This window comes from Aplidium turbinatum, chromosome 14, assembly GCF_918807975.1.
Source record: "Aplidium turbinatum chromosome 14, kaAplTurb1.1, whole genome shotgun sequence".
NCBI lineage: Eukaryota > Metazoa > Chordata > Ascidiacea > Aplousobranchia > Polyclinidae > Aplidium > Aplidium turbinatum.
Genome location: NC_137485.1, coordinates 12,658,502 through 12,802,680, shown reverse-complemented (window position 1 = coordinate 12,802,680; position 144,179 = coordinate 12,658,502). Strand labels below are relative to the sequence as shown.

Below are 144,179 nucleotides of genomic sequence, written 5' to 3'. Positions count from 1 at the left end.
CGTTCAAATACCGATTTTGTCGCTACAATTTTCAAATTTAGATTAGCTTCAGAGAGCAGAGTGTTTCAGATTTGTGCATTGCTTTCACAGATTCAACACTATTTAGTTGCATATGTATGCATACTAGACACTAGAGTGCAAAAAATGCCTCTTAAACCTTGTCTGAGGTACTAAATACTTGAGCTAGCACAATACTAAAGTGTCAGGTTTTTAAGCTCCCTGTATTATATTACAAAAACACAAGAAAAACGTTCAGCATGATACCAAAGATAGTGTTTAAAATGTTGCAATGACACTTAGACATTGCTGCATTAAAATCGCTGGGCATAGGTGTAATCAACATCCAACAGTAATCACCCATCATCCTTTCGTTCCAGAACCCTTGATAGCGTGCTTTTATGCTTTGGATATCTTGGTGAAACCTTTCACCTTGTTCATCACTTACTGCACCAAGGTTCTCAGGGAAAAAGTCCAGGTTGGAATGAAGAAAATGAATCTTGAGGGACATGCGGCAGCCCATGTCATTGTAAGTTGAGAGCAACCTTTCAAGACCTTTTCTGAAGGAAGCAGCCTTGAAATTTCCCAAAAAGTTAAAGCATAACCATTTAAAGGATTGCCATGCTCGACATTCTGATGAAGTGAGTGATTTTTCAAAGTCAGTATCTTTTAAAACTTCTCGAATCTGTGGACCAACAAATATTCCTTCTTTAAGCTTTGCATGACTTAGTTTTGGAAATTTCTTACAGAGGTACAGAAAACCGTTTGAATTTGATTTGCCCATTGCTTTCACAAAATTCTTCATCAAGCCGAGTTTGATATGTAACGGCGGCAAAAGAATTTTGTCAGGATTAACTAGCGGGACATTTTGGACACTTTCTCATCCAGGATTGTAGGAGCTTCTTGTTGGCCAATCCTTTTTCTGGTAGTGCTCAGTAGTAGCGCGACTATCCCACAGACACAAGAAACAACAGTACTTTGTAAATCCCCCTTGCATCCCCATTAAGATTCCAATCATTTTCAGGTCTCCACAAATACTCCACTCATAATCCCTGTAATTAATAGCATTGAGAAGAATTTCGATGTTTTCATAAGATTCCTTTAGGTGCACCGAGTGTGCTATGGGAATGGATGGCTTTTCATTTCCGTTATGTAAAAGAACAGCTTTCAGGCTTCTTTTCGAGAAATCAATGAAAACTCGCTACTCATGAGGATTGTGAACTTCTCCCAATTTGTGAAAAAGTTCTTCAATATCATGACAAAAGCACAGGGGCCATCAAATTTAAACAAAGCAGCGAGGTCTTTGTTTTGTTTTCCGTAACGGCTCACTGCAACACCTTCCTCAACCAGATTTCGCTCTTTTAATCTTGACGCAAGGATTTCTGACTTTTGCTTTGAAAGGCCAAGGTCTCTAATCAAATCATTGAGGTGCTCCTGGGAAAATAACTGTGGCCTGCCTTCTTCTTCTTCTTGATACTCAGAACTTGTTGATGAGAGTTCGCTTAATGAAGCGACGTCATCACCATCATTTTCAATGGAATCTAGGCCTTCCTGTGGAGGTAAAGGTGGCGACATGGTTTCATCATGATGAACCGGCCGGCGAGCAGATTTCAAGTTTGGATAAGTTATTTTGTCCCTTTGCTTGATTATGACGTATCATTGTTTTATTGTTTATATCATTGTTTTATTATGACGTCACACTTAATTTGCGAATAAAAAAACTGCTTTACTTGCCTGTAAATGTGGCATGTCTTCAAAATTTTAAAATTGGAATATCTAGAAAACATGATGTGCTAGGAAAAAAGTAAAGACATTTTTGAAATCAGCGCACAAAATGCTTCTAGAATCAATCAATCACGAGCTCGATTAAAATTTGCTGTTGACCAGCGATAAACCAAAAAAAAACTATTTTTAACCTATTTCCCCGCCAAATTCTTAAAATTAAATAAAAGTCAAAACACCAATCTGTGTGAACAAAGCTTGAAATACAGCAATGACTTCGAGGTCTAGAAATTCTTAGACTGGGATAATGATGCCAGGCTACTAGTATATTGATCAATGCACATAGGTCATGTAAAAGAGCTTACTTTTTATGCAGCAAGGTAATTGAAATATTCTATTATTTTTTAAGGTTTAGACTAATTTACCTATTCATTTAGAGTCACTAGACTAGACTGCTTACTGGTACTAGCTAGAAGTCCTGTAGGCTATCTAACCCTAGTCGCTAAAAAAATCCAAGCAAGCATTTTCTTATGAATATATGCTATGACTATGGTATGGTGTCAACAAAACTTTTGAATGTAATGTAAAGGCAAACCAAACGTGGTAGCCTATAGGTTTCATCGAAAGGAAATATGTTTGCAATCGCCTAGTTGGTTAAGTTAAACTTCGGTACGGTACAGTAGCCTAGCTACCGGCCAGCAAAAATTGTCATTTTTACATCGTTTCATCGTCGCCAGACGTTGAAATCGTGTAAAAAAGGAACTTTTGCTGACCAGGTATAAGTTGCAACTGAGAAATATTTACAAAAGCCATTCGATTTGTTCAAAGAACCGAATTAGCCTAACAGTTCGTATTTACATTGATTCAATGTTTAAATACGTTGAATCACTCGGCCTATCGTTTTTCTTTACATTGATTTCACGTCTGAACAGGTTGATTCAATGCAAAAAAAAAACTGTTTTGCTGACTGGCGCGCTTGTAAATGCCATGGTCATTTCGACGATCAATTGCAACACCGATTTGCTCCAAAATTTCAAAGTGCGTTTCAATAGTTTGGCAACCCATTTTTTCATTACCATGGCAACCAGAGAAAGAGGAGAACTATTCTCACTTTTTCAAAACGCTGGCAGCTAAAGTGTTAAACTGGAAAAGCTTCTTTGAGAGCTTAATCCTGGCAGTTTTGCTTACTTGTAGAGGCTTTGAATCACCGAAACAGGCCTGGTCACCGAGATTGACAAAGTGAAATTTCGATTGTTGAAGTGTTACTGCCGAGGAATTATTCCATCCATTAGGTGTCGCTTAATAAAGAGAAGTCCTTAACATGTGTTTGCTCAAGCACACACCCTGAGAGTTGAACTAGCGTCGTTAATCTTGAAGCTTTTTTGTTCACAAAGTCACCAACTGAGCTACTGGTAAGACACTACGGTAAATACGGTACTGTAAAACAATAAGGCAACACATTTTGATAAGTAGCCAACTTTTATGTTTGGTCTGTAGTTTATGCATTTAATAATAAATTTATCATTAAAGTTTTGCTTATTTCATGTACCGTATAGAAATGTTTTGTTTTGGAAATGGCTGTATTTACTGCCACTAATGTACATCCTAATCAAAACCTTTTTTCACCAAATTTACTGTGTTTGTGTGTAGGCATGCATACCAACGACATGTAACAACGACTTTTTGTAGACCAGAAATGGTCTATAACTACCCGTGTTGGATAAATCAAACACCAATTATTATTAACTAGTGAGAAACCCGCTATCACTACAGTGAACCCGCAGCATCAGGCTAAAACAGGTTGTTTGCATCTAGACTTGAGGAACAATTAATATTAGTTGCACTATAAAATGTGTTTGAAAATTCAAAGTGTGTGGCCTTATGATGATTTTAGAAAGAAGTTAAAAAAAATTGTTCTTTGGGTAAAGCCAATTAATTAATTATTAGTTGCACCTTACATATTGTTAAAAATTTAAAACAAAGTCTTGTTCTTTTATGTTTTTTTAAATGTTTGTTTGCTTAAATGTTAGTCACAATAAATGTTGTTAAAATTAAGGCAAAGGATACAGTTACCACATATGGTAACCCAGGCCTCGAAATTCGTTTTTGCTGACGGCGAACAAACGTGTCCGGTCTGAGCAGCTATCTAGGCGGACAAATTAAGTCTCACGGCGGACACATCAGTTTTAGCGTCGATCGTCATACTTAATCACTTTATCTTGATAATCCTTTGCCATTTGAGAACTATAGCTACGGTTTGGAAGCCTTTTTAAAATTTTAGCGAAGTCACTTTGAAAGGCTATCATCAGCACAACGACGTGCGCTTGAAGAGTCAAAGCGCCGTGTAGGGCTGTCTTTAAATGTAGCAAACCTCAAAAACCACAAAGTTGCCAGATGGTATTTTTTTATTTGTATTTTTTTTTCTTGGCGTTTTATTTATCGGGTGCATGTTTTTTAAAACCCTTTTGATATGTTATTTGTTTAGTGTTGATGTCTTATTTCTATCAGTGAAAAGATATCAAAATCTCTGCTTTGTTGGTTATGGTTAGTTTTAATATAAAATAAATACATTTAAAGCAATGCCTTTGCGATCAACATTTGTGAGATGTTGAAACTTGAAAGGTAATATTAACGCAATATTTGGTAGTCAGACATTCGAGAATCAGTACTTAATCCCTTAGACCATGGTTGGGTGAGTTCACTAATCACTGGTTTTCCAAAAACCGGGCTGCAGACGATAAATAAAACTTAACTTTTGCAGACGACCGTAGTTTCACCCTGGGCTACGTCGTGTGACACAAAAGGAAGAAGTTCCTAATGACAAGTTTTTGTGTGTGTTTAGAATGTAAGGAATATTTTGTAAACGAAACTGGTTTTTCCAAAAGCTTTGGTCATTTCAAGTGTGTTTAAAATGCCTATATGCTTTGGCTCTTTTTTGGGCTACTTGCAAAAAAAATTGGTTTGAAACGTGTTTTTGGCTGGGTAATTTTGTGGAGTCTGGCAACTCTACAAGGTTGCTTCTTTAAATGTAGCAAACCTCGCAAATCTTAAGAAAGGTTTCTACAATTGATGGCCGATGAGGTTTTCATCTGTTCATAGTTTGCATCAAATAGATAGGCCTAGACTACAGACAACCTTATCATTACTTGCTGCTAGTCTAAATCTATCTTCTTTAGGGAGACTATGAAAACCTATTGCGGTAGGCTTTCAAATGCAGAAACCTTCTCAAGTTTTGCGAGGAATTTGGAGTTCGCGACATTTAAAGACGCCCGCTGAGAAAACCTCATAACTATCAATTGATAAATGCGCAGACCTTATTAAAAGTCATAGCCTAGATAGTAGCTACCATCACTAGGTAATTGTACAAATGTACAAACCTTGTGAGGTTTGCTACTTTTAAAGAAGCAAACCTTGCAGAGTTGCCAGATTCCACAAAATTACCCAGCCAAAAACACGTTTCAAACCAATCCCAAAAACAAACTCATTTGTTTGCAAGTAGCCCAAAAAAGAGCCAAAGCATATACGGTAGGTATTTTAAACACACTTCAACTGACCAAACCTTGGAAAAACCGGTTTCGTTCACAAAATATCCCTTACTTTCTAAACACACACAAAAACTTGTCATTAGGAACTTCTTCGTTTTGTGTCACACGGCGTAGCTCAGGGTGGAACTACGGTCGTCTGCAAAAGTTAAGTTTTATTTATCGTCTGCAGCCCGGTTTTTAGAAAACCAGTGATTAGTGAACTCACCCAACCATGGTCTAACTAAGGGATGGAGTACTGATTCCCGAATGTCTGACTACCAAATATTGCGTTAATATTAACTTGCAATAGGCTATCTCACAAATGTTGATCGCAAAGGCATTGCTTTAAATGTATTTATACATATCAAAACTAACCATAACCAGCAAAGCAGAGATTATGATATCTTTTTATAGATGAGAATAGAACATCTGCAACATCAACACTAAACAAGTAACATGTTCAAAAGGGTTTTAAAAAACATGCACCCGATAAATAAAGAGCCAAGGAATTTAAAAGAATACAATAAAAAATACCATCTGGCAACCTTGTGGTTTGCTACGTTTGCGAGGTTTGCTAGGTTTGCTACATTTAAAGACGGCCCCGTGTAGCTGCTTAATACGCCGCACAACTGATTAACTTCCACCCAACGAGGTCGTGTGGCTTCTTGCATCACAATGCTCTGGGCACGAGTCGGAAAACTTCTACACTAACGCTACTATTTTCTGTAGTGTTAAGTTTCACTTGGCTTTTTTCTTTAGGTTTATTTTTGCGTGTCATGTGAGCGAAAGTGAATTTTCCCTGGGCCTTTTCTTTAATACCAAAACTTAACAAATTTTGCTGCATCTTGCTGTAATAGCCTACTCGAATAAACCTAATTTTGTAACCAACCTTGCTTTATCAATGTAACTCGGAGATCAAAGCCAGACATTGTGACGTAAGACTTGAACTAAGTTGCACATGATTAGTGTAGAAGTACGGTACTCCCATTGATTCTTAGCGAAGAATTCACCTTTGTTACGCTGATTCAATGTCAGCAAAAAGAAGAATGTCATCAATAGTTGAAGCAAAATAAAAATCAAAAGCTTTTCTGCTTGAATGGAAGCTAAGGGATACAGTATTCACATTTTCTAGATGCGCGTGAAATTATATTCTTGCAACAATTGTTCGTGCTATGCATGCAATGACGATTTGTATCGCTCCTATGTTATTTCTCGGCGGACAAATATGACCGATCTAGACGGTACTTCCCGCGGACATCACATGCTGTGACGGCGGACATGTCCGCCGTGAATTTCGAGGCCTGGTAACCATATTCTTTATGTCGCTTGGGCATGACATTATTTAGTCTAGTATATATACTTTTTTGCAAAATGTAAGTTCATGCATACAATATAAACATATATATATTAAATAAACTGAACAAAATTGTTATTATTAAAAGGAAATAATAACTGAGAAGCTTAAAAATATAAGTTGGTCAATGGTCAAGCGTTATCTTCAGAAATCATTGTTATTATTTTGTACATCAATCAAATCTACTTGTTACCAGTAAAATGTAGTGCTTACAATCAGTCTTTTCCAAACTATACTAGTAAATGACACACAAAACAAAGTAACTTCAACGGCAATTGTATGTATGTGGTACAAAAAGCGAACTCTCTACCAAAGCTTTAGCACTGGTAAATGACTAGTTGACTACTAAAACAAAATTTGACTTAGTAAACAATAGCAAACTGTTATGTGGTAAAGATTGCATGAAATTTATTTGGTAATTGTAGCCTGGCCATATATATCTTTTTTTTGGCAAAATAAATTTACATAGAGAAATATAAAAGAAATTTACATAAAAAAAAATTCCAAAACTATTTAAAAACATTCTGAATAACTTGGTTTTATTACTCACATCTTTATTCAGATAATGTATAACTTAATGAAATACAGTCAATCCTGTGATGTCAGCTCACATTTAATTGGACTACCTACCGGTACTATTACGATCATTTTGCAATAGTTCTGATAAAATGCGTTTTTGCATCCCACTTTCTTTGTTTAAACGACTAACTTTCCATCAAAAGCAGCGCGACTTCTGATTGACGGTTTTTGTTTCGTATGTGTATTTATGATATGAAGCCTCAACAGTTGTATTCTCGCCAAAGTATTTTGAGCTGTGTTGAACCGATGTCTGATGGAACTTTGCACACATGCTCTGTACCAATATACCCCATAAATTGATACAAAAGATTGGTCATGAGGCGATTGATTCAGCTTTTCTTCGTTGTTGAAGAACCTTTATAGAAATAAGCAAGTTTGATGCTTGAGCGACAAGAGAATCATTAAGATTATTAAGCTATGGTTGCCTTATATGGTACCGGTAACCACAAAAAAACATAGCTTAGCAACAATACGACATTTAACATTATAACACAAGTTAAAATAAAGCAAACGTTTTTGACTATACAAGTATACATGAGTCTGCTACTATTCGGCTACAGTTTTGAATTGTATTTTATTCCACAATATCGTTTCTTTTGCATTCCGACAAAGAAAAATAAATTGAAATGAAATTTAGCGCAAAATGTTTGAACTATTAAATTGAAATGTTTGTTCACATAAAATCGTCATGTATCCTACGTCACCGTCTGTATGCAAACTTAGAATATATTAGAATGCTCAACTATTACAAAATTCCAAATCCAACGACGCCTTCTGTTTATTTAGAGAATTTTGTATTTTATTCCACAATATTGTTTCTTTTATAGTTGAAATTATCAAAGCTTTAGATGAGTGGGGTTTAGACCTAACCACTGAGATCTTAAAACTAAAAGGCGAATTAAATTTATTTTTGAACTATTAATGTTTGCTCAGATAAAATTGACAAGTATCCTGCGTCGTCATCTGCATGCAAACTTAGAATACCGTATATTAGAATCCTCAACTATTACAAAATTCTAAATTCAACGACGCCTTCTGTTTATTTAGAGCAGTGTTTCTCAACCTGCTATGTTTTCTATAGATAAATAAATTAGCACAAAAATACATTTCAATAACATTTAATTTCAAAGAACTGGTGAATGTCACCACTTTTAATGCAACGGTTGACTCTGCAACTGCTTGGCCAACTTCGAAATTAGTGGTTGAGTGCTTAATAACGCCAATCTCATATCATCTTCAACTTTCCTTCGATTTCTTTCCTTCATTTTGATATGGACAAGAGCTGAAAAACCACTTTCGCAGAGGTAGCCTATGTTGTGGCAAATGGAAATAATATTCGAAAAGCTAGTTCAGATAGTCGTGGGTATGATTTACGCATAGCACACCAGAACTGAGAGAGTGGGATTTCATGAAAAACGTCACATGCGGAAGAATCATTTTCAAGATCATAAAATTGGTCTTGTAATTCATCTGAAATATCAGCAACATCCGAAGCAGTAGAGAACGGATTTCGTTCAAATGAGGCATCTCTTTCTTAGAGCTCATAGAAATATTGTTCTACTTGAACAAACGATGATAAATTGGCCTACAACCGAGCTGCGCGTTCTCTTTCGTAACAGTGCAACCAATTAGTGACTTGCTACGACATTACTGTATACAAAGTGATTGCTGCAAAGATTTTTCATTTTTCCGGAAATTTTTGCGATTTGGAAACTTTTTTATGAATATCTTTGCAACCCCCTTGAAATGACCCAAGGGGTCGTGACCCCCAGGTTGAGAAATGCTGATTTAGAGAATTTTGTATTTTATTTCATAATATCGTTTCTTTTATATCATCATCATCAGAATCCATCGTCGGTTTGTTCTCCACTAGTGGGGGTGGCCGATTGTTTCCGCTCCCTTTTCTCCATTTCACCCTGTCCCTTGCATCTTCCTCCTTCAGTCCGACTTTTTTAAATTCATCCTTCACTTGTTGTTTCCACGTTCTTCTTGGACGACCGCGTTTCCTCTTTCCATCCACCTTTAGATCTAGTGCCTTTCTAAGAAAACTTTCTTCCTCCCTCCTTATCACATGTCCATACCATCTTACTCCATTTGCCCTTGCCAGTTAGTCTATGGTCTCTCTCATCTCTAGCATATCCAACAATTTTTCAGTCCTTTTTTCCCTTCTCGTTTTCACCCCACCATTATATGTAGTTGAAATTATCGCTTTAGAATTAAAAGCTTACTTAGCGGGAAAACATAACATTCATACAAAGATGGTTGATGAACACTCAAGAGAAATCAGGAGTCAGAACATTTTGCCTCAAGACAATTGAGGTCGGCCAACCTGTCGCATGGACAATGGACATTTCACTGCAAAACTGTTTGATGCAAATTCTATTCTATCTTGCATTGTGCAGATATTTTTGTTTGCCAGCATTGAATTTCCTTCACAATTTTTTTCACTACACACTAGCTTTGATTCCAAAGTTATTCAATATATAATTAAAACAAGAAAAAAACAAGCTATGCACACATAAAAAGCCATATAATCAACACATTCTATTTATGTTTGTTTGTAGCTTGTATTGTCTTGTTTAAAACAATTGGATAACTTTTGCATCACAGCACGTCCCCAGGAAAAAAAATTGAACATTGGTAGACAAAAGATGGAAATTGAACATTGGCAAACAAAAGTAATGGTAGGATTCACATCAAATAGTTTTGCGGTAACATTTCTCTGCAGTAGATCTGCCATGTTAGAATGTCATGTATCCCAATCACGCCTGCCTCGTTAAGGACAGTCCAATTGAATGAAAAGGCGAAGGTGTAAATTAGGGAACAAAAAAACTGTGCTGTACTAGTTAGATCATCTTGCATTGCATGAAGTAGCAAGTACTGTATTTAGAAAGCATTGTCTGAAAACTTTATAAACAATGTAAGACATTTTTTAGCATGTGAAATGAGTAAATGTCCATTGCCCAAGGTTTCCTTTTACATCATGTTATCTGGTTTGTCCAAATCATTTATTATTAATGCTCTTATATAGTATAGCTAGCTCCAAGCAGTAGCCACTTTCAAGAACCAATTGAAATACACCGATGTACTGCATTGGTTTCAGATTATGCTATTGTAATAATGAGTATTGAGTTGGCTATGGCACTAACGGTACATAAATTAAATCTTAAATGGTTTAAAGAACCTTACCTCCTCTTTATCTTTGTCCTACATGCCTTTGTTTTCATAGATTTGTTTCAGATTATTATTTTAAATTGAATGGTTTATTTTCAAAAATTAATGGTAAAGAAAGTGTAAACTGCATAAATTATTAAGTTTTTTTTTGTACCAGAACATAGCAATAGTTGTGGTAATCCAAGTTGAGAATTAATTTTTAAAAAGCTTGTTAATTGTAATTTGAGGGGTGGTTTTGCCAAAACCATTGTGCTGTTTATCATTGGGTTGGGTTTTTGGGTAATGTTTATGGTAAACCAATATGTGCTATCATATGAAGAATATTGCTCTATAACTTAGCACCTCATCGGTCGTGTGCATTGTCCGCCATGCAATACCGTAAGCGATTCATACTGTAGGCAAAGCAGCATATGTGTTTACGTTGGCATTCAACCATTTACAATTGTAAAGTGCATAAATTTCACTTTGACATCGACTTTCCTGAACTTTACATCTTAAATGTAATTTTCGTTTTGGTTCAATTTTTATATATAATAGTTTAAAAATTTCATGTTCGGTTTTAAACTTCCTTTACTTAAATTGACATTATATGAACGGTTACCTGGGTTGAAAAATTGCAAACGTTTGCATTTCTTAATCAATTTTTTTTTATTTTACAGTTTTGTATCTAGTATGAACAATAAGCCAACTTTATCTGAACCTTTTAACCAAAGTAAAAAACAATTTATTGCAAGCGACAAAAGAAAGCCAGAACAACCAATCATCTCGTCTGCAACTTCTCAATATGCACCCAAGTCTTTTTTGTCCAAAATGAAAACTGGCAGTATGTTTTGCTCTGTTTGTTTATTGATTTGGTTTAACATATAAAATGGAACTCTGCATTTCTGACAGTTAGTGAAGTATTACATATGAGATGAAAAGTTATATTTGTGCTCATCTTAAAATATCATACATGTTCTTTTAAGATGATCATAATGGTGAAAAAACACTTTACATGGCTTTACGTGGTACTATGAACGTATCGTTTTTTATTGGAGTTTTAGTCTAACTTTTCTTCAATCACAACTTTTTGCAGGGGAAAAAGAAACAAAAATCACCACTGTTGTTGCAACACCTGGACATGGGCCAGATCGGCCCCAAGAAGTGTCCTACACTGACACTAAAATAATAGGTAAATAATTTAATTAGCGATATTTCTTGATGTTTAGTCTGCAACATGCTGAGTAAGGAATTGCAAGTAACTTTAGGCTACTTTTTGAAATGCATTTTTGGTTTACACTTGTGATATGGGTTGTAGAGGACATTGAATTCCATGTTTTTTGTAAGCTAATTTTTCTTTTTAAAAGAAAATACATTTTTGATAGTATTTTAGTGAACTGTTGTTCCAGAATTTTCTCAGCGTTTATTTTTAGTAGCCTACCATATAGAAATTCCTAAAAAGATTTCCACTTTTATTTGTGTTTCAGAATGCCCAAATTCTTAAACTTTTCTCTCTCATTCATAAAATTAAAACAGCAAGCTTGAAAACCCCAGTCTATCAGTTTTATTGCAAATGTATATAATTATCAATCCCTTAAAATACCTTGACAGCCTGTTAGTGTTTCACCCTATATAAGATCTTCAGAAAGTTTTGAAAAATCAGTGTAAAACCCGAAAATACTATCAACATATCAACAACACATTGTTTTTGCAATTATTTAGGAAATGGATCCTTTGGAGTGGTCTACCAAGCTAAACTCATTGATACCAATGAGATGGTCGCCATCAAGAAAGTGCTTCAAGATAAAAGATTTAAAGTAAGTTGACTAAAATGTTCTTATACTCATGCATTTAAAGTTCTGCTGATCATTTGTATGAGTTTTTCTATGAGTCTTATCTCGCATTAGACTTAGAGCTAATATGTCACACTCTCAGAAATGTGAGTCCTTTTTTTTTTTTATTAAAAAAAACTGAAAAAAAAAAAAACAATTGTTTTTTTGCACCAACAATCTGTCTAAATTTTAAATGTTGGAACAAAATTTGTACTTTTACTTTTCTAAAATATTTATTCTGAAATAATCAAAACATCCATAAGTTACCAAAATACAACTTTGTCACTGAAATTTTCAATCTTTCTTTGACTTCACTGACTACTGACTAGTGTGATAAAATTATGTGTAGTGTGATAAAATAATAAAAGAAAGTATAGAGCATTACACTAAAATTGGGAAATGCAAGTTCATTGTATTTAAATCGAAACAACTTGAATTGTCAATTTAGTGTGGTACTGTCAACCTTTTTTATCGATAAGTTATCCTGTATCAGACGACTAGACTGTAGATTCACTAATTAGACTTTGAAGAACATCATAATACTCCATTATAATAGGCTACGAAATGGGTTATGTTAACGATGCAATGAAAGAAATGACTGGAAATAAATAAACAAACTAATAGAAGAAATTAAGACAAGCAACAAAGGAGGTTGATTGTTAACATGGTCGCCCCTGGAACCGAACAATCCTCATCCTCATCATTGGTAGCACTTGAAGTTGGTGGTTCATTGGTACCACTTGCTGGGCATGCGACCAAACTTCTTACATAAAGAACTTAGTCGAAACTGCAGCAAACAAATTTATAATAACTTATTCAACACTTTTTTGCAGTTCTTTGTTGTGATAAATGAAAACAGTTGTTACTTGAAAAATGTATGAAACGATTGGAAATAGTACAAAAAACAAAAAAAAACTAATAAAACGGCGAAAAAACAAAAAAAAGAACGGTTAAAAACGACGACTAAAAAGCGTTTTTAGCCATCCTTACGTCATTAAAAGGAGATGTGAATTGATTTGACATTATTCAACTGACTTGCAATATTGTGTTGTGAAATTCTTTGATAGTTTTTTCATGGACAAAGTTCATGCACCGACAGTTTTGAAGAGTACACGACTTTCTGTCTCCGCCGACCTGTCAATGAATATAGTAGATGTAATTCGCGCAGAGTTGTCTCGCTGTGAGATGTCTCTGCGACAGGTCGGATGCGGTTAGTAGTCTTGCGACAGATCGGCTGCGACAGACATGTCCTGATTTCAGTTTTGAACTTAAAGTGTAAGATTTTTTTGCGTGTTGATTATTTCTCTTTGTATTGTGTTGCAGAATCGAGAACTGCAGATTATGAGAAAACTGGACCATTGCAACATAGTGAGACTGCGATATTTTTTTTATTCAAGTGGAGAAAAGGTGACATTATTGTTTTTCATATCTAGCTTTTACATTCAATTGATCAAACCGAACTGGTCTAACCATTTAAAAATTATTTTATTGTGCGAATGGTTGCTGAAAAAGTTTTAGGTTTATTCATTTTTAAGCATTCAAAATCATACTAAATCACTATAATGTTGTGGAGTAGAGTACTTTCCCAACTACCTTGCTAAGAAAAACATTGTGGCATTACCTTAAATTGGCCCTCCATTTACCTCTTGTGTACTCCCTCATATTCTTCGACGAGGGTGACACTGACAACGAACTCTGATGACCCTGTTCTCTTCCCCCTCTATCTTATTACGTGCACCACACTCAACAAGCATACCTCGTATGCACATGGTAGACTCATACCACAAATTTAGTTCCCGGATTGCATGTATTGCTTCTGACAACAAAAAACAACTGATTCAAACTTGGCTGTAGCACTCCAAAATCGTTTTAACCACAGACACTATATACAATTTGATTTTCATTAAAATATGTAAGTACGAATTGATTTGTTATTACCGCATACAGCAGACGTTATCGCGCAAAGTTGCTACGTAGTATTGAGAAGAGAAAAGTATTCTCTTGGGTAGTGGCATGTTGCTTCGCTATGCCACTCAAGTATCGTATTTCAAGGTGTATCGAATCTTAACATTTTGTCTTCTTTTGTCTTTCGTCTTTTTAAAACGGTGTTATTAAGAGCCATAGATAAATACTTAACCTAGAAAGATGCCGTTCCGTTATTACTTGAAATATTTTATGTCTACATGCGGCAAATAGGTAGGCTAGTGCAAATTGTTGTCGCACGTGCACTTTTTTGTGTGTGCTTTTTTTACCTGATTTCTTTTTGTCATCATTGTTCATCATTTCACTGTCATATTCGGCTGGACATCAGCTATCAAAGCAAGTCTGAATGAAAGATGCTGTTTTCGATCTATTGTTTAGCTCACATTACTTGTCCAGATCGTAAACAATATGTGGCTTTTGAATTTTGATATATCTGCTAAATGTGGGTTATAAGTCTCTATGGAGCGAAACTAGGTTGCAAGTCTGCATGGAAAACGTTTTTTTTTCGATTTTCTATGCGCTGTAGCTTGCATACTTTTCCAGCACATATACGAAACATAACTTGTAACCTACTTATCACTTAATCACCAAAGTTTACGAGTCAGCTTGCGCAGTGGGACTGTTCGAATCCAAGCAAAATGTTGTGTTGACACAAATTAGAAAAGCTAAATTGGTTTCAAATGTGCATCTCCTACTTATCTTTCTCGGGGAATCAAAAACGTTTATTTCAACACGTACAGCTTTTTCTGTATTAATTTTTGTCATTTGATGTCTTACATTATTGTACTGTAACGACAAAAAAGCAGAAACTAAACTTATAGCTCTGCAACCGCTTTAACAATTCCGCACGGATTCTAACACTTCTACTTCGAAAGGTTTTTTGGACCGTGTGTTCAGCTTCTATATTTAGACTCCACATCCTCTCCATTTAGATCCGCACATTTTCGTAGATCAATTTTCAAGATCGTGTTTTATTTGGAGCTGCATCAGTGAAACGTTTTCAATGGTTAAATGTTTCATAAACTTTCATTGGTTACTTTTCAGAAAGATGAAATCTATCTGAACCTTGTCCTTGACTATGTACCCGAGACCGTCTATCGTGTCGCAAGACATTACAGCAAGTCGAAGCAAACTATTCCAATCCTATATGTGAAGGTAGAAACGTCCACTAAAAATTTCAATCTTCGGTTCTTTAGTGGGATACTATTCATTTTTATATTTTTCTTTATGTATTTGAAGAATAGCCTATAATTTGTAAAATTCTAATTTAATTTTGAATTCCTGCATTTCGTATCACGACTTAAATTCTCAAAACTTTCAGTTTGTATCCTATGCATCTGATGCTGGGATGGGTAGTTTTTCCATGAGTGCGGTAGATTACGCAGCTACATAGTTGCTGTAATGCTGTGGTATATGTGTTGCACCATTACAGGCGCCAGAGAATGAATCTCAAGTGCGTTGTCCTACGCGTGGTGGTTTAAAGATTTCGATAAATATGTGGACCGGAAGGCAAGGAAGCCTACCTTCGTGTCCACCTTTAGACATGCGGTTAACTATCCTACCAAAGACACAGCAGCCTACCAAAGACACAGTCCTTGAGCGGTGTCGAACCGGCGCTCTTTTGAGTTTCACAGCCGAGTTCTCACCAGTCCTTTCTGCAGCCGGCCGTTGATGTGGCTGTTACCGTTGAAATTAACAAACTTTTATCTCTTCTTGCAGTTGTACATGTATCAGCTCTTCCGCAGTCTGGCGTATATACATTCGCAAGGTACTTGCCATCGGGACATCAAACCTCAAAACCTTCTTCTGAATCCCGAAACTGCTGTTCTGAAGTTGTGCGACTTTGGAAGGTGAGTTAACAGATATTTTTTTTTCCCAAGAGAAAATATTTCTCGAAATCTGTTTTTGAAAATGTTTGAAATTAAATTGCACATCACAACAAACCGCAGGCTACAACACGTATTCCTCTTTAATTTTGTTGGGGGTAAAAGGCAATTTTGGGTTGGCGCTTGTTCGAACTGTTCTTTAAAACCTTTTTTTCGTCACGACTTATGTTGATGTTAAAACTTTCCATTTGAACCACGGGTCACATCGATTTAATTCAAAGATTTTTAACTAATTTTGACGCCTTGAAAACTTATGCATTGTCTTTATCGCGTTTCCTTTTGTTTAGTGCAAAGCAGTTGGTACGAGGCGAGCCGAATGTGTCGTATATCTGCTCAAGATATTATCGTGCTCCAGAACTGATCTTCGGTGCTACGGACTACACTTCAAGTATCGGTAAGCTCATACGCGCCGACTTCCGGGGGGCGGCGCCCCCCGTAAATTTATGGTTAAAGGGCAACAAAAATGGCTATTACAAGTGGTGTTTCAAAGATAAACTACTTCGTGAAAGAGATTTAGATCATTTAAACGGACTTAAAGAATGCCGAAAGCGAAAAAACAACATACGTTTCTCTTGTCCGCAAAACAACAGCTGGTCGCATGGTTTTCTCTGGAACATGAATTACTACTGAGATGCGCACGGCAGCCACGGCACGCACGCTCACAGTCACACACTGGTTATCTTCCCGCGCGTGAGGAGCAACTTCAAAGTCAAAACGCGTGGTAGCGAAAAAGCGAATGCGAAGTTGAATGTTTATTCTCATTTCACGAGTCATCCAAACGTAGGTTAGATTTTTTGTGACTTCAAACATGAAATCGATTTTAGCAAACTTTATCGAATTGAAACTACGACACAACGAACAATTAAGTGAAAAGAGCTGAAAGAAAAATGCATTTTTCAAAACTGTCACCCGTGTTTTACTTCAATAAGCACTGTATTGATGTATATATTGTGAAAATATATACATCTCATACACTCATCAATATGCACTACTGCACTACTGATATTCGATAAAAGACTATCGATAAAAACAGAAAAGAAAACACTTCACCGTTGTTAACACTTTGAAGGTAAGTAAATAGAAAACCAGGGAAACGAGGTTAATAAAACTGATATGGCGGATTTCCACTCTGCTTGAGATCACAATTTTTTGCGTTTTATTTCGATACCTTCACTTTTTTTGATCGTTGTTACTCACTCGTTGAAAAGGAAATAAATCTGCTTGTTTTCCAACTGTTCCAATTATGAGCTAACAATATCAAAATTTTTACGACTAGGCTACTGCATGCGTAAAACTAATCGTTTCAAGCAGCGGTTCTAATAAATTCGGTTTGCGACCTAGGTGTCAATATAAATAAGACGGTAAGCTTAATCAAAGACTATTTTAATTGAGTAAATTAGCGTTATGGTTATGACGTCATCACCTTTCTCGCCCCCAAGGTTTTTTGAAAAGTGGGCGCCTATGGGTAAGCTGCCATGGGATGTGTAAAGATACTATTTTTACATAGTGAAGCCGCAGCTATTGGCGAAAATTTGTATTTGGTTGATATTTCCATTTTTTAGTTGTTTGCATTTCATCGTCATCATCCAAATTCGGTTTTGTCCTTGTTGTCCCACGTCAATTTGCATTATTATAATAGGTATTTTGTTAGTTGTCAATAATGCAGTTGGGTTTTGCTGAGAAATAAAGCGCAAAGTAGAGATGCAACTGATTACAAGATTTGTGATAAAAAAAAGTTAACGGCATAGTTTTACTCTTTGTTGCAGTTTGATAGTGGAAGGGGTCACTTGTTTACACTTTATGTTCATCGGCGTTCATATATTTGCAGATATTTGGTCAGCCGGTTGTGTCTTGGCTGAACTCCTGCTCGGACAACCGATCTTCCCAGGAGACAGTGGAGTGGACCAGCTCGTTGAGATCATCAAGGTGAGCCGCTGCAATCGTGATGTTTTGAGGTTGAATGTACGCTATGCTTCAACAAACTGTTTGAACAAACTTTCTAGCATAGTCTACAGGCTTCTAAGCTCCTATATTTTTCTGGCGTCCAAGCATGGCCTACCAGAACTCTTTCTCCGCGGCCAAATTCTAGCGCCCGGCAGCCAAAATAAAAAATTCGTTGAAAATTTGGTCTTTTAAAAATCCGTTAATTAATATCGTGTTTTTGCGTTCACTCAGGTGAGAACAACGCAAACAAGGCTCTGAAACATATTTGCAGTTGTATTTAAATCAGGGCTGTGGAATTGGACAAAAATTATACGACTCCGACTCCTCGGTTTATAGCCTAACTGTCCGACTCCAGACACACCAAAATTCCTCCGACTCTACAGCCCTGGTAGAGCTGTAAAATCGGGAGAAAAATATACGACTCTGACTCCTCGATTTATAACTAGCCGACTCCGGACACGCCAAAATTCCCTGCGACTCCACAACTCCGACTCCACAGCCCTGATTTAAATGCACTGCTTCCCAAGTGGGTGTAGAGCTAATTCTGGAGGTTTTACACTTTACAGGTAGACGCTTATACTTTTTGCGAAACTTGTATCAGCAATATGTCTTGTCGGCGTATGAGAGACTTTGCCTTGTTTGTGAAAAAAGGTTGAGAATGCGAGTAAAGAGAAAACAGTTTCATGTCCAAACACGAGTGGATAAAAAAGATTGAAATACGAATGCGAGTGGGAAAAAAGTTTCAAATACTATCAACAGAGTGGAGAAATATTGGCTTGCGGAAGCCGCAGACCAAACATGGCCGACCGGCGCGGTAGTTTCGGAAGCCTTGAAGCCTTACTGCGGTCTGAAAGTTACCGTAACTTCTGGACCGCGTATACGCGGTCTGAAAGTTACTGCCAGTCCAGAAGTTACTAAAACAGGGTTTTCAGATTTGACGCTTGCAGCAGATTTGTATAAATGATTTCAACATTGGAAACATGTTGAACTTGAAGACTTATCCACCATTGCATCTTAACAACATGACTTACAGCAGAAACGTAATTGTGAATGAAGCGAAAATAAGATGAAAGTTAAAAGATGAGTTTTGTACCAGAAATTGTTGCTGTTTTGGAATGAAATTTGAATTTGTAACCTAACAATTTACGTAGGCTATCATTTTAACCTGATTTGTTTGTATTATACCATTTGAAGTTGTGTCCGTGCCTTAGGCTACGTTCGTTGGCAAATAAATTTGCATGGGGAGGTGATTGACTAGATGACCACTTAGCCTATAGTCTTTTGCTGTCATCCTGATTGTGCTATAATGCAACCTACGATTCACAATGTAGTATTATGAGTGTTTTATTGACTCATTGTAGGCTATATGGCTCTGTTGAAACAAATAATTTAATTGATCATCGCTCCAAACATTTCAAAGTTTAAATCGGGCTATACGTGAATCGGTGGCATTTAATAAGCTATAGGCTACAGGCCTTAATCTTAATATATTGTGCAAAGTTTGCATTTGAAGGCTGACTTGTTAGCCGCTGGTCTTGAGTTGTAGTTGACGAACATAGTCTTTGACTATATTTTATGTAGGCCTATTTCATGAAAGTTAAAACCAAAGTTTGTTAGTGAATGAAGCACTGAGCCTATTTTTGGTCTGGTTTTTCATAACTACCGTTTTGAAGAAATATAAAGTAACTTAGGCTACATGTAGGCCAACCGGTAGTCAAAACGCCATCAACCTTCAGTGAGTAGGCTATCACAGTCTCACACGCGGGGAAGGCTTTAGCTTTTACGAAAGTGTTGAACACTTTGAGATTCCAATGAATTTCCGTTGGACACCCATCGAAAACAAAACACAATTCAATTCAATTTTATTTTTCATTGCTGGCGCGAACATGTAGAGAACGATGAAGTAAACACACGAATTTTACACCAACAAAAGGGAAAGATGACAAAACCAAAAGGTTTAAAATATGCATTAATAAAACAGTGTTTGAAAAACATAATCTTAAAAATGCACAGCCACCAAACCTAGAAAAGAAAGCGAAAAAATAAAAATTTTATTTCGTTGAATATAAAATAGGCCTACAATCAACACTTGCAAGGGTAACAAGGGCGATTTAACACAAAAGAAATTCAAAAAGTGACAAGTTTCCCGAAGTTTTTACTTTGAGAGTCTTAACACGTGGCACGAAACTTAAAAGTCTAGAATTATGGTTTTGTGGTGAGAATATTTATCCTTGGGATTCATCTTTCGCACACTTGCTGAGGGTTTAATGTACTGACCAAGTGAAGTTTCAGTCCATTTACAAGTTTTCCCAAAAGAATTTCGAAAAAGCACACCCACTTACAATAGCAGTAACTTTTGGACTGCTTCTGCGGCGCTCCAGTCTGGAAGTTACTGTCAGTCCAAAAGTTACCAGCTGTGCCAGGCGTTTTCACAATCGATAGAAAAGCGAAAATTGTTTTAACTAAGTGTAATGAATTCATTGCTCTCAAACTAATGCAAGCTTTTCAGTTAACATTACAAAATACTTATAATTATTAATCTGACCTTTTGAGAGGTTAAAAATTTAATTATTTTTTAAAACAAAATTAAATAAAATTTAAATGAAATATTTGGCAACTCTTGTAACTTTTGGCATGCAGTAACTCTTGGACTGCTACACCGGTTTGCAAAATCAATCTGGCACGAGAAAACAGACTTCCTTTAAAATCACAGATTTGAGTATTTTTAAACGTGGTGAACTAGTACTGTATTTAACAAAGCAACTGATCAAACAGTATGTGGCATATAGTGTTTGGAGGCATTATAACGTCGTAACGTCAAGGGTTAACGTCATTCCAACAAAATGGTAATGGTACGCAATTTTGTACAATCTTGGAAGGCTTTTGTTCGTATTGTATCCATTGCATAAGAAATGTCATTCTTCCAGACTCAGGTTCTTCGGAATACAAACTATCAAGCGTTAGACTGAGGCAATGTATCGAATTGTAGTTGTTATATTGTATGTTGTGAGATTGATCCTGCTTATGATCTTGCTCCAATTTGCTTTCTTCACAGCGAAATAACCACGACGGAGCTGCAACCTAATAATTACCAACGTGTCTCATGTATTGATGGCAAGTTCAAACGATAAGTTAGATGTTTATGAATTGGGATGAGTCAAAAAATGCCTTCATTGAGATGAAGATAAAGTACTTGAAATCATTCATGCATTGTTTGCGTTATGACATATTTCGTAAAAACTCTAAAAATGTCACATTTGGTTGACACTTCAGAAATAATCCAGTTGTGACCGAAATTTTAGATTTTATTCCGTTTGGTTCCAGGTTCTTGGTACCCCGTCCCGGGAGCAGATCCGTGAGATGAATCCCAACTACACCGAATTTAAGTTTCCCCAGATTAAAGCGCACCCATGGGGAAAGGTTGGTTTTACTTCAGTCAAAATTTTTTTTACTTCAGTGTTTCCAAGCTCTAATTGCTGACAATGTATCAACAATTTTAAATTTCCAGGTCTTCCGGCCGCGAACTCCTCCCGAAGCCATCGCTCTGTGTGGACGCTTGTTAGAGTATTCTCCTGAAACACGGATCTCTCCTCTTGAATCCTGTGCTCACAGCTTCTTCGATGAACTTCGATCTCCGACCACGAAGATCCCAGGTGGACATCCGCTTCCACCACTGTTTAACTTTACGGAGAAAGGTAGTTTCCAGTCACCTACATTTTACTTTGGTACAGTCTACTCGTTTAACGCCAAGGGTAGGGTAATCCCATTTTTCCACAAAAAAAGAAAATAAATGTGATTGCATGGTAATCTGTTGGTAACTGGTAAGACAGTTTTAGTTAGACTTGATGTAAAGAGGAAAAAATCTACTTTATGTTGTTGTTTTTTTCATGTAATTGTATTCATATCTGGAGTAGCGAGTCAGCATTTACAACGTTTTACAGAATTACCCGCCAAGTCGCACCTGTACAACATATTGATCCCTCAGCACATCAGGAGCGCTGCTCCCGGATCGCCAGGTATTGTCATGAAGTGGTAGTGATCATCTGAATCTTCCCCATTAGGCATGAACCCAAACACTGAACACAGGATGTTACTTTATCGTTTGGTTTTAATCTCACTTTCATGGGATTGCCGGTCCGCATTCTTCCTATTTTGGCTATCAAACTTTTTACTTATAGTCCTTGTGCCTTCTTCTTATTTACGTCATCATTTTTACTTTTACGTCTTTTCTTCTTTTGAAATACTCGATTACTTTGCCAACATTATCCCTTTCTACTTTCCTGGAGATCTTCTTACCCCCTCCGTCTGCCTGACTTCCATCAGCTTGCCTCGGAAGTTTCTTATGCTCTTATTTTTTCACACTACCTTATATTTTATTGATGTCTTCGTGCCAATCTGGTTGAAAAGAGGTAGCATCCCCGCATCGGCCACTTGCATTTCTCGTTCCGGTTTCTGTTCCGGAGAACCTGGCCGGCCCGATCATGTTGGCTAAAAGGTATTCCGGCACCCTCCTATTCCACAGCACGTCTTCTTGTTTCCGTCATGCTTTACTGTTGAACCGAAGTACATTAACATCTTTGGATTCCTTCAAACCAGGCACCTTAATGTTTCGTTTAACATCTCCAATTTTGTACCATTCTGTGTGGGTATTTAAATTAATCCTACGTTTCCATGCAATGCAGCTGTCTATAGCGATGTACTGTGCGAAGAATGGTAATTCGTACACTAATCAAGTTTTAAATGAAAGTTGTTTCCATTCGTGCACAGATCAAGTTTCAATTGAAAGTTACCTCAGGTCTCAAGCAAGTGAAAATACAATGTGTACGTTTTGAAGCAACAACACTTCGTTGAACGCTGTGGTAGTCGTAACATTATCTAAAGCTCTATTTTGCAGCCGAAGTCACATTTTTTTGTTGATGAAACCACGTGATGCTTACTTTTGCAGGGGATTACAGTCTGAGGAATTCTATAGACAGCTCGGGTGGCTCTCAAAATCTTGGCGGGTCGGTGGCAGCTGCAGCTACGACCAATGCTTAATGGAAGTCGAGCTTAGACGGAAATTAACTTTATCTTTTTATGCTAACTTTCCCATTTTCATTACATGTCAAAGTGCATCCTTACATTGGTATGCTCTTGCCTGCCCAGTACATTTAAATGGATAATAATTATTAACAGCTACGCAACGCCTATGTGGCCACCTGCGTTATGGTAGCTGGAGAAATTAGTTTACTGAGTACGGTCAAACGCTTTGTATCCTGTTTAACAGCGTTACCTATTTTATCGAAGATTTTATAACTTTAGGTTTTATTCTGCTCCTCGGGCGTTGGACCTCGGCGTCAAAATTTCAAGTCCATTTTCGACTTGCACACAATGCCCAATGTTATACTTGCCATTTTATTTAGGCAGATTTTTTTTTCTTTAAACGTATTTTTAAAGAAAAATAACTTTCTAACAATAAAAAGGAAATATAACATAGGGCACAGGTACAGCTGTTGTTGGTTGTCACTAGGCATAGTTGAAAGAGTCCTTGTGTTTCAATGTGTGCATGACTGTTGTTTCATATTCGTCTGGCTTCTGTAAATGTACATTTGTTAACCTGTTCCGTAATGTACGCTTGCAACTGCTGTTTTTTTTCAAACTGATTTTCCTTGTTCTTTGGTAGAGCATTACGTGCTATTGTTGTATAATCGCTGGCGTTTCGTATCAGAATCGTTTGCGCGGAGATTCAGAGTTCTTATGTCACGCCTTGATAGGTGGTGAAATTTGTAAGCGGAGGCGAGATTCACCTGTTCCAATGACGTTTTTTGGCCTTGGAGTTCGTACGTGGAAAAGTGTTGTGTTGAAATGATAAAGTTATTGCATGGCTACCTAAAGAAACGGCCTGATTTGTCACATTTTGCAGAAATTTCCAGAGTTTGCTAACTTTGGGCAAATGTTTAAAGAAATTTTTTCTAAAAATTATATTTTTACACTTTCTTTACTGTTTTCCCCAGATGACACAATAGGTTTTAACATCCTCACATGTTGAAAAACAAAGACAATTTGATTTCGAAGATTTCAGTCAGACTGTTAATTTTTCAATAACAGTCTGATTCAGCGTTTTTCAACTTACTTTTCTCATTTGCTATTGCTTCCCCAAGGTAACAAAAAGCTTTCATATCTTTAGGAGACAGCAAAAAGGAAAAAATCTCCGAAAATGTCAGTCAAACACAAGCAGTAGCTGTAATCAAAATGTGACAAATCAGGCCGCATCTCCAGGTGGCCATGGTCATTGGTAATATCAAACCGAAGCAACAAATTAGTTCATATTGAAAGTTTTCAAGCATAGTCGTATTACAGCTGACTTACAATTTTCATCGCAAGCGCTCACCATCCCATTCCTTCCTGTTTTTATGCGGGATGTTGTGGCAGATGTTTTACAAAAGTTGCTAGATATCTAATTTTTTCAATATATTAAACTTTCAGCCTAGTTTGACCATTTTCTAAAAATAACAAACCCAAAAAAGCTATAAAAATAAAAATCTGCAACTTTGCTTTACATTTTTTCATCATATTTTCTGGATTTTTTTTCAGTTTTAACAAAGATCTATTAATGAAACAGTTTATTATATGACATCGCATGTAGCATCGATGATATACTAGCTGCAGGTCTAATTAAGAAAAATCGCCAATTATTGCACAACCCGTTGTACATAGCTTGTTTCTTCGTGTCTAGCGCTCCTCGTGTATTGGTGTTGACAATGTTTTAACGCCTTTTTTAGCGTGTGCATACGTTGTACACCGCAGCATAAGCTTTTGGTGTCTTGTCTCGTTTGTATAAAACTTTTTTGGAAAAATTCCCCGGCGACTGTCCTGCTGACGAAGCGCAACCTTCACCAGAGTTTTGGTCTTTCTGTTTGAAATTAATTTGAAGTTTACAAGCTATCTATTGCTGGTGCACCGAGGCTTAACGCCGCTTTAATTCTCTCAGGCAATTTTTTACATTAAAAAAGTTTGCTTCTTGAGTGTAAACAAAGCAATGCGTGTTGCTGCGATTGAAATATTGAACCTACCAATGCGTATCAAACTTTGTGTGGCCTCTTATCAAAAACTTCACTTGCTCCTTTTCAGGCCTGCGATGTTTAGCGCAAATTTTCATGTTTAGATTAACACGAAAGGCACCTTTTTTCGACATTGGAAAATTTCATATATTTATCATGGAGTTTATCTTTTTGGATGTCAAAACCTCGGTGTGTTATCAAAAGTTCTAAAACACCTCTTGAATTTCAATGCAAAGTTTCATTTTATAACCCAGATCTCTTGGTGTGAAAACGACTTGTTTGTAAGCTGAGTACGATTGCTGTCAATGTACAATGTTATCAATGTGTTTTTGTAAACACAGTTCGGCTGTTCAACTGACCGAGTTTAACAACATCGCTGCTGCTTTAGTAACACGACAGTGACAAAATTTGTTGTTAACGTCAATAAAAACCGGAATAGGTCAGACAAAAACCGGTTTGATCTAGTTCACCACCTGCAGACCAGTAAAAAACCACCTTGTTGCAATGCAACAGGAAGGCTACTCATGCTATTGCTTTTCAGCTTGTTGCGTTGTGACCTCAAGGATCTCTTGGTGGGCTCATGCTTTTCATTCGAAGGATTTGCATTTGCAGCGTGTGTTTCATCAACGTAACTTGTTTTTGAGCTCATCGAATTTCCTGATCACAATTTTAGTGACTTCGACTGAATGTCTTGCAACTTCAGCACACAAAACAACTTTTACGTGATTAACGTTCGTACAACTTGTATTAATAAAACCTTTGATTTTACATGTTATTTTTGCACCAGTTATCTCTTAAGAAGGGATGTTGAAGCGGTAAAGGTGAATCGTTTCTGCTTCGAACTGAGTGTAACTGCAGGGGTTAGCAAATTTTGTCTTGCATTGATTTAACGTAGCAGGCGTTGAATCAATATAAAATATACAAGTTTTTTTGGTTGATTGAATGTTTATCCTCGGACTAGGAAAGCTTCTTTGAGAGCTTAATTCTGGCAGCTTCGCATACTTGTAGACTAGAGGTTTTGAATCACTGACGCAGGCCCAGTCACGGAGATTGAAGAGTGAAGTTTCCGATTGTTGAAGTGTTGCTGGGGAATTATTCCATCCATTAGATGCTGCTGAATGGAGAGCAGTCCTTCACGTGCGTTGCTCAAACGCACACCCCGAGAGTCGAGCCAGCACCGCTTGATCTTGATCACTCCCTAACCAACTGAGCTGTCTGGGTTCTTGTTGCTGTTGAGGACGGCAATAGAGCAGGCCTCATTTTAAAAAGGACATCAAACTCGGTGGCCTACTGCATCCTCTTACATTGTTTAATTCTAATGATAAAATTTAAGCTGAGGGTCGAACGGTCAACTAACAGAAGAAATGGCGATCAGGGGGGGGAATGTTCGACTCTTTGATTTATGTGTTGTCATATTCGACTTCAGTGTTGTCAGATTTTTGAAGGTTGCCAAATCTTTTGATTTTTTTCATTTTTTAAACTTACAGTAAATTCACTAGAGTGGTGATCGAAATTGAAACGATGACTATTACAACAACCAGCACTTCTTTTTGAGCATAGTTTTAGAGCGCAATGCGGAGAACAAGAAACAATATTTTGAAACAAGACTGCAAACGAAAATGTTATACATCGTTTTGTTTCAGTCGGTGTCGGCCTTTTTTTAACGACTCCGCACACTCCAAAATTCCTCAGATTCCACAGCCTTGATGGCAATACTGTAAACTGCGTTTAGTCTACTCAGTCGCTTAACAATGAACTGCCATTGGAAGTATACTTTCATAGCACTCGCCTGCTGTAGAAAAAAGCACAGAAATAGAAAAATGTGGTAAGGTAGCCTACTGAATGATTTAATTGAAACGCGTATGGATAGCTGCTTGACGCTATGAATAGAGTTGTCGCTGACATGAGCACGCCCGGATTAAGGTCAAATGGGGCCCCTGTGCTAATGAATTTTATGGGGGCCCTTACCAGTTTACGTGGAGCGTAATCGAAGTGAGCTGGTTTCGCTTGCAGAGGAAACCGAGCCTTGCTTGGGTAAGTTAGATAACTTTGAAATAGCACGTGATCGATGATTAAATGAGCATGCGCAAATTAAGTCAACAATGTTTACGTTATCATAATGGATGCAAAATCACACACATTAAATCAACGAAACCGTGCAAGAGAAAACATTGTAGCAAAGGACCACTGTTAGTAGCCTACTGCACTGCAAATTGCAATGAAAGGTTGTTCTGAATTTCTATTCTAAACTTCGCTTTCATACACTACTAACTACCAATACAATAGGATTTAGAAAACTAACATGAAATTCAGTCGAACGACTTTTTTCTGGCTTTCTTTGCTGCAAAGTCTTTGTTGCCAAAGAAAAAATACAAGAACCATATTTTTATTTCACGTGAAGGGGGAGATATATTGATAAATGTGTTACTTTTTTTAGACAAAGGGGCCCAACTTTTCTTAATTTTTTTTCTTGAAAATTGTTTTCAGGAAAAATTTGTTATTTTATTTTATTTATTTCATTTTTAGGAAAAGTGGGGCCCTCTGTCTGCGGGGCCCCTGTGCTTTAGCACACCCTAGCACAATGGTTAATCCAGGCCTGGACATGAGACATGCTGAAGTCTTTCATTATCTATCGTAAGGTTTAAGCTTACTCGGTCATAAATTAAGCTTGGATTTTGGGCATGAAATCATTACCTTTCAAATGACCACACCAATAAAATTGTATTCAATATTTATTAGCCAGTGCTGTTTACAACTCGTAACTTCACTATTTTAGTCTTCACCAAACAAAATTTGTAGCGTTTGCTCGATGGAAGCTGCAACCACAGACAATAAATTCAATTTTTGGTCCACGCTTTTGGCCGGATGAACATTTCCACGCTCCTCAGTGAAGAATATTTCCTCCAAGTTCTCCAATGAATCGTAGTTGACCCGTGTGTGGGATGATCTTCATAAAATACATCAGGCAATATCGTGAAGTGATAAAACAATAGCTTATTTTATGGAGCTTTACTTGACAGTTTGGAATGCTTTAGAGGCTTTGAGCTGCTGAAGCAGGCCCGGTTACCAAAATTGAGTGTGAACTCCGATCGTTGTTGCCTGCAAATTATTTTATCCACTGGGTGCCGCTGAGCTGACAGATTCAGTGCCTTGCTTAATAGAACACTTCGAGAGTCAAATCAGCTCATTGCTTGATCTTGCATTTTCTTTATTCACAACGTCAGGCGCTTATCCAACTATCCTGGCCGAAGCCAGATGTGTTGCATAGTAAATCGAGTTTACTGAAGTAAAAATGTAACTGAAAATCGTTTTAAAAAGTCTGCCATTACTCTGAGTTTTTGACACAGTTATAAGGCTTCCTTAGGGAACATAAACAAACAAATCTTGGCTGTATAAGCGAGTTTTTGCTTTGGTGAAATGTAAAATGTAGATTTAGTCATTTATTTGACATTCATGCCATAAACAAATATTTTCACAAAATTTCCCAGTATCTCCGAATTAAATGTTTTTTCTGCTTTCACTGGTTAATAGCATGCGAGAAGTCCCACGAATTTACCTGAATAGGGCGCGTTCAAATTTGCTGACGTGCAATTTCGATGCCACCATCCGGACTTCATGATCTTTGCACAGTTGTTGACTTCATTCCAATCGTGGTCTGCATCTATCGTGGTAAACTACATCGTTCTTTCAAAAATTGAAAAGAAACAACTAAATCCTAAACTTTTTTTGAGCAACCTATAAAAGCTCATGAAAATGTAAATTCTGGATAACACCGTGTATTGTGTTCCATAACAGCTAGCACAAACAAAACTCACTCTCAAAGTGAAATCAGTTGAGCAACACTAAGCGGCGTGAGAACACTTTGTTCTGAAACTAATTTACAGAAATCCACGCTATGATTTCGAAATGAAAAATCCAGTGGAGTAGCCTACAGTAGCCTAAAGCAGTTTTGTGCTAGCCTATCACGGAGAAAGTTAACTAAAAGAGGACAGTAGACAGTACAGTATTTGGCACAAATAAAATAAACGTATGGAGTCGATCTTTTGCTTGCCCAAGAGCAAAGAAACGGTGTAGTCTTCTTTCAGTCACGTGGTTACGCTCTTGCCAATAACTTAGCCTACCTGCATTCCGTTTGATTCTTTTAAACTATCTCCTGAATTTTCGTAACTATATGAAGTAACTTGGAAGTCTGTAACTGAAAGTCGATAAGCCCTTTCTTCATCATCTACTTTGAAGTTGTTATAAACGGCGTAAGCTTTCGAATAGTGATAGCTTGGATAAAACCAATCCGTTAAAACGACCTAAATAAGAAAAGTGATCAAGTGAAACCGATATATCAGCAATCAACTTTTTTGTAGATGTGTTTTATTCATTTTACAAAAGCAAATCTGACTATCATAAGGCTACTTGGTGTGAACACACCGCTCCAATAACTCAATTGATAAACATCCTACCCTTTAAGCAAATGAACAGAAAATAAAGCAAAGGTGTTTTCATATTTTGCGCTTACTGTTTAGCATACAACTCATCAGTGCAGTTCAAGGACATCCCTTCATTCCGAGACATTTATTTGATGAAACAATTTCCTGGTAACATCATTTCACGTACACGCAGATACTCTATAGGCCTACATCGTTTTGTCCATTAGTCTACAGTGACCGGCTTGCATCTTTAGTTCAAAGCCTTCATATAGACTACAGCAGGCTGTGAAAACAATTTTTCAAAAGAAGCTATCCCTCAAACGCTCCGAAAACATAAATGCCCCTCAACTGTCAACATTAATTTTAAAAGGTAATAATGAATCGGCTAAGGCCTACCATAAGAGTTTGCGCCTCGGTTACACTTAAATGGTTCATCATTTTTAAACCAATCCAGTAACTTCCTCTTCCATTTCCGAAGGGAAACTCGTACTGGCTGTATGTCTTTGTGAAGTTTGTTCTTTTGTCCACTCTGTAAGTAGCAAAGTAGAACAGGCCTGTAGCCGTCGATGACCTAATACTGTTTGTGACTTTTTTGTTCTTTCTTATTTATTTACGAGACAGAGTTCATAACCTCACAATACTTTAAATTAAAGTTAGATGGTAAGTATGATAAAATTTTAGTTTTTCGGAAATTTGAATCTAACTATAAAAGGAAAATGCAAAAAATCACAATTCATATTGTAATGTAGATAAAACTATTTCTATTATGTAGGCTATAGGACAAAAACTTGTTTAGTTAAGGAAAACGAATAGACCAGCAGCAAAGCAGAAGACTGTTTTGGATTGATCTACACTCTATACAGTAAATTGCAATGCAACACAACTGAATATAAACAACACCAGATTCTGTGTTTTAACTGGTCACATATTTTACCTTCGTTGAATAGCTGTCCACCCACCACCTTCTGTTCTGAAATCACAATATACCCGTAGTGGTTTGAACACTCCACATTGTGTTATGGTATAGACTCCTGTCCTGCCCGCTTTTCCTGACCGGGCAAGATTTGCACAGTCACGGTCTCGAACTGCAAAACACATCACAGCTTTTAAAACTGGTTTATTTTTTGAGGTTCTACCCAAAACTAAGAAAGTAGGCTATGAAGCATTTGTACTCTACTGTCTACAGACCTGTCCAGCTCAAAAAAATGTACCGTATTATTCGGATAGCGCAGGGATGGGCAACGTGCGGCCCGCATGCGGCCCTTTTCCATTTTTTGTGGAGCCCTTCATCTTCTTCTAGCTATTTTCCCTCAAATAAGGCTATTTAAATTAAGGTTATTTTCATCTCGATTTACACAATTTCGAAGCTTAAGAAGTGATATGACCGTCTTTTCACTTCCCTGTACCTTTGAAATAACTTTGGCGCCCAGGAACGCGGGAAGTAGGGGTGTTCAAGGGGCTGAAGCCCCCCTATAGCTAATTCATCCACCTCTGAAATTTTCGATAATTGCTTTAGCCCCCCCTAGAAAATTCTGACAATTTAAGGTACATAACATATTTTCAGAATCGAATAGTAATTGCTACAATGAATCGAGTTCCTGTTACGTGTGGTCGCGCTCATCATTCTCAATAAAGAGTCGTCAATCACAGCGATCTATACCTCGCAGTAGCGGTACTAGTCACCCTCCCTAATAACACGGCTGTCCATCATTTATTGGACATCCTTCTGCAGTATTTACATTTTACGCTGTAGCCTACTTCTGAACATTACAATAATACATGATATTGCTTTTTCGTCTCGTTTTGTTCGTTTGTGCAATGAGAGGGACGTAGGCTACGTGCAAAGATATTCGGCTTGGTAAAACAAGCACGCAAGATGCGACTTTATTTTGTGATTAGCCTACCTGCAGCGGTGAAGTTTTTCAACCTGCAGAAGCCGTCGCAAGACAGCTCCAAAACAAGAAGATCTATGCTTCTTCAGCTTTGGAATCCATCACCATTTTCCGCAAACTAATCAAAAATCTCAGAAAAGATGTATCTGTTTCCAAGCATATGGAAGCAGCGAACGTCTTTGCGTCTGCCAATAACCTAAATACGCCAAATGATCCCAGAATGAGCAAAACTCCAGCAAGATTTCGAAACACAGAGGGATCGGATGCTTTGTCGTCTGCGGGAGAAGGAGCGTGAAAACGGCAATAGGCTACATCGAAGCCCTTGATTTGGTTCAAGCTGAGCTTGATCGAAGATTCGACCAGGCGGATCTGCTTACAGCAGCCAACAGAGAGAAGGTCCTTCTGAGCTGTGCAAACGGTGAGGAAAGATCTGATACTGAGATCAGCTTACCCGATGCCATCTGAAAAGGTCGCCTAAACAAGAAACTTAGGCTACCTTGCTCAGCGATGTTGTAAGTGGAAAAACGGCAAACTCCGTGCAAAAGGTTGCTGAGATACTATCACAACTAAACCCTCAAACACTAGATCTTTTCAAAGAAACGCGAAAATTCGTGGAGCTCTGCCTTTGCCTCTCGGTTTCATCTGCATCATCAGAACATTTTTCTGCTCTAAGACGCCTAAAAACGCGGTTGTGACGTTCAATGACACAAAAAAGACCTACCATACCATACTCATCTTGCGTTGATGCATGTCCACCAAAAATTTTGGACAATGTCGATGTCAAAGAACTCATGACACAGTTCATAGAGAAAACACTTGAGCAAAAAGCAACTTTCGGAAGCGTGTGAGAACTCATTTCTACAAACTGCCGTTTTCATAGCCTATCACTTTTAATTTTAATTTCCTGAACAGCTGTTTTGTTGTTGCTGTTCTTTATTTGTTACAATTTACAAGGTGTGTGTTTTGGCATCTACTTATACACAGGAGGGGGACCGAATGCTTACTACCAGTTTTAAATGTTCTTCTAGGTAAGGGGGGTGTGGGGGGCGAAGACCTCCAGAAGCTGACAACACTACGGCAGCTTCAGTCCCACCCCCTAAAGAAAAATAGTTCCCGCGTCACTGTTTGCGCGAGGATTATATTCTTGTACAAAATTACAATAACATAAACTCCATTGCTGGAAATATGAATTAGTGTTTATTATATTCTTGTACAAAATTACAATAACATAAACTCCATTGCTGGAAATATGAATTAGTGTTTATTTGATGTGCGGTCCTCATGTAAGCATTACATTTTCCTAACTGGCCCTTGTGTTAAAAAGGTTTCCCACCCCTGGAATAGCGTATCAAGATTAAACATTGAACAATAGGATACCTTATTGTAGACCTGCAAAATGTTTTTCACATTGGGATAGGAAAAAATCAAGCAGAGCCAATTAAAGCAAGTGATAGGCAAGTTACTACTGTCCAAAAAATCTTCTCAGCTTTTTCACCTTTAGTGGGATCTTTAAACTTTCGAAGGGCCTTACTCAAATTGCAAACTAAAAAAAGTAGCCTATAAGCATAAATACTGTATATTCTATTTGAATAGGAACCTTTCAAAGGTTCCACCAAAAGCAAAAACAGACTGCTCAGTTTTTTTTGGAAACTAGCCTACCCCAGTATGAAAACTTTTAGGTTGCGATGTCATGTGGTATGTGCTACCTGAGAAGCAAGGCGTTTCAGTGCATATTGGAGAAGAAGCATTCCATTTTCCTTTTCCGATACATCGTACGGGGGTATTTGAAGAAATCTTGTAGCCGTAGTCACAAGTAAAAACGCATCGGAAAATATGTTTGGAGAATCTCGTGGCTGTTGGATCTTGACATAGGAAATCAACAATTAGTTTCAGACTTGTCTTTCTCTATCAAAAATTTGAAGAGAAAAAGGCTACGCTATTATCATTCATAAATTACATTAGCTTTGTAACTTTATACATACAGAATTGGTGATAGGCTATCATGAAAAGCAACGCCAGCTCAAAGAAAAAACAGAAAACCGGAGTCTAGATCTAAGAGGCCAAGCATTAGCTCTACAGTTACACCCACTGCATTTTAAATGTTTCTTTTGGACGGGATCTGAAGCTATAGAGATACGATCAACTTCAGTTTCTGAGTTGTATATGACTAAAATGTGCCCAAACCAGCAACGTATAGTGTTAATCCTTTTGCGAATCTCGCGATTGTCCGCCCCGTTAGCTCAGTGGTTGCGCGCCCAACTCAAGAGCAAAGCGACGCTGGTTCGGCTCTCAGGGAATGCGCTTGAGCAACGTATTCTAGGACTGCTCTCCGTTCAGCAGCACTTAATGGATGGAATAATTTCCCAGCAACAACACTTCCGCAATCGGTAAACTTCACTTTGTCAATTTCGGTAACCGGCCCTACGTCAAAAGCCTTTGCAAGTATGCGAAACTATCAGGAATAACGTGTCAAGGCTTTGTCAATCCGAGGATAAAGATTCAAAACCAACCCATTTATTTTAAAAGTTTCTGTTCAGTGAATACTGAATATTATCTTCGTCATTGTTTTCGTGAGTCCTCTGCTATGTTGGAGTGTATCGCTTTCGTCGTGTAGATCAGAAAGAAACTGACTGAATTCAACTAATTATCCCAGACGGCCGTTTTATTTAAAGCAGATTTTCACCAGGTCAGATCACTATACCGGTGTGATGAGGGTCTGTATCAGACTTTGCTGCTGCCTGGGGTAGGCTACCACATCTAAATCATAATTTAAAAATGGTTAAAGGAAAAAACGTTTATCATTCCACAGCATGGCCGAGACTACTAGCCTACTGTAAAGTTTACATTTTTATTGAAGCAATGCCGATATGGTGCTCCACTTTTTGCTCCGCCCATGTGTTTAACGTTTAAAACTCACAACCGTGAGTTGTTTTTTGTGCGTAATCACCTGACACCACGTCACAAGTTGGATTTCCATGTTGAAGTGTTGGAAGAATGGGACATTTGCTGACAAAGTTTTCAAACGTGTTTGTTATGTCTTGCTTCAACGTATTAATGGTATCTGAAAAAGTAGAAACATCTTTTCATCATGGTCAGACTGCCTCCCAGAAGTATTGATTCAGGCAAAGAAAAAGTAGCGGCCATGAAATAGCCTATAGACTTTAGAAACGTTGTTTCACCAATAAATTTTCTGATTAAAATTTGTTTAATTAGCCTACTTTGAAAATGATACTTACCAAGACTGTCAAAAAGATTAATGATAGTTTGAGAACTTAACATATAGTATAATGCGGTATAGGCGACTGTTTACACGTTATACAACCTAAAGAAATCAAGTGTTAACAGTGACATATATTGTTTACTTAATATAGGTGTTTTTATCTTTCGTAGAACACCTATCCTTCAACTTAACTGAAATGACATTTAAAAATATGTCCATGACTTATTTGATTAGTCTGTCCGCACGGCTTTTCGTTCTTTGTTTTTTATTTTTTATTATAGTGGTAAAAAGTTTCCCAATCTGCTACAGAAAGTTTTTCAACTTAACTCTTTCTTTGTAACTCTTTCCACAACGCAAAAGCCAGGGCGCCATTTATGAGAAGTGAAGTCAGCACAATTATGAAAATAACATTGCGGAACTTTCTATTTTCTTTGAATTTTTGTCGAAGCACTTTTTCTGTAGGATTAATCGAGGCGTTATTTTCGTCAGAAAGATTCTGAAATATGCAGCAAAAAACATCAAGCAAATATATATTTATTTCTGTGATATTTATCAATAAAACTGGGCTTATTTCATTTTCTTCTTCTATAGTATAGCTTTCCCAACTGTTTCAAACAGCAACAAAATTGGGGGCTAAGTAATTAACTTAGATTAAGTTTGAAGGCTTAACTAAGGCTACGACCATTGAATGAGTAGGCTATCACATTTGTCGCAACTTAAATTCAAACTTCAGTTTCCGAAGTCGTAAAGTTGTTGCACGCGACAAATCACATGCTAAGCTTCTTCAAATCATTCAAGTCGTTAGAGGTTTATAATGACAAATGCATTTTAGAGCTTTCTGCTTTGAAAGAAAACTCCAGTTTTTCATTTTGCTAAAAATAGGTTAAACTATAATTTGTATCATTGCGTGTTAGATCTTTTCTGTTGTATCGATTGTGTCAAATGCGTAACAAAAGCTCATTTCTCTTAACTTAAGCTGAAAATAACTGTAGCCTATGTACTTTCAATCTTGTTTGCTTTGAAACCAAACACCAAGGTCTAAACGTAACGAGATAAAGATACCCTAGCATGCAGGTGCCGACTGTCGCATTTTTGGCATGGTTGCTAGGAAAACAATCAAGCTGGCTTGTAGTTGAACACGATATTCATCATATTATAGATGCTTGACTACTCCAGTGATTACATACGGGAGTTCCACGAGTGAATATCTAATTACTCCAACTTCCGACATAAAGAGTGAGAAAGTTCTTTTTCTACATGCATCCAGTGTAAACATCCGATAAGCCGATGATTATACATTATTATCCAACAAATAATTTTTTTCACATTGATTAAAAATTTTGAGACGTTGAATCGATGTTTGAAATAATTGGTTGGGTGATTTGATTTTTATTAAAAGGAAGAATTCACCTGGTTATTTGGATCTTCGGTATCTTTTGTTTCAAATGTTTTTTCAGTGATCAACGTTGAATCGCTGGCTGAAGATTCAGTCTTGGTGCTTTCTGAAATCAAATTACTGATGAAAAAACGCACCACAAAAAGCAACGCCTTCTGCGTTTAAGATTCGCATGCATTTTATTTATTTTTTTGAGGAAAACAGAAAACCAACGTTATAATTTCGAAATGAAAGACAAAACAAATTTGTCAAAATTAAAGAAAGTTATTGTTTTAAAAACTTTTTAGCATACAAGCTACTCAATGTAATCGAATCTCATTGCAGCTAAGCCAAGTGGGTCATACAAAAGTTAAAGCGACCGGTCCCGAGAAAGGTTGGAAACTGTTGTAGCTGACAAAAAATCAGACTAGGCTCCGAAATACAGACCGTCGGAATGATTAATTCAAGCGGGTAATTCCAGTTTGCTTGGGTCAGTAGTCGCCGAGTTGTATTGTAAACTGCCTATAACTAGCTTTGCACACAACAAAACAACAAAAGCATATACTCTAGCTTTGAAGCAGGCGAAACTCTTGTAACTTAGATGTTAGCTGCTAGTTGTATTTTTTTTGGTTTTTTTCTGTCACAGTCAATTTCCTGGCTATGAATTAATTATATATCACAACAAAAACAGATCTTCCTAAACCGCAGCTTAGACAAAAAGGCTACACTAACGAATGAAGTAGGCGATTACTTGTGTAAGAAAGCCATGATTGGCAATAAAAAATATACATATCAAGTTCAATAGGGGGTTTTGATCCCCCAAACCTTCTTGCGTGCGTCACTGGTTCATATAAAAGTAATAAACGCTTTTTTACTTTTATATGGTAACAACTTTACTAAATAGGTTATTTCTTTTTAACTCGAAGAGTACAGTATAAAGGTTACCTATTTCCAATAAGCTGCTTGTTGCAGGGGCAAGTTCTTTGGTGACAAGTACCATGTACATCAGTACTTCTTCTATACAGGCACCTTGTGATTTTTTGGCATGTCTTTTGAGTTCTGGAGCTTTCGGAGAGACCTGCAAAGACATGGGACATCTACAACGTCATCTTATTATAATAATAACTTTTGGGGAAGAGATTATCTTCTTGGAGCAATGTATAAAACTGTTTATTGAATAAAGATGCTTGAATTTAATAGTTACATCAGACAATTTTATTGCATTAAAAAAAATAATGATCATTCAATGAGGTTACATTAAAAAATATTTCCATTCATGCCAAAGTATGAATGGAAATAAATTGAACGCTTTTAACGTCAAAGTTCTTCTTACCATAAAAGCTGTCCTCACTCTAAATCTCGTCGAGCTCAGAAAACAATCCATATAGAGTTTTTTTTTTTTCATTTCAGTAGGTTTACATAACTGCTCAGTGTTGCAACTGACATGGAGCATTCTTTTTGTGGCATGAATACCATTTATCGAATAAAAAAATGTTACAAATTGTTTTATCGAAATATTCGGGTGGTAAGAGAAAATAACTTTTTCTTGTGGTTTTGTGTAAGCATGTATTGATTTGAAGTCTGTAGATAATCAAGTTAAGGATATAAAAAAGTATAATATGCTACTCATTTTTTTTACAAGATGTAGGCCTATAAATTACCATTTGTATAACCTAATAACATTTTATAAAATCTAAATTTGCTTCGTCATGGGTTGTGCCGCAATAGATTAAAAAGTTTAACACTTTTAATACATATAAACTAGCAAAGAAAAAAATGCTGCAAATATAAATCATATGACAGTTTTCATTGAAGGGTTATCGGAAATAAAAGCGTTACCTGAATCGAAGCATCTGCCCATTTTATGTCCAGCATTTTCAAAACGGTTTCTCGCTGTGCCTTTTCTAAGGTAGCGACTAAGACATTGGCTTTTCTCAAGTGTCTTTTGATACTCGATATAACCTTTAGAAAAACGTCGCTGCATTTTTCCAAGTTGACGACAAAATGATTGGCGTTGGAAACTAAATTACGGAGTTGATGAAACTCTGGAAATCCAGGAACCACGACTTCCCCCAAAGCATTTCTGAATTTTTTCTCCTCAATTTCATCCCTGTCTGAAAGGTAAAACAAGAATTAAAGATGAAATATGTTGCACAGACTACTTATTTTAAATGAACAAGTTTGAACTGTTAAGAGGGCGAAGTTTAATGTTTAGCAGAGAGTTTAAGTTGAAAATGCTGAGCGTAGATCCATTCCTCTTCCTGCAATTCCAAATTTGGAGGGTTGATTTTGAAGGTTTGTCATGTATTTTTATAAGCAGAATTTTAAAAATCATGTTGCAAGCTGCTTTTGCATCCCTGGCCATTTAATAAAGCACGTTCATAACAAACACAATCATGTTATTGGTCACGTCGTGATCACTTATGCGAAGGACTTGCCTTGAGTTTGTTTTTGTACATCGTGATCGACTGCGATTTTTTTAAAGTTGTAGGCTATCATGTTTGTGATATGAAGACACTAATAACAGAATTATCTATATTTATTTCTTCTTCTTCTTCTTCTTCTTCTTCTTCTTCTTCTTCTTCTTCTTCTTCTTTTTTTTCTTCTTCTTCTTCGTCTTCTTCTTTGACCCCCTTATGAACTCCCTTCATTTTGATCTGTCTTTTATTTTTATTTATAAGCCCAACATGTTTTTCAACCGCGTAACTTTCTTGATATGTTTCACAGTATTTCAGTTTTGTCGTCCTTTCACTACTTTGTACACAACTGCGGAACACAGGCAGTATTCTATCCAAAGCCTTTGACGTGACCAGACCAGGCTCGAACCCAAGCCTACCAGAAACAGAGGGACTGAGTATTTGGCTATTAAATCGATTGAGTTTATAACCAGAAGAACTGTTACACAAGCCTGCAGCAAACAAAAGCTTTATCACCACACCAAAACATGTTTCAATCTGCGTGGAGCTATGCTTGTCTCGTTAGCCTATGATTTTTTTTTTCATTCGCGCAACGCTCAGAGTTCAAGATGGATACCACTACATCTTGCAGGTTTACAAATTGTCCATATGGAATGGATTTGTTTCCTGTCTCATCATTAGTGCGTCCGCTCCGGGAGCCGTCCACACACCCAAACACTCAGCAGGCACACCATACTTACATGGAAGATACCTACCAGGGAGGCGAGGGACTCACTACGACCGAAGGGACCCACCGCGGTAGATGGTATTCTGTGGATGTAAATGTTTGGTTAGTGGCTGCCTCAAGCTGATCTGCCTGTCTCAACTTTCCTCTTGCTGATCTTGGAGCAGTCTAGGAGATGGCGGGTCAAGCTCAAGAACTAGCGCATTTTGGTAGAGAATTAATTTTAATTTTATTTGAAATTGTTTGTGTGTGTGTATCTTCTTGTTGCCCGCTTGAAGAAGGGCACCTGCTTGTGGGAGACGGGCCACTGCAGTCTGACACCTCATTTGGCGGAGATGCCAGAGAGGAGCGGCCAGAGGGAGGGTAGCTTTCGCTGACCCCAGAGTCGTCTTGGAATGGGCCGCTGCAATCCTGTCATCCCAGGGCGAGTGGAACAACGGAGAGGGACGGTTAAAGATCTCCCGCTGCAATCACTCTTCCGGCATCAGGCCGTTGCAGATGAGTGAGAGGGACGGGTTAAAGGTGGGTTGTTACGCCCTTGGCTGTCTAAACTTCTTCAAAGATGATCTACGACCGTACTGTGCTAGTGAAACCCACCGCTGCAATCAGTTATCCCTACCACCGAGGACGACTGAGAGGGTGGTTGAAGAGTGGATCTCGACTGGTTCTTCTTTCTTCTGACCGTAGGAGGAGGTTTGGAAGGATTAGAAATGTCAGATGACAAAGGAATGTTATGCTTTTGTGTTATGTCTTTCGTTTTTGTCATGATGACCCACAGGGCTTGAATGGTGGACCGTTTTGTGTCCTGTATATATGTGTCGCCTATGTCCAGAGATATCTTCTTTTGGATGATGGTGTGCTTGGCGATATTCATCATGGTCAAAAGGATCAGGTTGTTCTTTTGTCCTCCAGGGAGTTGGTTGTAAAGGATCATGAGCCTATGAGCAACGAGGGGCGTACAATTGATTGACTGCCACACGCAATGCAATCTTTTTTCAATTCCACTTTATTCTTGAGTATTGCCGATCACAGCTCAATCGGTTAATTTAAATATAACCAAATCTCTTATTTGTGGCGCAGGTTACCTGCATTGTAACCTACTGTCCTTCACGACCATAAGAAAAGTTATGTGCATAGATGCGTCAACTTGAAGCTGAAACTGTTCAACTATTACCATAATTGTTTACTTGTAACTAATGAAAACGTGAGTGTCAGAGGCTGAGAACGACAACTAAATTTAACAAATCGCTAGAAAACAAAACTTCCAAGAAAAACACTATTAATAGCTTAATACCTATAACTGTTTTAGAAATTAAAACTAAGATTAATTTACATTTTTATCAACCATCTCTTAATCACCAATGATGCAATTAAAAATGTCTAAACAACCTATCAAAAAAAAAGTAAGTCACACGTTTATGTAATGAAAGGCAATTCAAGGCACGAAATAGAATTTGTGACTGTCTATCACGCAATCTTGGGATCAGGTTGTCGTTTTTGACAATTTTTAAGCATTTAATAGTGTTTTTTATTTATCATCAATGCAAGCTTGGGTGTGGCTCTGTCAAATGTATTATGTAGATGTCTCATGCAAAAGAAAAGTGCTCAGTTGATTATTATTCACTAGCTCTTACGCCTTCCAAAAAGCGTGTTTCGTTGTTTCGCTTATCTGAAGACGAAATATTACAGCTTTGTGGAAGGATGTAACTCAAGATAAAAAGGTTTCAATTTAAAGATAAATCACAATAGTTAAATCACAATAAATCACAAGTTTAAACGGCGTTGAAGAATTTGCATTGTGATGGGGGTATCAGCAAGTGAATATCATCATAATAATAATGGAATAAGGTCAATGTAGAGTTTGTAGACTCCGTTGTTTTCAACTTTTTTCTTGTTCCTTTCAAAAAAATAATAAGCTTACAAACCTTAAATTGTAAGAGGAGTGCCACTGAGTGAACATTTTTTATAACTAGCTTAGTAAATATCGGCGATGTAGTGCTGCAATTTTGGTATTTGTGTCAAAAATCAATGCATTTACCGACTCCCACGGAGTGCATGGTCAATGTAAGTTAGGAACCACTGCCTACACATTTATCACTAATAATATCATCTTTACCAAAGTGATTTCTTTTATCTAATCTATTTCCTGAGTAATTAAAGATGAACCACGCGGGCCTCGCAAAAATGTTATCTCGACGTCGAAACCGCACGATTGATTCATTCTGTGGTCTGCTACAAACTTACCTTTGTTTATGTGCGGATGGCGGCTGTCTTCGTGAGGCATACTTGTTTCAGACTTGATCTTTGAAGCATCCACTGAAGTATTTCTGATTGAAACTGTCTGATTAGACCACTTTGTAATCTGCAAATTCGACTCAGTCGTGTATAGGTCATGTTAAGTTGTTCGTTGTAATAAATACAAAATTTAATTGAGTGTTTCACATATAGATTATGTTGACATTAGCCCAGTCTGGTTTACACTGAGTTACATACTGAAATATGCCAAAACAAAACATCACATCGCTGCCGCGCAGTTGCGTAAACAAAAGGGCATTAGGCTGTATTTTTTTGTAGTCTTTTTCAAACTTTTCTTGCTCATTTGATCACAGTAGGCCTATATGAACCTAACGGACTGCACAGTGGCAGAGGTGGTTTTAACCAGTAGCAGATGATAAGTTATGTGCCCCTCAAAAACTGATAAAAAACTCTTCAGTCAAATACATCATGATAAAAGAATTAACGTATCAGCTGATAGATGTAGCCTATGACATGGTGCTTTGTATTATGGACGAAAGTGGAGATATTTTGGATGAATTTTCAACGTTTTACTTTTGCATGAAAACTATCATATGCACAGACACAGGATACGTTTGCGCTGATTGCGTTACAAAATTATTGCAAAAAATGGCAAAGCTGAAATTACTGCAGTGTTCCTGATAAATTTCACATACCGTACAAATCTATACAGATATGCTAAGTTTTGAAGTGTTTTAAATTTAAGTTCATTTCTAAACCAAAGCTTTTACATTAAAACTCTACAACCAAAGTTTGATGTGGGGATTATGGTCAAATACAAAAACGAGAGTTGCAAACAAAAAACATTATTGGAGTCAAAGACAAAGAAGAAATGTATTAAAATCTAACTAACCCTTCCAACCCCTGTTGAAACCATTGATTTTCGGACTTTAACTTTTACATTGTAAATCTCTCTCACACTTTTTGTTTCAATTCAGCTTTGATATTCCTTAATCTTTTTTTAGATCCGCTACTGCTACCATGTGTTGTATATATATTTTTTAAATAACAACAAAACAGGCGGCCTAGTGCTCCAGATCAATAAAACATTTTAGCCTTGTTACAGAACACCTAATTTTGCTTTTACTGATATTATTAGCACTAACCTTTTCAAGCGATTGCAAAAGAAATTTCTGAAGTTGCTTTACCTTATGCTTGTTTGCAATTTATGTTTTTTCTGCATCACCACACATCATCATATAAAAGACAATCCTTAACTTTTCTTTATGACGTCACTTAAAAATCGTTTCGTTTAGGTCTGATTCAAAATTGCTTCAGAAACGAAGATGGACAAAAAGGTTATCATTTCGTTATAAAAATACTTATAATCAATATTACATTAAATGCAGTTACTAGCCTCCAAAAACTTTTACAGGCTGTTTCACCCATAATCAATATTCTTTAATACTTATGCAATAAACATTATTAACATAAAAAAGTGCGCAATACCTCGCAAAACGCCAAGCAGAGCGAATTAAAGCAAATATATTTGCTCCTCTCCCAAGAAACTGAACATCTTGTTTCACACTTGGTAATGATTTAGGAAAAATTCTTATTGTATTTGAATGCAAAGTTTTTGAAATTTCACCAAGGGTGAAGCACGGAAGGTTTTTAAGATGGTAGCAAGTATGTTTACTTCAATTTAGTGTTTAAATTAGTGTTTAAGATAAAAATGAAAAAACAGCTACTACAGTAGTCCGCCCCATTAGCTCTGTGATTCCGTGCTCGGCTCAAAATCAAGCGGCGCTGGTTCGACTCACGGGTGTGCGCTTGAGCAACGCATTTCAGGACAGCTTTCCATTTAGGGGCACCTAGTGGATGGAATAATTCCCCGGCAACAACGTTTCAATAATTTAAAACTTCACTCTGCGAATCTCGGTAACAGGCCCTGCGTCAAAAGGCTCTAAAAATGCGAAACTACCAGAAATAATATATCAAGGCTTTGTAAATCCGAGGATAAAGATTCAAAACCAACCAACCAGCACACCAAGAAAATAATGATGTTTTGTGATCAATAATGTGTTAACTTCTCAAAAACGAAACAAAAATGTCAAGTTTAAAGTTTTTTTCACAGAATTTTATCTAAAAAATGTTCAAAGTGGTGTATTGTTGAGAATTTTAATTTGAAAAGGTATGAAGAGGTTATCAAATTTACTACTATTTAATTAAAGGTGTCACACCTTTCAGCCATTTCCTGAATCAACGCAGACAAAACTTCCAGTATCAGCAAACTATTATTTTATTAATTTTTTACATTCGCATAAAGCAAATGTCATTGTTAATTTTTTAGGGTTATATGTCTTCAAATCGTTTTGGTCATTTGGCAAACTCGCAACAATTATGCAGCAATTTTATATCAATTTGTACCTTTTGTACGATAACACAATCGAAGCAAAGTTCACTAAAATTGAAAGAAAGCTATTGTCTCGACTAAGCACGTCAGCTCACTGCAAGATTAAACTGGTAATTATTTTTAGTTCAACAATTATCTCCTTATTTATTAGTTGCCCATAACTCGATGAGGTATAAAAAGAAGAGCAATAACTGAATGATTTGTACAAGTATCAAGAACTAAATGATGTTTTGTTATGTTTCAGTTACAACAACTTTTTGGCCTCTGTTTTGCAAACGTAAAAAACATAGCCTACCTGTGGATTACTATGCCTTGCCTGCGGTGGCACAGTTTTTACAAATTTGGTTGGCATTTTTGTCTATGCTGTCATATTGCTCTATGTCTATTTGTCTGTAAAATGTTGATATATTTGCCGCTGACATCATAAGTGTTTGCGATGACGCAAATGTGAAAATGGCAATGACTAATGCTTACAATCATATGAAGAAGGGGTGTTCTTCCCGGCCATCAGCACAAGGCTGATCACTCGCTAGTACAGCGAGCAGCAGTAACGCTTCGCTAACCATAACGGTGTAGCTTCCACGCTAGCCATTAAGACCTCCAATAAACGATAAGTTTCTGGGCAGCCGATTGTAGCATCGAATAGACAGCGATAGACACGTGTTTCGCCCATGAGGCTGGGCTCATCAGTTACGGTGCGATACTGATGAGCCCAGCCTCATGGGCGAAACACGTGTCTATCGCTGTCTATTCGATGCTACAATCGGCTGCCCAGAAACTTATCGCTTACAATCATAGTTGTTTGTTTATAAGATGTTAAATGAGGTCAAAGTCACTACTGTTTTCGTTATATTACAAAAAAGGTTTTCTGGATAGCTTCTCAGGAGAGGCCTTTAGAGTCCCAAACATTAAGTGTAGTTCTTCTTCTCTCGTGTTGTCGCTATATGTCAGGGCATCCGTTGGTTAGCCACTGCCTGGTGTCGTCATCGATGGAAATTAGGCCTTCCATACCATGGGGTGGTCTGTATAGCCGGCAATCCTTGATAATGTGGGCTGCCGTCTGCATTTCGCCACACTCACAAGCAGCACTCTCTACCAAGCCCCAGCGCAACATGTCTGCACCATAGCGTCCAACACCAGTGAGCAAACGGTTACGCCTTGATGAGGCAAGTCTAGAGAGGCCATGTCCCAGCTGGTTTTCGGACGGGGATCTGAATACTTGGCGAAGTGGGGACGTGCTGCTTGACCGTGAAGTGTAGTTTATAAGTTATTATCCACTTATTAAATAACTATGGTAGTGTTTTCTGAGAAAAAATTAAACATCTGGCTTTGCACAAACAGTTTTACTTTATGTAAGGAATGCATACGTAGCCTAGAAATTAGAGTTATAATAATCTATAGGGCAATGTTAAATAGTGCAAGCACTTAATTAATGTAGCAGGAGTTCCTTGCGATTCAATAACGTGTTTATTTTGTCAGTTGTATTAGAAACAGGTTATTTCATAATTAATTTCGTTGATAAAAACCATAAAGCATCCACAAATTTTTTTCACAAAAAATCAATCGAATCACAACAGCAAAAGCAAAATAGATATTGTTCTCAAATTTTGCTGTTGACCTTAAAACTCGAAAGTCATCATTAGTAGCCTAACTTGTTTAGTGGTAAAGCTTTTTGTAGCCTAAGCAATGAATTGTATTTACAGGCGGTGGCTTGCCTAACAGTTGTAACAAACCTTCAACTTTGATATCGTTTGTTATACCAAAGAAAAAATTCCGACCTGGTAACAAACGTATACCAGCCTTCCGATCACATTTCTCTAAATCAAATCTGAGAAACGTATAGTTTTTGTTTGAAATTAATCACGTGTGGTGTAGGCTATATGCATTTCAAACCCAAAGATTTATTTTATACCTTGATTCAAAAATACTTGTTACAGTTTTTTACCACAGCATTGCCTAGCCACCAAAATCAGGGGCGGATATGGAGCAATACACACGTGTGGTGACATGTTTAAATAATGATTGAAGCGCCAAGGACGCTATATATGAGATGCGCAAAGCACATGACTCTGCTGCTACTACCACAGCATTGCATCAAATTAACTTCAACTCAGTTAAAACTCCCAAGAAGCGACACTTTGAAAGAGTAATTAAAAAGACAACTAAGCAAGGGCAAGAAAAATTCACTGTACATTTTTGTCAAGCATGTCGTATATTTACTGTAACTTAAATAATCTGTTTTACATGACACTTTTACTTGCGGTCAAAGTATTATTTCGAGTTGTTTGTTTTGACAGATTAGCACTATTTCCGAAACAACTCACGTAAACTTTACATTATTAAATAACTTTCTAAAACTGCTTTACAAGGTTTATGAAATTGTAGGTTGTGCCATGTTTTCGTTATTTTTAGCAAAAAAGACTTGCCTTAAAAAAATTATTAGATATTTTAAATGTTCTCCATATATGCAAAGCAAGCGTATCATTGGTAGGCTACAACAATAGTAACTTATATCTACTACTTTAAAGGGAGATTACTGTGACTGCAGATCAGGGCTGCAGATATATAGCATAATTCGAACTTTTAGGTTTGATATAACCACTTACGTGTGTCCAAGTGGAATTATGTATGAAAACGGAGCAGATGGAACGACTGCAATTTAGAGATTATCAAACTACACGGCATTGTACGTTCTTTCCATAACTTACAGTTTGATACATAGATCTTTATAATATAACTTCACTAAATGGAATCATATCTTGTGACTTCGTTTGCTTCGTAGTTATCTAGATGGTATCTAGCGGAAGATAAGACGACCAACGAAATGTGCCAAACCTGTTTGTTGAAAGGAAGATTTGCATTTACTTGATACAGTGTAGTTATTTATAGAAATTATCTACACAGCAAATAAAATTGCCGTGTAATTTTTGTGAAATTTATCTTCACTACTTTGAAAAGAAAAATTAGCTGGTTTAGTTATCAAAGCGATCTTTTGCAATGCACTAAAAGCGCAACCTCGAAACATTCCAAACAATCTGGCAGCACTGATAATTTTAAATTGAATGAAATCAACCAATTGAAACATATACAATAGGACAGTAGCATTGACAGGGCCCGGGACAATTTTAGGGTCCCGAAGCCTTTTTAAGGAAACATGAAGGAACCACGGCATATTCTTCGAACGTAGTGCTTTTTTCTTATAAATGTCTTGATTTAGGGTCCAAGGATCTCATTGGTACCGGGTAAGCCATGTACCGGGCCCAAAATATTCTCAACGATCTTGCAGCAGAAAGGTTTGTGCAATAATGTACATGCATTGTGTTAGAGTGAATCATTGTCTGAATCATTAGGAAATTCTTTGCGAAATGTGTTAAAATCTATTTACAAATTGTTATCAAGGTTTTTTCGTGAGAGCTTGATAGATTATTATCTTATCCCTACATTGTTGGTGCCACTTAGTAGGCAAACACGCCACAGGAAAAAGTCTCAAGCTGAGTACTGTAAAAGGGGCTGTTTTTTAAGACTATAAGATTTTACCACAAATAGTAAAAGCCTAACATTTTATGACTAGTTAATGATTTTTTAAAAAAGCGTTGAAAGAATTTTTTATGAAAATGCGTGGTGTTTAGTTGCAATTGTTTTACAAGTTTAATTTTTATTTAACGTAAGGGTTGCGTCATCAAATTTTTTGTTAAAATCAAACCGAAAATTTCCCGGGAGAAACACCTCGTTAATAGCCGTGACGTCCGCAATAAAATAATTACAAACTGAAAAGTACAGTTTGCGCAAGGAAATGTTTTGATAATACATTCAAGTGCTTTAAAATATTTTGACTCTTAATTTCAGGGTTCATCAGACGCTTAATAATAGGTGGCTGGCAATTTGTTAAAAATATCATTTTTGTGTTCACACGTTAATGTTGTCTGTCCATTAAATGTCAGACGTGTTATGTACACGAAAAATACAGTTAACTTTGGGTGTGACACGATATTCTCTCTTTTTTCATACATGCCTTGAGGAAGAGAAAAACTTCTGATTTGTACAAAGAACTTCAAACAACTGAGTTTGTAAAACCGAAATGTTTTTGCAACTGTGGCTCGTTTATTATGTTTTCAACTCACACATGGTTGATAAGGACACTTTCCGCTTTTTTTTAAAAGTTGATCTATTATTTTAAAAATCGACTCTTTCCGTTTACTTGAATCATTGACAAAACACATATAGGTCACTGGAAGAAAATCAAGAAAAATGTAGTTTAGTCACAATACAAAAATACCACGTTTTAGATAAAATCAGTTAGAAACACAATAATTTATCTGTTTTTTTCTTCATCTGGTATCACTGGCTTTCCTTTTTTATTGTAACGTCGCATCACAACACGAATTCTGATGAAGATGGTCAGATCGTGTTTGAACTATCTTAGTTAATGTTTTTCCTTGATAAATGACAAGATAATCAGGATATGATGCGATGCTCCTCCGGACATACTTTCTTCGCCTCCCAAGCAACGGTTCTGAGAAAATTATTTATAGGACCTTGCTAAAATAATCAAGTTGATCAGCGAAAGGTTTCATAAATAAGCGACTAGCTGTAAGTACTACGTGCATTTTAAAAAATGTGAAATAGAATCAGGAAGTCAAACGTCAGTTTTAACTTTCTGTATGAAATAAAGAGATAAGGTGTAAAAAAAAATCTTTATTTTTTTCTGAAAAGTTGACAGTAAAAAACTTGGTAGTATTTATGCAGACAACAGCCAATAACTAATATAGTTTATAGTTTCAGACTCTACACAACACCATTTAAATTAAACACCTCATTAAAAAGCAGATAAACCAGCTTATACTAACTGCTTCACTCTGAAAGGGATATGTCTAGTTCAATATTTACTCGGAAAAGTTTGCAAAAGATTTTCAGTTTTAACAAACGTAAAACTACAGAATTAGGATACAAGCTGAAGTTAGTTTAAAAACTTTTTTTTTTAAACATTTAAGCTATTGGCTTAATCATTGATTTACCACACAATGAAATATTTTAGTGAGAACGTAGCAAATTTGCCTAAAGCGAAATGATCAAAACTGTCATTCAGCAACTACCAACTAGTAATCTATATGCAGTCCATCGATGAAAAAGTAGCAAGTATAAAAATAGCATAAGTGGGGTACATTTCAGAGTTTTTGCTTTCTGTAAAGATTTTGTGCTGATTTTTTGAAACAGCTTGAGTAGCCTAAAGCCCTAAACATAAAGCTGCTTTACTTAAAAAATCTACTTCATACAAGTGTCAGTCGATGCTTGGAATCAAATATGATGACAGCAAAACAAGAAGAGTAAAGTTAAAATACTATGATAAAGGAATATACCTTATTTTCGTTAGTCTGAAAATGATTTTCAAGTGCTGTTAATTCAATGTAAACAAACGAGAAAGTGCGCTATTGTACAGAATTTAAGCGTAAAATGTAAAAAAAAAATATAACGATAAACCTTCAGGCAGGTTGCGCCATACAGTATAGGCTATACAGTATATATTTAGTCTATCTAGTCATGAGATGAGACAAGGCAGCCTATATGAAGCTATTAGCCTCTATATAAAGCTATTGCGTTCGTTCGAATAATTCTTTTTAAAGTAACAAGGGCTTTTCTTGCTAAGAGACAGCTTAGAAATGTATTTTTCCATCAGCGAAATACGTACCATAGCCTACAAAGAAAGCAGAATTTTATAACCTACTAAGTTGAAAAAGCTTTAAAAACAAAGCAATAAAAAATGAGGTATTTTAAATATTTTATACCACAAGTTTGTTGCTTATTTCAACCCGTGTTTTATTCAAATATACAGTCGTTGTAGTTTGAAATATAGACTAGTAGCCTATATTCAATGGAGGTGCAGGTTCTTGATATTTTATTTGTAACAAAACAAGACTACAATTGTTTAGTCGGAGATAACTGAAAGAAGCAAAACAAGTTTAAGTAATTTGTAAAGCACAAAAACTTTAACATCCCAGATACTAATTAAATGAAAAAAATAATGTTGAAACTATTCCCTGTATAGCCTAACTCATTTTCTTGTGATTACATTAGAAGCTCGCTGTTTCCGCAGTCAGAACCCACAGGGATGATTCTAAGTAATTGTTGTTTAAACCTTTTTCAAATACGACTTAGAGAAGATAATTTCTCAACCGTTTTACTCTCGTTTATCTACCAAAGATATAAATTAGTTTTAAATTTAAAAAGCTTCTAAAAGAAATTAAAATGTGTTTTTATTATATTGAAAGCATATATAGCGTTTAAGGAGGTTACAGGTCTTCTTTCGTATGCTTGTCTGATTCTATTAAATGAGATTTCGTTGTAAAACTATCTGATAAGAGAATAAACAATAAATACTATTAATACTGCAAAAAGTGCTCAATGCCAAGCAAAATAAAACAAATAAAACAAATTACATCAAATATAATTACTACTTACTACTCTCTAAATCCTCTACAGCCGGTTTCACCCTAAAAGGGGGATCATCAGAAGGTCCTTACCCAAATAGAATAACGACTTTTTTTATAATATAATAATATTTAATAGAATAAGGACTTATTCTATTTGAATAACGATCTTGTGATGACCTCCTTTTAGAGTGAAACAGGCGGTAGAGGTTTTAAAGAGTAGTAACTACATTTGATGTAATAAGGGAATATGTGCATTTGTGAAAGCGGAAAAAGCACTTTCGAAAATAGGACATAATTTGCAGAAGTAATTTGTCGTATTAAAGCTTACGCTCGTGGTTGAAGGTTTAGGTTAAGTGGAAGGGAAGGCGAGGAAGCCAATCTTCGTATCTATCTTCTGGCATGTATTAAAGTGTTTTTGCCAAAGACAGAGACGCATGCTCATAAGCGGAGTTGAATGGATAAGTAACTAAGAAATTTACCAAGTGTCTTGCTCAAACACAGTCGCGTGTTGTAAGTAGATGTTGAAATAACGTTTTTCAGATCTTACACACCATCACTATTCCTTCCACTAAAAATGCTGGTAAGTGAAATTATTTAAAACCTTCAAAAAATTTTGCAAATTTGTTTTGGATATAATTATTTATCTTTTCATTAGATAAAATTTTATCTCAAATCTGACAAACTACCATGACTAATAGCGAGAAATGAAGATAGTCGTATTTCAACAAGCTTTGATAAAGAATATGATTATCATCTTTATCAGAACTAGACTAAGCAGATTAGTCACAAATACATCCAAAAACTGTCAAGATTGACCATTTAGTTAAGCTAAGAAGAAAGTTTGACAAAGCATTAAGCCGAAATTTTGTAAAACTAAATATTTACTCATCAATAAGACTTTTACAATCCCTTAAAAAACATTTCATAATCAATCAAAATCCCTTATAAATATATTATTATAGATGAGCACTGTGGTGAAGATTTGTTGCTAAAAAACGATTGTGGAATATGATATAGCCTACCAAAATAACTTTGTAAAAATGCATGACTGTCGTGTGTTCAGTTTTTTTGTATTTTTTTTTCCATCTCGTCAGATGTGCCCAAGGAAATAGCTGAGTGAAATCGTGTTTTGCACTTTTTCAACGAAAATATCAAATTTGCCAAAGTCCTTTATGAAAAAGGTTTGAACCACCAGGGGAGAAACTTTGCTAGACTTTGCAAATGTGTTTATATAAATACCATCCATTGCCTAACAAGGTATAGAAGAGTCATTAGATCAAGTCTTCACTGACAGAGACATAACGGTTGGAAATAGCTAATCTTGAGAGCGATTGAAGGCAACCGCCTTAAACACAAATTCTCCTTTTCAAGGAAACAATCTGTTGCCATTGCAAACAGAAATCGATGGTGTACAAGTGGGAAGATAACTGATTTTAAAAAGATAAGATTGTATACAAAAAGTAGAAACAAAATTTCTCTTTTTAGCTGAAAAACAAGACTGCGTTACCATCATAACTTGTTTCGTTGTATTTTTAGCAACGGGTGCAGTGCAAATTTTCTTTAGAATTATAATTAAGATGGCCTACAGTAGTTTGCATTTACAAAGCTGAAAATACAGAACGTCACCTGATGCTTTTCTCAGTCTAAGCATAACTAGGCTATATTTCCTTTTACTCAGATGATTTCTTGAAAAAAGCCAAAAATTGTTTCTCCCCCAGAAAAAAAAAAAAAATTAAATGTATTTTCAATCTTATTAATCTTCGAATCAAAACTCTCAGCGCATTTAATTACCGCAACCGTTCGTAGCCCATTTCTCTACGCTGTTCATTTATAATTTTCTTTGCTTGAGATTGTTCTCTTCGTCTGAAACAGAAGCCATTTCATGCTAATAGAAGGCAATCACTAAAACTTTGCCAGTTTTAAATGAGCTCATTATTACTATTTTAATTGCAAATTTAATCGCATGATCTTGAGTTGGGCGCGTAACCACTGAGCTAACAGAGCGGACAGTCGATCAAACGCTGCAGCCACCATCCACCACACTGGCATTGGGCTGTCATATTCCGTTGGTATGATGTCTCTGTTAAGTCTCCCTCTCTTTTCGACAACAAGCTTAGCTTACTTTAAAAAAAATGTAATTTATATGTAGCCAACATTTTAAAAATCTCAGCTTTTTGATACTTTTCAAATTTCTTACAGTTGTTCAGCCGAAACAAGACTCAAAGAATAAAAAAAATCATTCAAAACACAAAATGGCCGACGTCTTCAGAAATACGAATTTATCGCCCAAATAATGACGTAGAATAAACTTCATGATTCAAAGATAAACAACAAAAAGTGTTATTGAAGAATTTTACATGTTCTTATAAAACCAGGAAAAATATTTTAAGTCATAAAGTAAAATATGACGACTCTCTAATTATATTCAAGTTTGAGTAGAAGTATAAAATATATAAGGACTCGTCAATTAAGACTCAATCGACGAATTACATGAGCTCTCGGTAGTTCATTTGGATAAAGTTTAGGCTACATGTCATAGAGAGGGCTTCCTCTATCTCATTTAAGCAGAGTTCTCTAATTAAAATATATACTGTAGTTTGCCAAACATCGCTGAATTTTTGCGTGTTTAAAATATTTTGGTTATGTTTATCAATAGAAAATAAATTTCAAACTAGAATAATGGTTTAAAAGTAAAAAAATGTGTTAAGATTTTATTATCAAGAAAGCAATTTATAATTCTTTTTCTGTAAATTGCTCTTTTACCAGCATTTCCCATATAAAACGCTTTCTTATCTCTTCTGTTGAACCTTATCTATGAATAACAATGCTTTAATAATTCAGAGAAATACATTTGTAGCAAAGCAAATTGTATTAGAAAAAATAAATTAAATAAATAAAATAAATACCAAAAGAAATGTCGAATATATGTGGCTGTTTGAATGGAGGAAAATGCATCAATCATATTTTAATGATTTGCGAGTAAGTATCATGTAGACCTACTGTGGATCTTAAGAGTTTTTATCTTTTTTTAACTTACATCATGTGACAAGCATTTTCACTTCCAATAAAGTAGGCTAAGTTATTGCTAATAGTAATATCTTTAAAATTGGTTATTTATTTAGTCTACAGCATTTTGATCATTTCAACGTAAAATCAAAATAAGTTACAATTGCTTTTATAAATGCTATAAATTGAAGGTTTAATGTCTGGCTTTGAGTTTGACTGTTTATTTTTATAAAGCGTATTAATGCAGGAAATGGAAAAAAAAAATTGAAACAAATTTTTGAAATGTGAAATGGTTTGTTTATTCTTGTTTAGTGTTCAAGACTTGTAAAAGTGCTTTACTAACTCGTTACAGGTGCACTGGGGGATTCATAGGCGAACAATGTGAAGAAATTTATATCGACTTCACCTGGAAAAATCAATCGGTGGGAAATATAGAAATCATCATTATCTTTGCTGTTGTCCTATGCGTTGTATTTGCTTCCTTTGTGGTTTGCTTCTTCACTTGGAGGTAGGTGATAACTACAAAAAAAAAAAACATATAGGCTACTTTTAAAATATAAGATCAGCCCTTGCAGATTCAACTCTGTAAAGTTTTGTTTATCCTGTTTCATAAGGCTTCATTGCGATTGATTGATTGATTGATTGAATCTTTATCCTCGGACTGGGAAAGCTTCTTGCAGAGCTTAATCCTGGCAGTTTCGCATACTTGTAGAGGCTTTGAATCACTGACGCAGGCCCGGTCACCGAGATTGACAGAGTGAAGTTTCCGATTGTTGAAGTCTTGTTGCCAGGGAACTATTCCATCCATTAGATGCCGCTGAAAAAACAGTTTCTAAAGCGATGTATAGTCACAAAAGCTTTGTTATTAGCTATAGAATTATGAAGTTGGTTCTTTGAGCTAAAAGTAGTATCTTTATTGCAATTATTTATCATTCAGCTTTACTGACTTGGCAGAAGCGAACAACTGCTGGGGGTGTCAGTAAAACAAACTTAGCCTACAACCTATTTCGCCTTGAAAACTTGATCAGATGTTTTGGTTGATTTCTTCATTAATTTCTATTAAAATAAAATTAACGAAAAAAGGAGTAAATTTTATTATTTTTTGTTTGGTTCTTGGAAGGTAGACGACTGATGATTTGCTTTTTTGTACAACAGGAGACTTAAGTCAGTGAGAAAACGACGCCAGGAGGTGTCTTTGATGAGAAATAGAAGACAATCGAAAGCAACTATCGAAGGATCAAGCGTTATGCCAGGTTGGGAATCGTTCAGTCGAAGCAGCAGTAGCAGTTCTGAAACTGCTACGCAACTTGTGCCTTGCCAAAACAGTCGAACAAATACGATCTTTGAAAAAAATAGCAGCCATCATCTTGAAGTGGGTTTTTCCGGAAGAGCTGAAGTTTAATATTCGCAGTTGTACTGAAGACGGTACTCTAAAAAGCATGCGAGAACAAGCATTTGAACAACTTGCCCGATAGGCCACAAGTTTTGAGAAGAGTTGCTGCAATATTTGAAACTTTCAGGATTGATTTATAACTTACTCTGAATAACATTTTGAAAAAGAAATTGATATCTTATAAACATTACAAAAAACTGAGCTATTGTTATCATCAAAAAGACCATTAAAGATAATCTAATACTTAATCGAAGTTTGTTAACTTCAATTTATACTGTTGTTAGCTATTTTACAACGTCTAAATTAAAGATTAATCTATGCGAATGAGAGCTTTTCACCTCAGGCAAGATAAATTTGTCTCATCAGCGAAGCATAGCCTACAAAGTAGTAAACTTACTTATGCTGTTCAACGAAAGCTGATATATTTATTTCTATTCAAGATTACAATGTTTGTGTGTTGATAGCTATCATTTCCTACGCAAGTTAACTTTCTAGTTAAATGTATACACGATCTTCACTTATAGATAAGTAGGCCTACGCTTTTGTGCAACATTATTTGTAATGAAGTTGTAGCTACAAAGTGTCTATTTCCGCCTTTGGGCTATGCAGATTGTCGAACATTGAGTGCTTCACTGTCAACATTGGTTAGCAGTTTAAAGCCTCCACAAGCAAGCTATGCGACACTGCCGGGATTAAGATTCCTTAGTCCGAGGATAAAGCAAACAATGACCGTAAAGGAAAATGTTTTTATTTTATTATTTATTGCAGAATTTTACACTGAGATTTGTGTTTTGCCAACATGTGACCTTGCTTCATAAAGTTTTCTAAACCACAGTGCCCATATAAGGCTTTTTGCTAAAATGTAGGTTGTTTGACGCCGTTAAAATAAATGCCTACGGGTTTGTGCACATGCAACCTATTGTTACACTACCAAGCTCCTTAAATGTGTTAGCAATGGCAATACGTTACAACTAAAGTCGTTAGTCCCCGTGTTAGAATGATAGTGGTGACAATTTGAATTGGAAACTAACGAAGTTAAAGTTCTTGAGCGCTCGCCCTATTGCAGAAAGACTTAGAAGTCGTTTATTTCTTGAATTTAATGGGCTATTGTAGCTTTAGATTCACTTTTCTGAAATTTATTGCGTTAGAGTGCTCTTTTTATGTTGTTATTTAATGGCCTACGTCAAATCATTTGTGATCTACATTGCAACAACTAAGTTTTTGAAAGTCTGTTGGAAACACTGAGATCGCTCAATAAACTTTGACACAGGCTGTGACCAGTACCGAACCAAGAAAAATATTTTTGTGGGACACCAGAGTTTCGACAAAGCAAATAATTTGGTAGAGAGTATGTACGGGGCTGGCCTGCAGAAAACTTCACCTTTTTTAGTTAGGCGCAATAGGCAATAACCTAATGTTGTTTTGTCTACGTAGACCTAGCCTACATCAAGGATCTCACCAAATAAAAACCTTTAATTAACGCAAGGGTCCGTCAATAGCATAAAAATTCAATAAATAACATACGTAACAAAATAGCCTACTGATTGAAATCAGCAGTTCAGTTTGTTTTTATGACCATCATAACGAAAAACAATATTTGAGAAACACATCAAAGGTCTAGAAAAAGGCAGAAGCGACAAAACGCAAACGTGTTGATACCGAAACAAGATAATCAGTTTAAAATTTGGCACGGTCGCAACACCTTGGAAGAATTTTAAAATTTAGAAAATGAATAGGCTAAGGGAAATTAATTTTCAAAATTTAAGCTATAGACTAGTAGGCTACAACTTAAGAGTAAAAAAAAAGTACACAGTTAGCCTACTATGTTGATTGGCCTTGGCACGATATCAAGACTGCCGAGTGCCTATGGTCGTGAACACTCTTAATGCGTTAGCTCATCATGGAGAAATTGGCGTTGTGTTCACTTTTCTCAGGCTAATTTGCTAAAGGCGTTTCTCAACAAGGTCCTCGATATTAGGTTTGAATTCACCGGAGGACATCAATGTTAATGTTTTTTAGAATTATTTATGAGCGAGCCATGTGGCCTTGGTACGACAGTCTACAGACCTGTCAGCTCAATTTCCTATTACGGTAGGCCAGTTTTTTTTTAAGGTTTGGGTGACCGCTAAGTAGTTTTAAGAGACCGGAAGTTTTTCATTTAAATACCAAAAAATAGCCATAACCACATACAATCAACGCAACATAAAATGAATTATTCGACAAGGCACAGCTTAAATGATTGTGACAGCGACCAAACAGCCTGCCCAACACCGCCGCCAAACAAGTTTGCTGCACAATCAAACAAAGTGTGCTTGTTGGCTTCTGCTTGTTATGTTTCCACACGTAAAAACTGATCATTATGCGCCATAAATCAGAAATAAACATTGACGAGTATCGAAGGTGCACTTCTTTTGTGAATAACTCTTTGATTCAGCTGTTAGCTGTACCTCCACTTATTCTTTTTTCCGGACGTGAACTATTGATCGTAGGCTATATTCGTATTATCGACAAGACATAGCGAGAAACAACCATTACTTTTCTACTGTAGTTGGAAGTCCAAATTTTGGGAAACCGCTGGAGAAATTTGGGGGACCGAAACGGTCCCCCAAAACACCTTAAAAAACACTGCGGTAGGCTACCTTTGCACAAGAGTCTTCCTTTAAAGTTAAACTTAAACAAAAATAACTTTATTAAACAAGAACTGAAAAAAAAAACAGTTGATAAAGGTACTAAAACATTGCATTCGAAGATAAAACTTACGATCAGCATAAAAATATAGGCTACAAATTCTGAATGAAAAATTTAAGTGATACGGATATATAAAAAAAACTGTGAAGAAAAAATAAAACAAACAGAATTTCATAGTAAAAGTGCATGTGTCTTTACTCTTTATGATTTTTAGTTAATATAATTTAAACAAAACTCATGTTAAATAATATTAGAAGCTTTCGCTGAAATGCTGTGCAAGGCAAAGGTAAAGCGTATTTTAAAGACTGCAACATGGAATAAAAATTCAAAGTGGTCAATACTCATGCAAAATATCGTAGCTGATGTTTGCCACAAGACGCAACGGATGAGCGAAGTCCAGACAATCTAACACAACCTTGAAAGAGCAGAATCCACATCGCAAAAGATAATAGCCTAATTTAGCTACAATTACATGCAATTTGTTTCAACGCTGGAGTTGGTTTCTTACGCTAGCACAGTGAGGAGCCCAAGAAAGAATGCGATTGTCAGAGTGCTGGTGCAGTATTTAATAAAAACTTCCTGTTTATAGTATCACAAAAATCAGTAAATCTACATTAAAGGTTAACCAACAACGGAAGTATATTGTAATAAATGATACTAGATCAACTTACCAATAACAGTAATACAGTACCGTACAGGACATTTAAACAACTATCTGAGGAGTGGCACCTAGTGGATGCAAAAGTTTACAGTAAACACCACTTCAACTACAAGCAGAAACTTTAGTTTGTCGCAATCGATGACCGGCCTGCGTTTGTGCTTAAAGGGATACTAAAGGAAAAACCTGACTTGGCGATTATACACGTTCTTTGTGTTTAACACGCTACCATAAAACGATTTTCAATAAAATTTTGCCCCATTGCGGTCTGATCAGCATTCCGCGCGTGCCTTTGCCAGAGCTTTCAAAACGGGAATGGGCGTGAGCAGCGAAGCGTGCGACTGTACAGTCTACGTCACTATAGACTAGCAATCAGCTGATCGAGCAATAGTTGTTACTGCGGGCGATTTAACTGTAGGCTATTAGTATGTATGTATGTACATCAAAACAGCAGATTTCAACATAAAAATATCAGACAGTTTGCTCAAAACATCAGATCTGATGTTAAAGCATCAGATGTGGTAACGTGGCTTTTGTTATTGCTGCCGATAATGACGTATTCTCGAGCAGTGTTTCCACTTTTTGGTCATTTTGAAAAAATTAAAAATAAATGAAACATTGAACTTTGGGCCTTGCCAGTGCCATTGAAAACATTTTTTTTTCAGTAATTTGTTTTGAAATGTATTCTTGAATGTTCAGTTTACACACTTTAATGCTTAATTCCCGTTTGAAAATTTCATTTAGTATGCCTTTAAAGCCTTTACAAGCAGACTAAAAAAGCAGCCTTAAGTTTTACAACCTTTCTAATATGACAGATTAAATATTTCCTTGATCGATCAGAAAGCAGGCCTACAATACTTTTTGAAAATTTATTACTACTCACCCTGCTTGTTCCGAACAAGTTTTGATTAGAGGAATACTGACTTCATGTACGTTACTATTGCAACAGTTTAGCTTAGTGCAGCACTGAAAAAAGAATACCACTGTGCTATGTTTAATAATGTAATACTGAATTGATTGCATCAATCAAAAAACCCGTACACTCTATCGGTGTCAAACCAATTGTCTTCTTTGGAAATAGTTTTGTTTTTCTTTGCGGGAGTTTTCACAGTGGTTCGTGAAGCCGTGTGCTTCCAGGATGGTTTTGTCGAAGATTTCATCTTTTTACAAGACTGAATAGAAAAATATTAACTTGTAAAAGCAGTGGAGCTGTCATTGTGAAAGAGAAGAACACAGAACGTCTCTCTTCGTGAAGTAACACCAGAAAATTCTGTTTAACCTACCTTTTATTTAGCTTAGATCAGGGGTCACCAACCTTTTTTGCATGCGGGCCACTTTGACACTAAGGAGAGCTGTGGCGGGCCGCACTAATAAAATTTTAGGTAGGTTGACTCTTATGCTAGAAAACAACGCATTTCGTACCATAGGCTATCCAGCGTTACATGTTGTTAATATTTATCTTAGAATACCGCAGCAACAAATTTAGTCGAACAAAGCTACTTCCAGGCCAAGTTCCTTTAATAACACTTTTGACTTCTTTAACAATATCTAATAAACGAGGCCACTTGTTTTGCGCACGTATAGCGAAGCGGGCGGTTTCATCAGAATAGGCCTATTCATCGCCAAGCAAGAGTGGTGTTGTCACTTCGCTTCGCAAATGATATCTTGCAGTTAACAGCTTCCGTAAACAAGGAAATGTTGGACACATTGCAATAGTACAGGCAACAATAGTGACCTGCAAACCTATTAGCGAAAAATAGACTCCAATAACATGGAGAAAGAAACCAGGCACCATGAAACAAACGCTTGTGGAAATCACCGAAAAAACGTTTCTATCGTAACTCATGAACAGTGTTCCTTATAAAAAAGCAATGAGTTGGTTTTTCATCTTTTTTTGTTGAGAGTCTATAAAACCGCCTTTCTTTGATTATTATTAGACAACTATTTATTATGGCAACTTTCGTAATGGCGTTTTACGTTGTAGCCTACTCTTTCTACTGATTACTTTGCATATTAGACACAGGTTGCTTTACTTTTGTTAGAAACAAAAATGTAATCATTCGTCCAATTTTCATTAAAACTTCTGCCTTCTTCAGTTAATTTGCGCTTCCTACTGTTAGAATGCAACATTTTACTGCGGGTCTGAGCAACAGTAGCCTAACTATTCCACTTAACAACACCCGCTCTACCTGTGCCCGAGATTTCCAAAAAAATCAAAACGATTATAACGCAACAAGGAGTTTTCGTCCATGTTTTACAACTGCCCGGAAGCATAATAATTCCACTTTGTACGCGTTTTAATAAACCACTGGGACAGTGTGGCTGGACATCGCATTGGAATAACTGCGACCCCCAGCTAGAACTACAATCTGATTGGTCGGTCGGTGGAATCGTATGTAAAGCGAAAATATGCTTCCCAGAAAGCGTTTTTTGCCTTCATGCTATTTAACTCAAGAAAAGTATTTTTAGTTATACTTGTACGCTGATACCTTCTGCGGGCCGCACATAACAGCGTGGCGGGCCACATGCGGCCCGCCAAATGGTGACCTCTGGCTTAGATTGTCAGAAGCATCACTCAGTGTTAGAGATGTGAGTCGTTTTTTGTGCTCGTTTTTTAAATAAATTTGTTTTTTATGAAAAAAAAAACAAAAATAAAAAAACGATTATTTTTTTACACCAACAGTCCAACATTGTCCAACAATCTGTCTAAATTTAAATGTTGGAACAACATTTGTACTTTTGTTTCTCTGAAATGTTTATTCTGAAATAATCAAGAAATTGATAAGTTACCAAAATAAAACTTCGTCACTAAACTTTTCATTAAAATCTTCTTTTGACTTCACCGATGATACGTAGTGTGAAAAAATAATCAAAAAAGGTATGGCGTTTCACACTAAAATTGGAAAATTCAAGTTTATTAAATTTAAATTCAAAGAACTTAAATTTGTCAATTAAGTATGATACTGTCTACTTTTTTTTATCGTTAAGTTAAACTGTATCAGTCGACTAAACTGCACATTCACCAATTAGACTTTAAAGAACATCATAATACTCTATAGTCTATATAATACTCAATACTCATCATAATAGGTTATATGCATGAAAGAAATTAAAGGAATAAAAGAAATAAATAAACTGAAAAAGGAAATTTAGACAAGCAACAAAGAAGGTTGACTGTTAACATGGTCACCACTGGGACCGAACAGTCCCCATCCTCATCACTGGTAGCACTTGAAGTTGGGTGGTTCATGGATACCAGTTCATTGATTCCCAGCGTCAACTGTCTGTCTCGCTAAAAGGAAATCCTTTACCTTATACTGCAAACCCAACTTACCTTGGAGTAAAACTTGACCGACAGTTGACCTACAGACCCCACATCGAGTCACTCCGTGCCAAGGTTACCTCGAGAAATAACCTATTGAGAAGCCTCGCAGGAACAGGATGGGGAGCCCGAGCACCAACCTTGCGTACAAGTGCACTAGCCTTGGTCTACAGCTCAGCCGAATATGCCACAGCTGTGTGGAACCGTAGCAGACACACAAAAAAGATGGATGTATGCATTAACGACACCTTGCGCATCATCACTGGCTGTCTCCGCCCCACACCTACTGCTTATCTGCCAACTTTGGCTGGCATTGCTCCTGCTCATGTCCGTAGGGAAGAAGCCTCTCACAAACTGGCTTTGCATGCAAGACTCGATCCTCAACACCTTCTCCACAGTCACTCCAAAAGATATGGACCACTCAGACCTCAACGCCTGTCATCAAGGCGCCTATTCCATCGATATGCTACACAGCTTGTGGATAAGAACTTCAGCTGCATGGAGACATGGGCCCAGGAATGGAACGAGCTGCCACATATCCCTCCCCAGTTTTCAGTTATACCAGCACTCTCCATCCCTCCTGGAGCAGACCTCTCAAGAAAGGCATGGGTCACATTGAACAGGATCAGATGTGACGTTGGCTGCACTGGAGCTAATCTATTTAGATGGGGGTTGCATAATACGCCGATATGTGTCTGCGGAGCGGTAGAACAAACAATGCAACACATACTTCACGAATGCCCCATCTTACGGCCCCCAAGTGGAATCATTGGTATTCGACAACTGGACCCAACTACCGTATCATGGCTGCACGATGAGGCATTGCCAATCTAAGCTACTACAAGTCAAACGAGAGAAGAAGAAGAAGTTCATTGATATAGTACACTATATATTAGTTACCGTAACGTATTGCCTATACCGTAATTTGTGCTCATTTTAGTGCATAAAATGAGCTAAAACTCTGTGAATATCAACAGTGAACACCAAAACCCAATCCCCTATTGAATGTAACAACCTTTTAAGCAACTTCTATGTGCAGATACATACATAAGAATTATGCGATGGCATTGAAGCTCGTATCGGCGTGCTATGGCGTGGTGGTGGCTGCCGTGGTCTGGAGTATATTTCAGTAGAAACGGGCATAGCAGAAAATGATTCATCAAAGTCGCTCGATATCTTTAACACAAGACATTGAGAAATTAAATAAATTTAAGAACAGCAACCATTAAAATTTTTAACCAACGTGATTCAAATTAGTGCAAAAATAAACACAACACTATGCCGTAGTACAGCCCATTTACAAATTCATTGCAAGATGTGCCACACCAAAACTAGATTATGGAAGTCCAAAGATGATTATGAAATATGCTTGTCCGCCCCGATAGCTTAGTTGGTTAGCGCGTGACTTCGTGAACGAAGAAGCTTCAAGGTCAAGCGGCGCTGGTTCAACTCTCGGGGTGTGCGCTTGAGCAACGTATTCTAAGGACTGCTCTCTATTCCGCGGCACCTAATGAATGGAATAATTCCCTGGCAACAACACTTCAACAATCGGAAATTTTACTTTGTCAATCTCGGTAACCGGCCCTGTGTCAAAAGCAATTACAAGTATGCGAAATTGCCAGGAATTACCCCTCAAGGCTTTGTCAGTCCGAGGATAAAGATTCAAAACAAACTAATCATATCGGCTGTGATTTGAAACCACAAGCCACAGAAAACAAAATCTACTTTGAACAAAGTGGTTTTAACGCTCTTTAAGCGACGTGAAATTTTTAGGACCAACAGTTTGTAACGGTTTCACAGACAATCGCAAGTTTGTAAAAAGATGGAAGAATAAAAGTTTATAAAAAGAAATAATTTGTCGTAAAAACGACACCACTCGATCTAATCTTAGAATCGTATGAAGCTCACATAGCAGAAGTACATAAACGTCATCAGTAGAAAAAAGATACACTTTGATGTAACCTTTTGTACTTACATCATGTCCTGTCAGTGCCGTGAAATGAGGACGTTTATTTCGCTTTTTTGCAGAACCAGTATGAATGAGTACTGTGGGCTATAAATAAAAGTAATTATGTCAAACAAGTGCAATCGTAAAAACAACTAAAACGTTCTGTCGAAAAATGGCAGTGACCTGTTTGAGTGGCAGTGGGTCAAGCAAAGGGTCGCGACCCAATACGGGTCTCTAAGACTTTGCGGATTGGCGGTGAAAAGTTGTACAGCACTTACAATTACTTTTAGCTAAATGTACAATTAGTTGTATTTAAGAAGAGTTTGGGGATAGTCAGGCTGCTGGCTGTGTGCCTCTCACGTTAAATATCAACCAACAATATTACGCTTTGACGTTTTCTATTGAAGTTCAAAGTAGGCGTTTTTGTCCAGTGAGTCGTTATAAAGCAGGAAGAATTTGAACTCTAATATCGCAGAAAACGACAAAACTTTAATACAGTATTTAAGGTGAGGCACACAGCCAGACTATCGCCAAACTCTTCCTTAATACAAAAAAAATGGTTCAGTTACAGATCTAATGCATTTCTTGTATCTGGGGCTCAGTATCGATTTTGCACTCATTTCTCTCGGGGTTACATTAATTCAGTAACAAAGTATGAAAATTACCTTCTTTTTAGCGGATTCTTCACATTTTATTAGTAGTTTATCTTCGGCGCCATTGAGTTTACCCTGTAACTTTTGCAGTTCAACTAAGTGTTCCACTTTGAGGTTCTCAACCATTTTCTAAAAACAATTCAGCAATTATCAGCAGGGCTTTGAAGCTGGTATAAAAATGAACCTGTTCCAGTTTCAGCGCTCTCTTCTATCAGAGCATAACTCCAGCTCCGAATCTTTTTCATGCCACTTTTTTTTGTTTGTCGTATCCAGGCTTACACCTGGTGGTTGAAGATTTAGATTAAGTGGACGGGAAGGCAAGAAAGCCAATCTTCGTGTCCACTGTCCACCTTCAGGCATGCCTTTAAGTGTCCTGCAAGGACACTCCTGGCAGGACACTTCATGCCACTGCTTCAGCTTCATTACCGCATTTTCTCGAATAATATACGACTTCATTAATAGTTACCCTCGATCAGTAATCACCCCAACTTTAAAGTCTTACGAAATAGCAAACTCACAACAAATATTCAACAATTAAAAGTACCAGCCAACAATTAACAATTTTGTGATGCGTTGCTGTTAAATTAAATCAGCCAATAGCATCTCATGAAAATAATTGGAATAGGAGCTGTCTATCAAACAACTTGCTCCAGCTCCACCTGCATTTTACATACAGCTCCAGCTTCTTTGGAAAATGCAAAGCTCCGGGGCTGCGGCTCAAGCTCTAATTGTCACTATACTAATGACCAGCAGGGATGGATCCAAGGGGAGGTGTGCACCCCCCAAAAATTTCAAACTGCTATTATTTTAATAAACTAATGGTATTGAAATCTACTAGTATTACTTTATATTTTGATAGATCATAGCATTTTATCTCAGCATGTAACGAATTGATGCTGTGTAGATTATGTAATGTGTACCAATGGAAATAATCATGTGTTTTGTACTGCTCATGTTTTTAAACTTTAGAATATTTCCCAAAATTTCATCACGTTTTTGAATTTTGTTATACCATAAGTGTTTTTTATTCATGCTTGTTTTTAAGACTTGATTTTTCATGCACATTTTCTCCGTTTTCAGGTCTTTATTAATATTAAACAAAAAGGATGCAACCTAGTTCGTACCCTAAACAGTTCGAACCCTGAAAAGATTGAGAGAAAAAATTAAAAAAGCCGAAGTCGCTGATCACAGTTTCAGCAAACATTTTAAAATTTTCCCTCTGAAAAGACCGAGAGAAAAAGTAGCACAAAGCCGAAGTCGCAGTTTCCATAAACAAACAAAAACTCAGGATCATTACCGGAAATTTTAAAATGTTTGCGGAAACTCCGATCTCAACCCTAACCCTTTTAAAATGTTTGCAGAAACTGCGATCAGTGACTTCGGTTTGGAAAACTTAGGATCATTACCAGAAATTTTAAAATGTTTGCGGAAACTGCGGAAAAACGGAAACTGCAATCAGCGACTTAGGCTTTGTTCTATTTTTCCTCTCGATCTTTTCAGTTTGTTTGTTTGCGGAAACCCGATCAGCGACTTCGGATTTTTTTAATTTTTTCTCTCGATCTTTTCCTAACCTTAACCCTTTTAAAATGTTTGCGGAAACTGCGGAAAAATGGAAACTGCGATCAGCGACTTCGGCTTTGTTCTATTTTTTTCAATCAACCTTTTCAGTTTGTTTGTTTGCGGAAACCCGATCAGCGACTTCGGCTTTTTTTAATTTTTTCTCTCGATCTTTTCCTAATCCTAACCCTTTTAAAATGTTTGCGGAAACTGCGGAAAAATGGAAACTGCGATCAGCGACTTCGGCTTTGTTCTATTTTTTTCAATCAACCTTTTCAGTTTGTTTGTTTGCGGAAACCCGATCAGCGACTTCGGCTTTTTTTAATTTTTTCTCTCGATCTTTTCCTAACCCTAACCCTTTTAAAATGTTTGCGGAAACTGCGGAAAAATGGAAACTGCGATCAGCGACTTCGGCTTTGTTCTATTTTTTTCAATCAACCTTTTCAGTTTGTTTGTTTGCGGAAACCCGATCAGCGACTTCGGCTTTTTTTAATTTTTTCTCTCGATCTTTTCCTAACCCTAACCCTTTTAAAATGTTTGCGGAAACTGCGGAAAAATGGAAACTGCGATCAGCGACTTCGACTTTGTTCTATTTTTTTCAATCAACCTTTTCAGTTTGTTTGTGGAAACTCCGAACAGCGACTTCGGCTTTTTTTAATTTTTTCTCGATCTTTTCTGGGTACGAACTGAGGGTATGAACTGTTCAGGGTACGAACTAGGTTGCACCCAACAAAAACATCTGTATTAACAACATGAATGCTTATCAGTATGCCAAATACAGCAGAGACACATTTTGACAGTGCCACACTGATCGACCTCCTTGAATGAAAATAGATTTCAGCAGCACCCCCCCAAAAATTAGAGGCTGGATCCATCCCTGATGACCAGTTATTTTACGTTCAGCATTTTTTAATTTCTACTAATATTAAAACAAGACCAAACAAGGATCATGAGATTTGCAAATAGAGAAAAAAATAAAGGTTCGACAAAGGTGGTGATAAATGAAATTGGATGAAATACTTTACAGCAACATTTCAAACACATGCGGATGGGATAGGCCTTACTTTACATTGCAACCATGAGGAGCAGACCTACGACAACCCTTTAAAGCGTTCACAATAAGGTTCCTTAACTGGAGGTAAATGTATCACTTGAAGGTAAATCATGAACCGGGAAAGATAAACTAGACAGCAAAACATATGTTTTTACATTGAATTTTGCAACCGTCTGTAGACGTTGAATCAATGTAAAAAGGATGAACTTCTGTCTGAGAAACTGTGCAAAAAACTTACAAATCCTGTTTTGAAGATAACTAGTAGAGGTAAATTATGTTCACAAAGTGACCATAAAAAGATTGAAATCTGTCTACGAATACACGAAACTGCTAAGATTGGGCTTCAACATGGATATTCCCAGTCCGAGGGTATATCATCCAACATCCAATCAGAACTAACGATTTGATTATTTAATTTAATGCTCAGTTTAGTAGGTAGGTTACTTGCGTACTCGATTGTTTTCTTGAATTTGCGCCAATTCATCACGAGCTGTTTGCAGTTCCCTACATACTTTGGTCAGTTCCAGTGTTTGATCATTTTTTATAACGTTCAGCTCTTCCTACAAAGTAAAACAGCATCGATTCATTGAGCAACCACTCACCACGTGTCGCTTTGCGATAATTGTCATTAGATGTTTGTTTTTTAAATATAATTTTGAGATTAAGTAATAAATCACATGTGGTTCATCACGTTCAGCGTTTATAGATCCAGTTGTAGACGTCGTAGATAATTTCGACAGTTTGACTCACGTATAGTCCCGCGGCAAGACGTGCTGCTTCTTTGCCAGCTATGATTTCCGCTTCGTGTTTTCTTACGGCTTCTTGTAAACTGTATACTAGATGTTCCTTTTCTTTCACAGTTTCTATGAGTTTGTTCATTTGCCCTTGAAGTTCTGTGTCTTTGGACTTTTCTCTTTCAATCTGTCAAAGAAAACACCCGAGTAAACAACTTTGTTACTTACAGCAAAGTTAAGCTTCTCGCATATGTCGTAAACGTGGTTCAACAAGATATTTCGTTTACAAATAAAATACTTCAATATATAACCGTTAATGTAACTTATTGAAGTAGGAAGTAGTAACTTGTTGAAGTATCAACAGTTTTAAAATTGTTCGGCCACACCAGGCACAAGATCAAAATTCGGAATCAGCAAAGTTTGAACAGAAGGTAAAGTGGAAGCAACAGGAAAAGGCGGTGGACAGTCAAAACGATGGCAAGACAACACTCAGGCATGGATCGGTCTCAATTTGGCGACACTGGGCGAGTTAGCTCAAAATCGCCATTCTTGGAAACATCTAATCCATGTTGATGCGCAATCTGCTGTAGTGGAGGTGACGATTGATGATGATTGAAGTAGGGATAACTGATGTTCACAATGTACTACGTAGTAGTCATACAACTATGCTGATTCAACCAAGCATACTCTTGTGAGATTGCACACAATCTCGGATCAGCCTTACGAATTGTCCGTTGGCAAGATCAGCAGCATTTTTCTGTTTCTCAACTTCTGCTTCTTTTATTTTTATGGTTTCCTTTAAAGTGCGAACAAGGTCTTCCTTTTCAGTAAGTTTGGACTTTTCTTTCTCAATCTGTTGGTATCAATCAAAAACACAAGTAAATTTAATCATTTCACTGTAACTAGAAAAATGATTTAGATCAGCGGTGCCCAAAGTGCGGCCTACGGGAACAGCATCTGCGGTTTTCGTCTGGGCAATATACAATCTTAAAGCTTAGAGCGAATTTTAAAGACAAAAATGAGTGACAGTTTTAATGCGGCCAGCCAAGACTCGCGAAAAGCGAAATGCGGCATGTGGCTGCAAAACTTAGGAAAACAAAGTTTAGATGAAACGCTGATTCTCAAGTACAGCAACAACTTGTTTTGTGTTCCAAATTTGCATTTTTTTTTATTTGACATACTGTATCACAAAGTTTTTACCAAAAATAAGTCTCTTTATTTCAAGTTATTCTAATCGAATTTATGGTTTTGACTGGTATTTTTATGCTATCTTGCAACGTGGTAATAACAATATTATGTTTAAGAGTGAATCAGTGAGGAAAATGGCAGGTTAATGTAATGTAACCATGTCATTTCCAATATCCATTCAATGCTTATTGCTTAAGCCTTAATCATACAAGCAATTCTGATTTGCAATAAAACTGGATCCTTGTTTTTCACGATAGGACCTATGTGATATAGCCAATTACTATTTAGAACAAATGCTTCACGTTAATGGAAAAAGTTTTGTATAGGTTCAAGTTAATTTATTAGAAGAGCAATTTCGTTTCGGCACAAAATTCGTTATCTTGATTATGTCTCGAATCGAATGCTCTGTGAAGAATTTCGTTTCAACTAACAACTCGTTTCAAACAGATAAAATGTTCATAAATGATAGAGATGAGCAAGTTGGCACCTGCTGTGCAGTATAGGTCTACAGTAGGTAAGCTTACGTTTTCCTCCAACGAACGAATGTTCGACAAAAGTTTTTGCTCAGCTTCTTCCTTGCTATTTAATTTCTTTTTGAAGTCCACTATTGTAGTCTTGAGTTCAGTATTTTCAGAACTATAAACATTAAACAAGCACCATTGCAAAATAAAGATGAATTAGATCTACACGTTACACGAGTAACAAAATTTGTTGTTTTATTGATTTTTCTTGGAATACTTCAGTGCTATGTACAGTTGTACACAGTTCATAGAATCATAAACTTTGGTAGGTTACTTTTCTAGCTACTACAATCAACAACTAATCTTAATACATGCATTTATTTTTAACGAACATTTTAGCGACCTTCAAAATAAGCAACCTTTTTTTCCATGAATTTTGCTATGTTTAGTTAACACTGAACACTAATTTGAGTGTTTAGTGTTAACTAAACATATAATCTCATGAAAATCGCTTTTTTTTGCGAGTGCACGTAAAAATACCTCTACTTTGTACTTAATGAAAAACATATAGCCCTACCCCGACACATTGTCAATCAGATACAAGCGTTTATTTGTGATGGCACACCAACAAACTTAGCCATTTTATGAAAGGTAAGTACCTACCATGCTTCGATTAGCTTCGTCTGAATTTCACTTTTATTTGTGTTTTGCCTCTCAACGTTAGCCGACAAATCAGCAACAATAGAAGTGTTTTCATCAACCCGAAGTTTCAACGATAGGTTTTCTTCAATTTTTGCTTGTAATTCCGCCTCAACCTGTTGTCTGGCATTGCTGTACAAAAGTGTACATTAAACATATGATATGATGTGGTAGTATTTCGGGACGAAGTATAATAATTTAAAAACACGTCATTTACAGGCCCTCCTATGGCTAAAAAGTCCAATGCGTGATTGGCAGGCACTGCCGCAGTGCCGCAACGATGACATGTAAAGTCTGTCACCGGTAATGGTGGAGATTTCCAATGGTTTTGTCTATTGCGACGTCTTTCAGGATATCATTTACAAGGCTCAGAAAAATGTGCATTTGAAAAATAAAGTACTTTACTACAACCACACGTATATCTGAAAATAGTTGTTTGATTATAAAAAAATGCAGTCGATGATAGAATCAACTTTACGTTATACCTCCACCTCCAGTCCTCCATTTAAAGATATATGTTAATGGTAAAACTTGATCTAAATAATCATTTGCATACCTGGCATGGTTCAACTTTTCTTCTAAAGCTTTGTTTTGATCCTGTATAGCAAAACGTTTGACAGATAACATAATATATTAGCAACCGCATCATCTTGGTTTAATATTTTATTTTAAAACTATTTCTTATCTTGGACTGTTTTTAAGTGCCGTACCTGCAGTGATTAAGTTTCAATTCCCGGGACCCTAAAGTATTAATTATTATCACTATATGATTAGATTATAAACAAGATTACTATTTGACTATAAACAAGCTTAATATTAAATCTTATTGAAATTAAATAAAGTAAGGTTTCTAATCTTCACATATAATTTACTAACCCCTGTTTTAGCAACGACAGTCAATAGTTGAGAAATTGTGTCCCTGCACTGGCTGAGGGATTGGTCTGTGTTCTTCTTATCTTCACATGCATTGGCGTATTTTTCAAGAAGTTCCTCTCTGTGGTCAGACATTTGCGCAACCTTTCAAAATCGCAGATACCGTAATGACAAATATTTTGATTAGTTTTACAACATAATTTGTCAGACCATGAGGCAGGTATTAAATCATTGGACTCGACAAGCAATACTCTATTGGCTTTTCAAACTTTTTCCTTCTACTTTTTATAATCTGGTGATAACTGCCTCAAAAACACAACTGAAACTGTATCCAGCAATTTTGTAAAATTTTGCACATTTTCAAAGTAGGCCAACATAGAAAATAATTTTCTACCTACCGAGGCATCTAAATCTTCTTTAGAGCTTCTTAGTGATATCAGATCATCGGAGTAACATTTTAGTTTTCCATTCATTTCTTCAACAATTTTTTCTAGCATCTCAGCCCTGTACAACATACGTGCGTTACTTGGCCATGTTTGCCTAAATGTGATGTTCATGTCAGGCAACAACGTTAGTTTGAAAGTTATTTGCTTTGCATCAAGGGATTACTCGATGACACAGAGGTTTTACGTCCGTTGAAGCATAGTATTCGCAAACTTGAGCACTACTTTAACATGTTATGCGATGAACACTGGACAGTATAAGGCGAAAGACTGCAATTGGTTGACATTGCGTGCATAAGGTGTAAATGGAGCCGGTCTACGATTTAATGCCGCGGCCCCAATGACGCCATCCCTAGGCCGCAAGGCGCAAATGCCGCGCAGTACATGAATGACGCGAGACTTGGTTATTTCTTACTAAAACTACTTGTTATTTTTTGAATAGTTCTGTTATGACTGCTTTAAGCCAAGCAAACCATGTGCACAGCTTGGTTGTGTGCAGGAAGAAGTAGATCAGCATAGTAAAAGTAGATCTAGACTTTGTTTTTGTAGGATGAGTGAGGTTTGCACTAATCAAGTACGACTCAATCACATGGCAAAGTTTACACATACAACTATCCTAGACATCAGCTTACAAATTATAAAAACAGGAATGGGTATTAGAGAATGGGTTGGGTAAAACTCCAAAAATTAACTATAACTAAATATTAATTTTAGATTAAATATGTGTGCTTTTGGAGTGCCCCCCAATGAGCCAGGCTACGCCACTGTACTCGACTGAATAATTGAAGCCAAGAGATAAAGCAAATAGTTTAGTTTCAGATAATTTACAGTCCGATAGATTAGAAATGTTGCAGGAGTAAACGTAGACGCCAAAGCGTTGAGTGTGCAGAAAATGTAGGTTGCGTTCATCGCGACGTGTAATTTTATTTTCTTTGCGTTGGTTGATGGATGCAAGATATCTGCAAACTCTGATGAGGTCAAAGAATGATAGAAATTGTCTGATGTTGGTCCAACAAAGTTTCAGTTTCATCTGAAAGAAGGACTGGCGAGATTCGTCTCGTGCAATTTCATCTTTGAGGAAAGCACTTTTACTCTGGGCTCTGTTTCCAGTAAATTTGAATATCACATTTTTAAAACCGTCAAACCACGCATATCCTTCACGACCAAGGAAATTTTCCGTTGTACCAACAAAGACTACTTGCCGACCATAAAATTCATTAACGTAATTTACCAATTTAAGTGCCACTGTCAGAGTCGGTACATAGACCGCACGTCCCAACGCTTGGAGGAACGAATCAAGCAACATGCCACAAAAATAATTAGAGAAGAAAACCATGCAACAAGAAATCAACCAAATCGTGCTTACAAAACTGTAAATGACAAAAACATACCTAGTGACTCTGCAATAAGACAACACCTGCTGAGCAATAAAGAATGTGCTTTGAACTTTAGAGTATAATAAAAATGTTTTCAATTCTTGCTAAAGGCCGTTCCTCGTTCCACCTCGCAGTACTGGAAGCAATCTTTATAAAAACTCTCGATCCAATCTTTTCCCGCCAAAAAGAATTCGTTTGTGTCTTAAAACTTTTTCGTTAAGTTTGAATTATTCTGATTAGCCAAGTTTAGATTATGTTTTTCTTCTACTATAGGCTACATACTTCACCACTTTTAAGCTTATTTTATTCTGACGATAGGTGCTGAAGAGAGTCAGAGGAAAACCTGCAGCTTCGAGTTACCATTAGCAACATTCTATTCGCAATTTTTAAGTTTTGTACCACCAATGGACTCTTCAAAATTACTGCCATATTTAACAAATAACAATTAGTTTTAGTAAGAAATAACCAATTCTCGCGTTATTGATGCCTTGCGCATTCAAGCCCTGCGTCATTCATATCTTGCGGAATATGTGCCTTGCGCCTAGGGATGGCGTCATTCGTTACGCGGCATAAAGTCGTGTATCCAAACGGAGCACAGGCGATGCTTGTAACCAGACCTGGCTTTCAAATGAAGTCGAATGTATTTGAAATTCAGATGAGTGGCTTATATTTAATGGGAAACACAGGTTCGTAGATTAAGGCTTCGATTTGTAATGCTTTCAATTATTTCCGATAAAGTTATAGGTAGAAACTAGCCTTGTATGGCCAGTGATACTACAGAATTAGAATACAAAGTGCTAAATTTTGCTAAAATTTACGCAGAGGTCTTTGCAACTGTTTTAAGGTAAACAAAAGGACCTACCAAACCAATGATATGGATGGTAGATTCTAATCTGCTAAACAGACAAGGTCCTATTTCAAATGGATCTAACAAGAAATGCAACAAAATTGTAACATATCAAAAAGATGCATGAAAACATGGCAATAAAGCAAAGTTTTAGCACACTAACTTGATAGTTTGAGTATGAAATTTATTTTCTAATTCTTTGATGTCCTCAAGATACACCTCTTGCTTTTTATCAAGTTGTACATGCTCTTCTTCAAGTTGTTGTTTCAAATGAGCATTGGCTAATTTTACAGTCTCAAGCCACTCCACCTTTGCGTTAAGTTGATTTTCTTTGCTTTTCAATAGCATCTAAAATTTAAGTCAGTGATTTGACAGCCAACCAAATTTCTTTCAGCAAATTTAGTTGCGACAAAATTAAATGGCTTCTTTGAGAAATTAGGTAAGTATTTTGACTAGTAGTAGTTCACCCACCCAATTCAGCTAGTAATCTTCAATTATTATTTTTGCTTTCAAGCAACTACAGTACGACAATCAACTAATTATTAACTACATTTCAAAGGTGTGAAGAAACACTGAGTTGTAAAACTGTTCAGGTAATATTTAATACAACATTTTCTTTAGAATGAAATCTTGACTGCAAGTAAAGCAGTGAATCTTGTAGACTTTAGAACAGGGTTGCCCAATCTTTTTGGCCAAAGGGCCACGCCCCACATTAGGGTGTTGCAGGCGCCCCTCAAAAAACTAAACTTTATCAAATTCACTTCTACTTTTTTTATATGTGCCTTTTGGTAAAAAAAACATATTGTGTGCAATTTCAACAAGATTGGTTGAAAATTGAACTAGCAGATTTAATTTGAATTTTTCAATGCTTAATTTCACTATTTTCAAGAAAAAATGTCAAATCACCGCCCGTAAATAAAAAAAAATTGGTGTTATTTTTATATGGTTGTTTTTCAATGGTGAAAACGTTTATTCATTGAAACTTGTATTTGATGGTATCATATCCATACTTTAAAAATTTTGAAAAAATTACTGCCTATGTTACTGGTTTTGAGTTTTTTTGCAAATAAATTATACCTTTGAACACTCATCTTCTATAATTAAGTGTATTTTTGGATAATTATTAACTCAAACTTGATTGGTCACAACACATCCATGCCAACCAACATGCAATGACTTCCTTGTATTTTCTACAACTTGAAGAATGTTCTGGTAGCGTTCTTCAAGCTGAGCAGATGGAAGGAAATCATGTGCCAACTTGACACCCTGCTCTGCAGAATCATTAACAACATGGAAGTGATCAACTTTGTTTTTTGCTTCTACATATGAGTGTTCATGACCCCACTCATCCACTGATTTGCTAAGAAAAGATGAATCGATCTTCATCAGTTGAAATAAGTTCCATGAATCGGGACCTATGAAGCTGCAAAGCATTCTATCATTTGCACATTATGTAAGATCAGGAAAAACCGGTTTACCAAATCCAACTCCAAATCTTTTCTTGAAAATACCATCACCTTTTGGCTGCTGCATTAATGCCTGAGCAATGGTTGTCTTTCACTGTTGGACACAACAGAACTAAAGAGAGATAGTGGAACCATTTCTTCTGTCAGGTACCAGAGGTGTTTTAAAAATACCTTCCTTGTAATTTCTGCTACCAAAGAATTTGTGTCAGTGTATTATGACAATGTTTTTAAAAATTTGAGATCATTTAAAGGAGCAGCTCTGCTGATAGGATATGTAAGCCACCAGGGAACATGACTCAGGATTACTTCACAAACGTGATGCCTGCATGCTACCCAAAGCAAACCCTTCTTAACGTCATTCTGCAATTGTATGCAGGAACCTGTTTTGTGGCCAGTATTGCTACTAGTCGTGTCAAAAACCATACCTGCAACGCAAGCCCTGCAGCTCCAACTATCCAAGAGCTCTAGACTGGCATTTGCAACTAGTCTTCCTGCAGCTTCTGAAGAGCGTGTTGGCAAATGTGGAACACTGAGTAGTTTTGCACCACCTACACCGGACAGCAGTATAGGAAGCCGGTCAACTTCTTTATTGGGATCTTGCAATGAAGCCATTAATTTGCCATCCCAGTGGATGTTGCCAACTTCAGGGGGTGACCAAGATTCTTTAATGACTTCAGTGATTTTGAAAATAGTCTTGATTCTACACCTGTGAGTTGCAGGGTGCAGTTTTATCCGATTGGTTTCTCCAGAACAACTTTGAATTAATGAATGGATGGTTGTGGATAATGCAGTTGGTGTTATCTTGTTGCTTATACTAGTAGCCACTAAGCCACGTGATTGCAAAATATCATGGGAAACAAAATTGTTGTTCCTGTTTTCATAGTACGCTTATGTCTTCGTTTAGGTTCGGCAGATGAAACTTCAATACTATCCGTTAAATCTTCTTCACTATTACTATCAGTTGAGCTCTCAAGAATGATGGTTTTCATGTCTTCTTTCCGCTACTATTCATTTTCCTTTCTTTGTTTCTGAACTGCATTTCTCGATAGCTTCCTTTTTACTTTTCAGTGAAGTAGTCTACTTGATCGCTTCCACCCATTGTCGCTTCCCTCGTCATTTGCATGCTCCTTAAAAATTCTCTATCTTCTTCTATCGGAATTCGTTCCATTGCATCTCGAGGCCAGAAGGAAAAAGTCAATTGTAGCTTGTCTTTAAATGATTTGATCCTTGTAGATAGCTTGCCTTCATTCTTTTTGTAGTATTCCAGCTGAATTTTGAGAACCCCATTCATTTCATCGTAAATTTTCACTATTTTCTGAGCCATTTTTACTGAGTGTAGTGTGGGAATGTTAGCTTTTTTATGGAATATCAGAACATCACTTGTTGTCTGATTAGCTGCTTGTGTTAACAATTCTCTTTTAAATTTCTTTATTGAAGTTTCTTCCTCCATCTCTATTAAGAAAGACAGAAAGCTAAGAATAACTTGCCGATATGTGGGAAGTTTGCTCCCCTTGATTTTTTGGTCGTCTTTAGTAGGAGATATAGACAGAAGGAAACGCATTTTTTTCTAATTTTTGTGATCTACTGGTCATAATAGTAGATTATAACACACAGTGTCTACACTACAGTACTACATTAAATAATGTAAACCTACACAAAAATTAAAACATAAGCATTTGTTGACACCACTGCAGTGTACTACCTAGCTAGGCCTAAAGCATAGAAAACGAGCAAAAGTCACAGATCTTGAATGCAATGTTTCAAACTTAATGAAATACCATAGTATAAATAAGGATCATTCAAAAATGGAGTTGGCGTATCATGCATTGTAAAATATTTCATGACTTGTGACATAAAAAAGGTGCTGTTAAGATTGCCACAGTAGTGAGTAGTGTATTACCAAAATTAGACTTACCCGAAAATTAACGCACTAGCTAATGCCCACAATGGTGGGAATTTGGCAATTTTGTACTAGTAAAATTCGTTTGCAATCTGCTCACTCAGTTTTTCTGCAATCTCAATAAACCTCCACAAAATGTCCTAATACGGGAGTGATTAAGTTGATAACATAAGTCATACGGTATCAAAAAATACCATGCGGGCCACTCAGAACCTTCCCACGGACCACAGGTTGGACACCCTTGATTTAGAATATAGCACCCAGATCCAGCACTGAAGCCTTCAAGTGCGTTGCAATTTTCTGAAAAAGCTAAATTATCGGTAGTCTACTTTTAATATTTCTACTAAAATACAATGAGCTTGCAATACTGTCCAACAACAAACATACCTACCTGTTGATCTTTGTTAATGGAGTCAGAAACCTTAAGGCTTAACCTTAATTGGCTTATTATCTCCAACAACTCAAGGTTAGATGAATTCGTTTTTTTAATAGATTCTCTTGCTTTAGTTAATTCATTTTGTTCCTTGATCACAGTATGCATCAAAACATCAATTGTTAATTTATCTTCATCAAGACATTCATTGCAAGCAGCCATCTAATGCACACAACAACAAAAATATATTGATTTACATTTAGAAATGCAAATACATGCAGCTTGTATTTAGGCCAACATTTTATGTTAGCCTAAATGGATCATCATGATCATTCATGGATCATCATGATAATCCATTGCATTTATTCATTAACGTCAAGAAAGTTACAAAAGCAAAAAGGGGGAATATGATGCTATTAAACTTACTTTGTTCTGCTGAATTTGAATTTTTTCTTCATGGATCATCATGATGATCCATTGCATTTATTCATTAACGCCAAGAAAGTTACAAAAGCAAAAAGGGGAATATGATACTATTAAACTTACTTTATTCTGATGAATTTGAATTTTTTCTGAAAATTCTTCTTTATCATGTAAAGATTGCTTCTCCAATGTAGATACTACAACAACAAAATAATGTAGTCAGTTTATCATACTCTTGAAGTATATTTCATCTACAAGGTTCAGTACTCAGTCCGTTGCTTTTTGTCATAGTTATTGGTGCTTTAACAGATACACTTGATAAGAATGGAGTATGCTGACGATGGAGGATTTAGTACAATAGAGATGGAGGCGTCGCTGCAGAAAACTGACCAACCCTGATGTTTCAGGATGAAGATCAAACTTCTTTGAAGCAAAATGGATGATAATGATATTTCATTTTATTACATACCTAAGCGTTTACTATTTTGTAGTAGAGTATAACACATAATTCAAAATAACTTGAAATCTTCACTCAAAGTGAAACAACAATACAAATTATAGCAAACACTCATTTGTCTACATTTAGTTTAATTTCAAATTAAAATTCAGTGCTTTCAAACCCACTTCTGAAAAAACAGTTTGTGACGTACAAACAAAGTAAAGTAACAGTAGGCTTAAGCTTATGATCATACAGCTGAACAGTCTGCATGCATAAAAGTTTCAAAAATTATGCACAGGCCTCGAAATTCACGGCGTACATGTCCGCCGTCACAGCATGTGATGTCCGCGGGAAGTACCATCTAGATCGGTCATATTTGTCCGCCGAAAAATAACACAGGAACTAATACAAATCGTCATTGCATAGCACGAACAATTGTTGCGAGAATACAATTTCCCGCGCATTCTAGCGCGCATCTAGAAAATGTGACTGGGTCATTCCATCTTTAATTTAAAATTTTTTGAAATTTGCTCACCAATGGTCTCAGATTTTTTTCATATTTGGCAAAATTAAAGATCTCATTGAAAAAATGAGTTTGCAAAAAAATGAGCATTCTATGTTAAGCGGTTTCCGAGATATCGCATTTTGAAATTTGTGAAAAATGGGGAAATTCGGGGCTTTTTTTGTTCCGCTTCAGTGGTTTTTGGTCTATGTGGGCTTAACGTTGAGGTAGAAACTTGGGGAAAAATGCTATTCCCCCATTTTTGGGGGTGTAGAATTCAAAAATGTTATTTAAAATGCCCTTTGACCATGCCTTCTAGGCGTAAATTTCATTTTTAGTTTTTTTTCTTCCGAACTCCGTTCCAGAGCGCTCTGCATGTTTAAAAAAATTTTGAAGATGGCAAACAAAAGCTGAAGCATGATACTACTTGGGATTACTGAAATGATTTTTGGTAAATTACAATTACTACCAGTATTGGATATGCTATTTACCTTCAAAGTTAGGTTGATCTTGAAAATTACAAAATCAAAGTATATATAATATAATCCATTTGCAATTTGTATACCGGTAGCATGTAAATGCATTATAGTGGCCAAAACTTAATTTATTTTGTAACTGTTTTGCAGAGTTTAGTAAAATTGACAGATATATTTCTAAATCTATGTTCATGCTTGTTTTTGTGTGCATACAATAGTATTTTGCTACTATACAGCACCTTCTATTGAAGCAGAAAATGGAGCCATGCTCTATTGGAATATTGAAGAATGTAGAAAAACAATGCCACGGGACTTCCAGAATTCGAATCCAAGGTTTTGTCAAGTTTAGTGACATCAGTGATGATGAAAGGGTCATTTACCTTTGGCGAGCTGGACTAAACACAGAAAGTTGTGGGAGAGAAGGAAAAATTTGTTTATTTCATGAAAAGCATTTAGGAGAATATTTTCTTTCCAAGAAGGTTAAGTGTATTGATGTGTATCAAAAACACAAAAAGAGAAAAGTTACCGGGGACCGTATTATTGATTTGAAAATGGCATTGCACTTGAGGTCCAAAGACTTTACTTGCATACCGGGCAATAAATTATGTAGGAATTGCTGGAGCATGGTGTGGAAAGATATGAATGTTGAGGAAGATGCTTCAACATCCTCAGCTGATTCTGAAATCAGATCATCCGATTCCTGCTCAATTGAAATGTTGGATGAATCCTTAAATCAATCAGACTCTTTAAAACGATCGAATGAAGTCCTACAGTTGTTGGGCAAATCACCAGTAAAAATGCACTCTATCAACAAGCGCCAACGTACCTCATACGCTCAAGCTAAAATAAATAATGCTGTCAAGAATCTACAACAAAACATATCGGTTGCAACGGCAATACAAGAAGAAGAACTAGCACCTTCCACTTCAGATGAGAAAGAGCACGAAAATGCCATCAAAGCAAATGATTTGGATATGTTAATGAACGAACTAAAGGAAAAAATAACAACTGTAAATCGCCAAGAAAAGCTTGCAATATTAACTTTAAAACCAAACTCTTGGCATGTAGAAAAGACAAGAAAATTTTTTGAAGTGTCTAACTATTATGTTTCTCAGTCTGTCAAGTTAAAACAAGAACATGGAATTTTGGCCAAAGCTGATTCCATCGGAGCCAAGCATAAAATTCCAGAAGACACAAGACAGCTGGTTAAAGATTTCTACTTGGATGATGAGCATTCATTTTCTCGAATCATGCCCGGCCAAAAAGATTTTGTCAGTATAACAAAGAATGTACATGAACAAAAACGTCTATTGCTTTGTAATATTAGCGAACTTTATGCACTGTTTCAAAAGAAATATCCGGATGTGAAAATCGGATCATCAATATTTTACTGTCTTCGGCCTAAACAATGCATCACTGTATCAGCATCAGGAACGCATAGTGTATGCGTATGCACAATTCATCAAAATGCAAAATTGCTTGCTGCTGGAACAAAATCAGGCAAAACATACAAGGATTTCATGCGTATGATTGTGTGTGATCCATCAAACAAACAATGCATGCTTCATGGCTGTCCAACTTGTCCAAGTATATCAGTTCTAGAAAATGAATTACAGAGTATATTCGATGCAGAAGATATAACTGATGTGATGTTTCAGCAATGGACTACGACCGATAGATGCACAATTGTAGCACAGACTTGTTCCACAGAAGAGTTCATAAGCTTGTTTACTTCAAGCATGAATAAGTTGAAAAGGCACTCTTTCATAGCAAAAACTCAGAGCATGCATTTGAAAGAGCAAAAAGAAAACCTACAATCCCATGAAGCAATTGTTCTGTTAGACTTTGCCGAAAACTACAGTTTTGTAGTACAAGATGAAGCACAATCTTTCCATTGGAATAACTTGCAGTGCTCTTTGCACCCAGCTGTCATATATTTTGTTGATGGTGAGGGAAATTTGAAGAATAAAAATGTTTGTGTAGTATCCGAGGACAATGACCATGATGTTCCCTTTGTATATGAAGTTCAGAAGACAGTAGTTAACATTGTAAAATCAGACATGCCTCATGTGAAAAAACTAAGCTACTATTCTGATGGATGTGCCCAGCAATATAAGAATTACAAAAATTTTATGAATTTATGTTGGCACAAGCAAGATTTTGGCCTAGAAGCTGACTGGGTATTCTTTGCCACCAGCCATGGCAAGTCGCCCTGCGATGGCATAGGGGGTACTGTTAAGCGCCTGGTTAAACGAGAAAGCTTGCAGCGTCCGGACTCCAATCAAATACTGGATGTCTCTACTTTTTACAAATTTTGTACAGAGAGTATCAAAGGAATTCGCTTTGAATACTTTAGTAATAATGAACTAGAATCAACCAGAAAATACTTGGCAGAACGATTTTTGCATGGAAAAACTATTCCTGGTACTAGGTCGTACCATCATTACGTACCACTGGCTACAGACAAAATTGGATGCAAATATGTATCTTCAGATGAAAACTATACTGCAGTATTCAATCTATGTGGTTCACTGTGCTTTGAAAAGATTAAATCAATGGACTTTGTTGCATGTAACTATGATTCTCAATGGTGGGTGGGTATGGTTCTTCAAGTTGATGAAAATCAAATGGATGCTGAAGTAAAATTTATGCGCCCTTCTGGACCTTCACCTTCTTTTTATTGGCCTCAGCATGACGACATATGCTACATTCCTTTTAATCACATACTGTGCAAAATTGAAACTCCAAGAGCAACAGGCAGTGGGAGAACATACAAACTATCTGCAAACTCCATAAAAAACATTTCTACTATGTGCCATGTTTAGCTTCAATCAAAATGTAGTCCTCAAAGTAAGAAGATATTTGAAAAAAGTATCATTTGCAAATCCCATTACAATTACAGACCAACAACCATCTTGATTAAAATGGATATTGTCATATATTTAAGCTAAAAAAAACTTTCAGTTTCTTTGCTGTAGTTGATCAAAGCAAATTAAATATAAATTACAATTACCATTTCGATTGTTTTTGCACTTGTTTCTCAAAATGAGATAATATGGTGTAAGGAGATTTGCAAATGAACACATAAATTGAGGCAACCATAATGACCCAAACTGCAATGCTCGACTACGCTGTGTTAACATTGTGTGTGTATTGCTGTTTTGTATTGAAATTGGTAATTATGAACAATTCTAAACACTGCTTAGTATATTTGAATTAAAATCACATTTAAAGTATCGTACTAAATGTATCATTGGATATGGGTGCTTCATACTATGCTAGTATTGCTATGAATGTAATACCTTTAATGATTCACGTGCAACATTGAGCTCTAGTAATAGGGGGCTCTCCTTATGTTGTTATTTTTCTTATATTGTTATTTACTCAAGCCTACAGTTAATTTTTTTCGATTTTCCATTGTTTTGACAGTGATTAGTGCATGGCAGTAGCAAAACCGGTTACAAGCAACACAACATATTTGATGCTTGACTTTACTAAATTAATGAGTTTATTTGTGCCATTACGAGTTAAAATAAGAAATCGAATTGGCAATCATACAGCAATACAACAGGAAATAAGTCACCAAGTTTTCCCCCTCCATACTATTGAGATAGCTTACCTCTCAAGCCGTAACTTCTTTTCTATATATATATATACATAAATATAGGAATTAAATTGTGAAATAACATAACTTTGTTTATACTAATGGTTATTTTTGTTTTTATAGGTCTCATTGGTAATATGAATTCATGTAATTTAATGTTAAAATGTAATACCGGTAGGCTAGACAATTTGAATTTGTCACTATATGATACTATTTAATCAGTAAACACAATAAGGGTGTCAATTTAGACTTAAGAAACTCATACTAAATGGATTTTACCAAGAATCATTTCAGTAATCCCAAGTAGTATCATGCTTCAGCTTTCGTTTGCCATCTTCAAAATTTTTTTAAACATGCAGAGCGCTCTGGAACGGAGTTCGGAAGAAAAAAAACTAAAAATGAAATTTACGCCTAGAAGGCATGGCCAAAGAGCATTTTAAATAACATTTTTGAATTCTCCACCCCAAAAAATGGGGGAATAGCATTTTCCCCCAAGTTTCTACCTCAACGTTAAGCCCACATAGACCAAAAACCACTGAAGCGGAACAAAAAAAGCCCCGAATTTCCCCATTTTTCACAAATTTCAAAATGCGATATCTCGGAAACCGCTTAACATAGAATGCTCATTTTTTTTGCAAACTCATTTTTTCAATGAGATCCTTAATTGTGCCAAATTTGAAAAAAATCTGAGACCATTGGTGAACAGGCTTTAAATTAAAGATGGAATGACCCTACTGTATCCCTTAGCTTTCATTCAAGTCAGAAAACTTTTGATTTTTACGTTGTTTCAACGATTGATGACATTGATGGGAATAGGCCTACGGGTACTTCTACACTAATCACGCGCAACTTAGTTCATGTCTTATGTCACAATGTCTGGCTTTGATCTCCGAGTAATATTGATAAAGAAAGGTTGGTTACAAAATTAGAAACAGCAAGATATTACAGCAAGATACAGCAACAGTTGTAAAGTTTTGGTTTTACAGTAAGAAAAAGCCCAGGGAATATTCACTTTCGCTCACATGACACGCAAAAATAAACCTTAAAAAACCTAGTGATTAGTGATGCTTTGCACAGCAGAAAATAGTAGCGTTAGTGTAGAAGTTTTCCGACTTGTGCCCAGAGCATTGTGACCTGGTTTTTTTTTTTTGCTGAGACTTTTCGGTTATTTGTCCGAAATGACTTGAAAAAATTCGGTCATTTTTTATTTATTTCGGTCATTTTTCCTGATGAAAATATTTCCTTTCAAGTAGCTGAGTGATACAACCCAAAATTTGCACTTTCTGACTTTTAGCGTTAGTACCGAAAAATAGTACTTTTACTCTTCAAGTGCACGTCGTTGGTCTGATGAAAGCCTTTCAGAGTGACTTCACTGAAATTTAAAGTCTTCTAAACCGTATAGTTATAGTTCTCAAATGGCGAAGAAATATCATGTTAAAGTGATTAAGCATGACGATCGACGTCAAAACTGGTGTGTCCGCCGTGAGACTTAATTTGTTCGCCGAGATAGCTGCTCAGACCGGACACGTATGTCCGCCGTCAACAAAAACGAATTTCGAGGCCTGTATGCATACTGTATTATAAATACAAAAGGCAAATACTATCTCATAATTAACTGTATTTCATTTAAACTTAGCATTGAAACTTACACTCGTCTTTGTATTGTATCTTGGCTTTTTCAAAATCTTCAGATAGTGATTGGAAGTCAAAAACCAGTTTCTGAAAGGTTATTAACATCAAGAAAATGACAATTTGGGTTTTAAATGGCAGAATACTAGACTAACGTCATACAGAGCACAATTTGGCACTTCCACTTTATAACCATTTTGGTGTAAGGTCATAATGAGGTTGAAAAAATTTGTTTATTGAGTAGATAGTCACTAGTCAGCAGTGGTAACGTGATGTATTTTATTAATACAGGTAACTATCACACGTAATAAGAAACCTAAATGAAAACACAAACATGAAATGTCCAGTTGCAAAAGCTTATGTACCTATCTTTGAAGTTCAATAAATAACGTATATATATACCTGGAACCGTAAAACCAATATGACATTGTAGAGAATATGCAGTAAAACGGATCAAGTATTTGAAAAAAAGTAATTTACATTGCTAAAATAAGAGATACCGGAGAATAGACAGTCTCCTACAAGTCAACAGTTGTGAACAGAGCACATCGCAATTGAGCAAGACACAACTGAGCTAGCAACATTTCAACAAGTGGCTGAAGTTGGTAAATGATGAAACTGAGCAAGTAAAAACTGAGTAAGCCGAAACTTGGCATGTCAGAAGTCAGCAAATTCAGTTTAGCAAATGATAACCAAGCAAATCTGATGTGAGCATTTGAGCAAGTAAATCTCATTTGCTGACTTGATCGTACCTAAAATGTACTTGCTGAGTTGTCGCAATGTCGCATGCTGAGTCTTCTGACGACCGAGAATAGATAATGTATCAACAATCAATATGAATTGGTTACATATGGAAATAAATCTCATAGTTACGGTAGGTACCTGAAAGCTACTATTTTGTGCAGTATTACTGCATTCGATACTATCTTTGACATCGCCACAAAAATGAAGTGTGTCTTCAAGCTCACAAGCTTGGCTTTTGATCAAGTTGCACAAATCACGAGTTGCATCAATTCTAAAATAGAAAATTGTTGCATGAATTCTAAAAAAATCACATTTAAAAAAGACGCCACAGGATGTAGTTGTAACAAAAAGTATATTTAAACACTTTTTCAACACCTTTAAAATGATGGTTTATTTTCACCTTTGCAGACACGTGGTACGTTTGTTAACTTCCTCTTGCATTTGATTACCAATTCCTTCATATTCAAGTTGCACTTCAAGCAATGACTTTCTTTGTGACTCTACTGTTAATCGAAGATTTTGAACAACTTTTTCCTGCATGTTTATAAGGCAAGGATAAAAAAATCATCCAGGTTGCAAAATTTAGTGATTTTAAGTTTCATTGAATGTAAAACTATGAATGTAACCACATGATATGGTTGATGTAGAATATAAATCCAGGTTTTATAGCAAACGTAAAACTGCAAGTAATCAATAATCATTGTCACAATTAAAATTTATATTTGTGGACAAAGTAAGAGGCGTCAAACTGAGAAGCAATAAGCAGCAATTGCCATACTTCATAAATGTCATTACTAACTTCATCGGCTATTTATCTCCAAGCAAAAGTACTCATTCTCACAAAATATTTGTGAGAAGGGCTACAAAAATCGCTCATTGAAGTTAGTGGTTGCTTTAAATTTTTGGCACTGCTTTAAATATGTAATTCTGAACAACCTACCATGTTTTTTGTATTTATTTCAGTTTGTAAATGCCAGTTTCGAATTTTCTGAGCTTCTGCTTGCAACAACTGAATGTCCTGTAAAATGAAATATGTCTGCATACCACTCTGCATTCTGCAATGTCACAAACAAGCTGAAAGCTTCAACCATAAAAGCCATGTTAAGTTTGGGTCTGCTACTATTCGGTGAGTCCGATTCGGTGAGTTCCTAACCTCTAACCCTAAAACGGCAATGATAATTAGGCTACGGTACCCAATAATTAAAAAAAAAAATGAAAAAATCACCTAATATGGACCGGACTCACCGAAACGGGCCATTTCGGTTAAGTTTGCATCATCATACGCTTGCAACCACTTGCCTGATATTCATTTTACTCTGGACCATAAAATTAACAGACACTTCATTTTATTACAACTTGGGATGTGAGTCGTTTTTTGCTCTCACCTTTTTTTAAAGAAAAGCATGTTTTTTATGAAAAAAAAACAATCCTTTTTTTGCGCAAACTACCAGTCCAAAATTTAAATCCTGGAACCCAAATTTGCACTCTGCTTCTTTGAAATAATTGAAACATCGATAAGTCATTAAAATAAAATTTTGTCACTAAGTTTTTGAATAAAATCTTTTTACTTCACCAATGAAGCAAAATGATGTGCGGTGGAATAAATTAATAAAAAATTAAAGAATAGGCTATCAAACCAAATTCGAACACAAATTGTTACACTGACTCTGTAATACAGTATATTATGTTACAAAAACTTGATGCTATGCCAAGAAAAATTAAGTTTGATTAATTAGCCTAATTAATTGATTTCTAAGCAGCCAACTTTACTGAAAGCAGCAAAGCTAAAACAAATTAAAAGATAAGTGATTGATCAACTGATAAAATACCAGAAATTTTATCAAAAATACATACGTCATATTGAAATGTCTTTGTTTTTGTCTGCCTGTTGAAAATAGGTGCAGAGGAAGTACACCAAAGAGTATTAGACATTTTGTCATACAAACTGTTCGACCATTAAATAAAAAATATATACCGTACTTTTCTTACAAAATGAATTCTTATTCTAAATATATACAGTGTGTACAAGTTTAATTTTCCAAAAGTTGAACATTTTATCATAATTAAATATGTCTGTGTGAAAGCTGTCTTGAATTTGAAAACTTACCGTAAATGCCACAATGAACAGAGTATAACGTTTAGGTGCAGATACATAGGCACATACTAGACAGACACCTTTACTGTGATTCTATGTGATTTTGGTGTTGCCTCATTGTGGCATCAGGAAGTTTATAAGCTCCATTTCTAGTAAAGCGTGTTTTATTGAATGCATGATGATTGCAAAAGACAAGGCGTATTTTAACAATGTAAAGGGAACAATCACAAGTAAGAGGTGGATCTAATAACAAAAATGTAATTCACATCAAACAACAACCACATCAAACAACAACCCACTGACTTGCATAATGCGAGGACAGCAACGAATGTCAACACTTCTTGTTGACATATTATTTTTATGCTCCTTGAGAGTCATGATGCCATTTTTATTTTTTTATAAAAAATAAAGTTTCTCTAAAAATGTTGTTTCAAAGCCAAAAAACAAGTCACGTAGTTAGCGTAAAAAATATAGCATGTCACTATTTGTAATAATATTATTGACAATTGTTAATTTTTTTCTTATTTTGAATTGCAAACTATTTAGAATTTGGCAGTGGCTATTTGACCGGCTCCGGTCTTTGAATCTGAAACACTATTTGACCGGTCATGACGTCACTGCATAAGCACTTTTTTCTTTTTCTCTTTCAAAGCAAAAGACGAGAAGCGCCGATATAAGTTGTAAATTCAACACGTATTCTTCAACTCAGTCCGTGGCGCGTGCGATACGTCTCCGGCTGCCAATCTAGAGGGAATGAGTTCGATACCATCCGGAAGCATTCTTTTTTTTCATTTTTTTTTTATCTAAATTTTGACCCGAAGCGCATTTTTGTGGTCAATTTTTAATTTGAGTAGCCTAAAGTCCAAGTTAGTTAATAGTTCTCAAGTATAGTTTTCAAGTTAGTTATATACAATACTTCTTTTAAAAGAAATGATAATGGTAAAACCATTTTTTAAAGAAGTATTGTATATAACTAACTTGAGAGAAAAATGTAGGGTCGTTCGGCAACACACGTTCACTTATGACGATCGGAAAATTACCAAGAGAAATTCTCAAATTCCAGCAAATTAAAAAAACTCTAACAGTATTACTCAAATTTGAAAAGACATAAAAAATGGGCTGCAGGCTACTCAAATTAAAAATTGACCACAAAAATGCGCTTCGGGTCAAAATTTAGATAAAAAAAAAAATGAAAAGAAAGAATGCTTCCGGATGGTATCGAACTCATCCCCTCTAGATTGGCAGCCGGAGACGTATCGCACGCGCCACGGACTGAGTTGAAGAAAACGTGTTGAAGTTTGAACTTATATCGGCGCTTCTCGTCTGTTGCTTTGAAAGAGAAAAAGAAAAAAGCGCTTATGTAGTGACGTCATGACCGGTCAAATAGTGTTTCAGATTCAAAGACCGGAGCCGGTCAAATAGCCACTGCCTTAGAATTTCTTGAAGTGAACACAATTCAGTTCAGTTGTTTTTATTTCTGACTATCAAAGCAGAAACAATACATGTCTACATAACAAAGGTCGAGAAAAAGGTAGAAGCGACAAAACAGGAACGTTAAAACGTTTTTGTGACCAAAATAAGTTGAAAAAAAATTTGGCACGGTTGCAACACCTTCAGAAAAATTTAGGGTAAAAAGAAATTAAAAAACAAAATGATACAAACAAAAATAAGAAAAAAAAACACAAAAACAGCAACTTATTACCCCGTAGGCCTATAGCTTTAGCTGATATTTTCAAGATTTGTATAAATAGACACTTGCTATGAAGATCGGCCATGGTGCGTTATCAAGAGTACTGATGGTCGTGAAGGGAACACATCTTGATGCGTTTAGCTCATAGCAAAGAAGAGTAAGGCAGGCAAAGAAAACCCCACAAAGAAATCCTACCGGGCAAAGCCATTTCAAGCGCAACGCACCAGGCCTTGCACGACTTATAAAATAGTTACAACTTGACGACACAATTACGTCGATAGTCGCAAATGCACTCTTACTGGTATCGGAATAACATACCGGTACTGCCTAGGATTCAACCATAGGCTACATACCGTAGCCTAGTCTATTGCGTAAATTAAAAATGCATCAACAGCTGGAGATATTAAAAGTTTGCCCACATGCACGAATAAGTCCACTGGGTAGTCTTAACCTTGAGTTGTTTTTTACTTTTGTCTCATAATCACTAGCCTAAAATCTGAAACTACACTAAATTCCAACTTGCTTGTAATACACGCATTTCAAATACTATCTATTAGTCAAAGTGCACTGAACTGCACCAAACAACTTCACATTTTGAAGCATTAGACAGAAAACCTAACGTAGGCTCATCTTCTTCATGCAAAATAAGCTGTCATTACAAAACAACAAGTATTGTTAAAACCAGCTGTTTTTATGAACACTTGCAGAAGACATGTCACGTGACCAGGAAGTAATTTTGAAGTATTTTTGCAAAATAAAACACATTTTAAATGGAAAAGGATTTTTTAAAGGTGCACTGCAACGAAAATATAAGGCTTTTGTACTTGTGGGTTTTTGCGAAATAAAACGTTTCTCAGCAATTTTTTTTACCTTGGCATAACTTAATAAACAAATTAATAAACCTAAAAAAACTGATTTTTATTTCTTCTTCTTCAACAGATTGATCAGTTCAGTTCAGTTGTTTTTATTTCTGACCATCATATCAAAAACAATACACGTCAACATAGCAAAGGTCGAGAAAAAGGTAGAAGCGACAAAACGCGAACGTTAAAACGTGCTTGTGACCAAAGTAAGTTATTGAGTTGAAAAAAATTTGGCACGGTCGCAACACCTTCAGAAAAATTTAAGATGTAAAGGAAAAATAAAAAAATAAAATGTTACAAAAAAATAAAATAAAAAACATAAATTTAGGCTATAGCTTTATTAGCCCACATAGCTTTAGCTGATATATTTAAGATCATGTTTGATCAGCTGTGATCTCCCTTATGAACTGCCTCCATTTTGTTCTGTCTTTTGTTTTTATTAGTGCTTCCGGCATGTTTTTTATTCCTGTAATTTGCTTCATATTGTCAAAATATTTCATTTTTTGTCGTCCTTTTGTTCGTTTGCCTTGCACCATCCCAGTTAACATTGAATTTTCCAACGAGTTGCTTCTTGCAATGTGTCCGAAATATCTCAATTTTCTAAGGTTAATGTTGTTTATCAGACTCCATTTATCGTTTATTTGTTGGGAAACAAATTCATTTGTTTTTCTTTCCATCCAGCTGATACGTAATAGCCTTCTATGACACCACATTTCAAACCTTTTTAACTGCAGAATTGAACATCTGTGCGCAATAAATCGTCAGGCTGCAATAAAAGTATTATTTAGTGTTTTGTGCTGTGCATATCATGTGATCTGTCCTCGCCAATTTGTGTAGGCTATCCTGCATTGAATTCGTGTGTCAGTTGTTGATGGTGCTGTTGAGAGGTGTCGCTTGTACAGCGTTAATGTAAAATTTCCAAATTTATTTATTTATTTCTCTTAGATGTAGCCTATAATTATTCCTGATGAGGACACTGTGTGGTGTCGAAAACGTTGGATATAGTAGTTTTTTCTTGTTTTTTTTTTGTGTGTGTTTAATAAAAAATGTTAAATCCGCTAACGTTACTGAGTGGTATAGCCCAGAGGTGGGCAAACTACGGCCCGCGGGCCGCATGCGGCCCGAAACAACTTTCTGTGCGGCCCGCGAAAGCCTGATACAATTATATAAAATAATAATAGTAAAATTGCTTGAAAATTTGAATTGCTACAATGACTTAATTAAACGTTTTATTGATATCTTTCATCTTGATAAAGATAAATTATATATATTTTTTGTCGCATTGTAGTGGTTTGTTCCCCCAGACACATTGTGTTCTTTCGTGATGTGCAGTTTTAGCAATGTGTATCGTATCATTTGTGTACTCAGCCTTCTTGCATGGCTATTATGAGTGTCAAAGCAGCCATTGCTAAACAGCTGATGAGTCACAATGGAAATTTCTAACTTCAGCCTGTCGCATCACAAGACTTTCTTTTTTGTTTTAGTCTTCTTGGACCAAAGCCAAGACTCTTGGTTGAGAGAGGAATGACGGTTGCGACAGTTTTTCTCACTGTGTTAATACGCTCACAAATGTGTTCTGTTTAATTCGCTCAAAATGCGTCTGGCAACGTGTTATCTTGATGTGTGTTGTATTCAAATAAATAATTGAGACAAACATTTTGTATACAGTTATGCAACACATGTAGCCTACTGTATATAAAATCTCCATATCTTTGGTCACTTTAAAATTAAACGAAACCTTGGGTTTTGACTATTTTAGACTTTATGTTTTGGCTTATAATATTAATTATACTATAATACGGCCCTCGAACAAATTCACATTATCTTCTTCTCTCGTATTGTCGCTATATGTCAGGGCATCCGTTGGTTAGCCACTGCCTGGTGTCGTCATCGATGGAAATTAGGCCTTCCATACCATGGGGTAGTCTATATAGCCGGCAATCCTTGATAATGTGGGCTGCCGTCTGCATTTTGCCACACTCACAAGCAGCACTCTCTGCCAAGCCCCAGCGCAACATGTCTGCACCATAGCGTCCAACACCAGTGAGCAAACGGTTACGCCTTGATGAGGCAAGTCTAGAGAGGCCATGTCCCAGCTGGTTTTCGGACGGGGATCTGAATACTTGGCGAAGTGGGGACGTGCTGCTTGACCATTGTTCACACCACGCCGCGTGGCACCACTGTTTGCTAGGGCTTCCACCAGAGGCTGCCAGAAGGTCTTGTGCAGCGCGTACAAATGGTTTTCTTGATTTTAGCCGCTGCTTTGGTGGATATCTCAGCGTGGTTGTGTGTAGCGGATGGCCAGGGTTTAGGGCTTTACGGCTCAGGGAAAGAACAGCACGTTGGCGCCGTAGTGCAGCTGGCTCAATGTTTGCAAGGACAGGCAAACAGTCAGTTGGAGTTGGGCGGAGGCAACCTGTGACAGTTCGCAGGCAGTTGTTGATTGGTACATCGACAAGGTCAGTATGGGCACTTCTGCACCAAGTAGCAGCACAGTATTCAGCAGGGGTGTAGACTAAGGCTAAACCACTTGTTCTCAGCACTAAGGGGCTAGCACCCCACCTTGTACCAGCAAGACGTTTCATGAGAGCAGTACGAGCTGTCACTTTTCCGCGTAAGTGTTCTAGGTGTTTGCGGTATGTAAGGGACCGATCGAGTCGAACTCCAAGGTATGTGGGTGTGGCTTCGAAAGGAAGTGTTCGGCCGTTATTTTGGATGTTAATTTTCCTGTTTGAGTCTCTATTACATAGGTGGAAGACAGAAGTCACCGTCTTCGCTTCACTCAACTTGAGGCGCCATTGGTGCAGATAGGAAGATAGAATGTCCATATCCTTAGTCAAGGTGTTCCGCACTGTTTCCCATTTGCGGTAAGAATAAAGAATAGCCAGGTCATCTGCGTATGCGTATTTATTAGAGGAAGTATTTGGAAGGTCATAAATGTAGATGTTGAACAACATTGGGGAGAGAAAAGCTCCCTGCGGAACTCCGTTTCTTAAACGTCTCTGTCGGCTTTTCTTTCCGTCGCTGGTTTTAAGGATGAAGCTGCGGTTGGAGATGAGTTCTACAATAAACTTAACCATGTGTCTATCTGGGATTATCTGCAGCAGTTTGTAAGTGAGACCCCTATGCCAAACAGTATCATATGCCGCAGTAAGGTCGAGGAAGACCGCTCCCGACTTCAAGTTGGCCTCAAACCCATCTTCAATGTTTTGTGTCAGCAAGGTTACTTGGTCGACTGTTGATCTTCCTCTCCTAAACCCTGCCTGTTCTTGTGGGAGTTTGGGGTCAATAACGGGTTCCATTCGTCGGTGTAAGACGCGCTCCAGTAGTTTGAACGGCACGCACAATAGGGAGATGGGGCGATAGCTCTTTGGGTCAGTTACCGGTTTGTTTGGCCCCGAGGGCCCCATTCACATTATGAATGCGGCCCTCGAGATAAAAAGCTTGCACGCCCCTGGATAGCCTATGTATCTGGTACAACAAGTCAAGCTCTTTATACCAAGGCTCAAACATAACATCTTGTTAAAACATATTCAAATTAATCATCTGACCAATAACCTTTCTTCACTAACTTTTGCATTCACCACATGCCTAGCAGAGGTGAACGAAGTCACTTTTTTTTACTCCGGCTCCGCTCCTGCTCCAACTCCGAAATTCATTTTGAAATGAAATAAGCGTGAAACTACTTTTTTCAAATAATTTTTAAAAAACACAAAAAAGCAAAACACCCGTTTTTTTTTTTTAAAGCCCGTTTTTTTTCTGAACTCTGGTTTTACTACCCTATGCCCCCCCCCCCCCCCCCCCCCGAACAGGAGCATAATCAACTTTTAGGCTATCATTTAATTTAGGGTGCTTTCAGCAGAACATTTTTGCACGTAAAGCATTAGATAGCCACTTTGGTCCCCTAATTTGCGCGCAATGCACTCAATTATATTTCCGGGCCCTTTTGCTACATTACGGGCCTCCCAGGACTAAAGAATAACAACTTTTATGCCTGAATTTACACGTTTAGGATAGTTTTAAACCAACATTTTTGCGCGTAAAGTATAAAATCACAATTTCGGGCCCCTCGACAATCACCGGCTTGGGCCCTCAAGGTTACGCCGTACCCTCCGTACCCCCCTCTCTCGTAGGCCATGGCAACACCTAGGCTACACCACACTGACAAAAATTTCATAGGCTATAGCTCTAAGTATTTTGTGAGCGGTGGTTATACTGGTTAATTCAAAAGAGGTGGTTGCTGCCGTCCATCCACATGATGTAGAATTGCCATCAGAAACAGTGTTCCGGCGGGTCAATTGCCCTCTTGTTTAGAATTGAAATTGTGATGAAATTTTGTTGACATTGAATTTGCGTTGTTTTTGTGTTCTGCGTGATGTGGCTTGCCTGGCTGCAAAGAGATTTCACAACTGATTGTCGCTTTTTGCTGCGTGCCGGGAGCCGTTGTTTCTGGTCACAATTTTGCCTTTGTGTTGGGTTCAGTATTTAGTAAAGCAAGCGACCAGCTCAGTGGCCGAGTGGTTTCGCCTTCGGCTCTGGTGCTGGTAGATCTGAGATCGATTCCAGGTCGGGTCAAACCGAAGACTTTAAAAACGGTACCGATTGTGTTCTATCCTGCATAGCGCAGTGAGAATGAGTCGGGTAATAATGTGATAACATCGTAAACCTGATATGAATTAAAAATGAGCCCTGTCGCTAAAAGACTTTAGCTGTTGTAGAGCGACAATAAATAAAACCATAACATTATTATTATTATTAGTAAAGCAAGCTCAAGATCTCCGCAAACAAATCAGCGGTTGTGCTCTTTACAAACAAACGTAAATATGATCCGTGTACACTCGAAATAAAAAAATCGTTAATCCCCATCCAAAAAGACTACAAGTACCTTGGAATCACATTTCAGTCAAATGGAAAGTATAGCATGCATGCTAAACATGTTGAAGAAAAATCCAAATCAAGACTAAATGTTCTTCGTGTAGGCTACTGAAGGGCACAAACTGGGGAGCAGGAAAATCAGCAATGCTCTGCATCTACAGAGCTATAATACGATCGGTTATTGAATATGGTATGGAAGCATATTTTGCCACAAACAAAACCACATTCCAACCAATTCTGACTACAAAATGAAGCTCTAAGAATATGCTCCAGAGCAATGAAAAGTACCCCAATTTCAAACCTACAACACTACTGCAATGAATTACCTTTGTCACTTAGATACGAGCAACTTTGTCTAAACTACAAAGCCCACATTCTGACATTTTTACGCCACCCAGCACATGACATCCTCGAGGAAAGTTTGCCAAGAAATTTGATCAACACAAGTAACTACCAACCATTCCATTCCCTCACCGAGACAATAGACACGAATATTACCGTAAACCTCATCCAAGAACCATCTATCACACCTTGGGAAGTCTATATACCCACAACTGACTACACCCTTGTAACTGAAACCTCCCAGCTTAACCATCCAAATGCCATCTCTGGAATAGTCGCTGAGCACCTCACAAAAAATTACTCAGAATTTCTCAACATATATAGCCTACAGACGGATCCAAGACCAACACGAAAACCGGATCTTCCTTTTTTGTAAACCGCCATGGAATAAAACGCTGTTTCACAATAATTAATAGATCCGCATCTGTGTTCAGTGCCGAACTGTTTGCAATAAAGGCTGCACTTATATGGATAAAAGAGACCAAACAAAGTAAGTCGGTCATCATTAGCGACTGCTTAAGTGCACTACGGACGATTTCAAATCCAACTTGGACAAAACACAGCTTAATCAATGACATACTTCTGCTTCACTCCAGCATTATATCAAATACAACAAAAGTAAAGTTTTTATGGGTTCCTAGTCATGTAGGCATTCCTGGAAACGAAACTGCTGATTTCTTAGCAAAACTTGCTTCAGAAACCATACCAGCAATACCAACATCAGCCATTACCCCCATCTCCGCAAACACAAAACTCAGCCTAAGTGAAGTCAAAAACATCACCAAAGATCTAGCTCTGCAAAAATGGAATAATCATTATATATACAGTACCACAGGCCAACTCTACAAATCTATATATCCTGACACCAAAAGTGCAGGAACAAACAAAGTGCCTGACCATCCAACCGTTTTTAGACTCATCACCGGTCACTGCAGTTTAAACCAACACCTCTTCAAGATCGGATGCCACACTTCTGGACTATGCGACACATGTATGACCCCTGAGACTGTGAATCATTTTCTATTTCATTGCAGTAAATATGCAACTCAAAGGAAGTGTCTTGAACAAAATCTGAGCAAGTATGGAATAAACATATCGGTGAAAAACTTTGCTGAAAATCGTCCAACTACTACACATCTGCTGGCTTTTATAAACTCCAGCAATAAGCTCATTTAAATTATTGTTTTAATCACTGTAATCATCCATGTTATAGGCTACTGTAGTGCACCCGTGTCGTGTCTGCTCCCAGCCAGAGATCGATCGCTTTTTACATTGATTTAGCGTCTTTGGACATTGAATCGGTGTGGAAGGCGATTGATTTGCTGGCTGGGCTTTCTTTATTTTGTTTCAGTTTGTAACACCAAGCGTGCAATTCCAAAGAAGTACCTGACTTTCGTGGGTCTAACCTCCTACAAGAATTTCTTTTCCACTAATGATGTGGTTAAACTCAGTGTTGTACGCGTCAATGAAATAAATTGACGGCGTCAGCGTCAGCGCGAATTGCCTAAAAACTTTACGGCGTAAAGTATTGCGTAAGCTCTTAAAGAAATTGACGGCGTCAGCGTCAGCGCTAATTTCTAGCGCTATTTTAGCCAGGATCTCACAAAACGGAAGTATTGCAACCAAGTTTAGGCAAACAATGGCTATAAATAAAGAGCAGGTTTTATGTTTTGAGACTGTAGGCTATTGTAATTAGCTGCTTAGCTTATTAGTTATTTACTTGTAGAAACACAAGCATTTCAAAACGTTTGTCTGACAATCTGCTGCGTTTGGGACGCATAATGTCCTTTCCAAGTGAAAACATGCGTTCCACAGTAGCGCTGAATGGTATTGGTGTGTTGTATTTCAAGAACAAGTCTTGAAAACGTTTACTCGGAAAGGTATCACTGTTCCAAGCGTGCTGTGATGATTTAGCATATATAAATCTTTTAACGAGGTCCACTGCACCAACATCGCTGTTTTCAAGGGTAGCCTATAGAGCTCTTGAAATATTGTATCTTCAACCTCCGCGATGACATTCATTGATTTTCCTCTTTCTCTCTTTGATCCCTCGTTCTCGATACTGCTCACGATATGAGTTCTCACCATTTCGCGAACTTCTTCCGCTTGTATATTCCAGGTAGCTATTCCAACCAACGCGAAAACGGGTAATTCGGATGAGTCGCGATGGCCAGAATACATCATGAAACTCTGATTGTGAAACGAGATTTTTCATGAAAACAAAAAATGACGCATAGCGCTTGACGCTTAAAATTGGCGAAATAGTTGACGGCGTTATCACTTCCGTCAACTAAAAAATAAATTGACGGCGCTAGCCTCAGCGTCAACAAAAAGTTGACGCCGTCAAATGACGCGGTCAAATTGACGGCGTCAACGTACAACACTGGTTAAACTACTGTATCGTATTATGTTGTGTTGTGTCGTATTGCACCCTTCACTATGCCCTGTTGTGTTCTAACTGTGCTAAATATCTATTATAATAATGACTGTCGCTAAAAGACCATAGATGTTGTAAAGCGACATAAAACAAACCATAACAATCAATCAATCAATAGTAAAGCAAGCTAGAGGAATGTGTGATTTTGGATTTAAGTTAAATCGTTTAGAATTAAGTGTGTACAAAATTTCAGCTTTTATCCTAACTCACTGAATCAAATCATACGCAATAAATAAAAATACCAGAAACGATTGCAAGCATGGTTGAGGCAGGAAGAGGAGGGATTGTAAGGATCCGTTCCATCACCCACTAGGACAAGAAACAATAAGTTACACTTGATATCAAACCTCAATCGTCTTAGGCTACTGTGTGATGTGCAGTCTAACCATAGAAAGAGCTCAACACCTGCTCTCCAGGGCCACATTGAAACGGGCTTTTGCCTGAGGATGGGTTTCTTTTATGTCCGGTTTTCTTTCTCCATCCTATTATTATTATGACTGCTCATCCACATCAATATTGGAACTGGCAAATTCAATCCACAACACTTTTCATTAGGCTGTCATTCAATACTACATGTGTGCTTCTCTGTTTTTGTTTTATTTTTTGCTATTTGTTTTTTTTTGGGTTTTGTGGCCGTGCTAACTACTGATATATAGCCTACTACATAATTTTTCATTCAGGCACGTTTTAAACCTTTCAAGGTTTTGCCATCTTTTCCCGTTCGTTAACGTGCTGGTAGGTTTATATCGATTTTTGTAGTTAGTGTCTTTTTCGTCCCGGACGCGTTAATGACGAAAAATAAAATGATTGATGATTGATTGATTGCATTGAGCCCCTACTCTCGTAACCAAACAGTTAAGTTACTATCAGGTATTACAAGAAATTGGGTTAACTTACCATATAGGCCGATTTGTTTTATATATAGAAACAAAAAAGCTTTTCAATGTTATTCTAGGTCTAGATTTTTGCAATTTAAATCAATTTGATTTTCTATCACTTGTACTTCAATGGCGAATGTGATTTAAACCAAAGGTTCTCAACTTTTAAACGCTGCCGAACAGGTAAAAATATAAAAATATTTTTTGGACAGTTAACCATAGCATCGAAAAGCAAGGTATAATTGTTTTAGAAGAGATGTGCAAAGAAATTAAAAACAAAACTTACACAAAACTTTGCTCAAAGTTTCAGTGAGGCCTACGTAAATAGTTTAGTGTTTGCTGGGACCAAATATAATCTTTTGAATCTTTTAAATTCCCGACTTCAATTCATATTTTTCTTGATTATTTTGCATTTTTACCAGATTTGTGTTTTTATTTTTTGCAGCAATTATTTCATCAAAGGCTTATGTGTAGGGTTTTGCCTAACTTACTGTCGTAATTTGGTTATAAAATAAAAGGATAATTTAAAAGAATATTGAGACTCTAAGTCTCTAATTTAAAAGTATACTTTAGAAGGATAATTTAGGCTTCTGGCTGTCTAGTCTAGGGGTATGACTTCCTACAAAAGGCAAACGAATTAAATAGAATCATACATTTTATTGTTTATCAATATTACAAGTTTTAGTATTCGGGGAGTTGAGAAAATACCTAACTAATTTAATTTATTGAGACGGGTGTCGGGTGAGTGACATTCTCCCGGCGTGAATTTAACCTTCTCGTTCTAAAATTCAGTCCGTTCGTTTTGCTAGTCAAATTCCGAATGCCTGTCATTTTCAATTCCCCGCTTACTTCATAATATACCGGTAGAGCCTTTTCATCAATAACAGCTATCGTAAGAATCAAGGGAAAAGCTATACCGGTTTCATAGTTATGTCGCTTTAGAAATACAGATGTGTTGAGCTAGATTCTGTGTGAGTGGCGTTTGTTAACAGGAAGCTTGACTTATGTTCTATGAGAACGTTAGGTTTTGAATTTGCAGCATTGAAATGCATTTTGCAATACTGATAATTTTCGGTTAAATGTTAAAATATAATTTTGTTAGTTAAAAACATGGTACATGTTACACACTTCCCTCCTTACGGCAAAATAACAGATAAATAATATTACAATAACTCGGTTATACATGATGCAATAATATATAGGTGTGTGGTTATAAGATATGTTTTTTACAAAGAAAATTGACAATTGTAGGCTAACAATTGCTAGGGGAAGACACATGACCCCCCTCCTTTCGTGGGATGAGGAGATTGGACGCACACATAAGTTAACAAGTAGTCGATAACGTGATTGCAGGGATAACAGTCGTTTATCATAAGAGATAAAGCGATGTCTTAAGTTCCCTGGAAGCCCTTTGGCTTGGTAGGCTACGATATAGGCTACAATAATTGCGGGACTGTAATAGGCTACAGTAGTTGCGGTTGCGGGGGTAACAGTCGGTTATCGTAAGAGATAAAGCGATGTCTTAGTTCCCTGGAAGCCCTTGTATTCTATCATCATGTTGTCATGTGACTTGTTGAGAAGTTGACTTATAGAGGGGTCTGTGAGTTGGTCCTTTGCCATTTCTACATAGTTAAGCTCTCCCTCTGGTAATTGAAGTGAGTTAATCTCTATGCGTGATAGTAGGTCAGCGACGTGATTGTCTTCGCCTGGAAGATATTTAATCTCAGAAGCGAATTGAGAAATAAAATCATAATGGCGGACTTGTCTCGGATTAAACTGCGCCCTAAAACCGCTTTGATTTGGCGAAAAGTTAGATCGATTCCCGTTCTGTTGCGAAAAATGTCGATTCCAAACCCTAGGTTTAGGTTGGGAAGGCGTATTTCGGTAAGGGGGTTGGAACGGTTGTCTCGGAGACCAATGTGAGAAAGAAGCGCGCGGGTTATTGCTTGCAACGTTGTGGTACGGAGGCGTATGAGTTGTGCTCTCTTGAAAATTTACCATTGTCTCCAATTTTTTTGTCAAAGTTGAAAGTTCTTGCTGGAGATGATCATTTATCAGACCTTGGCGAAGGTTTTCCGCGTTCGACAGGTTGTCTTGACCACAGGCGTCGTTGTTTTGTTTAATTAGAAATATACTATCTGCGACTTCCGCCAGTTGATCGACTGTTTTTTCTTGGAAATGCCCTGCCAAGGCGACGCGTACGTGACTGGGCATTTTTTGAATGAAAAGATTTAAAAGTAAATTTTCGCAATCCCTACCGAAGTATCCAATCTGCCTAACGAGCGTTTTCATCTCGCCTAGGAGGGTGGAAGGTTTTTTTTTTTCTAATTTCAGGTCGGTCAGCAGCAGCTGCAGCTTTGACGCTGTAGTCTGTTCGTAGTGTTTAATCAGTGTTTTTTTTAGTTTCGTATAGGGATGTGCATCTCCATCATCAAAGATGTGGTGCACCAACGCAACCTGCTCCTCGTCAAGAAATTCTAAGGCGTTAGTGAACAGATGTTCTTCATTGGTTATATGGTTCGCTGCTGCTTTTGCCTCCAGCATTTTGAACCACAGTTCCGGTTGATTAGTGTAAAATTTTGGGAGAGTTATTTTTTGTCTTGCATTAGCCAAATACAGCGACGGGTCATTTCTAGAAGTAGCAAATGTTTCGTTTTCTGTATTAAAAAATGCGTTGTTAAGCGTGGCGTTTGGGGGTTGAATCGCGGTTTGCGACATCGGTGGCGGATCGTGATTTTCCCGGCCTGATTCCGGTGAGCTGGTTGTCGCGTTTTCGTTGTTCATATCCGTGTTTTCGGCCGAGTTACGCGGTTGGGCGCTTAATACAACAGCGGTCGTAGGCAAATTAGTAGGTGAATTTAAAAAAGATGTAGTTGCGCTTTCTGAAGAGAAAGATGTCGAATTTTCAGGCGTTCGAGGTAAAATTGATGTGTTTTCTACTACCGTCACTGGGTCAGACTGGTGTCGCGATCTTTGGCGGCCAAATGGGAAGAATTTGCCAGTCACTTTTAGAAAATTGGACATTGGAAAAATAGCCTCAATATAAATATTAATACATTACCGTTCTTTAGGTTTCTTTTTTTCTACGTCTTTGTTTCATACACAATTAGTTACTTAACTTTTAGGCTACCAGTCCCTACTGAAACAAACCTTACAGAATACCTTCTTCACTTAGTTGCTTTCCCGATCAAAAAAGAAGTTACGTTGATTATTACAAGGAGCAATATAATGTCAAAATTAGGGACCCCAGACAGCCTCTATCTCTGTCAGCACCAAAAAGAAAGATTTCGGAAAAGAAGAATAAGATGCAGAAATAAACTCGTTCAAATGAAAATGATTAACGTCTGATTCATTTAAAAAATATGATAAAACAGCAGTTTTTTAAAAAGATTTTGTGTAGTCAAATTAGATAGAGTTTTATCAGACAGTCGTTACAATCAATCGACTCACAAAAATATTCTTAACAACTGTTACTACGTTGGCGACCTCCGGACGCAAGTTAGTTTGAAAAAATGAATTAAACTTAATTTATAATGTGCGCAACTGCGCACCTCCTTGGTGACACCAACAAAGAGTTCAAGAAAATTTCACCCCAAAGCAGAAAGATTTGGAGAAAAACCAGAAAGATCAGCCCTAAAAGATTTGGCAAGCAAACTCTGCCACAATTTCTATTTCTAACTTAAAATCTAAACTAACTAACCAAACAACCCGATGATTAACCTCTAATTAATTCCACAACACACTAAAAACAGCAAGTGAGTATAGCGGAAATATATAGAAGTTGATGAGATATTAAAATAAAAGATTACTACGTTGATGACCTCGCACGTACGTAGGTTTAAGCAAAAAGGTAAGTTTAACAAGTTTTAGCAAGCAAAATATGAAGAATCTGGCAAGCACGCCACGCTACCACTTTTTCGTTTCTAAGACAAAAAAGTACTTACTGATGAATGTATTTTTAAATAATGTTAGGCCTACACTTCGCCTTCGGACGAGCCCCCAGTGTAGGGTTTTGCCTTTCTTAAGTCCCCTTAGTGTAAGGTTCTGCCTAACTTAAGTCCCCAGCGTAGGGTTCTGCCTAACTTAAGTCCCCAGCGTAGGGTTTGGCTGTCTAATTTGTCGTAATTTGTTTATAAAAAGGAAATAAAAGGATAATTTAAAGAATATTGAGAGACTCTAAGTCTCTAATTAAAAGGATAATTTAGGCTTCTGGCTGTCTAGTCTAGGGGTATGACTTCCTACAAAAAGTAAACCAATCGAATAGAATCATACATTTTATTATTTATCAATGTTACAAGTTTTAGTATTTGGGGAGTTGAGAAAATATATAACTAATTTAATTTATTGAGACGGGTGTCGGATGAGTGACATTCTCCCGGCGTGCATTTAACCTTCTCGTTCTAAAATTCAGTCCCTTCGTTTTGCCAGTCTAATTTCGAATCAATGTCTGAGCGTTTTCATTTTTCAATTCCCCGCTTATATCATAATATCCCGGTAGAGCCTTTTCATCAATAATAGCTATCGTAAGAATCAAGGGAAATGCTATACCGGTTTCATAGTTATGTCGCATTAGAAATACAGATGTGTTGAGCTAGATTCTGTGTGAGTGGCGTTTGTCAACAGGAAGCTTGACTTATGTTCTGTGAGAACGATAGGTTTTGAATTTGCAGCATTGAAATGCATTTTGCAATACTGATAAATTTCGGTTAAATGTTAAAATATAAATTTGTTATTTAAAACATGGTACATGTTACATATGCAATGTAGCCTATAGTAAAGTGAAGATATGGTTAAAGTTATCAAAGCTCAAGAATGGCGCCACTGTCATTCCACAGAGAATACCAAGACCTTGGTCAATCAATCAATCAATGTTTTATTTGTCAGTAACAGGAACAAAGGTAGATGTTTGAAATATGCAATTAATGTACACAATGCAAAGTTACACAAGTTCCCATACCGACTGGGAGACAACGAAACGACCATACGGTCTACAAGTCAAATGCCACCCTAGGTTTCACCAATATCTGACTTTGAAGGTTTCAAAGAGTTCTATGATGAGATGAAATCATTGGCCTGATACCTTGCAGCTGCTATTAATTTTTCGTCAATTCTTTTTTCCTAAAAATCCCTATTGACACTCTCACAAAACATTTTATATTGAAAAAACAAACATGGCAACTCTATTCTCTGCATGGCAGATAATTTTGCATTGAGTTTAGTCTTTTTGTTCGCTGAATGGTTGTGAGTTTTTGGTAAGTGCCAATTCGTGTAGGTTAAGAGTTAGCTTTTTTGAAATCGGGCGTATTATCTGAGAAAACATTCTCAAAGTTTAGTTAAATTGAATAAACATCCAATTTATTATTGAGTGAATGTTTACCTTGGACGGAAAAAGTTTTATCCTGGCAGTTTCACATACTTGTTGTAGAGGCTTTGAACACCATCAGGCCTGATCACTTAATTTGATAGTGTGAAATTTCTGATTATTGAAGTGTTTGTGAAGTAATTCAATAGAGAGCTGGGAGCTGGTTTACAAGCTTCCCACTTGGTTAAAAAGGCGATGACGTCACAGAAGAGGTATCCACCATAAAAATAGTACAAAAGTGGGGTGAAATCAGTCAATCATGACGATAAAAAGCATGCAAGTGTCCGCCTTTAGTAAAGATACCAGCATTTAATAAACGCTAATTTAAAGAACATATCTCTGTCTATTAACAAGCAAAAGTTGAGGTTGATAGCTTTTTCACAAAGCGAGCAACTGGGCTGGATGCAACCTAATTCGTACCATGAACATTTCATACCGTCAGTTCGTACCTTGAAAAGATCGAGAGAAAAAATTAAAGAAAGCCGATGTCGCTGATCGCAGCTTCCGCAAACATTTTAAAATTTTCCGCAGACTAACAAAAACTCTTAGGATCATCACCAGAAATTTTAAAATGTTTGCCGAAACTCCGATCAACCCTAACCCTTTTAAAATGTTTGCGGAAACTGCGGAAAAACGGAAACTGCGATCAGCAATGTTCTATTTTTTTCTCTCGGTGTTTTCAGTTTGTTTGTTCGCGGAATGCGGATACGCGATACCGTATCTAACCGATGGGTGCAACCTAGTTCGTACCCTGAACAGTTCGGACCCTCAGTTCGTACCCTGAAAAGATCGAGAGAAAAAATTAAAAAAAGCCGAAGTCGCTAATCGCAGTTTAATAGCACAAAGCCGAAGTCGCTGATCGCAGTTTCCGCAAACAAACTCGAGGGTTAGGGTTAGCGGAAACCGCGGAACTGCAGAAAAATATTTGCGGAAACTGTGATCAGCGAGGGTTAGAGCAGAGCATAGATTACTCGATGATTAGAGTTAGGGTTAGCCGAAACTGCGGTTAGCAAAACTGCTGAAAAATGTTTGCGGAAACTGCGATCAGCGAGGGTTAGGGTTAGAGCATAGATTGCTCTATAGTTAGGGTAAAGGTTAGCGGAAACTGCGGAAAAATGTTTGCGGAAACTGCGATAAGCGAGGGTTAGAGCATAGATTGCTCTATAGTTAGGGTTAGGGTAAAGGTTAGCGGAAACTGCGAAAAAGTGTTTTCGGAAACTGCGATCAGCGAGGGTTAGGGTTAGAGCATAGATTAATCTATGGTTAGAGTTAGGGTAAAGGTTAGCGGAAACTGCGGTTAGCGGAATCTACGGAAAATGTTTGCGGAAACTGTGATCAGCGAGGGTTAGAGCAGAGCATAGATTACTCGATGATTAGAGTTAGGGTTAGCCGAAACTGCGGTTAGCAAAACTGTTTGCGGTTAACAAAACTGAAAAATGTTTGCGGAAACTGCGATCAGCGAGGGTTAGGGTTAGAGCATAGATTGCTCTATAGTTAGGGTAAAGGTTAGCGGAAACTGCGGAAAAATGTTTTCGGAAACTGAGATCAGCGAGGGTTAGAGCATAGATTAATCTATGGTTAGAGTTAGGGTAAAGGTTAGCGGAAACTGCGGTTAGCGGAATCTACGGAAAATGTTTGCGGAAACTGCGATCAGCGAGGGTTAGGGTGAGAGCATAGATTAGCCTATGGTTAAGGTTAGCGGCAACTGCGATCAGCGACTTCGGCCTTGTGCTATCTTTCTCTCGATCTTTTCAGGGGAAAATTTTAAAATGTTTGCGGAAACTGCGATCAGCGACTTCCGCTTTTTTTAATTTTTTCTTTCTATTTTTTTAGGGTACGAACTGAGGGTCCGAACTGTTCAGGGTACGAAATAGGTTGCATCCCCTAACCGATACTCGGATACCCTAACCTTTTTAAATTGTTTGTGGAAACTGCAATCAGCGACTTCGGCTTTTTTTAATTTTTTCTCTCGATCTTTTCAAAGTACGAACTGACGGTACGAATTGTTCATGGTACGAATTAGGTTGCACCCAACTGGGCTTCAAACACAAGCAAATAGCGCCCGGTGACTCGTTGCATTTCCGAATCGAAGCAAGTATACAAGTCTCCCCTGGTCTGCGATCATTATATGTCTTTATTAAATTAGTTGTAAGTTGCTTGTTTCTGCTTTGATTTTTACAATTGAACCATTGCTGGAAAGCACAAGCTATCGTCTACCCAAATAAAGCTAAGCCAGACTCTAAAAATTAAAAATATTTCCTAGGTAAAGAGTTGAACTTGACCGAGTTTAACCATTTATACGAAAAATAACTTTAAAGATACCAGCATTTAATAAACGCTAATTTAAAGAACGTATCTCTGTCTATTTACAAGCAAAAGTTGAGGTTGATAGCTTTTTCACAAAGCGAGCAACTGGGCTTCAAACACAAGCAAATAGCGCCCGATGACTCGTTGCATTTCCGAATCGAAGCAAGTATACAAGTCTCCCCTGGTCTGCGATCATTGTATGTCTTTATTAAATTAGTTGTAAGTTGTTGATTAAATGCTGGTATCTTTAGAAGTATTCTTCGGATAAATAGTTAAACTTGGTCAAGTTTAACTCTTTTCTAAGGAGATATGTGGTGTTTTTCGGGCCTGTGTTACATTGCTTTGCATAGGTGAGATCTTCTGCTTTGCAGGGCTGGTTCAATTGTAAAAATTGAAGCAGAAACAAGCAAATCACAACTAATTTACTAAAGGCGGACACTTGCATGCTTTTTATCGTCATGATTGACTGATTTCACCCCACTTTTGTACTATTTTTATGGTGGATACCTCCTCCGTGACGTCATCGCCTTTTTAACCAAGTGGGAAGCTTGTAAACCAGCTCCGAGAGCTGTCCTTGGAAATGCGTTGCTCAAGCGCAGTCCCCAAGAATAAAAAAAGTTAAGCTTAATTTTGCAGTTTTTTGTTTATAATGTCAAAAGTTTAAGGCAGTGGCTATTTGACCGGCGCCGGTCTTTGAATCTGAAACACTATTTGACCGTCATTACGTCATTGTCCAGTCACTTTTTTTCTTTTTCTCTTTCAAAGCAAAAGATGAGAAGCGCGCATATAAGTTCTGAATCCAACCATTTTATTCAACTCGTTATGTGGCGCGTGTGGTACGTCGCCGCTTCCTATTCTAGAGGGATTGAGTTCGATACTACCCAGAAGCGTTCCTTTTTTTTAACTAAATTTTGACCCAAAGTGCATTTTGTTGAGAGCAAAATTGTATTGCTTCGTTCGGCAAACACGGTCACATCAATCAATCATTTTATTTTTCGTCATTAACGCGTCCGGGACGAAAAAGATACTAACTACAAAAATCGATACATATAGACCTCCCAGCACGTTAATAAACGGGAAGACGTGGCAAAACCTTGAAAAGTTTAAAACGTGCCTGAATTGAAAAATTATGTAGGCTATATACCGTATCAGTAGTTAGCACGGCCACAATCGGAAAATTACCCAGAGAAATTCTCAAATTCCAGCAAATTAAAAAAACTCTAACTTTATTACTCACATTTGAAAAGACATAAAAAATAATTAAAAACTGACTAAAAAATGCACTTCGTGTCAATAGTTAAAAAAAAATAAATAAAAAAAAAGAACGCTTTCGGGTAGTATCGAACTCAGTCCCTCTAGAGTCGGAGGCGGCGACGTATCGCATGCGCCACGTTACGAGTTGAGTGAGATGGTCGGATTTAGAACTTATATGCGCTTCTCGTCTTTTGCTTTGAAAGAGAAAAAGAAAAAAGTGACTGTATAGTGACGTCATGACCGGTCAAATAGTGTTTCAGATTCAAAGACCGGCGCCGGTCAAATAGCCACTGCCAAAGTTTAACCAACTGAGCTATTGTGGTAACAATATCCTATTGGCGACGGTGAGTTATGAAACTACTAATTTTAAAAGTAAATATAGCCTTTGAAGCTGTCCATGATTGTTCAAGCTGGAAGTGTAGGCCTATGCACATTTGCAATACCGGTAGCTCACAACAGATAGCTGGTAAGGTCTACCGTATACTGATTTTTCTTGCAATGTGGACAGCTGGGAAATTCAAAAATTGGCAAAACTGCAAAAAATTTTCTTTGCTTATTACGTAAATTCATTTTTATAGCTGCAGGCCTGGAAAAAATAGGGATTCTGGTTTGTATCACTGCGTATTTACGACTTCCAACTTGTACCTCAGAGCTGAACATGTTCTTAGCAAAATTGCACAAATATATTGTTGTAGTCCGCCCGAAAGCGTCGTAAAAAGCATGTGATATGGGAAGTGTCATTGAAAAATTTCAAAATATTTGCGGAGGTATACAAAAACATCCATAAAAAAAAAAAAAATTAGCGACAAGCTGCTCATTCACTGGAATGGGCCACGCATAAGCAATAGCATAGCATCGTGAAACATATGGTAGTGCAATATTAGCATCGTGAAACAGGCTCTTAATCTACATTTCAAAGGAAAGCTATTGCATTTTAGTACCGGTACTAATGAATGACGTTTGCTCGAAAATGTACAAAGTGTCTTCTGTGGTAGATAGACCAAGCAACAAGAAATCGTCACCATCTTTTATGTCCCGGTAATGTATTTGTAGTAATTTCGCATGGGCAAAACTTGCTTGCGGTTTCATTGATTTGCAAAAACAGCTGTTTTAGCGTCATAATTTTGATTTTGTTGTCAAGTTATAATAATGCATTTGTCACTCTTCGTGTAGCGGACTGGTTGTTTTATAGGTTACAGAAGTAATTTTCGCAATGTCTTGTGTTCTCACTCAGCGAAACTTGTTGTGCATTCAGCCGTCTGGCCGTTTTTGTGCTATATGCCTATATCGGGTCTGCTACTATTCAGCGAGTCTAATTCGGTGATTTTTTGAAAATCTAACGACGCCTTCTGTAAAGCCAACCATTGAATATTATTCAATATTCAGACATTGAATTAATGTAAATACGAACTGTTAGGCTAATTGGGTTCTTTGAACAAATCGAATGGCTTTTGTTAATGTTTCTCAGGTTCAACTTATACCTGGTCAGCGATAATTCCCTTTTGAATACGATTTCAATGTCTGGCCACGTTAAAACGATGTAATTGCCTGGGTGCAACCGAATTCGTACCATGAACAAATCGTACCGTCAGTTTGTACCTTAAAAAGATCGAGAGAAAAAATCGAAAAAGTTGTAGTTGCTGATCGCAGTTTCCGCAAACATTTTAAAAGGGTTAGGGTATCGGTATCCGCAAAAAAAAAAACTGAAAAGATTGAGAGAAAAAAAATAAAACCTTGCTGATCGCAGTTTCCGTTTTTCCGCAAACATTTTAAAATTTCCGGTTATGATCCTAAGAGTTTGCCGAAGTCGCTGATCGCAGTTTTCGCAAACATTTTAAAAGGGTTAGGGTTGATCAGAGTTTCCGCAAACATTTTAAAAGGGTTAGGGTGTTTCCGCAAACAAACAAACTGAAAAGATCGAGAGAAAAAATAGAACAAAGCCGAAGTCGCTGATTGCAGTTTCTGTTTTTTCTGCAGTTTCCGCAAACATTTTAAAATTGCCGGTAATGATCCTAAGAGTTTTTCGAAGTCGCTGATCGCAGTTTCTGCAAACATTTTAAAAGGGTTAGGGTTGATCGGAGTTTCCACAAACATATTGAAATTTCTTTAAATCAATCAAGTTTATTTCGGCATAGAATGATCCTAAGAGTTTTTGTTTGTTTGCGGAAACTGCGATCAGCGACTTCGGCTTTTTTCAATTTTTCCCTCGATCTTTTCAAGCTACGAACTGACGGTACAAATTGTTCATGGTACGAATTCGGTTGCATCCTAATTGCCTTTACATTACATTCAAAAGTTTTGTTGACATCAAAATTTCTTTGACTGCTTTGAGTTACAGCATCGTTTTGTGAAAAAGGTTGTTTTGATATAAAATATCTTTGAAATATCATAAAAAATCAACAAATAGCTTATTTAAAAGATGAATGACATGAACATGACGCAGAGAAGGTGGATGACGTGGGATTAGGGATGCACAATACAGAATACCTGGCTATTCTAGAATATTCTAGAATACTTAATTTCAAATCCAGAATTTCGAATCTATTCTGAAATTACGTGGCAATTTTTTTCAAATAATATCGAACAAAAAGCAAAAATATTTGTACATTATTTTGAATTGTATTAGTATCACATGTCAAACAGAGTATAACATATGATAAATCAAGCATCATACGATTAGGGTTGCCAGATTTTTTCTCAAAATACAGACGAAACCGGTTAATCGAATCACCTATTTGCCAGACGTTTTGATACGATTATCCGATTGATTCGTTTAACCAATTTACTAAAAAAAAAGGTTTATTGTGAATGGGCGTAATTGTTGGGATGTCTGTGCTGACTAGGCTGCAGCGCACATTACAACTGATGCTTCCTACAACTGTTTACGATTCTGGTTAAACTTTAAAGAGTTTACTAGTTCTGTGTTACATAACACTATGCTGTGTTTTCCAGCCAGCAAAACTGGTCCTTTTTGCATTGATTTATCATCTGCAGACGTTGAAACAATGTAAAAAAGACCAGTTTTCCTGACTGGGAGAGCATTTATGATCAAAGCATTTTTCTGCAAACTGCGGCAATCGGACTTCTTTTAATCTAACCGATATCTGTGACGTCACAACGCGAACTTTGACGTTGATGTTTTTGATTCAAGCGTGCTATTTTTAGCTCCGCACCAGCTGTGTAATTTTGAGTATGGAACATGGCCTACGAAAATTTTAAAGAGTTTACTACTTCTGTGTTACATAACACTGTGCTGTATGTTCCAGCCAGCAAAACTGGTCCTTTTTCCATGATTTATCATCTGCAGACGTTGAAACAATGTAAAAAAGACCAGCTTTGCTGACTGGGAGAGCATTTACGATCAAAGCATTTTTCTGCAAACTGTAGCAATTGGACTTCTTTTAATCTAACCGATCTTTGTGATGTCACAACGCGAACTTTGACGTTGACGTTTTTGATTCAACCGTGCTATTTTTAGCTCCGCACCAGCTGTGTAGTTGTGAGTATGGAACGTGGCCTACGAAAATAGTGGTATGGTAGAAAAACACGGCTTACACTCATTGTTTGTTTTGAAATCGCAAAGTTTTTTTTTTTCAAGTCTTTTGCGCTGTCTGGTAAAATAATTAATTTGCAATGTTCTTCAACTGAACGAAAGTGCACAAATGAAATTACGCACTGCATTTCACAACAGTAGGCTACTTTTTTTCAGCAATTTAAAAAAAAATTCTCCAAAGTTTTCTGGTTTAAACTTTTGGACATGCTTTCCAACACTTCCCTCTCAAGCCGAAATAATTTGTCCGTGTCCATTCCTTGGAAGGCCAGTCGCCGACGGATGACATCAAAAGTATTTAAACTTCTTTATTGGGAAGTGTGATTATTCCTTTTGTCTGCTTTTCTGTTTTAATGAAGCCCAGCTGTGCGAAAATATCGGTTCTTTGTAGTGCGATGTCTAGCACATAAGATTATGGCCTGGGATTACAGACACTTGTCTTTGTTTTGATAGCATGCGTATGTCTCACCTCTGCTTCATTTCGCCTTTAAACATTGCAGACAATTATATGAAGCAAAAAAGAGACATTCTCTTTTCGCTAACAGGCACAATTATACGATTAAATGAATGAAGTATGCAAACTAGAAGCAAATCCTGATGCTTTTATCCGACTTATTCTTTTAAGCGGTATTCGTTTAACCGATGTTTTTACTTAACATTAGATTGGATTTGGTTTGGGATTTCAGGTTTTGATTCAAATAAACGGTTGATACGTTTAAGCAGTATACTATTAACCGATTTCGTCTGTAGTGAACATTTTGAACCCTCTAACTACTACTAAAAACTTGGTCATCACACTGCTTAGGCCTATAGTACAATAAACATGCAACTGTTTGGGTGGCAGCTGACTTTTGTGACCTTTTAGTCTTTCGCTGCCATCCTTGTTGTGCGAATTATTTGTGTTTATTGTGTTTTTGTATATTTTCTCTTTTTTTTCTTTCTTTTTTGCCAACAAAACTAAAAATAAACTGAACGGAATTCGTCTGCAGTTCTGATAACTGCGTGAACCATATGAAGGAAGAAAAAGAGGCGCTTGGAACAAACAGTCCATGAAGAAAAAAATCGGCGCGCAAGACGGAAAATATCAATTTTACATTTGTTTAACGTCGCACACTGTTCATTTAACAGATTTATTTTCGAATCCTGATATCCGAAAAGAAACTGCAAATGCGATTCGAATACATTGAGATTCGAATCTCTAAGATTCGATATTCTGTATTGTGCATCCCTACGTGGGATACATGTCAATTTTATGTGGGCAAACAATTTAATAGTTCAAACATTTTTGCTAAATTTCATTTTAATTTATTTTTTTTTGTCGGAATGCAAGAGAAACGATATTGTGGAATAAAACACAAAATTCTCTAAACAGAAGGCGCCATTAGATTTTAAAAAAATTGCCGAATAGGAAACTCGCCGAAACGGGCCATTCCGCCTATATCGCTTTTCGTAATTGGTGATGCTATTCATGCACATTGCACATACTATCGGCCCGTTCGAGCATGAAGTTATGTTATTGTCAACTTGTCAAGTACGTAACAAATGGCTCGTGATGTCGTATTGTTTCATGACATTCACACGTTGGTGGGTGAGTCAGTGGATCTAATTTGTAAGCATGCGGCGTCTAATTTATTAAGCCTATTGTTGTTCCAATTTATTCCGATCAAAGTGGGCACATCCGGTACAAACAGTGCGCCATGCCTGCTTACGAATAAAATACGATACCAAGACTGTTTATTGGAACTATGAAGCTACAGATGGCCTTCTATAATATATTTTTTGCGTGAGGCGTTTTGCCGGAAAACTGTAAATGGTGTAATTATGACGACATTGTCGTGATTGTAAGCCGCAGAAATTTTTTTGCTAAAAAAACAGATTACCGGGAAGCTAAACATTTTTCCAGCCCTGTTTATAGGACAGGACAGCATTTTTATCGAATAAAATGCTATATTTTGCGTAAATTTTTGGGTGCTAGAACATCGGCAGAACCTTACTGAAACAGTGTGAGGCTAACTATCGTTATCACTGTAGTGTGAAATCTACTGCTGCATTTTTATGACTGGAATAGTATTATACAGGCAGTGGCTATTTGACCGGCTCCAGTCTTGTAATCTAAAACACTATTTCACTGGTTGTGACATTTTTTCTTTCACCTTCTCTTTCAAAGCAAAAAACGAAGTGAGAAAAAAATGTGTCTATATAAGTTCTAAATTCAACAATTTTATTCAACTGATTCAGTGGCGCATACGGTGTTTCTCGGGCTGGTGCTCCAGAGGGAATGTGTTCGATACTACGGTACCGGAAGCATGTTTTTTTTTAAAACTAAATTTTGACCTGAAGTGTGACACAATCGTTAATCTGCTGCATTTTTGTAGTCAATTTTTAATTTGAGCAGCTTGCAGCCCAATTTTTTATGTCTTTTCAAATATGAGTAATAAAGTTAGAGTTTTTTAATTTGCTGGAATTTGAGAATTTCTCTGGGTAAGTTTCCGTTTATCATAAGAGAATGTGACCGTGTTTGACGAACAACAGATTACATTTTTGCTCTCAAGATTAGTTTGGTGGCTGTAAAAAGTTACAATACGTAAAAAAAATTGTTTCATCAATGTTAAGTTTACTTTTAGGCAGTGTTTTTTAGCAGGCAATTTAGTGTGAAATAAAACGATACCGGGTAGTATTGAACTCATACCCTTGGGGATACCAGCCCGAGAAATATCATACGTGCCGCTGATTCAGTTTAATAAAACTATTGAATTTAGAAGTTATATAGGCACTTTTTTCTTTTTTTCTCCTCCCGTCTTTTGCTTTGAAAGAGAAGGTGAAAGAAAAAAAATACGTCATGACCGGTCAAATAGTGTTTTAGATTAAAAGACTGGAGCCAGTTAAATAGCCACTGCCATTATATAAACATGATATTACATATTTCCATACATTGATCTTGACAATACCAGGTCACATATGGTGCACCTGGATGGATATGCAATATAGCAGTAGACATCCAGCTGCAATTGCACCAAACTTTGTCATAACACTATGAGACCTTCCAGTTGTCCATCATCATTTTGAGTGAGCAATCCCCTACTTCTACTATCCTTAAAACAAACATTGGATCTCTTTATACGACAGCGATGCTGTTTTTCAAATTTGAGACTAAGTTTACTGTTTCATCATTTTTTAATGATCAAAATTCTGTATCTGATTAAAAAATAAAGAGTATTTTGGGCTCTTATTATCAAGTTACCCAGTTGTTCCAACCATTTTGCTCCTAAAATTCTGTGTGTTTTTTCAAATGGTATCTCTTTTCTCGATTTAAAATCGAAAAGCCCCAAATAGATGATTTATGGCAATTGTTTATTAATTAAATTACAGATATCGTCATGCAAGTCTTTTTGAAAACTAGCACATTGCATTGTGTTGATGTCCAGGAAGATGATTTGGTATCTTCACTGAAGAGAATTGTTAGCGACAGAGAAGGAATTTGTGTGAATGATCAAGTTAGTACACATTCTATAGCCTACCAGAAGCCTTGTATGCTTTCCCATTGCACATTATAATTTGGATTTGTTTTGTTTAAAACATAAATCTTATGTTTCTGTAGCCATTGGAAACACAATCTGCTGTAAATATTTTTAGCATGAGATTGGAGCTGTTGATGTCATTTTAATTATCTGCACTCGGTTAATTTTCTAAAACACACAGCTGCCCCATTTAGTTATGTGATTCATCTAAAAAAGGACACAAAGTTTTTCTACATAGAGCCAGCTTTGGTATATCGGTAGTTGGAAAAACGTAATATAATTGTTTTGTATGTGTCAAAATTTTGAATTGTTTTAGATTTTGACATGTTGCGGTGGAACACTAGATGACGAGGTGTGTTTAACAACTGCTGGAATCAGCAATTTGTCAACTGTGAATGTCCTAGCAAGAATTCTCGGAGGTTAGTGAGTGTATTTATTTCCTATGTTACTCCTTACACGAAAAAAATCGTTTAGGGAGTTACATAATATCATTCATATCACTCAAAAGGGCTCAAGTTGTCAACCGTGTTGAGCCCTGATAGTTGATTCTTGCAATCATGCAAATGACTACAAATTGAGACAGCAACTGTAGCTCACAGAGCTCAATGCAACTCCATCCTGTACAGAGTGATACCGACCCAGAGCATTCACCCTTTATGTCTAATACTGTTCAGGGCGGGCAGCTTTATCGCTAGGGATGGCATCACCTTGCTTTAGTTAAATGTCCTCATAATCAAGAAGAAGAAATCACTCAAAAAAGTGTGAGCGATTTTGCATTGGGCTATGTAGGTCGACAAAGTTATCTTATTTGGCTCTATGTAGTAAAGTGTAAGAGCATCATATAGCATTTGAAGGAGAGAGCATCCCTAACACAGTCTTTCCATGTTATCTTTATAAAGCAACAGTTCACTTTCTGCTTCACAACTTTTACTGATTAGTAATGTTCAGTAATATTTCTTTAGGTAAAGTTCACGGGTCATTAGCTCGAGCTGGTAAAGTCAAGGGCCAAACTCCAAAGGTAAAGTGTCTGCTTTTGCAATGAACCCGACTTGTGCAATGTCGTAGTTTTGTACTGCCCACAACAGTGCAGTAGAACTCGCCTGCAATGACACCTGAAGGGACCTTCGAGTGTCACTCTAGCAAATGCCACTCTTGTCGAACTCGAAAAGTATTTTTTAAAGCGGAACTTTGCAACAGATGTCACCATACACTCATGCCGTAGATAAATTATGCTGTATTTAACAACATGGTTTTTTAACCATAGACAGATAAAACATGATTTTTGTCTGATAGGTTGAAGCTCAGGAAAAGAAGAAAAAGAAGACCGGCCGTGCAAAACGACGAATGCAATACAACCGAAGATTCGTGAACACAGTCCAGCAGTTCGGACGTCGCCGTGGTCCAAACTCCAATTCTTAAATATTGGTTTATGTTTGGATATGGAATAAAATCATTTTAACCGATAACTTTGTTGTCCAATCATGTTTTAAAGCGTTCTCAGTTTGCAGCAGGGCCGTAGCCAGACCGCAGAGCTAGGGGGGGCCAACAAAATTTAAATGATTTTGGCATTTTAACCTCTTAAATACCGGTATCCACAAAAATTGCAATATATCAGATTAGTGTTAAGCCCAACACTGGTCTCTTATTTTATCCGCTAGTTAAATCACGGCAACCATATTACAATGACCAACATAACACAGCAATTGTTGACTTGTTGTATAAATAGCGTTAGGCTACTTGTTATGAGCAGTAGCGTAGCCAGGAATTTTGAAAGGGGGTGGGGTTGACGGCGAGTTTCGCTTATCGCGACACCCAGCGGCGGAGGGTCTGGGGGGCCTCCCCCAGAAAATTTTGAAAAATTACTTTGAATTTGGTGCATTCTGAGAGTATTTTCAACAAAAATGTGGGTATGAATATTCCTGTAAAATGGTGCTGTCCAGTGGCATAGCAAAAGGATAAGATCATGTTTTCTTCGGCATTTTTCGGAAATAAAGCTACAAGTCTCTGTGTTTTCTTGTTGCTAATTCCAGGCTAAGATATTTGAATGTTTGGTAATGGCAAAACTCGCTCTTTGCAGTTTCGTTTAAAGTTAGGCAAACTTTGTTTTAGAGACATAAAGAGACCCCCCCCCCCTTTGGCTACGCCACTGGTTATGAGCAAAAATTTTAACTGGCTCGAAGAAGCTAGTGCCGAGGATTTTGATAGATATGATTAGTTGATTACATTCCGCCTATACACTCGTGAGCTAGTCTATTGCAGTCGCGGATGTTTGGATGCAAACCGTCTCACAAACAAGTCTAAATCGATAGATTTCGATACAGAATGTTCAAAGGCCATAAGCACCAAGTTTGCCTGTTTTGGTTGTAACATGCTCCGTCTAGTGGGAGCGTCAACCCTTGTTAACACTGAGAATCCACACTCACAAACGGCAGTGCTAGATCCAAATGTAGCAATATCTGCTGCAAGGTTGAACACTTTACAGATTAGAAAACTAGAAACAAAATTTATTTACACCAGGGGTTCCCAACCTTTTTACGATCTCGTACCACTTGGACGCCCTGTACTGCCAAGTGTACCAGTTCTTGCAAAACAACTAATTTGATCGAATCATATTTTATTCAGAAGAATAATATTGGCCTACTAAATTAAATAACACTAAAGCACCACAAATAAATTTCACGAGATTTTTGTTTACTGTCCACCAATTGGTCGATGCGCGGTGCAAGTTTGCCAACACCGCATCGAAAGTCATTTCCGGGCGGACCTAGTCGGTTTCGATTTTTTGACTTGATGTTCATCATGACCGAAAATCCCTGCTCACATTCCCACGTAAAAGGGAAAATCAGTAGCTGTGAAACAGCATGGGAAGCTAGCGTTGAATATAAAGAGGCCATACTGAGCTAGAAGTTTATTGGAGAACATTCCTTGTAACCGTTATTGAACATTTTATTCCGATCCATTTTTAGCTTACAACTAGCATTATTCAACGCTATTTGTAGCTTAAGCTATAAAACAGGAGAAGATATCTATCAAGAACAATCATTTGACACAATTAACGCCAACTGTCCCGCGACCCGCAGCTTTGTTTGTACGGCTTTTCAAAGTAACTGCGCTCCTTGTTGACAATTGACATGGCCTGTATTTTGAAGATCGTAATGATATGAAACAACAGGAATAGTTACGTAACAATAAGAATAGGCTTCGGGAATTTTTTTTTTCTTGTAAACAAAACCAGATAAACAAAATATAAAGTTAAAAAAACGGAAGCTACCCGCGTACCACCTGAAAAACCTTCGCGTACCACAGGTTGGGAACCCCTGATTTACACTGATTGAAGAGAAAAAATAAACACTGCTTAAAAGATTACGGTTTATATTTTGTATGCGTTGTCTTCAAAAACCACTTACTTTACCACTGCACATTTTGCGATTTATCTCTGCACAAATTTGGTTTATCAGTGCACAAATTGGTTATCACTGACCCTTAGAATATGGTACCGAGAATAGCGACAGCTGATATCAAATACCGTAGCCTAATTTGTACCGGTTTGTAGGCCTGCTGGAAAACCATTCCCTTTTTGTTAGGTTATCATTCTTTCTCAAAACATTTTATTTTGCACAGTTTCTGACAATTTTTCTACCAACCTAACACGTGTTGGCCTTGGTTGAATTAAACATGTTGAGGTTGCCAAAGGAGGGGGTGGGGGGGGGGCGAAACTGTTTAATCATCTTAGCTGTTAACTAAACAAAACAATTGTAGTTAATTGGGCCTAGGTTGGAGCTCTGCAACGGGAAAGATGGGCAAAATCATTACAATTGTAGCTGTTGCTCGAGAATGTTGGAATTTTGCCAGGGGGGCAAAATTTTTTTCAGGGGGGGCGAGGCCCCCCCTGGCCCCCGGCTGGCTACGGGCCTGGTTTGCAGGCAATTAAGGGTTTGTAAGTTAATTTATCAAAAACATTAGATATACCAACACCAAGCTTATCAACAAACAGTCCCTTGTGAACAATGGTATGCGCAAGGCGAAACAGGTTTTCGAGTCTCCTACAAGTCAGCGGTTGTAAAGCAAGTGGTTAGAAAGCTAATTCAGTTTAGCAAGCAAGTCCAATGCTAAAATATCTCATTTGCTGACTTGGACAGTAGGTAAACGTACATGTAGGTAAAAAGTTGTTTGTAGCGCATAGAAACCTCACGATAAGCATAATTATCAGTTGGAAGGTCCATGATTTGTGAAAACGTGTGGCCTATCAAGAGTAAGCTTCAATCAGTGCGCTGTAATTTCACTTACGAGTGCGTAAGCTCACAGTAAAATGGGCTCACCTTGCACCCATGCCGGTTACAGAGGCGGGTGTCCGCTACTTTAAAAGTAGTGCGCTACTCAGGCTAAAGTAGTGCGCGCTACCAATCGATAAAAGTAACGCGCTACTTCCCACCTCTGATCAATAGCCTACAGTGTTCTTACCATTGTCGTTGGCCTACGTCGGTGGTTCAATTCAAAGCCTCAGCAAATGTGCAAAACTGCCAGGATTGAGCTTTTTCAGCTTGGGGTAAAAATTTTGACGATCAATGACGCAAAATCCTGCAACAGCTATCCAAATGGAGGATAGCTGTTGATAGATAGGCCTGTGGCACGCAGCAGCCAAACCGACTTTCGGGATTTTGCTCTACTTTGGCACCACGAATCTATAAGTTGTTTCTGACAGCATACAAGGATTGGTTGGTTTTGAATTTTTTCCTCAGACCGAGAAAGCTTTGATAGGTTATTCCTGATAATGATAATTTTGCATACTTGTGGACGCTTTCGGCGCAGGGCCGGTTACCGAGAATAACAGAGTGAAGTTTCCGATTGTTGAAGTGTTGTTGCCGGGGAATTATGCCATCCATTAGGTGCCGCTGAATGGAGAACAGTCCTTAGAATACGTTGCTCAAGCGCACACCCCAAGAGTTGAAACATAGCGCCGTTTGATTTTGAAGATTCAAGTTTTGATTTTGAATGAGCTATAGGGTCGACTTGCCTTTGCTGAGCAACCTAACATCGTAAGCTCTATTATAAAAACAACGTTGATCTACCGGTGTGAAGACTAGTCACACCCTTCCCCGCACTGCTGGCTTCCGACATTCAGAACAACGCAGGACACTCTACCTTTGCGTGTCTTGGGAAAACCAGCTTTTTGACACTGATGGGGTGTTACATGGCTCGACGTAGCTGCATTCGCTTTCGGGATTTTGCTTTACTTCGGTAGCCTACCACAAACCCTTAAGTTGTTTTTGACAGAACACAAGGGTCGACTTGCCTTCGCTGAGCAAACTGCGCTCAGCCGAAGTGTCAAATTTTTTTCGTATTTAATCGTTCAAACTGAAGTTATAGCCTACTTTCTGCGTCATTTCAATACCAGAGTGAAAGCGAAGCTCCGGAAAACCAACACCAAAGAAACAGTCTGAGCCCGTCGTTTAAAAGAAAATACGAAATCGTAAACAGGTCAAAAACTTTATTGTGTCAAGGTTACCAAGTGTTCTTTCTTTTAGGTAGCCTACTACTCTCAATAGTAGGATATGTTAGGCTACACTGATCAGAAGATAATTATCTTCGACTCAGAAACCTCAATACAAATCTTGAAACAATCTTTTCATGTTTTCATAATTCTTCAGCTTACCGAATTATCATCATATGACCAGATCCTTTTACTTTGCATAAGCCACATTCTTAATCGAACTTTTTATGTCATGTCCAAATCTGCTTTCCATCTGGCCCTTTTCTTCCAAATCGTTGCGCGAGTGCACGCTGCACAGTCTTTTTCGACTGTGTTCTAGCGCAGTGGTTCCCAACTCGTTTTTAAGGCGACCCATTTAAAAAAAAATTCAGTTCGGTGAAACCTTGCGACCCAAGCAAATTGTCGTAATATTTTAAAAGCCATACAAGATTGTGTTGCAAACAAACAGCACTACAAAAGCAGTACCTTTTTCCGAAAATAATATGTTTATCAAATCACTAATGAGATAGCTGTGCTGGCTTGCTGTCAGTGAGTTTTTGAAATCGAGGCGTTATTTTGCTTAGACATAGCCGCATGTCGGCTTTAACTTCCAGCCGGTTTCGCTGTTCAGTTTTCAATACACACATGGCACTAAATCCAATCTTACAATGCCAAGTTGTTGCAAATGGAATCTGTTTTTGAATCTCTAATTGTGAAACTGTGGGATACACTTTGTAGGCTACATGGAAGCCCAAAAGTGGATGTTTGCAGAACCTTTGGGGTAGGCTGTTTGTTTTTGAAGGACGCAAAAGAAATACGGTTTGCTACTTTTGTCATTATGTCCATAAACTGTTCTGCAACATGGATGGAAAATTGAGGCAGATCTTTTCCAACAAATGGATCAATTATCCGATCATTTTGGTTATTAAGTGTTAGAGATTCTCCATAGTAGTGCACAAACTTTTTGGCAAACTGTTCCAGGTGTCTAATGATATCGTTTGCTTAATATCAACTTCATTGTCACAGATATATTGCGTTAGCTGAGGAAATATATCGTAGGCTACTCATCTCTGGTGACATAACTTTTCCAGAATATGAGTTTTTTGTGTTAAGCAGAAACTTTTGCGGCGCGATCAATCACCGTAAAACCGTTGCCTTGCATATATAAATTTAGAGAATTCAGAGTCAAATATATCGGCAAGGTAAGCAACTTTTGCCTTGAAATCTTCTAGCAAAAACTTCTCGGCTAATCTCACACAGTTCTGTTGCCTCAGGAAGATAGCAATCTCCTCTCGCAAATTACAAACTCGCTTCAGGACACGACCTCGTGACAACTATCGCACTTCTGTGTGCAACAGCAATGCTTGATAACAATCAGAATCCACAAAGACGAAAACAAATGCCGATTTTGTGGACTTGTTTTGATGAAGTTTACACACTTCACATCATTCAACGCTTCATGCAGCTCTTAAGACAGCTTTTTTGCAGCAAAGGCCTCTCTGTGGAAAAAGCAATAAGTCCATACAGCACTTGGGGCTTTGATGCGTTTTACCACACCAGACTATGCGTGGTCCAACGTGTGGAAAACTTTGTCATAGTTTGTCCGACATAGCGTTCGTGACATATAGTGCACGTTACAATATATATCCCGTAACTTTGTCAAGTTAATTTATGTTTGAGACTGAAATTTTTGTTGGGTTTACATTTACTAATAATAAAAGCGAAAATTGTTAAAACTTCTTGCACTACGATCATGCTACAAAGCTTTCCGATGTCTTGACATGAAACGCTTCATGACTTGTGTTTATATTTTCCAGTTTTGTGATCGATCTCTTCACGTTTCAAATTTTTTTTATTGTTATTTTTTCGCCCAAGATACAATATGCCTGAAAAACAAGCGACCCAACTTTGGGTCGCGACCTATAAGTTTGGAACCACTGTTCTAGCGTACTCCAGTGCACAAAATGCTTTTTTTCTACGCTATTGTAGCCTATGGCATTCCTACTGTGCGGTACATCCAAAAAGAAAAATGCCTGAAAATTCAAAAAAATAGCGTAGTGTATCTGTGGACTACGTAACTACTGTTAAAATTTGAGATCGTATCCAGGGTTACTCAACTAATGTCCAGTTTGACAAGTTGAATATTTTAACGGTCTGGTGAATAAGTTATTTCACGCGTAACCACGAAAGTTGAGCTATCAGTACAAGCAGCCCACCAAACCTTTTTGTCATTGATTTAAATGACTTGTTCTTTTTTAACTAAACTTGCTACTTTGGAAAACAGCTATTATCCTATAGACTTTCGTTGGCCTACACGCTATATGCTGACAAAAAAACGAGAACAGCGTAAGAACTTCAGCCAATCGTCCTTTCCATATCCATCCTGCACCACCACACATGGGCCTCAACAGTCACATTTGCACTCAAGCACGCCAATCACATATTAAATTTTCATTTATTGCTTTGCTGTCAAAGGAGGTTTCTGTGTTAGTTTTACTGTATCAAATTACTTTCCGGGTGTATCAATTTACTTTCCGTGGAAAGTAAATTGATACATTTTACCATTTCAATCTAAAAAAAGTAACAAAAATAGAAAAATGAAAATGTTTTAAAAAAATATGCAAGGGATCAGACTGTCATTTTAGCTTAAACTCAAGTTTGTGTCACGTAATTTTTAGTTAACTGGCAAATTTTTACTGGTCGCTGCATTGCCAAGCGGTGAGAGCCCTGGAACGACAATCGAAAGGGCGCCGTTTCGACACCGCTCAAGAGCATGCGACTGTGTCTTTGGCAAGACACTCTGAAGGTGGTCACGAAGATTGGCTTCCTTGCATTCCCGTCCACTTAATCTAAATCTTCAATGACAGGGAGTAAGCCTGGATACGAAAAACAAACAACGGGCAAAAATGTTGAAAATGTATCGAATTACCTTACTTTTCCCTAACTATTTTTTTCTATAAAATCTGAAAAGTTGTTTATTCTTTGTTAAAAAGTTGAATGTAAATTGTTTTTCCATATTGAAAGAGTTTGCGGCTCTAAACACTTTCTGGTCCTATTTTTAAGGGCGATCACTAAACATACGGTCCTACTAGTGATTTCGGGTGGGGGGGGGGGGCAAGATGGTGCTCACACAGCCCTGGATACAGAAACTGTAATACACAAATATAGCACAGCCAATTTTTAAATTTCGTAATTTACCAATCATGCTAAAAACTCAGAAACTTTCACGGATCACCAGAAAACGCTCCACGGACACATGGGGGCCACGGACCACCGGTGGTTGAGAACCGCTGATCTATAGTCTAACATAAAATATTAAAACGGGCATGAGCAGTAAAAGAATACAAGATTTAATTAAAACCAGCCGAAATGCAGCAAAAGAACAAGTGAACGAACAACATGTCCCATACTTTCATAACCTCTCTGAGTACACCAGCGTTGTTAGAAACTGAAATTACAAGCAGTCATCATGCAATATGAGGTCTGGTGAAGGCTTCAAAGGGTAGGCATTAGGCAACTGTGGTGCTCAACAGGTACTGCCACAAACATCATCATTCAAGCACTCGAAGTCCAGCAGATGCAATGCACATTGAGAGATCTTTCATGACCGTCTGTCGTAAGGCACCACGAACGAATGAAGTTAAATTCTGTTCGTAAGCGTCGAAAAATGAACGCCTGTTGACCAATTAAAGAAATCCAACAGCAGTGACTGTGGTGACTAAACTCAACATTCAAAACATGTGAAATGCACAAGCAGAGGAATATGAGTCTGATGCAATCGCCTATAAATCAGTCCAGTGATGCCCACAAGTTTACAAACTTGAAATTTCGAGTAACATAAAGTCGTTAAAAACGTGCAGAAAATGATTGTTTTAGTCTTGCTTCAACTGATGTCGAGGCAACTTATATTGCTCAGCTAGTTTCGAATCGTGAGATGATTATGGGAAGGATCAGCAGTTCAACGATTGCCTTTTATGGAAGGCAAACTAAGATCAAGACAAAGCATCGTCATGAACCTTCCAGTCGAGTGCGAGTTGCTCCTCGAGGCTCTATTTCAAGACAAAGATTTGACATTTGCAAACTTGATCCTGTTCACGTTGAATTTGCGTTAGGGTGCTCCGTCAAAGCATACATTTCTTATCACATCATTTTTCAGCAATTCAACGTCTTCGGCCATGATTGAATAGATACACAAGTGATTAAAATTAACAATATTTTGGGTCTAATTGAAAAGATAGCGACAAAAGAAACCCACAAAAGATCAAACCGCTTGTATGGAGTTTGGAGAGGCATCAACGACCACTACTGCATACAGGAATGGAAAGAAAAACATAAATTGTCAGTAAAAATATTCAAATACACTATGGGACTGTTCAAAGATCCGATGACGTCATCTTACTCAGTCTCACATGTATCCAAATTTGAGGTATTCCGCCAACTTGCCTAAGGAAATATGACAGGTCTGATGACCCCCAATGTCTGATGAATGATATGATATTTTACTTAGGCAAAAACCCAGTCATTTTTAACTGTGACGCGTTATTTTCGTTTCGGGATGGAACTAAGTGAGCTAGGACACAAGGAAAAATAAGTGACACTGCTCTACATGAAATAGGTTTCTCAGTAACTATTAGCACGGAACAGAACAAGACAACGGAATTAACATATCTCAGTCAAAACAATACAGACTGATAGAAATACAAACAGCTGCTGTTGTTTCAGAAAATGCAGGCCAAAGAATCACACAAAATAAACAAACAAGGGATTATTGCAAACAACAATACCTCAGTCACAAGGCATCAATAGCAAACACATCTAGGCCTAAGAAAGGTGAAGATAACTTGAAAGAATTTTTAAGAACCTGGATTCAAAGACGGAGTAAAAACAAATATATCAAAGTTCGTAATGCTTCGAGACCTTATGGCTGGAATTTTTCCAAAGGAGGTCGTTCATTACACTTGAGGGTTTAAGTGGTGCTTCAACGCCAAAAAGCCAGAGTTGAACATGAACGCCGCCCTGTTTCGCATATTTTTCAATGGAAACTTTGTCATATCACCCCCAGACATATTACTTCAATTGCATGTTGGGAGCTGTTCGAATATCACATGACACCAGTGGCCAGGTTTTCAGCACCCTCGTCTTATATCGCGTCTTTCCTCAACCTGATCCACTGATTTGACAGTTCTAACAAACTTTTCTCCCTAGGGCGACGTATGAAATTCGAATCCATCCTTATTGTACGTCATGGCGTTTTTAAAATTCAAAAATCGATAAAAAAATTTCGATTTTTCTCAACAAAACTTTACACACTGGCCATCAATACAACAAGCGAAAGTAGCCTACAAATGTGAAGTGCTTATCGCCAAATATAACTGGCGATTGTCTTCGGAAAATGATGTTAAAGTGATCCACTTTACAAGATAGTTGTTGAGGCTAGAGCAATATAGTGGGGAGCAGCTGGAACGAAGAGGTGTGGCTGGAACAACTGGCAATGCGTTAAAGTTTTGTAGGCTTAATTAAGGTCTTACCAACAAAAAGATAAGTGCACTAATCACAAAACGTACAGAGGAATTATTCTAGCGCAGCAACACGCAAAAACATATAATGATAAGGACAGAAAGAAGAAACATGTTATCGTAGGGATCTGGAACTGCCGGCGGAAGATTCGGAGGTCCTGTCAGGATTAACATTGTAATCCCAGTCATCTTCATCGTCAGTGTCAGATAGGCTACCGTCGTCAGTGTCGGTGCTTTGGATACCTGGATCAATGTAAGTCTTTACAGTGCTTGTGGGTTGAGAAGAAGGGATTCTGGCTACAGCTTGCTGCAATGGATCTTTTCCACTAGAAGCACCGGAGGAATCAGTATGGCTGAAGATGAGTACCACCTGAATGTGAGAAAAACACAAGTGGGGTTAGTTCTGGCTGCCAATAGATTTGAATCGGGGCAGGTATAACAACAAAAATGTTATAGCGACTTGCTGCAAAGTGCAGAGCCTGTCGGTAAGCGTTGAGGAGTCCAAAAAACGGCACAAAATGTAAAGTGTAAACGCATTAGTTGACAGTTGACACATGACATAACTTGGCACGTAATTACTCCATTCCTGCCACACTTTCATCGTCCATGTAAGTTTGCAAGTAAGGAATATTTGTAGTGAACCAGGAACTGTTGCAATTTATTGGTGAGCTTTGGACGAGTTAAACGGCCTTATAATATCTAAGTCAAAATATATCTTCATCCACCTGTGGTAAGACGTGCTATTTTTTTATTCTTATGATGCTACAGTAAATACTAAAAGTTGAATGTAAAAGTTACTAAATGCGCAGTCAGCTAAGTCAAGCTTGAATACTGTTACTTTAGAAGAATCACGAGCACAAAAATAGTATGAAGCTTTACCATCGAGTTTTACATTGCGTGCGATTTTTCCTCTCATGGTGACATATCCTGTGAATATTTCATTTCCAAGCAAACTCAAATCCTACCTTCCATCATTTAGACTTTTAGTGTATGTTAAAACAGTTAAGCGAACTGAATAGCGGTTTTAGGCTACTTCTCCTGCAATGTAGTTTTGGGTTTTGAATTAGTTTTTATGCTACACTCCAGAAAATGAGATGAGTTGACTAAATATGTACGGAAATAGGCGAAGCTACATCAGCGATTCATCTCCTACGCACTTTGCGTGTTTTTGACTTTTGTACGCAACTTTATGCTAGACATAAAAACATCACCTACTCTAGTTTCTTCATGAAGTTAGTCGTTGCAGCTGACAAAAAGTTATAAAGTAACAGCTTTCAGCAAATCAGCAGAAAAAACGACGTAAAGCTTTTAAAATTTCCATGTTGTACTACGATATCAAGTTGTATTTTAGTGATTGAACCTTGCCACCGCTTTCGATGGGAGGACATACATTGCACAATACGGGCAAACGCAGAAATTGGAAGTGGCTGAACCAAGACTTAGCTTTGCATTTACAACTCACGGGCACATAGGCGACAGGAGACAGGAATAGGCGCCCAGTTTTGGTTTGATTGTTTCAACAAACCAGCTGTAAGGAAATAAAATTATGCCGAAATGAAGTTTTTCTTGGAACAAGAAACTGCTGTTTGGCTTAATTTCAAACGAGATGATATTTCCCTTAACTGTTACTTCCTGGTCGTCACACACACACACACACAATGCTAACATTTGAAATTTGCTGCATTTTTCACTCAATATAGAACTTTACTGATTACGCATCATTTTCAGAACGTCATTAAAGAAGCTGCAGTTTTTACACAAACTACTAAGGTTTGGAATCTACAAACTGAAACCGAGCCGGCCAAAATGTTCTCATGTAAGTAAATTATTCGTTTCTTGTTGCGTATTCAAAAGTTTGTTGCGGCAACTAAGAATAGAAACGCAAGAACTATTGTATGTAAACTAGCCACAAAAAGTAACGATTTTCACAAATTTAAATTTCAGAAATTTTGCATACCGCCAATGCTGGTGCTGCTATTCTTTTGAAACAAATAGATATTTAACACACGCGATAAGGCGGTTTATGATAACAATCCGGAAAACTTACTTTGAAGTTAGGTGAAAAAAATCGATTTGCCTCATCTTTGTTTGCTCTGTCAAGTTCGCTCTTTCTAAAGTTGAGGAGGATCATGTCCTTTCGATGGGGCATGTGGGCAGCCTAAAAACAAAAACAGTGGGAAAAATGCAATACCAGAGTGAAAGAAACTAATTTCGCTGCGCCGCATGTATGGCGCCACAAGGAATAAACTTAGTGAGGGTTTCCATCGATGCACTTTGTAAAACCTTTGTCAGATACGAAGTTTGGCCATATAATATCACGCCAAGTGGTGAAGTATTAAGTTTTACATTCAGCGGTCGTGAAGCCAAGAAAACACATCTCTATGCAAATGCATGTTACAAAGCTGGCGGAGATAACGACTGATGATGATGATATCACAAAGGGCCTTGACAAGACACAGTTACATTCCCTCCATGGGTGCCGGACCGTTTTGAGCAACAATCAGACTCTTCTATAACATCCATTTCGACTGCCACTTACACACAGAAAGTTGCAAAGATGTCTATTGTGCCAATCAAACTTAGTAAATTAGAAAAGAAAGTCACAGGATTTGTCGAAACTAATGCGCTACACAAATTTGAAGCAATCTATCATGTCAAAATAACGAGTATTACACTAAAAAAAAAAAAAATTCTTCAATGGCTGTAACCAGCATAACTATGTAGCACAAGAAAATTCTTTCTGACTACCTGAACAAGAAAGCAAAACAAAACCTATTTTCAGCATCAACAAAAATACACTATTTTAGAGTCGATGATATAGCAACTGTTTCAATTAAGCGGTTCAACAATTATATGTTCGCTTTAAAAACTATCGTATTATTATGGGTCGTTTTAGCTTTTTCAGCATGTGTGGTTTACATAAATCAAACAAAAAAATCGATGAATCTAAAGCAGAGCTTTAAAATCGTGTGATTACTTGGCAAACTTTCTGCAGCCAAAACGTGACGAAAAGCTTTGATGACGTAAATATTAAATAAAAGACGTAGTAAGTACGATGCTTTAGTGTCCGAGCTAGTAAAAGTTTAAGTGGCGTTAAAAGGACAAATCGCCAGTTTGTATTGGTCCACTGGTAAAATTTACTAAAACAGTGGAAATTTGTAGGTTGGTGTAAACTGGGAAGAAATCATCCGAACAAGGTGGCCCCAAGGGGGGACTGCACAAAGATCTTCACAAACAAGTCCAAAATGCGACAATTGGAAATTAAAAGTCGATTGTTGTCGTTTCATTATAAGTTTAAAAAATGCACAATGCGCTAAAATAACAGAAAAACTGGGTACCAATACCAACTAAGCAAAAGAATGATTTTTCCAGTTACACATAACTTTTGCTGAAATTCAATGTCAATGGACGATTGATGAACAAAAACTACTTAAACTTTACCAACCTATTGTCGCGCAAGATTGAAAAGACGTAAAGACTTACCGCTAATTGTTTAAACGTTACGTCATTTCCTTAATCATAAGGTTGATGTGCATTGAAACAAAGAGCATATGCACCACAATGCGTGGGAGGTGAATCTAAACATGCAAACAATTGATGAAAATACCTGCTGGAACTGGCGGGTGTTTCCATTGGCGTTGGAGCTCGTATTCTTTTCTTCTTTGCCTGAAAGAAACATTTTTATCCTTTTAATTTAGAGACACGTGCAACCGCATTGAACTTCATAGAATAAGCAGCAAATAATTTAAATTTGATCCGGCTTTAAATATTTTCAAATTCTATTTAAAGGACACAAGTTGTTTAGCGTTTTAAGAGTCGATGAAGCAAGCCGAGTTTACAACCAATGAGCATCGGAAACAATTAATCAAACTGTTGTGAAGTTATCACGAAAATCGTCGCAACTGAGACAGAAAATCCGTCATGTTTACATTGATTCAACGTCTACAGACCTGTTAAATTTGATTTACAGGCTAGGTTACCTTGAAGCGAGTTTTTCGCGCCTGATCCATGTTGGACAAAGAAAGTGTTAAACCAAAAGTGAAAGACTTTTTCCTGGGAGAAAAAAAGTTTGGTTCCATTAACTTCACCTTTCATGCACATTTTGCAGACTCCCTATTTTGATATTTTAGTATGGCCGGACAGTTTGTACAATATATGGCTAAACAGAAAGCCATTGTACAATAAGAATACATTTCGCGATGAGACTAGTATTTTCAGTTCATTCAAACAAAATCAATTTTAAAAAATGGGCGTAGCCCCAATGCACTTGCATTAAATGATGGTCTTTGTAACATACTAGCGTGCACAGCATGAAATTTTGGACTATTGATTGACTAACTGTGTGCAATTAGATTGTTTACAATGCCTCAAAAAGTAACGAGAACTCAAATACAATGGCTCACAATGCAAGCAGGGTCCAATGTATGCACAGTACAGATGACGCATAGTCAGTTAAACTTCAATAAAACAACGTGACAATGCTTAAAAGAGCTTTACCTTTCTCATAACAGGTCTGTGATAGACTTCAATCTTTATGTCGCCACATAGAGGCAATGGTTGATTCACGTTGAAAACGATGAAGTTTGGGCCTTTTTCTACCATGTCGGGATTAGACGTGTAGAGTTTCACCTTGACTTGATTTACGACGAAAAAGAGACCTGTTGAAGACAAGACAGAGTTTTTGGTTCAAAATTTGTATTTCAATTGATACTGCCGGCCATAGGCGTCATTTCAGGGGTGCGAAGGGTGCTTGAGCACCCCAAAATGAAAATCTGAGGTAACAACATAAATGCGAGAGCACCCCTGGGCCCACAAAATACACCGATTCAAATGGAAATTTGCATTGCTAAACAACGGGTTTTTTTCTTTCTTGAAAGTCGTTTCACCAAAGCGCAATATTTTCAGTGTTTTACATTTGTGGGTGGCACGCAGCGCCATATATATCAAAGGCAGACATGATTGTACTATTGCGTAACAATTAAGCACAAACACGTTTGACATACCGCTGCAGTCTATTCGATTACACATACGACAAAATTATCCTCTTTGATGTTGATTCGATGTTTCATGACGTAGGCTAAACATGGTTGAATTTATTATTATATTGAGTCATTTGTTTTAACATTTTCCATCGGTCAGGTTTTCAATTGATTCGGCCTGATTTGTCACATTTTGCAAAAATTTCCAGGTTTTTCTAACTTTGGGCGAACGTTTAAATAAATTTTTCTAAAAATTATATTTTTATGCTTTCTTTATTCTTTTCCCCAGATGACACAATAAGTTTTAACATACTCACATGTTGAAAAACAAAGAAAATTTGATTTTGTAAATTTTAGTCAGACTGTTAATTTTCAATAACAGTCTGATTTTGCGTTTTTCAACTTGCTTTTTCTCATTTGCTGCTGCCTCCCCAAGGCAACAAAAAAGTTTTTTGTCATTAGGAAACCGCAAAAAGTAAAAACATCTCAAAAAATGTCAGTCAAGCACTAGCAGTAGCTGTAATCAAAATCTGCAAAATGTGACAAATCAGGCCGCATTTCCATGTGGCCATGGATTAGCCTATATTGACAATTTTCATAAGATAACTTAGAGCACCCCTAATTTCGTCAAATTTTTTAAAAAAATTACGCCAATGCTGCCGGCTTAAATCGTCTGAAAATCCACGCGTCTTCCGGGTGTGATACTGGTGGGTGGAGAGGTGCGCTTTGCACGCGCAGGCACGCTCTTAAAACAACACGTTCTATTTTTTAATCTCATCACAAATTGACTTTTTAGGAAAATGTTACACGTCTATTAGATGTATGGAGACGACTCTAAAAAGCACCATCGTAAATATACTCGTTTCGTTTTATGGTTGTTTGTTATTCTATTTAAACTCAAGTTTTCCTGCATTGGCATGCATCGGTTTATGTTGCTATAAAAGAGACTGGACGACGCAATTACGAATTGCACAGCAAACCAAGTCATTTGGGTCAGAGTTATTCGAGCCGCGTCATAACAGTTGTTCCGCAACGCGTGTGGCTGTAATCAGTAAGATCAGTAGTTCTGCACTTTCTTTTCTTATAAGGCCTATCTTACGCTAAATTTTTAGGCCCATTACCTTTTTTACGCAAATCAACAATTATGAAACATAAATTTTTGTTTTAGCCACACCACATTAACGAGAATCCTGATGTCGTACATTATTAACTACAAGGCATATTTATTGACCAATGAGCTTCAACTTGCATGGCTTCAATTTATAGGTGAAGAATACATAGCAAAAAACAAATTTGTTTTCTTATCTGACATCGCAAATTTATGTAAATTGATATAAAATGTAATCGCCAGTAAGTTTTCGTTATGGCATCTCATTAAAGCCTTTTGAAGTGTTTAAAATCTAAAAACAATGTTGTATTTTCAACCGAAACAATTTAGAAAAGTTTATTATGTAGCTAATTATAACCAGTGACAAATGCAATTGTGTTTCAACGCGTTCTCTATCCGTTTATGTTGCTCAATTGCAAAATGATCAAGGCCCACAGATAGAAAAACGGCTAGTAGAAAGTGATTGTTAAATTGATAAAATTCAAAGTCTATAAAAAAAGGAAGTTTAAAATGAAAAACCGTTGACATGACAGCGATGATAATGAAAAATTCGAGAATATATTATAACTTCAATAATGTTTAAATTATTGAGTTGGGTTTTGTTATTCTTTTGCAAATCACTGTCATGTCTGTCAAGGCGACTGATGCGTCTCGTGCTTGTGAAACTGCATAGCTTTGGGATAAATATCACTTAATATAAACCTTTGAAGTGATGCAAATAAAGCGATTATCATATGAGCCACTTGTTGCTGTCGGCCTGGACTTAGTCAGCAACGTTTTAACTTTCAGACACTTTGCGTCGTTAATTTTCAAGTAAAAAGTCGAATCCACAAGAATGACACAGAAGCAAATCCAGGCTCTCAAACTACGTCGGCCTGAGAAACTGTCTTGTCTGTGCAAGAAAATACAACAGTTGGCTATTTTAAGTTTGGATGTTATACATTGAAAGCGTAGCAGAAACCTATAAAGCTATAAATAGATTTAAGTGCATGATAATAAAACCCTTTTTGCAAATAAGATGATAAAACGCAGTATTTAATAACTATAAAAATTTTCCTAGACGACAAATCGATATGAGATGGAAAAAAAGTTTATTGCGAGTTTTTTATTGAATTACCTTTAAAATTTACACAAGGAAGTACAAATAAAAAGCCAAATCCCCAAAGAAACAGATTGAATTCTTTTCATAAGCCATCACCCATGGAGATAAGGCAACATGAAACAACTCACCTGTAATATGCTGCAGAGGCAGAGTTTGTAATTGTATACTATGAAGAAGCAAAGTGGTGGGCTTGTATGTGAGGTTAGAATTGACTAAGTCCGCGTAATAGTTAACGTAGCGTATCTGAGATGGAATTGTTACTCCCTGCAATTGTATTACAAACGTTATTCTGGTACAATACGAAGAAAATTTATGTGCATCTGGATTTTTGAACGTGGTTAGTTTGTCGGTTATATTTTTGTTCAAATTAGAAAAGCACCTCTACCCCATGCTTTAACTTAGGCTGTTCTTAGTAAATACAATGCAGGCCTTAAAACTCGTGTTTGTTTTTCCGGCAGCCATCGTGGCCTACCGAGAACTCCTTCTCGGCGGCCAAATCTGCGTGCTTGGAGGCCAAAATACAATAACGATAGCACACGTAAATAGCATTAAACTTGCAACAATGTTAAAATGATCACTTAGCGTTGTTGAAGTCTGGGCGACGTCCTGCAATAGAATCGTTGTACCACGCATTAAATGCTTTATCGGAATTGTAATCCGGTATTGCGGGACCATCTAACGACCCTAAATTGTTTTAACTGCTCGCAGCTCAGTAAATTGTTTCAACTGCATACGGCCTTTCATAAAACTTGACCATTTATTCCGTTATGATGTCACCACTGAGGGTGTGAAGTCACTAACCCACAGCGTTCTCAACTATGAAGACACGTGTTTTACCCACGGATGTCAACTAACCTAGTTCTCCTTTTTAACAACGATTCAATGTCCGACAACATTGAATTGATATAAAAACGACAATATTGCCAGCCGATGTAAATTAGCACTTCGGATTAACACTTCGTTAAAATAAACATCGGGAATTGCAAACAAGACTTACAGCGCTGGTGATCGCAGCTGGATATATTCAATACAACAGTAGTGACTATGATGCGCTGACCTAATTCTGCGTCACTCTTTGATACTACATATTTTCGACATTTAATCCACGATCATTCTATTGCGAAATTAAATAATTGGCTAGAAGAAACCGGCGGCCAAACTTGGCCGACGGAGGAGGTAGCGCAGGCGGTCATTCAAGCACTACTTAGCGGCCATGGCCGCGATGGCCGCCGGCTGCTTTAAGGCTTGCAATGGTTACATCCATGACTTACGGTAGTTCGCATATTCCACATGTTTCGCCTTCTCGGTAAGGTTCAATTCACAAGAAAATGTGAGTCCAGAAAGCTTGTTTTAACATTGTTTGGAAATATACAACTTATTCGCGGCAATTGCGTTGGCAAGTAGGCTATAGAAAAATTTACTACGCACAACAACCGGACATCATTCATTACGACGAATACATGGCATGCAGGGGTTGAACAATTACAAGTCATTCGAAGATTTCATTCAGTTACTGTTCTGGAATAAACTAGACAGCACAAAGGATTGACTGGCAAAAGCAGCGCCAAGAGCTCTGTGGCATGAATTAGTGGTGCGATACCGGTTGACCCAGCCCCATGGGAAAAAGACGTCTCTACCGCTGTCAATTCTTGCTACACTCGACTGCTAAGAAATATCAACTCATACTTGCCTTCATATTGTTTGTTCTCGCATGGCTATAGAAATTCAACACATCCGAAGGATCGGCAAATCTTCTACGGTGCAGAAGATAGCAACAGATCATTACGCCCGTCCTTCCCTGGACAAAAAGTGTTACATATAATTCTATGTTGACTATGAAACTCTTTCAAAATCCTCAAAGGGCGGGGAAACCCAAATTAACTTTGCGAGTTTTTTGTTTCAGCGTGATGTCATTGTGTACAACATGCGTTTTAGCAATAAAAAAATCCAAATTTTGTTGCCCTCGTCTCGCTAAGACCGCTTTTGTTTGATACCCGTTTGCGAGGTCTCGCTGTGCATCAAGCTGTGATGCTGTTCGCTGTGACGTCACAAGGTACATATAGTTGTGGCCAAATGTTTAAGACCAGACTTGATTTATGACGATTTTTGCATTACTTCAAAATACTGCATCAGATATAAGATGATGCATAAAGATGATGCAACTGAAACAATATATGATGCAGTATTTTGAAGTAATGCAAAAATGGTCATAAATCAAGTCTGGTCTTAAACTTTTGGCCACAACTATACGTACCTTGTGACGTCACAGCGAACAGCATCACAGCTTGATGCGCAACGAGACCTCGCAAACGGGTATCAAACAAAAGCGGCCTTAGCGAGACGAGGGCAACAAAATTTGGATTTTTTTTTTGCTAAAACGCATGTTGTACACAATGACATCACGCTGAAACAAAAAACTCGCAAAAAGTTAATTTGGGTTTCCCCGCCCTTTAACTCAAACCAACATAGCGCTGATGACTTATTTATTACCTTAAATATTACGTTTCGTAGGACTCAAGTATTTGAATCGTATTGATACTTTCTCCAGTAAGTTTAGAAATAATCACTGTCACCATGCTGCTACATGACGCCAGAGCAAGCCACCACTGGTGGCAGCCATTGCTTATTAGAGCAGCAAACATTCAAAGTTGTGTAACGATTGTTATCGTGCAGAGCACTATGTCTAGCGTAATTGCGTTGCTGCATTGACTCACAATGAATCAAATACTTGTTATTACCTCTACTTTGGAAACCACTGGTCTATAATATGTTCCCGATTTTTTAACAAGTTTCTTTTATAAATGCGTATCTATATATATATCTATAAGCGTATTGGTTGCTTTGCATCAATCCTACCTTGCCAGCTTTACAATGGATAGCTGCAATATTGGCCTTGTCTTTGCCTAGCCACTGATCGACGTCTTCACAAAAAGGTTTGATGAGTTCAAATTGAGGTGGATTATGGTCGTCGAAAGGGTAAGAGGCGACTAAAAAAAAAGAATAAGAGGTGACCAGAAAATCATAAAGATGATTTTTTTTCAAGCTTTTCAATAGATTGACTGCTGAGGTGGTTAAGACAGCATACGAAATGCATCATTGCCTTTTAAGCCAAATTATATTTAAGTATAACAGAGATATGTAGAGTACGGTATCCAATCCAGGTGTGAAACTCAATTTAACACAGAATTTTGTTGTTTTGCTTGCACATCATCAGTCACAGCTTGACAATATCAGAATAAGATTTTGCATCTCAATACAGTATTTTGATATTGAACCTTGTATGTACCGTTCAACCACTAACTGTGAAACTTTCTTTAAAAGAACCAATTTTCAAATATTTATTGAAATTCATCAAACACAAGGCGTCACAGGGTAAAAAATAAACTAAACTTAACAAATCGTGCGTTTAAAAAATTGCAGCGCTGTAATACAATTCAAACAGACAAACAGTCCATAAAATAACTGGGAAGCTTGTGTGAATACTGGTCGAAAAGACTTGATTAATCAGCAATTTTAAAACACATCTACAATCTACATTTGATCTACGTTGAGTACAAACCTCGACCGTGGAATTTCTTTGTATCATAAACCCTTTCTGCACATCTGAAACGGATTGAAATAAACTATTTGATACTAACTAAAACAAAAAAATAAAACCTCTAAACCAGTACATACAGTACGCCAGTACGGTATGGTAGTTCCTTTGCGCGATAAGAATAATATGTACAGATGGAGTTTAATATTTATTATATGTTGGTAAAAAGGACGACAGTGAAAAAATCCTATATATAAATATGCAGCAACACAAACAGATTGGTATAGAACAAACCAAAGCTCCTAGTTAAGCAAGTGATCAGAACTAGTCATAAGTCCAAATTTACAAGTCTTAAACGATTTTTGAACAACGCATTCAAATTTATATACAGACTTATTTCAGCACTTTTTTCAAATTAACTTGACAGACAGCTTTACAATGTAAAGTTTATACATATCGAAAAAACGCAATTCTCTGACTCTTTCCAACTCACAACTTATTTATAGAAAGTTTTCACTGGAAAGCTTAGCATAACCAAAATGCACCTGCGTCGATATACAAATTACAATATGAGTTAATTTCCTATTTATACCAAAAATTAAAAATAATCCGCACGAAAGTCGCCACCAAACTCAACAGTTGTATTTTGATATGCAACAATATATTATGTATATATCATAGCCGACGTGGCTTTTGATAAACTAGCTGATCAGTTCTTAATTTTTTCCGGAGTTCCAAATGCCGTGCAATGTCCCAAGTGTTTTTGGTTGGCTAGGTGATATATATTGTTGAAAATTAGAGAAAAATATTGTGCGTTGTCACATCCAATAATAATCACTTAATCACCCATCAGCAAACATCTTGATTTAAATACAAAAAATGTGTTTGCAAATGGCAATGCCGCCGAATAGCAACAGTCCAATACAGTACTGCATTTTAATGACTTGTCAATGTCTTACAGAGCATGGTAGGGTAGCATAAATAGAATTTTGTACTAAAGAACTGAAACAAATTTATACTTTTTTACCCATACAACACTTGTACTTACAGATTGTAAACCTTGTAATTGTTTTTGTGTTTGCATTCCAGAAATCTAAATAAATTCAAAACGTTTTTTTAGCTAAGTCATCTGCTGCTTGATTGTATTTTAAGTCATTTGCACAATCAGGTTTATTGTTTATACATTGTATAATGTATATATATATATTTTTATTTAGGATGAATTAGGGCACATTATTTATATGATACATACATATACATTATACAATAACTTTATTAACACTACAAAAAGAGCACTCAATGATAAGCAAAAAACAAGCAGAGCAATTGAAGCAAAAATAGTTGCTAGTCTCATAAAAATATTAACAGCCTATTTCACTCTTGTTGGAATCCTCAATAGGATCCTATTCAAATAGAATCTACCGAATCCAAATAAAAACCTTCTGAGAATCCCACCAACGGTGAAACAAGCTGTATGAGAAAATTATAACACAAGCTGCTGCCCTCTGCCATACATGTCTAATTTAGTGTGTTTTTGCCTGTTATACCTAAGGGCAATTTCAGAAAAATATGCAATAGAAATCATACATACCTGACAACATCATCAATATTGTTTCGATAAAATCCTTCCACCTTATCAGCCGGAAACCCCATGGCCAACACATTCGGACAGATATCTGATCATAAAATACAAGACTGAAAATCAACCTTATGTAAGCATTTCATGAATTGCATACTTCATAGTATAAAAGTACCATAATGCTACTTTTTCCATTCAAGTGCAATAACAATTTTTACATTGCATTAGCATGATGTTGTCAAAGTACTGAAATCAATAATTCTATGATTCATTTATATAGCAAATCCAGCCATTAATTTTACCATTAACTGATTGCCTTTATTTGTGTCTAATGACTATTGACTAAACAAAAGATAATACAAAGTAAAATACAAATCTGATGTTACATCAAATGCAAAATTGAAAATTCATACATGATAGATCTAAATCAAATCCATCTTCAGTATAGCGACGTTTGTTCTTGCTAACAAGTCTCTTGATTTTTGACATGATCTACGATATGCAGGAAACTGCGTTCATATAAATAAGACACTACAGGAAACACTATGTTGACATCACTTGTAATTAATACACTGAAGAACTCATTCTAATACTCATATACCTGGCATAAAATAACATAATTAAAACAATAACGTTGCCTAAAAATTAATTATTTTTTTAACATTACATTATGCTTATAAGCATTATCACTGTGATAAAATTTGTAAACAACAGCAAAAGTGAACATTGTGTGATTCACATTCTCAACTTTAAGCACTGTATTTAAGAAAAAAATAATACACAAGCAACAAACAATCAGATTAAACTGGGCTAATTCTCTGTAAGTCGCATGTGCATTGTGCAACGTTGCATCTTTTCGGCTTGATGAAGTACGGTACACTTAAACTACTAAAACTGCTTATTCTGTATTTCCTTACTTATTAATGTGCATTGACAAAAATTTTATATTTATTTTAAAAAAGTGTCTGGTGTGTAACACAAAAACCGCAAAAAGTGCTCTTTGCAAGTAGGAAACTGAAAAATGTTCAGTTTTTATAAGTATAATAAACAGCAACGTTTAACGATATGAACATCCTTCGAACCAAGCAGCTATACAGGAATGTTAGCGTCATTACATCCTGAATGGATACATTCATTATGCGTCATTTTAAAAGATAAATAAGTGTATATAATGAACATTGCAATTGCACATTAGTGTTTTTGCAATGCAGTAATACAGCATTCACAAGTTGAGTGATAATATTCTGGTGGATCATTTTGAGATTAAAAGCCTACATGCCTTTCCACTACTATTACGTTGTGGGTTGTGGCTATACACAAAGTTTGTTGAAACTGTAGTGATGCTAACTTTTAAAAATCTTCACAATTCACATTCCATAAACAAAATAAGAGTTATTATATTAGTATAAAAACATTTTTGAGGATCTGGGGTGAAACAGGCTGTTAAGGTTTTTAGCATAGTAGTAACAAGTTTTTCTTCATTTATAATAACATGTCTGATTGTCTGTAACTGTTTACATTGAAGTATCATGCTCAGAATAAAACAATTATATATACCATAGCAGTATCGTAACTTTTCTAAAATAGAGTAAAGAATTACTAAGCTTAAGAGTTAAACATTGGTAAATCAATACATTGTCTGGAGCAGTGCATTGAGTTATTGTGTAGGTTGACCAACTTTGTGTTATTTCTGCTATATAGCATGGCTAATTTCTTTAATAAAAAAAAAGCCTTTCTGCTTTCTGGAAGTGGTGTTTTTACACAACAGTCTAGTCCTACATCTGGTACGGCACACCTATTATGATATACACTTAAAACACAACACATCATACAAATCAAACTAAAAAAAACATTTGAAAAAAAAAGTTGAAGTACCGTAACACAAAAAACTAAAATAAACCAATTGTTTCAATAAGACAGAGATTGCTTTTTTCCTTCTTGACATTGCACTATGATATGCATGTATATACAGGTTAGTTTTAAGGTTGTGAAGACAAGTCAATTTCTCCAATATTTATCGTTTGTGTTTCTTTTTTACTCTCAGCAGAGGATAAAACCAGGCCAAGACTACCCAGGTAGCAAAAATGTATAATTTTGCATCGTTTTTACGTTGCTTAACGTTTAAAAAAAACATCTAACTTGGTTGTTTTTAGTAAGCTGGTTCTATCAGTTTGTGATTTAATTTCCTTTCGTTGTAATAAACTCACCAAGCTTAAAACAATGTTGTGGCAGAGTAAGTAGGCTCAAAATGAAAGCACTGGGACTACAAATCTTCACTAAACGGGTGCAATCTAATTCGTACCATGAACAATTTGTACCGTCAGTTCGTATCTTGAAAAGATTGAGAGAAAAAATTTAAAAAAAGTTGAAGTCGCTGATCGCAGTTTCCGCAAACATTTTAAAAGGGTTAGGGTATCGGAGTATCGGTATCCGCAAACAAACAAACTGAAAAGATCGAGAGAAAAAAATAGAACATTGCTGATCGCAGGATCCGTTTTTCCGCAAACATTTTAAAATTTTCGTTAATGATCCTAAGAGTTTGCCGAAGTCGCTGATTGCAGTTTCCGCAAACATTTTAAAAGGAAGGTTAGGGTTGATCGGAGTTTCCGCAAACATTTTAAAAGGGTTAGGGTGTTTCCGCAAACAAACGAACTGAAAAGATCGAGAGAAAAAAAAAAAACAAAGTCGAAGTCGCTGATTGCAGTTTCCGTTTTTCCGCAGTTTCTACAAACTTTTTTAAATTTCCGGAAATGATCCTAAGAGTTTTTCGAAGTCGCTGATCGCAGTTTCCGCATACCGCAAACATTTTAAAAGGGTTAGGGTTAAGGTTGATAAGAGTTTCTGCAAACATTTTAAAATTTCTGGCAATGATCCTAAGAATTTTTATTTGTTTGCTGAAAATCTAAAAAAGTTTGCGGAAACTGCGATCAGCGACTCAGGTTCTTTTCAAGGTACGAACTAACGGTACGAATTGTTCATGGTACAAATTAGGTTGCATCCTCACTAAACTAATCAATAAATGGTCTTGTTGCGCCTAAGATGACAACCTCATTGTGAATAAGAATGAAATAGGTTGCACCCCCAAAATGTTATGTTCCACTTATAAATCCGGAATGGCCCGATTCGATGAGTCCGATTCGGTGAGTCCGATCCCTTAACAGGGGATTTTTTCAATTTTTTTTTTAAATTATCGGGTACCGTGGCCTAATTATCATTGCCGTTTTAGGGTTAGGGGTTAGGGTTAGGGGTTAGAGGTTAGGAACTCACCGAATCAGACTCACCGAATCGGACTCACCGAATCGGACTCACCGAATCGGACTCACCGAATAGTAGCAGACCCTATAAATCAGTACCAGTATCCCTAATTTGTACAGCTACTTACTTGTTAACAGTGAGAATGAATTAGTCATTCCCACAAAACTAGTGAAAAGCTATGGTAAACTAAAACAAAATTGGAATGAGTGAACAGGAGCAAACAGCTGTGTGGCAAACATTGCATAGGCTACACTTTTCCTTAAAAACATAACCACTCCAGATCCCTTTTTGCCAAACAAAAATTTATTATATCAAGAAAAACATTTTAAAACTAGATAGAAAGAAACCTTGATTCAGAAAACGTGAAATTAAATGATATATATTGATTTTAGTTGGTGTCCATTATGACAACATAGCTACACAGTGGGATTAAAAGGCAGTCTTTAAATGTAGCAAACCTAGCAAACCTCGCAAACCTAGCAAACGTAGCAAACCTCGCAAACCACAAGGTTGCCAGATGGTATTTTTTATTGTATTCTTTTAAATTTCTTGGCTTTTTATTTATCGGGTGCATGTTTTTTAAAACCCTTTTGAACAAGTTACTTGTTTAGTGTTGATGTTGCAGAAGTTCTATTCTCATCTATAAAAAGATATCAAAATCTCTGCTTTGTTGGTTATGGTTAGTTTTGATATAAATACATTTAAAGCAATGCCTTTGCAATCAACATTTGTGAGATAGCCTATTGCAAGTTAATATTAACGCAATATTTGGTAGTCAGACATTCAGGAATCAGTACTCCATCCCTTAGTTAGACCATGCTTGGGTGAGTTCACTAATTACTGGTTTTCTAAAAACCGGGCTGCAGACGATAAATAAAACTTAACTTTTGCAGACGACCGCATTTTTAATCACCCGGAATAAAGTTTATATTTGAATAAAACCACAGGACTTCACTTAAGGATCGCAGCAGCACATGATTTTTTTTTCTTTCATTAATATTACTGAACATCAGCCTATCTTGTTTCAACGTAATTTGCCGATGCTTGACATTTGTCACATTAAGAACTGGGAAGCAGCTGACTCGATGACTGATATAGTCTTTCGCTGCTTCCTGTCTGTTGTGGTATTTAGATAGCTATGGTACTATTTTATTCGTATTGTTTATAATTGTACCGTAATATTGTCGCAACAGACGAAATAAAAGGTTTCTCTCTCTCTCTGTAGTTCCAGCCCTGGGCTACGCAGTGTGACACAAAACGAATAAGTGCCTAATGACAAGTTTTTGTGTGTGTTTAGAACAGTGGTTCTTAACCTTTTTTTCCCCAGCGCCCCTTTTCAGAGATTTCCATAGTCTGGCGCCCACCATAATATAAGGGCTGTAGCCTACTAAAGATGATGCGTGATACAGTGAAGCTATATCGGATTCTGCATTGTAGCGCTGTGCAATTAGAAAATGAAAACTTAGCTTGTGAGAATATGGTAAATTTACTTAAAGAAACACATTCACATTTATTATTACTTCAAGGAAATAGGGGCAGTATTTCACTCAGTTCTCATTTACAACATGCATGTGCCCCAAACAAAAAACTCAAAATAATAACCGTAGGCTAATAATAAGATATATATATGAGGCCAAGATGAGGCCTAGCGTTTGGCTTCCAGTCCAGGTGCTATTATAGCGACGTCCACGCTTGTCGGATGGTGTTGTGCATTGTGCTGTATAGGTCAACATAGAATGCTCTGAGAGAGAATCACTACTTCCCTTGTTAAACACAATCTCTATACTGTATAAGTGTATATAGCTCCTCATCCTCGGTGGATTCTCGTACCCCCAGCAGAACTACTAAAGCAAATTTGCAGTGAGGAAAATAACGTTACACCTTCTGAATGTAGCGCCCCCTATAACGCTCCCTGAATATTTCCGCCCCTCTAAAAGTTAACAGTGCCCACTAGGGGGCGGTAGCGCCCAGGTTAAGAACCACTGTAAAGGATATTTTGTGAACGAAACCGGTTTTTCCAAGGTTTGGTCATTTGAAGTGTGTTTAAAATACCTATATGCTTTGGCTCTTTTTTAGGCTACTTGTAAAAAAATGGTTTGTTTTTGGGATTGGTTTGAAACGTGTTTTGGTTGGGTAATTTTGTGGAATCTGGCAACTCTGCAAGGTTTGCTTCTTTAAATGTAGCAAACCTTCGCAAACCTCACAAGGTTTGTACATTTGTACAATTACGGGAAAATATTTTTTGTGTTATGAGGTTTTCTCAGCGGGCGTCTTTAAATGTCGCAAACTCCGAATTCCTCGCAAAGCTTGAGAAGGTTTCTGCATTTGAAAGCCTACCGCAATAGGTTTTCATAGTCTCCCTAAAGAAGATAGATTTAGACTAGCAGCAAGTAATGATAAGGTTGTCTGTAGTCTAGGCCTATCTATTTGGTGCAAACTATGAACAGTTGAAAACCTCATCGGCCATCAATTGTAGAAACCTTTCTCAAGATTTGCGGGTTTGCTAGGTTTGCTATATTTAAAGAAGCAAACTTTGTAAAGTTGCCAGATTCCAAAAAATTACTCAGCTAAAAACACATTTCAAACCAATTTTTTTTGCAAGTACCGTAGCCCAAAAAGGAGCCAAAGCATATAGGCATTTTAAACACACTTCAAATGACCAAAACTTTTGGAAAAACCGGTTTCGTTTACAAAATATTCCTTACATTCTAAACACACACAAAAACTTGTCATTAGGAACTTCTTCCTTTTGTGTCACACGGCGTAGCCCAGGAACTACGGTCACCTGCAAAAGTTAAGATTTATTTATCGTCTGCAGCCCGGTTTTTAGAGAACCACTGATTAGTGAACTCACCCAACCATGGTCTAAGGGATTAAGTACTGATTCTCGAATGTCTGACTACCAAATATGAATTGCGTTAATATTACCTTTCAAGTTTCAACATCTCACAAATGTTGATCGTTAATATTACCTTTCAAGTTTCAACATCTCACAAATGTTGATCGCAAAGGCATTGCTTTAAACGTATTTATATATATCAAAACTAACCATAACCAACAAAGCAGAGATTTTGATATCTTTTTACTGATAAAAATAAGACATCAACACTAAACAAATAACATAATCAAAAGGGTTTAAAAAAAAATGCACTCGATAAATAAAACGCCAAGGAATAAAACAAAAAAAATTAAAAAAAATACCATCTGGCAACCTTGTGGTTTGCGAGGTTTGCTAGGTTTGCTACGTTTGCTACATTTAAAGACAGCCGATTAAAATGGCACAGTAATGCAAAAAACATCTAAAAGCAGCAAAAATACAATCTTTTAGCAAGCTTCTCGTATTTTGAATCACCAAGTGATTTGTCAAAATAGGCACTCCTGAGTTATGTCAAACCAATGTTTTATCAAGCATTGTGCTAATGTGCTGGCACTGTGCAATCGGCCACCCCCACTAGTGGGGAACAAATCGACGATGGATTATGATGATGATGAAGTCAATACAGAAACAGATGATTTACCGTATGATGCTATTAACCCAGCTTTTCTTCACTGTTAAAAAACCAGCAACTTGAGCAGCTAAAAAAATAAATTTTACAACCTTCATGTTTGAGTGATAAGGGGACCATAGCTTCAAATGCTATGGTTTACAGTTTTTAACATTTAACCTGCCGTTGGTTAGGCTATGTAAAACCTAAGGTATGGTACAGGTAGCTTTTAGAATCAATCAAGGTATTATTAAAATTTTAGAGATTCAAATCAGTAAAAAAATGCATACAAGGGTGCAACGGTGTAACTAAGTTTGGAAGATTTACGAAAGCACACAATAAAATATGTTGCAGGCTGCTGCATACAAATTACAGTTATACTAT

General features: G+C 37.0%; 6 protein-coding genes across 9 annotated transcripts; 3 read left to right on the top strand and 3 right to left on the bottom strand.

Annotated features, from left to right (window-relative positions):
• The first annotated feature begins 11,014 nt into the window (after window positions 1–11,014).
• On the top strand, window positions 11,015–25,789 carry LOC145783083 (glycogen synthase kinase-3 beta-like). The gene is made up of 12 exons (XM_082594855.1): window positions 11,015–11,173; window positions 11,426–11,521; window positions 12,052–12,146; window positions 13,485–13,568; window positions 15,189–15,299; window positions 15,864–15,994; window positions 16,318–16,424; window positions 17,859–17,956; window positions 21,299–21,394; window positions 21,483–21,669; window positions 21,916–21,990; window positions 22,920–25,789. The coding sequence occupies exons 1-12, from the start codon at window positions 11,023–11,025 to the stop codon at window positions 23,009–23,011; spliced, it is 1,323 nt and encodes a 440-aa protein (XP_082450981.1). The 5' UTR covers window positions 11,015–11,022; the 3' UTR covers window positions 23,012–25,789.
• A 1,968-nt stretch (window positions 25,790–27,757) lies between these two features.
• LOC145783473 (uncharacterized) lies at window positions 27,758–42,535 on the bottom strand. 3 transcript variants are annotated; one of them, XM_082595358.1, is made up of 13 exons: window positions 42,465–42,535; window positions 41,308–41,425; window positions 37,762–38,036; window positions 36,868–37,000; window positions 35,958–36,049; window positions 34,875–35,043; window positions 34,275–34,388; window positions 33,034–33,189; window positions 30,370–30,520; window positions 29,832–29,964; window positions 29,136–29,315; window positions 28,571–28,688; window positions 27,758–27,961 (listed from the first exon to the last, which is right to left on the bottom strand). In XM_082595358.1, exons 2-13 carry the CDS (start codon window positions 41,345–41,347, stop codon window positions 27,852–27,854), a joined length of 1,671 nt encoding a protein of 556 aa, XP_082451484.1. In that variant the 5' UTR covers window positions 41,348–41,425; window positions 42,465–42,535; the 3' UTR covers window positions 27,758–27,851. The 3 variants fall into 3 exon arrangements, 2 of the variants coding, with proteins under 2 accessions (XP_082451484.1, XP_082451483.1); XM_082595357.1 differs by lacking the exon at window positions 42,465–42,535 and adding an exon at window positions 38,357–39,149 and having other exon boundaries at window positions 37,762–38,032; window positions 41,308–41,423; XR_014290927.1 differs by lacking the exon at window positions 42,465–42,535 and adding an exon at window positions 38,357–39,149 and having other exon boundaries at window positions 27,826–27,961; window positions 28,571–28,675; window positions 37,762–38,032; window positions 41,308–41,423.
• Window positions 42,536–52,981: 10,446 nt separating this feature from the next.
• LOC145783538 (uncharacterized) lies at window positions 52,982–55,821 on the top strand. Its single transcript, XM_082595437.1, has 3 exons — window positions 52,982–53,118; window positions 53,498–53,653; window positions 54,301–55,821. The coding sequence occupies exons 1-3, from the start codon at window positions 53,054–53,056 to the stop codon at window positions 54,545–54,547; spliced, it is 468 nt and encodes a 155-aa protein (XP_082451563.1). The 5' UTR covers window positions 52,982–53,053; the 3' UTR covers window positions 54,548–55,821.
• A 1,444-nt stretch (window positions 55,822–57,265) lies between these two features.
• LOC145783187 (uncharacterized) lies at window positions 57,266–86,591 on the bottom strand. The gene is made up of 20 exons (XM_082594985.1): window positions 86,450–86,591; window positions 85,536–85,613; window positions 84,996–85,129; window positions 84,741–84,866; window positions 83,872–83,948; window positions 77,325–77,398; window positions 76,797–77,000; window positions 73,203–73,387; window positions 70,772–70,877; window positions 70,377–70,517; window positions 70,057–70,097; window positions 69,465–69,632; window positions 68,865–68,976; window positions 67,877–68,005; window positions 67,169–67,339; window positions 66,871–66,978; window positions 63,820–63,936; window positions 63,182–63,259; window positions 62,254–62,382; window positions 57,266–59,056 (listed from the first exon to the last, which is right to left on the bottom strand). The coding sequence occupies exons 1-20, from the start codon at window positions 86,525–86,527 to the stop codon at window positions 58,907–58,909; spliced, it is 2,406 nt and encodes an 801-aa protein (XP_082451111.1). The 5' UTR covers window positions 86,528–86,591; the 3' UTR covers window positions 57,266–58,906.
• Window positions 86,592–102,958: 16,367 nt separating this feature from the next.
• LOC145783343 (ubiquitin-like FUBI-ribosomal protein eS30 fusion protein) lies at window positions 102,959–115,232 on the top strand. Its single transcript, XM_082595194.1, has 5 exons — window positions 102,959–103,027; window positions 113,618–113,742; window positions 114,083–114,185; window positions 114,729–114,784; window positions 115,060–115,232. Exons 2-5 carry the CDS (start codon window positions 113,626–113,628, stop codon window positions 115,183–115,185), a joined length of 402 nt encoding a protein of 133 aa, XP_082451320.1. The 5' UTR covers window positions 102,959–103,027; window positions 113,618–113,625; the 3' UTR covers window positions 115,186–115,232.
• Window positions 115,233–121,690: 6,458 nt separating this feature from the next.
• Window positions 121,691–137,640, bottom strand: LOC145783137 (phosphatidylinositol 3,4,5-trisphosphate 3-phosphatase and dual-specificity protein phosphatase PTEN-like). 2 transcript variants are annotated; one of them, XM_082594921.1, is made up of 12 exons: window positions 137,469–137,640; window positions 137,068–137,152; window positions 136,525–136,569; window positions 135,501–135,544; window positions 134,798–134,928; window positions 133,628–133,739; window positions 132,070–132,201; window positions 129,250–129,410; window positions 128,733–128,805; window positions 128,360–128,418; window positions 126,800–126,910; window positions 121,691–125,122 (listed from the first exon to the last, which is right to left on the bottom strand). In XM_082594921.1, the coding sequence occupies exons 1-12, from the start codon at window positions 137,542–137,544 to the stop codon at window positions 124,868–124,870; spliced, it is 1,284 nt and encodes a 427-aa protein (XP_082451047.1). In that variant the 5' UTR covers window positions 137,545–137,640; the 3' UTR covers window positions 121,691–124,867. The 2 variants fall into 2 exon arrangements, with proteins under 2 accessions (XP_082451047.1, XP_082451048.1); XM_082594922.1 differs by having other exon boundaries at window positions 128,360–128,412; window positions 132,070–132,205; window positions 133,632–133,739.
• Between the last annotated feature and the right edge of the window lie 6,539 nt (window positions 137,641–144,179).

Coding starts and splice junctions, on each gene's coding strand:
- LOC145783473 (XM_082595357.1), bottom strand. CDS start 38,421: ATGATAGCCTACAACTTTAAAAAAATCGCAGTCGATCACGATGTACAA. Junction 29,316..29,831: donor CCGAGGCGCAAACTCTTATG/GTAGGCCTTAGC, acceptor TTTCTTATTTAG/GTCGTTTTAACGGATTGGTT. Junction 28,689..29,135: donor AAGAATCAAACGGAATGCAG/GTAGGCTAAGTT, acceptor AGAACGATGTAG/TTTACCACGATAGATGCAGA.
- LOC145783137 (XM_082594921.1), bottom strand. CDS start 137,544: ATGTCAAAAATCAAGAGACTTGTTAGCAAGAACAAACGTCGCTATACT. Junction 137,153..137,468: donor ATTTGATTTAGATCTATCAT/GTATGAATTTTC, acceptor TTTTATGATCAG/ATATCTGTCCGAATGTGTTG. Junction 132,202..133,627: donor AACAAACAATATGAAGGCAA/GTATGAGTTGAT, acceptor AATTGCAGGGAG/TAACAATTCCATCTCAGATA.
- LOC145783083 (XM_082594855.1), top strand. CDS start 11,023: ATGAACAATAAGCCAACTTTATCTGAACCTTTTAACCAAAGTAAAAAA. Junction 21,395..21,482: donor AAGCGCACCCATGGGGAAAG/GTTGGTTTTACT, acceptor TTAAATTTCCAG/GTCTTCCGGCCGCGAACTCC. Junction 21,670..21,915: donor GTTTAACTTTACGGAGAAAG/GTAGTTTCCAGT, acceptor AACGTTTTACAG/AATTACCCGCCAAGTCGCAC.
- LOC145783187 (XM_082594985.1), bottom strand. CDS start 86,527: ATGTCTAATACTCTTTGGTGTACTTCCTCTGCACCTATTTTCAACAGG. Junction 77,399..83,871: donor GATACAATACAAAGACGAGT/GTAAGTTTCAAT, acceptor TTGTTGTTGTAG/TATCTACATTGGAGAAGCAA. Junction 70,098..70,376: donor CTGTCGTTGCTAAAACAGGG/GTTAGTAAATTA, acceptor TTTGCTATACAG/GATCAAAACAAAGCTTTAGA.
- LOC145783538 (XM_082595437.1), top strand. CDS start 53,054: ATGTCGAATATATGTGGCTGTTTGAATGGAGGAAAATGCATCAATCAT. Junction 53,119..53,497: donor CATATTTTAATGATTTGCGA/GTAAGTATCATG, acceptor AACTCGTTACAG/GTGCACTGGGGGATTCATAG. Junction 53,654..54,300: donor GTTTGCTTCTTCACTTGGAG/GTAGGTGATAAC, acceptor TTTGTACAACAG/GAGACTTAAGTCAGTGAGAA.
- LOC145783343 (XM_082595194.1), top strand. CDS start 113,626: ATGCAAGTCTTTTTGAAAACTAGCACATTGCATTGTGTTGATGTCCAG. Junction 114,186..114,728: donor CCTAGCAAGAATTCTCGGAG/GTTAGTGAGTGT, acceptor ATATTTCTTTAG/GTAAAGTTCACGGGTCATTA. Junction 114,785..115,059: donor TCAAGGGCCAAACTCCAAAG/GTAAAGTGTCTG, acceptor TTTGTCTGATAG/GTTGAAGCTCAGGAAAAGAA.